Genomic DNA, 144179 nt, shown 5'->3' with positions numbered 1-144179 from the left:
TTCTAGGACATTTGGTTTGAGCGCAATCCTCTAACTGAGTTCAAAAAAGTCGTTCTCACCTTTTGACACTGAGATTTACGCGATTCGGCCGAGAAATGTAATTTTGATGTTAACTCCCAAACCGCTGCGCAGAAGTATGCCAAACTTCACCCAATAGTGTATTGTATCACAATATAGTAGTTACATTTGGAAATTTGGTTCTAGGACATTTGGTTTGAGCACAATCCTCAAACTTAGTTAAAAAAGGTCATTTAAGCCTTCTGACAGTGAGATCTACGCGAATCGGCCGAGAAATGTAATTTTGATGTTAACTCCCAAACCATTGCGCAGAAGTCAACCAAACTTCAGCCAATAGTGTATTGTATCACAATCTAGTAGTTACATTTGGAAATTTGGTTCTAGGACATTTGGTTTGAGCGCAATCCTTAAACTTAGTTAAAAAAAGTCATTTAAGCCTTTTGACAGTGAGATTTACGCGATTCGGCCGAGAAATGTAATTTTGATGTTAACTCCCAAACCGCTGCGCAGAAGTATGCCAAACTTCACCCAATAGTGTATTGTATCACAATATAGTAGTTACATTTGGAAATTTGGTTCTAGGACATTTGGTTTGAGCACAATCCTCAAACTTAGTTAAGAAAGGTCATTTAAGCCTTCTGACAGTGAGATCTACGCGAATCGGCCGAGAAATGTAATTTTGATGTTAACTCCCAAACCGCTGCGCAGAAGTCAACCAAACTTCACCCAATAGTGTATTGTATCACAATCTAGTAGTTACATTTGGAAATTTGGTTCTAGGACATTTGGTTTGAGCGCAATCCTCTAACTGAGTTCAAAAAAGCCATTCTCACCTTTTGACACTGAGTTCTACTCACTTCGGCCGAGAAATGTAATTTTGATGTTAACTCCCAAACCGCTGCGCAGAAGTCAACCAAACTTCACCCAATAGTGTATTGTATCACAATCTAGTAGTTATATTTGGAAATTCGGTTCTGGGACATTTGGTTTGAGCGCAATCCTTAAACTTAGTTTTAAAAAGTCATTTCAGCCTTCTAACAGTGAGATCTACGCGATTTGGCCGAGAAATGTAATTTTGATGTTAACTCCCAAACCGCTGCGCAGAAGTATACCAAACTTCACCCAATAGTGTATTGTATCACAATATAGTAGTTACATTTGGAAATTTGGTTCTAGGACATTTGGTTTGAGCGCAATCCTCAAACTTATTTAAAAAAGGTCATTTAAGCCTTCTGACAGTGAGATCTACGCGAATCGGCCGAGAAATGTAATTTTGATGTTAACTCCCAAACCGCTGCGCAGAAGTCAACCAAACTTCACCCAATAGTGTATTGTATCACAATCTAGTAGTTACATTTGGAAATTTGGTTCTAGGACATTTGGTTTGACCGCAATCCTTAAACTTAGTTTTTAAAAAAAAGTCATTTAAGCCTTTTGACAGTGAGATCTACGCGATTCGGCCGAGAAATGTAATTTTGATGTTAACTCCCAAACCGCTGCGCAGAAGTCAACCAAACCACCCAATAGTGTATTGTATCACAATCTAGTAGTTAGATTTGGAAATTTGGTTCTAGGACATATGGTTTGAGCGCAATCCTCAAACTTAGTTAAAAAAAAGTCATTTAAGCCTTCTGACAGTGAGATCTACGCGATTCTGCCGAGAAATGTAATTTTGATGTTAACTCCCAAACCGCTGCGCAGAAGTCAACCAAACTTCACCCAATAGTGTATTGTATCACAATCTAGTAGTTATATTTGGAAATTCGGTTCTAGGACATTTGGTTTGAGCGAAATCCTTAAACTTAGTTAAAACAAGTCATTTAAGCCTTTTGACAGTGAGATTTACGCGATTCGGCCGAGAAATGTAATTTTGATGTTAACTCCCAAACCGCTGCGCATAAGTATACCAAACTTCACCCAATAGTGTATTGTATCACAATATAGTAGTTACATTTGGAAATTTGGTTCTAGGACATTTGGTTTGAGCGCAATCCTCAAACTTAGTTAAAAAAAGTCATTTCAGCCTTCTAACAGTGAGATCTACGCGATTTGGCCGAGAAATGTAATTTTGATGTTAACTCCCAAACCGCTGCGCAGAAGTATACCAAACTTCACCCAATAGTGTATTGTATCACAATATAGTAGTTACATTTGGAAATTTGGTTCTAGGACATTTGGTTTGAGCGCAATCCTCAAACTTATTTAAAAAAGGTCATTTAAGCCTTCTGACAGTGAGATCTACGCGAATCGGCCGAGAAATGTAATTTTGATGTTAACTCCCAAACCGCTGCGCAGAAGTGAACCAAACTTCACCCAATAGTGTATTGTATCACAATCTAGTAGTTACATTTGGAAATTTGGTTCTAGGACATTTGGTTTGACCGCAATCCTTAAACTTAGTTTTAAAAAAAAGTCATTTAAGCCTTTTGACAGTGAGATCTAAGCGATTCGGCCGAGAAATGTAATTTTGATGTTAAATCCCAAACCGCTGCGCAGAAGTCAACCAAACCACCCAATAGTGTATTGTATCACAATCTAGTAGTTACATTTGGAAATTTGGTTCTAAGATATTTGGTTTGACCGCAATCCTTAAACTTAGTTTTAAAAAAAAGTCATTTAAGCATTTTGACAGTGAGATCTAAGCGATTCGGCCGAGAAATGTAATTTTGATGTTAACTCCCAAACCGCTGCGCAGAAGTCAACCAAACCACCCAATAGTGTATTGTATCACAATCTAGTAGTTAGATTTGGAAATTTGGTTCTAGGACATATGGTTTGAGCGCAATCCTCAAACTTAGTTAAAAAAAGTCATTTAAGCCTTTTGACAGTGAGATCTACGCGATTCGGCCGAGAAATGTAATTTTGATGTTAACTCCCAAAACGCTGCGCAGAAGTCAACCAAACTTCACCCAATAGTGTATTGTATCAAAATCTAGTAGTTACATTTGGAAATTTGGTTCTAGGACATTTGGTTTGAGCGCAATCCTTAAACTTAGTTAAAAAAAAGTCATTTAAGCCTTTTGACAGTGAGATTTACGCGATTCGGCCGAGAAATGTAATTTTGATGTTAACTCCCAAACCGCTGCGCAGAAGTATGCCAAACTTCACCCAATAGTGTATTGTATCACAATATAGTAGTTACATTTGGAAATTTGGTTCTAGGACATTTGGTTTGAGCGCAATCCTCTAACTGAGTTCAAAAAAGCCGTTCTCACCTTTTGACACTGAGTTCTACTCACTTCGGCCGAGAAATGTAATTTTGATGTTAACTCCCAAACCGCTGCGCAGAAGTCAACCAAACTTAACCAAATAGTGTATTGTATCACAATCTAGTAGTTACATTTTGAAATTTGGTTGTAGGACATTTGGTTTGAGCGCAATCCTTAAACTTAGTTAAAACAAGTCATTTAAGCCTTTTGACAGTGAGATTTACGCAATTCGGCCGAGAAATGTAATTTTGATGTTAACTCCCAAACCGCTGCGCAGAAGTATACCAAACTTCACCCAATAGTGTATTGTATCACAATATAGTAGTTACATTTGGAAATTTGGTTCTAGGACATTTTGTTTGAGCGCATCCTCAAACTTAGTTAAAAAAGGTCATTTAATCCTTCTGACAGTGAGATCTACACGAATCGGCCGAGAAATGTAATTTTGATGTAACTCCCAAACCGCTGCGCAGAAGTCAACCAAACTTCACCCAATAGTGTATTGTATCACAATCTAGTAGTTACATTTGGAAATTTGGTTCTAGGACATTTGGTTTGAGCGCAATCCTCTAACTGAGTTCAAAAAAGTCGTTCTCACCTTTTGACACTGAGATTTACGCGATTCGGCCGAGAAATGTAATTTTGATGTTAACTCCCAAACCGCTGCGCAGAAGTATGCCAAACTTCACCCAATAGTGTATTGTATCACAATATAGTAGTTACATTTGGAAATTTGGTTCTAGGACATTTGGTTTGAGCACAATCCTCAAACTTAGTTAAAAAAGGTCATTTAAGCCTTCTGACAGTGAGATCTACGCGAATCGGCCGAGAAATGTAATTTTGATGTTAACTCCCAAACCATTGCGCAGAAGTCAACCAAACTTCAGCCAATAGTGTATTGTATCACAATCTAGTAGTTACATTTGGAAATTTGGTTCTAGGACATTTGGTTTGAGCGCAATCCTTAAACTTAGTTAAAAAAAGTCATTTAAGCCTTTTGACAGTGAGATTTACGCGATTCGGCCGAGAAATGTAATTTTGATGTTAACTCCCAAACCGCTGCGCAGAAGTATGCCAAACTTCACCCAATAGTGTATTGTATCACAATATAGTAGTTACATTTGGAAATTTGGTTCTAGGACATTTGGTTTGAGCACAATCCTCAAACTTAGTTAAGAAAGGTCATTTAAGCCTTCTGACAGTGAGATCTACGCGAATCGGCCGAGAAATGTAATTTTGATGTTAACTCCCAAACCGCTGCGCAGAAGTCAACCAAACTTCACCCAATAGTGTATTGTATCACAATCTAGTAGTTACATTTGGAAATTTGGTTCTAGGACATTTGGTTTGAGCGCAATCCTCTAACTGAGTTCAAAAAAGCCATTCTCACCTTTTGACACTGAGTTCTACTCACTTCGGCCGAGAAATGTAATTTTGATGTTAACTCCCAAACCGCTGCGCAGAAGTTAACCAAACTTCACCTAATAGTGTATTGTATCACAATCTAGTAGTTACATTTGGAAATTTGGTTCTAGGACATTTGGTTTGACTGCAATCCTTAAACTTAGTTAAAAAAAAAAATAATTTAAGCCTTTTGACAGTGAGATCCACGCGATTCGGCCGAGAAATGTAATTTTGATGTTAACTCCCAAAACGCTGCGCAGAAGTCAACCAAACTTCACCCAATAGTGTATTGAATCACAATCTAGTAGTTACATTTGGAAATTTTGTTCTAGGACATTTGGTTTGAGCGCAATCCTCAAACTTAGTTAAAAAAGGTCATTTAAGCCTTCTGACAGTGAGATCTACGCGAATCGGCCGAGAAATGTAATTTTGATGTTAACTCCCAAACCGCTGCGCAGAAGTCAACCAAACTTCACCCAATAGTGTATTGTATCACAATCTAGTAGTTACATTTGGAAATTTGGTTCTAGGACATTTGGTTTGAGCGCAATCCTCTAACTGAGTTCAAAAAAGCCATTCTCACCTTTTGACACTGAGTTCTACTCACTTCGGCCGAGAAATGTAATTTTGATGTTAACTCCCAAACCGCTGCGCAGAAGTCAACCAAACTTCACCCAATAGTGTATTGTATCACAATCTAGTAGTTATATTTGGAAATTCGGTTCTGGGACATTTGGTTTGAGCGCAATCCTTAAACTTAGTTTTAAAAAGTCATTTCAGCCTTCTAACAGTGAGATCTACGCGATTTGGCCGAGAAATGTAATTTTGATGTTAACTCCCAAACCGCTGCGCAGAAGTATACCAAACTTCACCCAATAGTGTATTGTATCACAATATAGTAGTTACATTTGGAAATTTGGTTCTAGGACATTTGGTTTGAGCGCAATCCTTAAACTTATTTAAAAAAGGTCATTTAAGCCTTCTGACAGTGAGATCTACGCGAATCGGCCGAGAAATGTAATTTTGATGTTAACTCCCAAACCGCTGCGCAGAAGTCAACCAAACTTCACCCAATAGTGTATTGTATCACAATCTAGTAGTTACATTTGGAAATTTGGTTCTAGGACATTTGGTTTGACCGCAATCCTTAAACTTAGTTTTAAAAAAAAAGTCATTTAAGCCTTTTGACAGTGAGATCTACGCGATTCGGCCGAGAAATGTAATTTTGATGTTAACTCCCAAACCGCTGCGCAGAAGTCAACCAAACCACCCAATAGTGTATTGTATCACAATCTAGTAGTTAGATTTGGAAATTTGGTTCTAGGACATATGGTTTGAGCGCAATCCTCAAACTTAGTTAAAAAAAAGTCATTTAAGCCTTCTGACAGTGAGATCTACGCGATTCTGCCGAGAAATGTAATTTTGATGTTAACTCCCAAACCGCTGCGCAGAAGTCAACCAAACTTCACCCAATAGTGTATTGTATCACAATCTAGTAGTTATATTTGGAAATTCGGTTCTAGGACATTTGGTTTGAGCGAAATCCTTAAACTTAGTTAAAACAAGTCATTTAAGCCTTTTGACAGTGAGATTTACGCGATTCGGCCGAGAAATGTAATTTTGATGTTAACTCCCAAACCGCTGCGCATAAGTATACCAAACTTCACCCAATAGTGTATTGTATCACAATATAGTAGTTACATTTGGAAATTTGGTTCTAGGACATTTGGTTTGAGCGCAATCCTCAAACTTAGTTAAAAAAAGTCATTTCAGCCTTCTAACAGTGAGATCTACGCGATTTGGCCGAGAAATGTAATTTTGATGTTAACTCCCAAACCGCTGCGCAGAAGTATACCAAACTTCACCCAATAGTGTATTGTATCACAATATAGTAGTTACATTTGGAAATTTGGTTCTAGGACATTTGGTTTGAGCGCAATCCTCAAACTTATTTAAAAAAGGTCATTTAAGCCTTCTGACAGTGAGATCTACGCGAATCGGCCGAGAAATGTAATTTTGATGTTAACTCCCAAACCGCTGCGCAGAAGTGAACCAAACTTCACCCAATAGTGTATTGTATCACAATCTAGTAGTTACATTTGGAAATTTGGTTCTAGGACATTTGGTTTGACCGCAATCCTTAAACTTAGTTTTAAAAAAAAGTCATTTAAGCCTTTTGACAGTGAGATCTACGCGATTCGGCCGAGAAATGTAATTTTGATGTTAAATCCCAAACCGCTGCGCAGAAGTCAACCAAACCACCCAATAGTGTATTGTATCACAATCTAGTAGTTACATTTGGAAATTTGGTTCTAAGATATTTGGTTTGACCGCAATCCTTAAACTTAGTTTTAAAAAAAAGTCATTTAAGCATTTTGACAGTGAGATCTAAGCGATTCGGCCGAGAAATGTAATTTTGATGTTAACTCCCAAACCGCTGCGCAGAAGTCAACCAAACCACCCAATAGTGTATTGTATCACAATCTAGTAGTTAGATTTGGAAATTTGGTTCTAGGACATATGGTTTGAGCGCAATCCTCAAACTTAGTTAAAAAAAGTCATTTAAGCCTTTTGACAGTGAGATCTACGCGATTCGGCCGAGAAATGTAATTTTGATGTTAACTCCCAAAACGCTGCGCAGAAGTCAACCAAACTTCACCCAATAGTGTATTGTATCAAAATCTAGTAGTTACATTTGGAAATTTGGTTCTAGGACATTTGGTTTGAGCGCAATCCTTAAACTTAGTTAAAAAAAAGTCATTTAAGCCTTTTGACAGTGAGATTTACGCGATTCGGCCGAGAAATGTAATTTTGATGTTAACTCCCAAACCGCTGCGCAGAAGTATGCCAAACTTCACCCAATAGTGTATTGTATCACAATATAGTAGTTACATTTGGAAATTTGGTTCTAGGACATTTGGTTTGAGCGCAATCCTCTAACTGAGTTCAAAAAAGCCGTTCTCACCTTTTGACACTGAGTTCTACTCACTTCGGCCGAGAAATGTAATTTTGATGTTAACTCCCAAACCGCTGCGCAGAAGTCAACCAAACTTAACCAAATAGTGTATTGTATCACAATCTAGTAGTTACATTTTGAAATTTGGTTGTAGGACATTTGGTTTGAGCGCAATCCTTAAACTTAGTTAAAACAAGTCATTTAAGCCTTTTGACAGTGAGATTTACGCAATTCGGCCGAGAAATGTAATTTTGATGTTAACTCCCAAACCGCTGCGCAGAAGTATACCAAACTTCACCCAATAGTGTATTGTATCACAATATAGTAGTTACATTTGGAAATTTGGTTCTAGGACATTTTGTTTGAGCGCATCCTCAAACTTAGTTAAAAAAGGTCATTTAATCCTTCTGACAGTGAGATCTACACGAATCGGCCGAGAAATGTAATTTTGATGTAACTCCCAAACCGCTGCGCAGAAGTCAACCAAACTTCACCCAATAGTGTATTGTATCACAATCTAGTAGTTACATTTGGAAATTTGGTTCTAGGACATTTGGTTTGAGCGCAATCCTCTAACTGAGTTCAAAAAAGTCGTTCTCACCTTTTGACACTGAGATTTACGCGATTCGGCCGAGAAATGTAATTTTGATGTTAACTCCCAAACCGCTGCGCAGAAGTATGCCAAACTTCACCCAATAGTGTATTGTATCACAATATAGTAGTTACATTTGGAAATTTGGTTCTAGGACATTTGGTTTGAGCACAATCCTCAAACTTAGTTAAAAAAGGTCATTTAAGCCTTCTGACAGTGAGATCTACGCGAATCGGCCGAGAAATGTAATTTTGATGTTAACTCCCAAACCATTGCGCAGAAGTCAACCAAACTTCAGCCAATAGTGTATTGTATCACAATCTAGTAGTTACATTTGGAAATTTGGTTCTAGGACATTTGGTTTGAGCGCAATCCTCTAACTGAGTTCAAAAAAGCCATTCTCACCTTTTGACACTGAGTTCTACTCACTTCGGCCGAGAAATGTAATTTTGATGTTAACTCCCAAACCGCTGCGCAGAAGTGAACCAAACTTCACCCAATAGTGTATTGTATCACAATCTAGTAGTTACATTTGGAAATTTGGTTCTAGGACATTTGGTTTGACTGCAATCCTTAAACTTAGTTAAAAAAAAGTAATTTAAGCCTTTTGACAGTGAGATCTACGCGATTCGGCCGAGAAATGTAATTTTGATGTTAACTCCCAAAACGCTGCGCAGAAGTCAACCAAACTTCACCCAATAGTGTATTGAATCACAATCTAGTAGTTACATTTGGAAATTTTGTTCTAGGACATTTGGTTTGAGCGCAATCCTCAAACTTAGTTAAAAAAAAAAAGTCATTTAAGCCTTCTGACAGTGAGATCTACGCGATTCGGCCGAGAAATGTAATTTTGATGTTTACTCGCAAACCGCTGCGCAGAAGTCAACCAAACTTCACCCAATATTGTATTGTATCACAATCTAGTAGTTACATTTGGACATTTGGTTCTAGGACATTTGGTTTGAGCGCAATCCTCAAACTTAGTTAAAAAAAAAAAAGTCATTTAAGCCTTCTGACAGTGAGATCTACGCGATTCGGCCGAGAAATGTAATTTTGATGTTAACTCCCAAAACGCTGCGCAGAAGTCAACCAAACTTCACCCAATAGTGTATTGTATCAAAATCTAGTAGTTACATTTGGAAATTTGGTTCTAGGACATTTGGTTTGAGCGCAATCCTTAAACTTAGTTTAAAAAAGTCATTTAAGCCTTTTGACGGTGAGATCTACGCAATTCGGCTGAGAAATGTAATTTTAATGTTAACTCCCAAAACGCTGCGCAGAAGTCAACCAAACTTCACCCAATAGTGTATTGAATCACAATCTAGTAGTTACATTTGGAAATTTTGTTCTAGGACATTTGGTTTGAGCGCAATCCTCAAACTTAGTTAAAAAAGGTCATTTAAGCCTTCTGACAGTGAGATCTACGCGAATCGGCCGAGAAATGTAATTTTGATGTTAACTCCCAAACCGCTGCGCAGAAGTCAACCAAACTTAACCAAATAGTGTATTGTATCACAATCTAGTAGTTACATTTGGAAATTTGGTTCTAGGACATTTGGTTTGAGCGCAATCCTTAAACTTAGTTAAAACAAGTCATTTAAGCCTTTTGACAGTGAGATTTACGCGATTCGGCCGAGAAATGTAATTTTGATGTTAACTCCCAAACCGCTGCGCAGAAGTCAACCAAACTTCACCCAATAGTGTATTGTATCACAATCTAGTAGTTACATTTGGAAATTTGGTTCTAGGACATTTGGTTTGAGCGCAATCCTCTAACTGAGTTCAAAAAAGCCATTCTCACCTTATGACACTGAGTTCTACTCACTTCGGCCGAGAAATGTAATTTTGATGTTAACTCCCAAACCGCTGCGCAGAAGTGAACCAAACTTCACCCAATAGTGTATTGTATCACAATCTAGTAGTTACATTTGGAAATTTGGTTCTAGGACATTTGGTTTGACTGCAATCCTTAAACTTAGTTAAAAAAAAGGTAATTTAAGCCTTTTGACAGTGAGATCTACGCGATTCGGCCGAGAAATGTAATTTTGATGTTAACTCCCAAAACGCTGCGCAGAAGTCAACCAAACTTCACCCAATAGTGTATTGAATCACAATCTAGTAGTTACATTTGGAAATTTTGTTCTAGGACATTTGGTTTGTGCACAATCCTCAAACTTAGTTAAAAAAAAGTCATTTAAGCCTTCTGACAGTGAGATCTACGCGATTCGGCCGAGAAATGTAATTTTGATGTTAACTCGCAAACCGCTGCGCAGAAGTCAACCAAACTTCACCCAATATTGTATTGTATCACAATCTAGTAGTTACATTTGGAAATTTGGTTCTAGGACATTTGGTTTGAGCGCAATCCTCAAACTTAGTTAAAAAAAAAAAGTCATTTAAGCCTTCTGACAGTGAGATCTACGCGATTCGGCCGAGAAATGTAATTTTGATGTTAACTCCCAAACCGCTGCGCAGAAGTCAACCAAACTTCACCCAATAGTGTATTGTATCACAATCTAGTAGTTATATTTGGAAATTCGGTTCTAGGACATTTGGTTTGAGCGCAATCCTTAAACTTAGTTTAAAAAAGTCATTTAAGCCTTTTGACAGTGAGATTTACGCGATTCGGCCGAGAAATGTAATTTTGATGTTAACTCCCAAACCGCTGCGCAGAAGTATGCCAAACTTCACCCAATAGTGTATTGTATCACAATATAGTAGTTACATTTGGAAATTTGGTTCTAGGACATTTGGTTTGAGCGCAATCCTCTAACTGAGTTCAAAAAAGCCATTCTCACCTTTTGACACTGAGTTCTACTCACTTCGGCCGAGAAATGTAATTTTGATGTTAACTCCCAAACCGCTGCGCAGAAGTCAACCAAACTTCACCCAATAGTGTATTGTATCACAATCTAGTAGTTACATTTGGAAATTTGGTTCTAGGACATTTGGTTTGAGCGCAATCCTCTAACTGAGTTCAAAAAAGCCGTTCTCACCTTTTGACACTGAGTTCTACTCACTTCGGCCGAGAAATGTAATTTTGATGTTAACTCCCAAACCGCTGCGCAGAAGTCAACCAAACTTAACCAAATAGTGTATTGTATCACAATCTAGTAGTTACATTTTGAAATTTGGTTGTAGGACATTTGGTTTGAGCGCAATCCTTAAACTTAGTTAAAACAAGTCATTTAAGCCTTTTGACAGTGAGATTTACGCAATTCGGCCGAGAAATGTAATTTTGATGTTAACTCCCAAACCGCTGCGCAGAAGTATACCAAACTTCACCCAATAGTGTATTGTATCACAATATAGTAGTTACATTTGGAAATTTGGTTCTAGGACATTTGGTTTGAGCGCATCCTCAAACTTAGTTAAAAAAGGTCATTTAATCCTTCTGACAGTGAGATCTACACGAATCGGCCGAGAAATGTAATTTTGATGTAACTCCCAAACCGCTGCGCAGAAGTCAACCAAACTTCACCCAATAGTGTATTGTATCACAATCTAGTAGTTACATTTGGAAATTTGGTTCTAGGACATTTGGTTTGAGCGCAATCCTCTAACTGAGTTCAAAAAAGTCGTTCTCACCTTTTGACACTGAGATTTACGCGACTCGGCCGAGAAATGTAATTTTGATGTTAACTCCCAAACCGCTGCGCAGAAGTATGCCAAACTTCACCCAATAGTGTATTGTATCACAATATAGTAGTTACATTTGGAAATTTGGTTCTAGAACATTTGGTTTGAGCACAATCCTCAAACTTAGTTAAAAAAGGTCATTTAAGCCTTCTGACAGTGAGATCTACGCGAATCGGCCGAGAAATGTAATTTTGATGTTAACTCCCAAACCGCTGCGCAGAAGTCAACCAAACTTCAGCCAATAGTGTATTGTATCACAATCTAGTAGTTACATTTGGAAATTTGGTTCTAGGACATTTGGTTTGAGCGCAATCCTCTAACTGAGTTCAAAAAAGCCATTCTCACCTTTTGACACTGAGTTCTACTCACTTCGGCCGAGAAATGTAATTTTGATGTTAACTCCCAAACCGCTGCGCAGAAGTGAACCAAACTTCACCCAATAGTGTATTGTATCACAATCTAGTAGTTACATTTGGAAATTTGGTTCTAGGACATTTGGTTTGACTGCAATCCTTAAACTTAGTTAAAAAAAAGTAATTTAAGCCTTTTGACAGTGAGATCTACGCGATTCGGCCGAGAAATGTAATTTTGATGTTAACTCCCAAAACGCTGCGCAGAAGTCAACCAAACTTCACCCAATAGTGTATTGAATCACAATCTAGTAGTTACATTTGGAAATTTTGTTCTAGGACATTTGGTTTGAGCGCAATCCTCAAACTTAGTTAAAAAAAAAAAGTCATTTAAGCCTTCTGACAGTGAGATCTACGCGATTCGGCCGAGAAATGTAATTTTGATGTTAACTCGCAAACCGCTGCGCAGAAGTCAACCAAACTTCACCCAATATTGTATTGTATCACAATCTAGTAGTTACATTTGGACATTTGGTTCTAGGACATTTGGTTTGAGCGCAATCCTCAAACTTAGTTAAAAAAAAAAAAAGTCATTTAAGCCTTCTGACAGTGAGATCTACGCGATTCGGCCGAGAAATGTAATTTTGATGTTAACTCCCAAAACGCTGCGCAGAAGTCAACCAAACTTCACCCAATAGTGTATTGTATCAAAATCTAGTAGTTACATTTGGAAATTTGGTTCTAGGACATTTGGTTTGAGCGCAATCCTTAAACTTAGTTTAAAAAAGTCATTTAAGCCTTCTGACAGTGAGATCTACGCGAATCGGCCGAGAAATGTAATTTTGATGTTAACTCCCAAACCGCTGCGCAGAAGTCAACCAAACTTCACCCAATAGTGTATTGTATCACAATCTAGTAGTTACATTTGGAAATTTGGTTCTAGGACATTTGGTTTGAGCGCAATCCTCTAACTGAGTTCAAAAAAGCCGTTCTCACCTTTTGACACTGAGTTCTACTCACTTCGGCCGAGAAATGTAATTTTGATGTTAACTCCCAAACCGCTGCGCAGAAGTCAACCAAACTTAACCAAATAGTGTATTGTATCACAATCTAGTAGTTACATTTGGAAATTTGGTTCTAGGACATTTGGTTTGAGCGCAATCCTTAAACTTAGTTAAAACAAGTCATTTAAGCCTTTTGACAGTGAGATTTACGCGATTCGGCCGAGAAATGTAATTTTGATGTTAACTCCCAAACCGCTGCGCAGAAGTCAACCAAACTTCACCCAATAGTGTATTGTATCACAATCTAGTAGTTACATTTGGAAATTTGGTTCTAGGACATTTGGTTTGAGCGCAATCCTCTAACTGAGTTCAAAAAAGCCATTCTCACCTTTTGACACTGAGTTCTACTCACTTCGGCCGAGAAATGTAATTTTGATGTTAACTCCCAAACCGCTGCGCAGAAGTGAACCAAACTTCACCCAATAGTGTATTGTATCACAATCTAGTAGTTATATTTGGAAATTCGGTTCTAGGACATTTGGTTTGAGCGCAATCCTTAAACTTAGTTTAAAAAAGTCATTTAAGCCTTTTGACGGTGAGATCTACGCAATTCGGCTGAGAAATGTAATTTTAATGTTAACTCCACAAACGCTGCGCAGAAGTCAACCAAACTTCACCCAATAGTGTATTGAATAACAATCTAGTAGTTACATTTGGAAATTTTGTTCTAGGACATTTGGTTTGAGCGCAATCCTCAAACTTAGTTAAAAAAGGTCATTTAAGCCTTCTAACAGTGAGATCTACGCGAATCGGCCGAGAAATGTAATTTTGATGTTAACTCCCAAACCGCTGCGCAGAAGTCAACCAAACTTCACCCAATAGTGTATTGTATCACAATCTAGTAGTTACATTTGGAAATTTGGTTCTAGGACATTTGGTTTGAGCGCAATCCTCTAACTGAGTTCAAAAAAGCCGTTCTCACCTTTTGACACTGAGTTCTACTCACTTCGGCCGAGAAATGTAATTTTGATGTTAACTCCCAAACCGCTGCGCAGAAGTCAACCAAACTTAACCAAATAGTGTATTGTATCACAATCTAGTAGTTACATTTGGAAATTTGGTTGTAGGACATTTGGTTTGAGCGCAATCCTTAAACTTAGTTAAAACAAGTCATTTAAGCCTTTTGACAGTGAGATTTACGCGATTCGGCCGAGAAATGTAATTTTGATGTTAACTCCCAAACCGCTGCGCAGAAGTATACCAAACTTCACCCAATAGTGTATTGTATCACAATATAGTAGTTACATTTGGAAATTTGGTTCTAGGACATTTGGTTTGAGCGCATCCTCAAACTTAGTTAAAAAAGGTCATTTGATCCTTCTGACAGTGAGATCTACACGAATCGGCCGAGAAATGTAATTTTGATGTAACTCCCAAACCGCTGCGCAGAAGTCAACCAATCTTCACCCAATAGTGTATTGTATCACAATCTAGTAGTTACATTTGGAAATTTGGTTCTAGGACATTTGGTTTGAGCGCAATCCTCTAACTGAGTTCAAAAAAGTCGTTCTCACCTTTAGACACTGAGATTTACGCGATTCGGCCGAGAAATGTAATTTTGATGTTAACTCCCAAACCGCTGCGCAGAAGTATGCCAAACTTCACCCAATAGTGTATTGTATCACAATATAGTAGTTACATTTGGAAATTTGGTTCTAGGACATTTGGTTTGAGCACAATCCTCAAACTTAGTTAAAAAAGGTCATTTAAGCCTTCTGACAGTGAGATCTACGCGAATCGGCCGAGAAATGTAATTTTGATGTTAACTCCCAAACCGCTGCGCAGAAGTCAACCAAACTTCAGCCAATAGTGTATTGTATCACAATCTAGTAGTTACATTTGGAAATTTGGTTCTAGGACATTTGGTTTGAGCGCAATCCTTAAACTTAGTTAAAACAAGTCATTTAAGCCTTTTGACAGTGAGATTTACGCGATTCGGCCGAGAAATGTAATTTTGATGTTAACTCCCAAACCGCTGCGCAGAAGTATACCAAACTTCACCCAATAGTGTATTGTATCACAATCTAGTAGTTACATTTGGAAATTTGGTTCTAGGACATTTGGTTTGACTGCAATCCTTAAACTTAGTTAAAAAAAGGTAATTTAAGCCTTTTGACAGTGAGATCTACGCGATTCGGCCGAGAAATGTAATTTTGATGTTAACTCCCAAAACGCTGCGCAGAAGTCAACCAAACTTCACCCAATAGTGTATTGAATCACAATCTAGTAGTTACATTTGAAAATTTTGTTCTAGGACATTTGGTTTGTGCACAATCCTCAAACTTAGTTAAAAAAAAGTCATTTAAGCCTTCTGACAGTGAGATCTACGCGATTCGGCCGAGAAATGTAATTTTGATGTTAACTCGCAAACCGCTGCGCAGAAGTCAACCAAACTTCACCCAATATTGTATTGTATCACAATCTAGTAGTTACATTTGGAAATTTGGTTCTAGGACATTTGGTTTGAGCGCAATCCTCAAACTTAGTTAAAAAAAAAAAGTCATTTAAGCCTTCTGACAGTGAGATCTACGCGATTCGGCCGAGAAATGTAATTTTGATGTTAACTCCCAAACCGCTGCGCAGAAGTCAACCAAACTTCACCCAATAGTGTATTGTATCACAATCTAGTAGTTATATTTGGAAATTCGGTTCTAGGACATTTGGTTTGAGCGCAATCCTTAAACTTAGTTTAAAAAAGTCATTTAAGCCTTTTGACGGTGAGATCTACGCAATTCGGCTGAGAAATGTAATTTTAATGTTAACTCCACAAACGCTGCGCAGAAGTCAACCAAACTTCACCCAATAGTGTATTGAATAACAATCTAGTAGTTACATTTGGAAATTTTGTTCTAGGACATTTGGTTTGAGCGCAATCCTCAAACTTAGTTAAAAAAGGTCATTTAAGCCTTCTAACAGTGAGATCTACGCGAATCGGCCGAGAAATGTAATTTTGATGTTAACTCCCAAACCGCTGCGCAGAAGTCAACCAAACTTCACCCAATAGTGTATTGTATCACAATCTAGTAGTTACATTTGGAAATTTGGTTCTAGGACATTTGGTTTGAGCGCAATCCTCTAACTGAGTTCAAAAAAGCCGTTCTCACCTTTTGACACTGAGTTCTACTCACTTCGGCCGAGAAATGTAATTTTGATGTTAACTCCCAAACCGCTGCGCAGAAGTCAACCAAACTTAACCAAATAGTGTATTGTATCACAATCTAGTAGTTACATTTGGAAATTTGGTTGTAGGACATTTGGTTTGAGCGCAATCCTTAAACTTAGTTAAAACAAGTCATTTAAGCCTTTTGACAGTGAGATTTACGCGATTCGGCCGAGAAATGTAATTTTGATGTTAACTCCCAAACCGCTGCGCAGAAGTATACCAAACTTCACCCAATAGTGTATTGTATCACAATATAGTAGTTACATTTGGAAATTTGGTTCTAGGACATTTGGTTTGAGCGCATCCTCAAACTTAGTTAAAAAAGGTCATTTGATCCTTCTGACAGTGAGATCTACACGAATCGGCCGAGAAATGTAATTTTGATGTAACTCCCAAACCGCTACGCAGAAGTCAACCAATCTTCACCCAATAGTGTATTGTATCACAATCTAGTAGTTACATTTGGAAATTTGGTTCTAGGACATTTGGTTTGAGCGCAATCCTCTAACTGAGTTCAAAAAAGTCGTTCTCACCTTTAGACACTGAGATTTACGCGATTCGGCCGAGAAATGTAATTTTGATGTTAACTCCCAAACCGCTGCGCAGAAGTATGCCAAACTTCACCCAATAGTGTATTGTATCACAATATAGTAGTTACATTTGGAAATTTGGTTCTAGGACATTTGGTTTGAGCACAATCCTCAAACTTAGTTAAAAAAGGTCATTTAAGCCTTCTGACAGTGAGATCTACGCGAATCGGCCGAGAAATGTAATTTTGATGTTAACTCCCAAACCGCTGCGCAGAAGTCAACCAAACTTCAGCCAATAGTGTATTGTATCACAATCTAGTAGTTACATTTGGAAATTTGGTTCTAGGACATTTGGTTTGAGCGCAATCCTTAAACTTAGTTAAAACAAGTCATTTAAGCCTTTTGACAGTGAGATTTACGCGATTCGGCCGAGAAATGTAATTTTGATGTTAACTCCCAAACCGCTGCGCAGAAGTATACCAAACTTCACCCAATAGTGTATTGTATCACAATCTAGTAGTTACATTTGGAAATTTGGTTCTAGGACATTTGGTTTGACTGCAATCCTTAAACTTAGTTAAAAAAAGGTAATTTAAGCCTTTTGACAGTGAGATCTACGCGATTCGGCCGAGAAATGTAATTTTGATGTTAACTCCCAAAACGCTGCGCAGAAGTCAACCAAACTTCACCCAATAGTGTATTGAATCACAATCTAGTAGTTACATTTGAAAATTTTGTTCTAGGACATTTGGTTTGTGCACAATCCTCAAACTTAGTTAAAAAAAAGTCATTTAAGCCTTCTGACAGTGAGATCTACGCGATTCGGCCGAGAAATGTAATTTTGATGTTTACTCGCAAACCGCTGCGCAGAAGTCAACCAAACTTCACCCAATATTGTATTGTATCACAATCTAGTAGTTACATTTGGAAATTTGGTTCTAGGACATTTGGTTTGAGCGCAATCCTCAAACTTAGTTAAAAAAAAAAAGTCATTTAAGCCTTCTGACAGTGAGATCTACGCGATTCGGCCGAGAAATGTAATTTTGATGTTAACTCCCAAACCGCTGCGCAGAAGTCAACCAAACTTCACCCAATAGTGTATTGTATCACAATCTAGTAGTTATATTTGGAAATTCGGTTCTAGGACATTTGGTTTGAGCGCAATCCTTAAACTTAGTTTAAAAAAGTCATTTAAGCCTTTTGACGGTGAGATCTACGCAATTCGGCTGAGAAATGTAATTTTAATGTTAACTCCCAAAACGCTGCGCAGAAGTCAACCAAACTTCACCCAATAGTGTATTGAATAACAATCTAGTAGTTACATTTGGAAATTTTGTTCTAGGACATTTGGTTTGAGCGCAATCCTCAAACTTAGTTAAAAAAGGTCATTTAAGCCTTCTGACAGTGAGATCTACGCGAATCGGCCGAGAAATGTAATTTTGATGTTAACTCCCAAACCGCTGCGCAGAAGTCAACCAAACTTCACCCAATAGTGTATTGTATCACAATCTAGTAGTTACATTTGGAAATTTGGTTCTAGGACATTTGGTTTGAGCGCAATCCTCTAACTGAGTTCAAAAAAGCCGTTCTCACCTTTTGACACTGAGTTCTACTCACTTCGGCCGAGAAATGTAATTTTGATGTTAACTCCCAAACCGCTGCGCAGAAGTCAACCAAACTTAACCAAATAGTGTATTGTATCACAATCTAGTAGTTACATTTGGAAATTTGGTTCTAGGACATTTGGTTTGAGCGCAATCCTTAAACTTAGTTAAAACAAGTCATTTAAGCCTTTTGACAGTGAGATTTACGCGATTCGGCCGAGAAATGTAATTTTGATGTTAACTCCCAAACCGCTGCGCAGAAGTATACCAAACTTCACCCAATAGTGTATTGTATCACAATATAGTAGTTACATTTGGAAATTTGGTTCTAGGACATTTGGTTTGAGCGCATCCTCAAACTTAGTTAAAAAAGGTCATTTAATCCTTCTGACAGTGAGATCTACACGAATCGGCCGAGAAATGTAATTTTGATGTAACTCCCAAACCGCTGCGCAGAAGTCAACCAAACTTCACCCAATAGTGTATTATATCACAATCTAGTAGTTACATTTGGAAATTTGGTTCTAGGACATTTGGTTTGAGCGCAATCCTCTAACTGAGTTCAAAAAAGTCGTTCTCACCTTTAGACACTGAGATTTACGCGATTCGGCCGAGAAATGTAATTTTTATGTTAACTCCCAAACCGCTGCGCAGAAGTATGCCAAACTTCACCCAATAGTGTATTGTATCACAATATAGTAGTTACATTTGGAAATTTGGTTCTAGGACATTTGGTTTGAGCACAATCCTCAAACTTAGTTAAAAAAGGTCATTTAAGCCTTCTGACAGTGAGATCTACACGAATCGGCCGAGAAATGTAATTTTGATGTAACACCTAAACCGCTGCGCAGAAGTCAACCAAACTTCACCCAATAGTGTATTGTATCACAATCTAGTAGTTACATTTGGAAATTTGGTTCTAGGACATTTGGTTTGAGCGCATCCTCAAACTTAGTTAAAAAAGGTCATTTAAGCCTTCTGACAGTGAGATCTACACGAATCGGCCGAGAAATGTAATTTTGATGTTAACTCCCAAACCGCTGCGCAGAAGTGAACCAAACTTCACCCAATAGTGTATTGTATCACAATCTAGTAGTTACATTTGGAAATTTGGTTGTAGGACATTTGGTTTGACCGCAATCCTTAAACTTAGTTTTTAAAAAAAAGTCATTTAAGCCTTTTGACAGTGAGATCTACGCGATTCGGCCGAGAAATGTAATTTTGAAGTTAACTCCCAAAACGCTGCGCAGAAGTCAACCAAACTTCACCCAATAGTGTATTGAATCACAATCTAGTAGTTACATTTGGAAATTTTGTTCTAGGACATTTGGTTTGTGCACAATCCTCAAACTTAGTTAAAAAAAAGTCATTTAAGCCTTCTGACAGTGAGATCTACGCGATTCGGCCGAGAAATGTAATTTTGATGTTAACTCGCAAACCGCTGCGCAGAAGTCAACCAAACTTCACCCAATATTGTATTGTATCACAATCTAGTAGTTACATTTGGAAATTTGGTTCTAGGACATTTGGTTTGAGCGCAATCCTCAAACTTACTTAAAAAAAAAAAGTCATTTAAGCCTTCTGACAGTGAGATCTACGCGATTCGGCCGAGAAATGTAATTTTGATGTTAACTCCCAAACCGCTGCGCAGAAGTCAACCAAACCACCCAATAGTGTATTGTATCACAATCTAGTAGTTAGATTTGGAAATTTGGTTCTAGGACATTTGGTTTGAGCGCAATCCTCAAACTTAGTTAAAAAAAAAAAAGTCATTTAAGCCTTCTGACAGTGAGATCTACGCGATTCGGCCGAGAAATGTAATTTTGATGTTAACTCCCAAAACGCTGCGCAGAAGTCAACCAAACTTCACCCAATAGTGTATTGTATCACAATCTAGTAGTTACATTTGGAAATTTGGTTCTAGGACATTTGGTTTGAGCGCAATCCTTAAACTTAGTTAAAAAAAGTCATTTAAGCCTTTTGACAGTGAGATTTACGCGATTCGGCCGAGAAATGTAATTTTGATGTTAACTCCCAAACCAATGCGCAGAAGTATGCCAAACTTCACCCAATAGTGTACTGTATCACAATCTAGTAGTTACATTTGGAAATTTGGTTCTAGGACATTTGGTTTGAGCACAATCCTCAAACTTAGTTAAAAAAGGTCATTTAAGCCTTCTGACAGTGAGATCTACGCGAATCGGCCGAGAAATGTAATTTTGATGTTAACTCCCAAACCACTGCGCAGAAGTCAACCAAACTTCAGCCAATAGTGTATTGTATCACGATCTAGTAGTTACATTTGGAAATTTGGTTCTAGGACATTTGGTTTGAGCGCAATCCTCTGAGTTCAAAAAAGCCATTCTCACCTTTTGACACTGAGTTCTACTCACTTCGGCCGAGAAATGTAATTTTGATGTTAACTCCCAAACCGCTGCGCAGAAGTGAACCAAACTTCACCCAATAGTGTATTGTATCACAATCTAGTAGTTACATTTGGAAATTTGGTTCTAGGACATTTGGTTTGACTGCAATCCTTAAACTTAGTTTAAAAAAAAGTAATTTAAGCCTTTTGACAGTGAGATCTACGCGATTCGGCCGAGAAATGTAATTTTGATGTTAACTCCCAAAACGCTGCGCAGAAGTCAACCAAACTTCACCCAATAGTGTACTGTATCACAATCTAGTAGTTACATTTGGAAATTTGGTTTAGGACATTTGGTTTGAGCGCAATCCTTAAACTTAGTTAAAACAAGTCATTTAAGCCTTTTGACAGTGAGATTTACGCGATTCGGCCGAGAAATGTAATTTTGATGTTAACTCCCAAACCGCTGCGCAGAAGTATACCAAACTTCACCCAATAGTGTATTGTATCACAATCTAGTAGTTACATTTGGAAATTTGGTTCTAGGACATTTGGTTTGAGCGCAATCCTCAAACTTAGTTAAAAAAAAGCCATTATCACCTTTTGAAAGTGAGATCTATTCACTTCGGCCGAGAAATGTAATATTGATGATAACTCCCAAACTTCTGCGCAGAAGTGAACCAAACTTCACCCAATAGTGTATTGTGTCACATTCTAGTAGTTACATTTGGAAATTTGGTTCTAGGACATTTGGTTTGAGCGGAATCCTCAAACCGAGTTCAAAAAAGCCATTCTAACTGAGTTCAAAAAAGCCATTCTCACCTTTTGAAAGCTTGATCTATTCACTTCGGCCGAGAAATGTAATATTGATGATAACTCCCAAACCGCTACGTAGAAGTGAACCAAACTTCACCCAATAGTGTATTGTGTCACATTCTAGTAGTTACATTTGAAAATTTGGTTCTAGGACATTTGGTCTGAGCACAATCCTCTAACTGAGTTCAAAAAAGCCATTCTCACCTTTTGAAATTGAGATCTAGTCACTTCAGCTAAGTAATGTAATATTGATGATAACTCCCAAACCGCTGTGCAGAAGTGAACCACACTTCACCCAATAGTGTATTGAATCACAATCTAGTAGTTACATTTGGAAATTTGGTTCTAGGACACTTGGTTTGAGCGCAATCCTCTAACTGAGTTCAAAAAAGCCATTCAGGCCTTTTGACAGTGAGATCTATTCACTTCGGCCGAGAAATGTAATTTTGATCATAACTCCCAAACCGCTGCGCAGAAGTGAACCAAACTTCACCCAATAGTGTATTGTGTCACATTCTAGTAGTTATATTTGGAAATTTGGTTCTAGGACATTTGGTTTGAGCGCAATCCTTAAACTTAGTTTAAAAAAGTCATTTAAGCCTTTTGACGGTGAGATCTACGCAATTCGGCTGAGAAATGTAATTTTAATGTTAACTCCCAAACCGCTGCGCAGAACTCAACCAAACTTCACCCAATAGTGTACTGTATCACAATCTAGTAGTTACATTTGGAAATTTGGTTCTAGGACATTTGGTTTGAGCGCAATCCTTAAACTTAGTTAAAACAAGTCATTTAAGCCTTTTGACAGTGAGATTTACGCGATTCGGCCGAGAAATGTAATTTTGATGTTAACTCCCAAACCGCTGCGCAGAAGTATACCAAACTTCACCCAATAGTGTATTGTATCACAATATAGTAGTTACATTTGGAAATCTGGTTCTAGGACATTTGGTTTGAGCGCAATCCTCAAACTTAGTTAAAAAAGGTCATTTAAGCCTTCTGACAGTGAGATCTACGCGAATCGGCCGAGAAATGTAATTTTGATGTTAACTCCCAAACCGCTGCGCAGAAGTGAACAAAATTTCACCCAATAGTGTATTGTGCCACATTCTAGTAGTTACATTTGGAAATTTGGTTTTAGGACATTTGGTTTAAGCGCAATCCTCAGACTGAGTTCAAAAAAGCCATTCTCACCTTTTGAAATCCTGATCTATTCACTTCAGCCGAGAAATGTAATATTGATGATAACTCCCAAACCGTTGCGCAGAAGTGAACCAAACTTCACCCAATAGTGTTTTGTGTCACATTTGAGAAGTTACATTTGGAAATTTGGTTCTAGGACATTTGGTTTCAGCGGAATCCTCAAACAGAGTTCAAAAAAGCCATTCTCACCTTTTGAAAGCCTGATCTATTCACTTCGGCCGAGAAATGTAATATTGATAACTCCCAAACCGCTGCGCAGAAGTGAACCAAACTTCACCCAATAGTGTATTGTGTCACATTCTAGTATTTACATTTGGAAATTTGGTTCTAGGACATTTGGTTTGAGCGGAATCCTCAAACCGAGTTCAAAAAAGACATTCTCACCTTTTGAAAGCCTGATCTATTCACTTTGGCCGAGAAATGTAATATTGATGATAACTCCCAAACAGCTGCGCAGAAGTAAACCAAATTTCACCCAATAGTGTATTGTATCACAATCTAATGGTTACATTTGGAAATTTGGTTCTAGGACATTTGGTTTGAGCGCAATCCTCAAACTGAGTTCAAAAAAGCCATTCTCGCCTTTTGAAAGTGAGATCGATTCACTCCCAAACTGCTGCGCAGAAGTGAACCAAACTTCACCCAATAGTGTATTGTGTCACATTCTAGTTATTACATTTGGAAATTTGGTTCTAGGACATTTAGTTTGAGCGCAATCCTCCAACTGAGTTCAAAAAAGCCATTCTCACCTTTTGAAATTGAGATCTAGTCACTTCGGCCGAGTAATGTAATATTGATGATAACTCCCAAACCGCTGCGCAGAAGTGAACCAAACTTCACCCAATAGTGTATTGTATCACAATCTAGTAGTTACATTTGGAAATTTCGTTCTAAGACATTTAGTTAGCCATTCAAACTCAGTTCAAAAAAGCCATTCTCACCTTTTGAAAGCCTGATCTATTCACTTCGGCCGAGAAATGTAATATTGATGATAACTCCCAAACCGCTGCGCAGAAGGCAAAGGCAAGGCGAATTTATTGATATAGCACAATTCAACACAAGGCAATTCCAAGTGCTTTACATCACATGAAGACCATAAAAATCACATTTAAATCAACACAACGTAAAAACCAAGACAAAAGATTGCATTTAATCACAGATTAAAAATAAATAAATAAAAATAAAACAAAAATAAAAATGACGCAAAAACTACTACTACTAATAATCATTGAAATCAGCAATAGAGATAAGCACAAGAGGAATAGAAGGCAGGTAGAGTGAAATATATAGACAGTTATGGATATGCAGTGCTAAACAAAAGCGTTTTTAGCCCTGATTTAAAGGAGCTAACAGTTTGAGCATACTTCAGACGTTCGGGTAACTTGTTCCAGAGGTGAGGAGCATAATAACTAAATGCTGCCTCACCCTGCTTGGCTCTTGTTCTTGGAACATGCAGAAGACCCGTTCCAGATGACCTTAGGGGTCTAGATGTCTCATAGGAATCTAACAAGTCAAGCATGTATTTTGGTCCAAGGCCATTAAGTGTTTTGTAGACAAGCAGTAGTATTTTATAGTCTATCCTTTGACTCACTGGAAGCCAGTGTAGCGATTTCAAAACCGGTGTAATGTGGTCCAGCTTCCTTGTATTTGTGAGGACTCTGGCTGCAGCATTCTGTACTAGCTGCAGCTTCCTGACTGATTTTTTATCAAGACCCGTAAATATACCGTTGCAATAGTCCAATCTGCTGAAAATGAATGCATGCATAAGTTTTTCCATGTCTTGTTGAGTCGGAAGCCCCTTAATTCTGGTTATATTTTTTAGGTGGTAATAAGTGGATTTAGTGACGGACTTTAGATGGCTATCAAATTTTAGGTCTTAGTCAATAATTACGCCAAGGTTTCTGACTTGATTTGTAGCTGTAAGTGACATTGTGCTAAGTTGGCTGCTTATCTTTGACCTTTCCTTTTTTGGCCCAAAAAATCTTCTCCACATTTAACTAGAGAAAATTCTGGCACATCCATTCATTAATTTGATGAATGCATTTACTCAGGGAGACTAAGGGACTATAATCATGTGGGGACACAGAAATGTACAGTTGTGTGTCATCTGCATAGGCGTGATAGGAGATGTCATACTGTTCCATTATCTGAGCTCACGGAAGCATATAGATGTTAAATAAGAGTGGTCCAAGAATTGACCCTTGAGGGACTCCACACGTGAATTTGGTTCGTTCTGACTGATAGTTTCCAATTGACACAAAGAAATCCCTATCATGTAAATAGGATGTGAACCACTGAAGAATAGTGTCAGTAAGCCCTACCCACTGTTCCAATCTGCTGAGTAGTATGTTGTGATCAACCGTGTCAAATGCGGCGCTGAGATCCAATAGTAGCAGAACAGATGATTTGCCTGCATCGGTATTCCGACGAATAACATGTAGGACTTTGATAAGCACGGTCTCGGTGCTGTGTTGTGGCCGAAATCCAGACTGAAATGAGTTGAAAAGATTGTTTTGGATCATAAAAGTCTGGATCTGTTCAAACACAACCCTTTCGATAATTTTCCCCAGGAATGTCACATTTGATATTGGCCTGTAATTACTAATGGTTGAGGCATCCAGATTAGGTTTTTTTAGGAGAGGTTTTATTACTGCAGTTTTTAAAGTCTGAGGAAACTCTCCTGTTTGGAGGGAAGTATTTATAAACTGAAGTATGTCTGGGGCTATGCAATGAAAAACAGTTTTGAAAAAGTTTGAAGGAAGGATGTCAAGGCAGCATGTTGTGGGCTTTAATTTCGACACAATTTCTCTTAAAGTGGCATAGTCCAAGAGGCTAAACTGTCTAAGATTGACGTGGAGGACATTTTGGGAGGCATTTCGTGTAACATTTGTTAATCCGGAGTTGCACACAGTCTGTCTAATCTTTAGTACTTTGTGTGTAAAGAATGCTGCGAAATTATTACAGGACACCTTAGATGCCAATTCCTGAGGTATTGATGCTTGTGGGTTTGTCAGTTTGTCAACAACAGAAAATAGTGTGCGAGTATTGTTGGTGTTTCTACTAAGGATCTCTGGAAAAATATGATTGTCTAGCATTTTTCAGTTCCTGGTTGTATTTGCGAAGACTCTCTTTGTAGATATCATAAAAAACTAGGAGTTTGTATTTTCGCCATCTGCGTTCTGCTCGTCTACAAACTTGCTTTTGTTTTATAGCTAGTATGGCATTTCTCCAGGGTGACCTCTTCTTTCTTGACAAAGTTTTTGTCGGGGCAATAGTGTCCATTACAGACATCACACTGGAACTGAAACTATTTACAAGTTCTTCCACTGGAGCTATTGTAGGGGTTAATGATGAGGCATAGGCCTGTGTGAATAACGCACATGTGTTATCACTTATGTAACGCTTCCTAATCAACTCGGTTTCCCTTTTCAGAGGATGGACAGGGGTGGTCATTTTAAACATAATGCAGTAGTGATCAGACAGAGCAACATCATTCACTGTGACCTCAGAGATGTTAAGACCTTTGGATATTATTAAGTCCAGTATGTGCCCTCTGTTATGTGTTGGAACTGTGTCATGCTGAGATAAACCAAATGTATCCAAAATATTTAAAAGCTCTCTAGCACATCCTTCTTCAGGATTATCAACATGAATGTTAAAGTCACCCACTAAAACAACACAATCAAACTCCATGCAGACGGAAGACAGTATTTTGGTAAACTCATCAAAAAACATTGTGTTATACTTCGGTGGTCTGTAAATTGTTACCAAGGCAGCTCTGCAAGGGCTTTTTAGCTGAATGACAATATACTCAAAGGAATCAAACTGACCACATGAAATATTCGTGCATTGAAAACTGTCCCTGATCAGACTGGCAACCCCACCTCCTTTCTTATGGGTTCTTGGCGCACTAAAGAAATTGAAGTTTGTGGGGGTTGCCTCAATCAGAACTGTCGAACTCTTATCTTGATATAACCAAGTTTCTGTTAGGAACAACATGTCAAGGTTATGTTTGCTGATAAAATCATTAATTAAGAAAGATTTGCCAGCTAAAGATCTAATATTTAGCAGAGCCAATTGGAGATGCCAGACTGGATTCACTGGTGAGTTTTGGGAATGACATACTATGCTTAACAGGTTGGCAGAGTTGATTGAACGTTTTTTATTTCTCACCAGTCTAGCCCTTTTTTTGTTTATCACCACTGGGATTGTTGAGCATACATACTGTACTCCATAAGGCCCCGGCTTTTGCTGGGACAGAACAGTCTTTGTAATGTTGTCACAGCCTGGACCCGGTGCACATCATATTGGTGTCGTTATAAGTTAACCAAACTTCCCCCAATAGTGTATTGAGTCACATTCTAGTAGTTACATTTGGAAATTTGGTTGTAGGACAGGGGCCAGGCCAGGAGCGAGTAAGTGAACGGGAAGTGACATAACTCAATCTTTCCCCCTGCGTGCACGCTGGCTGCTTATTGGCCACACATGGAAGTGAGTGACAGACGCCCTTATTCTGTTTCCGCTCCCTCCCCTGCCTGCGATGAGGCGGGCGTCTGATTGGTCATGTGCGATGTCAGAAGACGCTGCCGCTTGCTCAACGCCCTCCCACGTAGCTAACGAGCCCAACTTCATAGAACGAATGAGTGCAGAGGGTGATTAGTTCGGTCTCGTTCACCCAAACAATTCGTTCAAAAAGAACGAATTGTTCACGACCGATACAACACTAACACAAGAAAGCCCGCCCGTCTCATTAGACCATAGGACATAGTTCCAGTAATCCATGCGCTTTGTTGACATGTCTTCAGCAAACTGTTTGCGGGCTTTCTTGTGTCCCGTCTTCAGAAGAGGCTTCCTCCTTGGGTGACAGCCATACACACCAGTTTGATGTAGAGTGAGGTGTATGGTCTGAGCACTAACAAGCTGACCCCCCACCTCTTCAATCTCTGCAGCAATGCTGACAGCACGCCTGTAACGAGTCACATGACATTTTGGAGGGAAAATGACAAGCAGCACTCAATTTGGACATATTGGGATGTACGTTTTTTCAAATGGGTGTACTCACTTTTGTTGCCAGGGGTTTGGATATTAATGGCTATATTTTCAGTTTTTTTGAGGGGAAAATAACTGAACTCTATTTCTAAGCAGCACACAGACTACTTTTCATTGTGTCAAAGTGTCATTTTGTCAGTGTTGTCCCATGAAAAGATATACTTAAATATCTGCAGAAATGCGAGGGGTTTACTCACTTTTGTGATACACTGTGGCCCCATAGATATCTGACCATGCTCCAATTGTCCGGTCAAAACTCAGTTTCCAAAAAATACTGTAGTGTCATGTAATTGAAACATTAACATACCGTTTACAGCATTTCTCTTGTTGCTTCAATGTTGGTAACCCACAATGCATTGCTAACTACCCACAATGCATTGATAACTACAGTAATAAACTGTTTAACACAAAAACTGTATTTTAGTGGTCAAAATTGACCGTAAATTTACAGCAATTTTTTACAGTAAGCTATCTCCAGCGTTACGTGAAAAATGCTGATCAAACCAAAGCTGAAAAAATACTACGTAGCTGGACTGGTTCCCATGCCATTTGCGTAGACAAAATTATGGTATGCTTTAATTGTGAAACTGGCTTTAACAGAAGGCCTGTTGCTCATACTTGTGGAGCCACACTTGAGGTACCGTCCACATATAGTTCATATCCTGAATTTCGCACGAGTTTGACAGCATCCTTGCCAGTAACCCTTTAGAAATGGACATCCTTTTGTGGTAACACGTGTTTTTTTTTCTTCAAAAATTGGTTTAAAATTCGCCAAACAACGCCACCCTGGGTTTGTACCAGGAATTTTTTTTTTAAAAAGGTAAGCAAGGTTCGTGCTGCAAGGAGAGCAAAAGGCAGTTCTGCGTGGTACAAATTGTTTATTTTGTGAATAAATAAAAGAAATAGACAAATAAATAAAAAGACTTTAAAAGAAATGGCTGGATCTGCAGGGCTGGGACTTACCAGTGGGGGTGAACCCCCAAAACACTGCAAACAAACCAAACCAAAACAAAAACTCATGGCACACAAGGAGGCCGCCACCACACCCACTGCAAGCCCTCAGCCCTGAACAGAGGAGAAACGGGACAAACAGTAATAATTGCGTACATCAAAAGGGCAATAGTCTCGTATTAAGAAGCACACAAAAAAAAAAGCATACGACCGTCCTCAAGGCACAGCCTGAGGATACCGTCCATGAAATAACTGCTCCTAGAGGGCGGCAGAGCAGTGTGCACACACAACATGTCCGCTCAGCACGGCGATGACGTCCGCTCCACCAAACACGGAAGAATCAGACGACGGGAAATTAGCGTTTAGCAAAGCAGCAGTGTCTCGTTATTAGCGGTCGTCACGTAACATGGCCAGCCCGCAATCACTCCAAAGCGATCGGTGTATTTTAGGTAGTGATGTGCCAGAGCTGCCAACTCTCACGCTTTGAGCGTGAGACACACGCAATTGGCTGTTTTCTCACGCACACACGCGACACATCCAGTTTCTCACGCAAAAAAACAATCTGATTTTAGGCCGAGACTCGTTCGTTTCTTTTTCAAACTCGCCGACAGTAGATGGCGCTACTCGCCACTGTAACCCTATTCGCTGCACAAACGTCTTAGTTGCGACAGAAGACCTTCAAGAAGACAATCGCGGGAGAAACTCGAATGGAAAAAGAATCTCTGAAGAAAGTCATATCCAATCTGAAGATTACAGACAGAAATTAGGTATGTTATAATTAGTGACATATATCGTTAATGGTGTACCGCACTCATGCTATTTTTAGACCACGACGTCGCATCGTAAAGCGGAAGTAAAGTAGAAGTGGGACATTATAGACCCGCCCTCGCATAGAGGCAACGTCAATTCTGCTACTTTTCTCCGGTAATCTTTCAAAAACGAACATGCTGATCACACATTGCTTTTTTGGAACTTGTAAAAACTACTCTAGACATTACGACATATGAAGGATGTTTTCTTCATACATTTCCCAAAATTAAAAACTCGGAGGAGAAAATGTGAAGACTGAATCAACTTGCACGGACTTTTAACGCCAGCTAAACATTTATGCAGTAAACATTTTGTTGGGTTTGCATTGTCTTTCAGAGGACAAAGAGGTAAGCAATTTTGATATTTTTAACTTATTTTTTGGCGTGACGTGCCATTCTGCTTCTGTGCTACAATGAAAAGAATTAAAATAGTATCTGACTGCCACTGTTACATTTTCTGACGTAAAAAAAACAACTTTAGTAAGGGGGAAGTGTAAATAGTTTTAGAATTAAGATTTGTTAACAGTGAAAAAATTTAAAGTGTTCGTTGGCTGTCACTGAGTAGCATTTGCGATCGTTATACAAAACTAACTAAATGACCTCCAAGAACAGTCAGAGACGTAGGACAACCAGATTATATAATATATAAGAAAGACAAGGCTGGTAGTAAAGGATAGCTTGTTGAAACAGGAGAATGTCATTGTCAGTTGCGCCGATAAAAAGCTAAGGCTATGCTTAGGTTGTCTCGTTTTTTTTTCATCTTTTTCAGCCTTCGACACACAAGCCATCTCTTTAACTGAACATTTTTATGTTCTTCCACATCTTTGCCAGTGAATTTGGCACCAGGGACATCATTTTCGGAGAGAATTGGTAGGTTTAGCTCTGTAAACATCTCCTGCGTACACGATTTCCACTCATTTCCTATTAGGGACAAACGGTGGCTTGTCGCCACTTAGCAAAGGTAGTTAATGTCATGAATATTAATGAGCGGAAGTGACGTGTTGCTTGCGGTACGCCATTAAGTACCCACTCTTTTAAACTTTAAATCTTGAAAGAAATTTGTTTGTGTTTGTACGTGTGATCTTGATTTTGTGTTGTAAATGTAAACTCAGTTCCCATAACAAGCAGCAGGAGATCACCTTGTTAGCCTCATAGTATTGCCTACTGCAAGAATGCTCAAAACATCAGCTCATATAGCATTGTTTATTTAGTATTGGGCTGTGTTCACACTAGGCGCTTTTTTCCAGAAAAAAGGGCTGCCTCCTGTGCTTACTGAGCGCTATCTGAGCGCCTTTTGAGCGAGTATTCTAAACGGGATTCTATCTTAAACGTCACCATACATAACGGTTAGTAACGTTGGTCAACCAAATAGGCTAACGTAGTCCATCGTTAGCATTTTAATTTAATAAATTAAAATTTATTAAACTCTCAAGCTTTGAGCGCGAGACACACGCAATTGCCTGTTTTCTCACGCACACATGCCACACATCCAATTCCTCACGCGAAATTTTGGTCACCCACAACAAAATCTCACTCCAAGGTTTTTCTAAAAGTTGGCAGCTCTGGATGTGCCCTACTGTCCCGAGGAGCCGATGCGTGTGCCGAGTAAATCGGGAAAAAAAACTGCAAAGCATGTGTTGATTACGCTTGTGGCCACGCCCGAAGCCTCGGAAGGCACGTTGCTATGTCCGAAGCCTCACGAGAGGGGCTTCCTATGTCATCGCCAACCAGGGGCGGACTGGTAATCTGTGGGTTCTGGAGGATCACAGAACGGCCGGTGCCCTGGACGGCCGGCGGCCGCCATTCATTATACATCACTGTTTTTATCCCCCCTATCCTCTGATTAACTACAGTTCGCATCCAATCCGACAGGTGGCAGCAATGCGCCTGGCACTGCCAATCTGATAGAAGAACGAAGAAAGCACAGAGTAGCCTTCATTGGATCCTTGTGGAAGCAAAATAGCAACATGCGTCAATACGAATGGTGGTGGCAAAAAAAGAAAAGAGAAGGGTGGCGCTGAGAAGGTTAGGGAGAAAAAATTAAAGAAACTGGAGAGCGAAGCATTAAAATGTCATAAATTGACAAATATTTTCGCAAGCTGCAACGGCCACGTCGGGTAACAAGTCAACAGCCCAGCCCCCGGCGATGCTGAGTGTGGGAGCGGCAGCCGCTCTGACGTGCAACCGGTGCAGGGAGAGAGAAAAGAAGAGGGAGGGGGGTAACGATATGGAACTTCCCCAGACAAACGCAGGGAAAGTAAGTAGTGATGAAGAGGGTTACTTGCTCGGTATACTGGCAGTTATCCACCAGGTAGCTACATTTTAAATGAAATAAATGACAATTAAAGGGTTAGTGCCAGCTAGCCCATGTACCCGTTTGCAATCGTGTCAAGTTACAGTATGCTAGTCCTACTAGCACTCTCCTAAGAAAAATATTTTAGCTGTAAAACAACGTATGCACACGCAGCAGCAATATTAATTCAGAAGAAATATAACAAAATATTAATAAACTTTACTTTAAAGTTTAGGTAGTTAAATTGATGTTATATATATTAATCATTTATATATCGTTTTGTTTTAAGGTTAATACTTTCCAATGAAGGTTATGTATACAGGATTTGTCTTGAAATGTTTATTGTATTTTCATTGAAATTTATTATTTGTATGGCAAGATTAATTATGGCAAGGCAAATTTATTTATATAGCACAATTCAACACAAGGCAATTCAAAGTGCTTTACATCACATGAAGACCATAAAAATCACATTTAAATCAACACAACAGGGGTCTCTAAACCGGTCCTCAAGGGACGCTGTGGGGCCTGGTTTTTGTTTCAACTGATCGAGTACCGACAGTTTAACCAAAGAAGTTTCTGCTAAAACAAGCAGCACCTGACTGCAATCAACTGATTACACTTGTAAGACACCAGATTGGTGGATACGTGTTGTCTTGTTTTGTTGGAATGAAATCCCTCGCCCGCTGCGGCCCTATGTGTAATAGTTTGGAGACCACTGAATTATGGCATAAACAATGAAGTCATTTTATAGACAGAGATATATAGAGATATATTATAATCAATTGGATACATAAAACTTGCTTTGAAAAATACATTCTTTCATTTGTTTATTCAGGTTGATCATAGAGCTAGTACAGAAAATGAATCAAACTCCAGTTCAGCCTTGCAGTACTTTGAGCGCCTCAAGTCAGACAGTCACAGTCTAGACACATTTTCTTCATTTTTTCTCAAAGTGCACGAAATTGATGCATTTTACAATAAAATGTGTAAAAAAAAAATTTTTTTTTTAATCCCCGGGGGGGCATGCCCCCGAACCCCCTAGGGGGTCGGTGTTTCCCTTCGTATAGCAATTCTTGTGGGCTGGGCTGAGTCAAAGTCCAGGGCTGCTTTTTAGTCCCAGTCCGCCCCTGTCGCCAACACATAGTTTCGCGGGTGATTCGAAATAAAATGGCGCACCGAGACGACAATGAGCTGACAGGTGACACTGACACACCCAACTCGCATCTACAAACCTCAATTCAATTGGATTTGTTTTGCAATAGACGCATTGTCCACAACGAAAAAGAAGAGAACATCCCCTGTCTAAGATCATTTTGAGCAGTTCTCTCCTAAAAAGGTACAAATTATAATAATCAGTGTGAATATATATTGTAAATTATTGTGACAACACATTGTTGTTTATTTTAATTCATTTTAATGTCTTTCTTCTACTCTCTGATTTTTTTTATTTTTTTTTTTAAACCTTTCCTGTTCAGCTTTTTGACACGGAGAATGGAAGTCTAACTGCCCGGATAGTCTGAACAGTTTTAACATTTCACATTGAGAGTCTGACGTACTCCCATTGTGATCATTCAACATACCTCGTTTATTATAACAAAGCAGCGAACAGGACAGGGTTATGGGGGAACAGAAGAAAAGAAACACAAACAACAAGAAGAAATACATTGAACGCCTAACTACACTAACTACTAATATGTTCGTGCTATCGTCAGCTAAATGTATTTCTGGTTGAACCCATGTGGGGGGCCTGATGTATCATTTCAAAATAAAAGTACTTTGAAAATTTCCCATTTTTGCTGTCATTTCGCCTGATTTCAAAAATTGATTTAAAAAAATCTGGGAGATATCCCAGAACAGTTTCACTTCTGAGGTGTACTACACGACCCCAAGACTTGACCTAAAGTACTCTGATGAAATTCTGATGTATCATTTCAAAATAAAAGTACTTTGAAAATGTCCCAATTTTGCTGTCATTTCGCCTGATTTTAAAAGTTAATTGAAAAAAATCTGGTAGATATCCCAGAGGAGTTTCACTTCTGAGGTATACTAGACGACCCCAATACTCGAACTAAAGTATTCTGATAAAATTCTGATGTATCATTTCAAAATAAAAGTACAGTGAAAATTTCCCATTTTTGCTGTCATTTCGCCTGATTTTAAAAGTTAATTGAAAAAAATCTGGTAGATATCCCAGAAGAGTTTCACTTCTGAGGTATACTAGACGACCCCAAGACTCGAACTAAAGTACTCTGATAAAATTCTGATGCATCATTTCAAAATAAAAGTACATTGAAAATTTCCCATTTTTGCTGTCATTTCGCCTGATTTTAAAAGTTAATTGAAAAAAATCTGGTAGATATCCCAGAAGAGTTTCACTTCTGAGGTATACTAGACGACCCCAAGACTCGAACTAAAGTACTCTGATGAAATTCTGATGTATAATTTCAGAATAAAAGTACTTTGAAAACTGCCCATTTTTGCTGTCATTTCGCCTGATTTAAAAAATTGATTTAAAAAAATCTGGTTCGTATCCCAGGCCCGTTCCACTTCTGAGGTATACTAGAGAATCCCAAGATTCGAACTAAAGTACTCTGATAAAATTCGGATGAATCATTTCAAAATAGAAGTACTTTGAAAAAAGTCCATTTTTGCTGTCATTTCGCCTCATTTAAAAAATTGATTAAAAAAAATATGGTAGATATCCCAGGACAGTTTCACTTCTGAGGTATACTACAGGATCCCAAGACTCGAACTAAAATACTCTGATCAAATTCTGATGTATCATTTCAAAATAAAAGTACTTTGAAAATTTCCCATTTTTGCTGTCATTACGCCTGATTTCAAAAATTGATTTGAAAAAATCTGGTTGATATTTCAGGACAGTTTCACTTCTGAGGTGTACTACACGCCCCCAAGACTCGAACGAAAGTACTCTGATGAAATTCTGATGTATCATTTCAAAATAAAAGTACTTTGAAAATTTCCCATTTTTGCTGTCATTTCGCCTGATTTCAAAAATTGATTAAAAAAAATCTGTTAGATATCCCAGGACAGTTTCACTTCTGAGGTATACGAGACGACCCCAACACTTGAACTAAAGTACTCTGATAAAACTCTGACATAACATTTCAAAATAAAAGTACGTTGAAAATTGCCCAATTTTTGCTGTCATTTCGCCTGATTTCAAAAATTGATTTAAAAAAATTCTGGTAGCTATCCCAGGACCATTCCACTTCTGAGGTATACTAGATGACCCTAATACTCGAACTAAAGTACTCTGATAAAATTCTGATGTATTATTTCAAAATAAAAGTACATTGAAAATTGCCAATTTTGCTGTCATTTCGCCTGATTTTAAAAGTTAATTGAAAAATTATATGGTACATATCCCAGGACGTTTTCACTTCTGAGGTATACTAGAGGATCCCAAGACTCGAACTAAAGTACTCTGATAAAATTCTGATGTATCATTTCAAAATAAAAGTACTTTGAAAACTGCCCATTTTTGCTGTCATTTCGCCTGATTTAAAAAATTGATTTTAAAAAATCTGATTGATATCCCAGGTCCGTTTCACTTCTGAGGTATACTAGAGGATACCAAGACTCGAACTAAAGTACTCTGATAAAATTCGGATGCATCATTTCAAAATAAAAGTACTTTGAAAATTGTCCATATTTGCTGTCATTTCACCTCATTTCAAAAATTGATTAAAAAAAATATGGTGGATATCCCAGGACAGTTTGAGTTCTGAGGTATACTACACGATCCCAAGACTCGAACTAAAGTACTCTGATGAAATTCTGATGTATCATTTCAAAATAAAAGTACTTTGAAAATTTCCCATTTTTGCTGTCATTTCGCCTGATTTCAAAAATTGATTAAAAAAATCTGGTAGATATGCCAGGACTCTTCCACTTCTGAGGTATACTAAACAACCCCTAGACTCGAACTAAAGTACTCTGATAAAATTCTGATGTATCATTTCAAGATTAAAGTACTTTGAAAATTGCCCATTTTTGCTGTCATTTCGCTTGATTTCAAAAATTGATTTTAAAAAATCTGTTCGATATCCCAAGACAATTTCACGTCTGAGGTATACTAGACGACCCCAAGACTCGAACTAAAGTACTCTGATAAAATTCGGATGTGTCGTTTCAAAATAAAAGTACTTTGAAAATTGTCCATTTTGGCTGTCATTGCGCCTGATTTAAAAAATCTGGTAGATATCCCAGGACTGTTCCACTTCTGAGGTATACTAGACAACCCCTAGACTCGGACTAAAATACTCTGATAAAATTCTGATGTATCATTTGAAAATAAAAGTACTTTGATAATTGCCCATTTTGGCTGTCATTTCGCCTGAATTCAAAAATTGATTAAAAAAATCTGGTAGATATGCCAGGACTGTTCCACTTCTGAGGTATACTAGACAACCCCTAGACTCGAACTAAAGTACTGTGATAAAATTCTGATGTATCATTTCAAGATTAAAGTACTTTGAAAATTGCCCATTTTGGCTGTCATTTCGCCTGAATTAAAAAATTGATAAAAAAAATCTGGTAGATATGCCAGGACTCTTCCACTTCTGAGGTATACTAAACAACCCCTAGACTCGAACTAAAGTACTCTGGTAAAATTCTGATGTATCATTTGAAAATAAAAGTACTTTGAAAATTGCCCATTTTGGCTGTCATTTCGCCTGATTTCAAAAATTGATTTAAAAAATCTGGTAGATATCCCAGGACCGTTCCACTTCTGAGGTATACTAGACAACCTCTAGACTCGAACTAAAGTATTCTGATAAAATTATGTTGTATCATTTGAAAATAAAATTATTTTCAAAATTGCCCATTTTTGCTGTCATTTCGCCTGATTTCAAAAATTGATTAAAAAAAATCTGGTAGGTATCCCAGGACAGTTTCACCTCTGATGTATATTACACGACCCCAAGACTCGAACTAAAGTACTCTGATAAAATTCTGATGTATCATTTCAAAATAAAAGTACTTTGAAAATTGCCCATTTTGGCTGTCATTTCGCCTGATTTCAAAAATTGATTAAAAAAATCTGGTAGATATCCCAGGACCGTTCCACTTCTGAGGTATACTAGACAACCTCTAGACTCGAACTAAAGTACTCTGATAAAATTATGTTGTATCATTTGAAAATAAAAGTACTTTCAAAATTGCCCATTTTTGCTGTCATTTCGCCTGATTTCAAAAATTTATTAAAAAAATCTGGTAGATATTGAAGGGGAAAGGATATCATCATCGCACACACCATATAATTGTTTGCATTAGTCTAACACATATATAGTCTAACACATACATATGGTACAGGTTCTCGTAGGCATCGTCTAACTGTTTGCATTACTCTAACACACGTAATATAATTAATCAGGAAATAATATCATTTTCATTTACGGTAGGACTACACGACTAATATAAAATAAATAGAACACCATAATTTAATGAGAAGAAATAGAAGAGATACACAATGCCGTCTTATCACAAGATTGACGCACCAACTCTGGCAATCAGCTCTCCCAGCAAACTCCAAGGACAAAGCGCTTTGTCCTAAAACAAGTACAAACAGCCCGGACAGCAAAGTTGATAGCGGGCGTCCCAATCCGGGCACGAACCTAAGCCGCCCAAAACCGGCCACAGAGTGGATGACCCAAAAGCAACGCCCAGAAACGCCTTCGACAAGGCCCACCTCAGCAAAGACTTTAAAAAGACTGGACACTGAGATAACACAGATTTTTTCTGCTCGGAAACATGTAGCCTTGTTTTGGATCCAGAATTGTCCCTCCGTCGTCTGTTTTTGCCTTGTTTTTACCATTGTCGACGAATAAATTGTCAACCTGTTTTCGGTGAGTGTTCTTCAAGCTTTTGAAACATGGAGTCAGTACAAAGGGTTAAAATAAGAGGACGCGCGAGATTCGGCCTTCCCGGCGGGCGCACGCGGAGCTGCGTCAGCCGAGCGGCACTTGTTTTGGCTGGTGCTGTTCCCGGGTGCGTCTGGGCCGGGGGGGCGAATTTCAACAATATCCCAGGACCGTTTCACTTCTGAGGTATACTAGACAACCCCTAGACTCAAACTAAAGTACTGTGATTAAATTCTGATGTATCATTAGAAAATAAAAGTACATTGAAAATTGTCCTTTTTGGCTGTCATTTCGCCTGATTTCCTCTCGTATACATCAGAAGTGAAACTGTCCAGGGTTATCTATCAGATTTTTTTTAATCAATTTTTGAAATCAGGTGAAATGACAGCAAATATGGGCAATTTTCAAAGTACTTTTATTTTGAAATGATACATCAGAATTTTATCAGAGTACTTTAGTTCGAGTCTAGGGGTTGTCTAGTATACCTCAGAAGTGGAGCGGACCTGGGTTATCGAACAGATTTTTTTTTAATCCATTTTTGAAATCTAGCGAAATGACAGCCAAAATGGGCAATTTTCAAAGTACTTTTATTTTGAAATGATACATCAGAATTTTATCAGAGTACCTTAGTTCGAGTCTTGGGATCCTGTAGTATACCTCAGAAGTGAAATTGTCCTGGGATATCTACCAGATTTTTTAAAATCAATTTTTTAAATCAGGCGAAATGACAGCAAAAATGGGCAATTTTCAAAGTACTTTTATTTTCAAATGATACATCAGAATTTCATCAGAGTACTTTAGTTCGAGTCTAGGGGTTGTCTAGTATACCTCAGAAGTGGAGCGGTCCTGGGATATCGACCAGATTTTTTTTTTTAATCAATTTTTGAAATCAAGCGAAATGACAGCCAAAATGGGCAATTTTCAAAGTACTTTTATTTTGAAATTATACATCAGAATTTTATCAGAGTACCTTAGTTCGAGTCTTGGGATCCTCTAGTATACCTCAGAAGTGAAATTGTCCTGGGATATCAACCAGATTTTTTAAAATCAATTTTTGAAATCAGGCGAAATGACAGCAAAAATGGGCAATTTTCAAAGTACTTTTATTTTCAAATGATACATCAGAATTTCATCAGAGTACTTTAGTTCAAGTCTTGGGGTAGTCTAGTATACCTCAGAAGTGGAACTGCCCTGGGATATCTACCAGATTTTTTTAAATCAATTTTTGAAATTAGGCGAAATGACAGCAAAAATGGGCAATTTTCAAAGTACTTTTATTTGGAAATGATACATCAGAATTTTGTCAGAGTATTTTAGTTCGAGTCGAGGGGTTGTCTTGGGTACCTCAGAAGTGGAACGGTCCTGGGATATCAACCAGATTTTTTTTTAATCAATTTTTGAAATCAGGCGAAATGACAGCAAAAATGGGCAATTTTCAAAGTACTTTTATTTTGAAATTATACATCAGAATTTCATCAGAGTACTTTAGTTCGAGTCTAGGGGTTGTCTAGTATACCTTAGAAGTGAAACAGTATTTGGATAACGCCCAGATTTTAAAAATTAATATTTAAAATGATAGAAATAACTAGCAATTTTCTAAGTAGTTTTACTCTGAATTCCTTACTTATTTTTATATCATAACGCTTTAGTTTGGGTCTAGGGGTGCTCGAGTGCCTTTTTCAAGTGGACCTGTTTTGGATGGCTTCCCGTTTTTTTTTTAATTAATATTTCTCTCTTTCAATAAAGGGACTTGACGTGAAGCCACTGCGTTCCATTATGAATCCAGCAAGTTGCACTATTAGGAAGCCAGCTCGTTGCATTACCGTAATGCACACATGCAAACAATGATCCAAATGAGGGGCGGCTAGCTTGACTTCGTTTTAACGAGTGGGCGTTGGCTTGACCGCAGTGTTTGGGCGTCTCCCTCCCTCAGGTATTACGAGTACAAGCACCCGTGGTTTGGAAAACAATATGGTACGGAGCATTGAGGCCTTGGCTTGGTTCTACATCCGCCTACATGAAAATAACATTCCCGGGATCGTGTATAAAGACCTTCCAGCTTCGAATCCACCGCCATTGACCTCAATGGTAAACAGTCGGAAACGGAAGTTGTAGGCCTCCATAAGGAAGTAAAGCGGAAGTGCCTCGGAAACTTGTCTATAGATATGGACGTAAAACAGTCGGCGGCACGGTGGCTTAGTGGTTAGCACATCTGCCTCACAGTTCTGAGATCAAGGGTTCAATCCCGGGCTTCGGCCTTCCTGTGTGGAGTTTGCATGTTCTCCCCGTGCCTGCGTGGGTTTCCTCCGGGAACTCCGGTTTCCTCCTACATCCCAAAAACATGCATGGTAGGCTGATTGAACACTCTAAATTGTCCGTAGGTATGAGTGTGTGCGTGAATGGTTGTATGTCTCCTTGTGCCCTGCGATTGGCTGGCAACCAGTTCAGGGTGTCCCCTGCCTACTGCCCGTACTTGGCTGGGATAGGCTCCAGCACCTCCGCGACCCTCGTGAGGAAAAGCGGCATGGAAAATGAATGAATGAATGAATGAACGGTCTCAATTCTTGGTTAAAAGTTTGAATTTTTTTTTTTTTTTAAACCTGCAGTTTGTCATAAAATGATGTCAAATTTGTTTTGCGCACTTGCCGACAACTATATGGTAATTCTGGGTTGCATATATCCCAGCTATTCTTGCAACAAGTGTTGTTGTGTTTTTGTTGCTGCTCGAACGCCATTAAAGTAATAACGTGTGTATGATAAGAGCCTGGTTGCCATCATTTACATCAGGGGTCAGCAACCTTTTTGGTGTGGAGTGCCACTTTCTAATTTTCTTGTCAATCAGTGTGCCACACCGAGATTAATGACGCACATCCAATTTTTTATATCCAACAGAGCTGTAATTTTACCCCAAAGAAAACAACATGAACATATATTGAAATCGTATAACTACCATTCTTTTTCAATTAACTCAAAAATAAATGCATATTGTAGAAAATGTCAAAACTTGAAAATAAGTGCAACAGTTCACTAGCTAGTTGTTCACTATCAACTTAAACAGTAAATTATATGCAGCATTTTAGATATTCTTTTATATTACAAAGATAAAAGATGCCTACCTTAATGTGATCCGTGGTCCTGTTTTCCTTGGCTCAGCTCTGATTTCGGGGTTGTACTTTGTGACTTTTAGCTGCTTATCCTTTTTTTTTTTTTTGTGTCTCGTTGTTAGTCAAGCCATCAACCAAAACCTCTGAGCTTGACAAGATCGCGTCTTTGATATATTCGCCATCAGTAAATGGTTTTTCCTTGCTTTGCAATGCAGTGAGCAAAGTGATAGCTTGCTTCGGTGGCGGTGTTTTTAGCAGTGACAAAGGTTTTCAGGGTGTGTTTGTTTACTGTACCTGGACACAGCACGTTTTGATGTCTCTGCCTTGTCAGACTCATCCTTAAATGAATTTTCATGTTTTATCTCGTAATGGCGTTTGACACTTGTTCTCCCCAGGGAGAGGCACGGGCCCGGGTGGAGCCGCCGCGGCCCCCGGGAGGCTGGCTCTTGCGGTGCGCACGGAAGGCGCGGGCCCGGGTGGAGCCGCGAGGAGCAAGCCTTTCCCTGGGGGGAGAAAGCCTCCCTATCGCGGTGCGCACGGAAGCCTCGGGCGAGAACCCGAGTGGAGCTGCCTCTCCCCGAGGAGGCTGGCTCTCGTGGTGCGCATGGAAGCCTTGGGTGCGGGCCTGGGTGGAGCCGCTAGGAGCGAGCCTTTCCCCGGGGAGAGAGAGTCTCGCTCTCGTGGTGCCCACGGAAGGTGTGGGTGTGTGGGGCTAGAAGACTGATCTAGCCCCATACCAGCCCGGGTAGAGCCGCGGGTGCAGATCTTGGTGGGGGAATAACACTCTTAAATACAGTCTTGATGAGATTGAATTGGCTGCAGTTACGACGTTGGGAACGCTGACTCTGGAATAAAACACGATTTGACCAACATTGTGACAGCCGATGCCTACCAAAAATGACGTAATGTCAGAGGTTATAAAATCGCGCCAGTGGTAGGCTGTATTGGCGCCATGGAAAAAGTGCTTAGAAAATGGATTTCGTTCCACTAAAGTGGATCTACATGACCTCTACATTGTAATTTACATACGTTGCTAATTAGTACCAAAAAAAAGTTCTACTCACGGTTTCCAGTCATTTTTTAGTAATTAGCGTTTTTGTGTCGGTCTTTTTTTTTCCCGTGGCGCAGTGATATTGATATGGCGGAGTCATATCGTCAGTGTGTGAAGCCATCTTAGGTCACGTGCACCAATAGAAGACGAGGACTGTTGCTATGGTTCGAAAAACAAACAACATGGCGACGGCCGTGTCAAGCTACGACACGAGCGAAGACGAACAAAAGTTAAGAAAACCGCTTTCGAAATTTAGTCAAAAGGCATCGAAACGATGCTATATGCATCTCTCATCTGTCCAAGGGCGAAAAAGGGCAGGAATTTGGCCCAAACGGCGGTCAATTTGCTAAGCCTTCGTGGCTACGTCAGACAATGGCTTTCTCTCCAGGCTCCGTCGAAGGATCTTGCTGAAAATGCGTCGACTGGGATTTTTAACGACATTGACTACAGGTAAGCCACACACACGCCTTTTGTTGTGAATAACTATGGGAGTTGGGGGGCTTCTGGTCAGATCACATATGAAGTTAAGACTTGCAATGTGAGTTCTGGGCTGTAGCGGTCATTATTATGATGTTAGATTGATAACTTCGAGCAAAAAGTTTAGATTGACAAATAACATAGTATTTAGTTTGTTTAACTGTAGTTTCCATAAACCCATTTGATAATTTTATTCAGGAAAAAATGGCAGAATAGACAAGCCTAGATAATTTGGATTGGAAGGTGATGTAAATATGATATGGATGAAACAGTTCACACATGGTTTATGTGTGTGTGCGTGTTTTTCAGAACTGAAACACCCTTCACTGACAGCTACAACTTCTTCTGTGAGACCGTCGTCCATTAAAAGATTAGAGTTGACCAGGAAGTGCTGCGAATGGACAAGCTTGTGGAAATATGGCTTTATTGGGACCATGGAAAAAGTGCTTAGAAAATGGATTTCATTCCACTACGCTGGATCTATGCGTTCAATGCATTTTTCCAAAGCCAATACCCTCCTAACTTAGTCACCAGCCAGAAATGTATCTTTATGTGAATACACAAAAATACAGATCTAGTGTTGCTGTTTTTGCTTGTTTTAAGTGTTATATTAATTCTGGCAACACATCTACCAAACATTTGAAACAAGTATTGGTGCCTTAGTTTACACATAGGTGAATTCAGAATGAGAAATGTAGCTAATTTCTTGAAGGAAACACTTCAACATTAATGATTTGCACCCAGCACAATGAAATATATACTGAATTAAGCTAAAGGCTTATATGTCATATATTAAAAATATCACAACCTACTATGCAATGAAATATATGAAATAAAAAATGCACACCATGATCATAAATGGCTGGTAAATCAACCGAATTGCAACCACACCCTCCTAAATGTGAATCATGGCAAAAATGGAATAAGACAAAAAATTACAGGGTGATCAAAAAATAATGTGCCAAAATCATAAGGTGATACTTAAAAAATGAAAGACATCACAAAAGAAATGATGGACACGTGTTGAAGATAACTTCCAAGTTGTATTTCATGTTTCACAAGTGCTCAAATGTGAGCACACCCAGCAGCATGGACAAAATCAAGCCACGATGAAAATTCCTCTCAAACGTGTGCAAGTCGCAGTTATTGTCTTGATTGCAACTGTTGTTCGATATTTCACATCATCAGTACTTGCTGGACGTGTGGTATGTTAAAGACAAAGTTCATTATCCATCTTTATGGCACATAACGTATGTTATACACTAAGTGTATGTTCCACCACTTCCAGCAAATATTGATGACATGAAAGATCGAATAACAGACGCAATCAACGCGGGAGGGAGGAATTCTCATGTCAACTTGATGTTGTCCATGCTGCTGGTGATGGCCATATTTGAATACTATGAAAACATGAAATTGAACTTAGTTACTTCCCTACATCTGTCCAAGGTAGAGTTTTTTTTTTGTTTTTTGTTTTTGTTTTTTTTTTTATGTTTTTTGTTTTTGACATGGCATTATGATTTTGGCACAGTCTTTTTTAATCACACTGTATATATACAAAAGGTTGGAATCATTCAAGTATGGTACTGTTGGTACACAACATTTATTTAAACATGGAAGTGTCTCATACTATAAAAATACACATTATTACACATACAAATATTGAAAAAACGAATTTAAAATATATATATATAGAAATAAAAAATAGTAAAACTGTACATGACAACATTACTCCTCAAAATCGCTTTCATCAAAGTCATCATCCCATCCAAGTGTCTTCTGTTTCTTTGGAAACATTCTGGCATGCTTGGATATAAACCAGTACAAGAAAGTTTTGCAGACATACAGGAACATCTTCCCGTGTCACAATTGGTTGCCTTTCAACTACAGTTGACTACTTGCAAAACAATATCAGGGGCAGGATTTTTAGTCATCCATGTCACTGCCAACTGCCCATCCTCAATGTCAATGGGTGAAGGGGCACACATTTTACCTGTCAGACAACGTTTCATAATTGCTGCTTGATAGTTTGCTGTCCTGCAATGTTGGTGCAGAGCATCAGTTTTGGGGGGAATAGAATGTTCTGGCAAGACTGACGGGGCCATACAGAAAGATCTGCATTTGGCATCATTTTTGGCACATGACTGGCCAAACAGGTGGCACACGTATTTACACAATGTGTTAAATGTTTGTAGGTCAAGTTTAAAACTGCTGCCCAGCTTTGCAAACCCAGTCAGGTATTCTTTTTCATGACGTGCAAAAGAAAATGTTTTTTTTGCCTTTGCCATGAAAGGCACAAGCAGAGTCACAACCTGTGAATGTATGGATGCCAATGAGTGCTGAACACACACTAGTGCCAGGAGCTGCAGAGACGTCAGTCCTCGTTCTGTTGCCTCCTCCTGTGAAAAAATGCAATTTACACTGTAAATCTATCTGCAGACTTACAGCAATCACTGCCACGTCAGTATTAGGGCTTTTATTGACTACAGCTTGATGTTCTTGAGCCAAAAGGTTTATTTAACCATTGTCACCCATAACAGGTATGCAATAAAAAGTTCTACTGGATTCACTTTTTATACACTGTATATACATTTTATAACAAAGTGGTATTGATATCTGGGCTAAAAAATGGTATCGTTACAACAAGAGTTTAAATAAGAATTTTGTGAGCATACGTTAATAACAATTAACCTTGTAGTAAAGGCGTGCGTGTGGCTTACCTGTAGTGAATGTCGTTAAAAATCCCAGTCGACACATTTTCAGCAATATCCTTCGACGGAGCCTGGGGAGAAAGCCATTGTCTGACGCAACCACGCGGGCTGTGCACATTTTTTTTTTCCAAATTCCTGCCCTTTTTCGCCCTTGGACAGCTGAGAGATGCATATAACATCGTTTCGATGCCTTTTGACTAAATTTCGAATACGTTTTTCTTATCTTTTGTTCATCTTCGCGCGTGTCGTAGCTTGACATGGTCGCCGCCATGTTGTTTGTTTTACAAACCATAGCAACAGTCCTCGTCTTCTATTGGTGCACGTGACCTAAAATGGCTTCACACACTGACGATACGACTCCGCCGTATCAATATCACTGCGCCACGGGGAAAAAAAAGACCGACACGAAAACGCTAATTACTAAAAAATGACTGGAAACCGTGAGTAGAACTTTTTTTTTGGTACTAATTAGCATCGTATGTAAATTACAATATAGAGGTCATGTAGATACACTTTAGTGGAACGAACCAACACAATTTTCGCTCAGCCAATACAGCCTATGGCCCTTCCGGCGCAGAGAGCGCCAGTGGGCAATACGGGACAAGTCTGTGAAAGCGACCAACCCGCTCCATTCTCGGGACATCTTTTTATTAGGGCTGTCAAAATGATCGCGTTAACGCGAGGAAATTTATTTTTTTAATTAATCACGTTAAAATATTTGACGCAATTAACGCACATGTCCCGCTCAGAAAGTATTCTGCCTTTTGGTACGTTTTACAGCAAGGCTTTTTATGCTGTCCAACAGCGAACTCTTGTGGTCGCTTTGCGACATGGTTTATTGTCTTCTTACCAGTTCATTATGGCTGCACGACGTCTCGGGCTGATAATGTTGTGCTTATATGATCCTTGGACAAGATTTGTCCGTAAGTATGGTTGTTGTAAAGAATGTACATATTATGTTAGTTAGCGAAATGTTATATTTTTTGTATGAGACGCTTTTTGTTTATGTTTAGTGAACCTGTATAGCGTGCTAAGCTAACGTTGTTGCCAATGCAATGCTTGTGTACTTTTATTTTGTAGTTTTACGATGGTCTAAAGAGGACAATGGTTTGAGGCCAGTTTATTAATAAATCAGATGAAAAAGGAAGAAGAATTATTAAGGCGTCGTTCACTAGCTGTCTAGCTTTGGAAAAAGTAGACGCTTCGGAGTGAGGACAGCATAGACAGATTTAAATGACAGTAGAGTGAAATGCCCACTACAGTCCTTATGTACCGTATGTTGAATGTATATATCCATCTTGTGTCTTATCTTTCCATTCCAACAATTTATTTTACAGAATATATATATAATTTACAGAAAAATATGGCATATTTTATAGACGGTTTGAATTGCGATTAATTGCGATTAATTACGATTAATTAATTTTTAAGCTGTAATTAACTCGATTAAAAATTTTAATCGTTTGACAGCCCTAATTAAAATTAATTTTTAAGCTTTGATTAACTCGATTAAAAATTTTAATCGTTTGACAGCCCTACTTTTTATACGTGAAAGCAATGACGCGAGTAAATCCCATGTCTCTTTACACAAGAATTCCCTTGGATGTGTGTGTGGCTTAAATAACAGGGCGCGCAACAGAAAATGTCTGAATTTCAGGTAAAAAGGCGCTTTTTTCTTGTTTTTTTGCCATACGCTCGCGTGTCACTGGTTAACCCTTCGCGTGCCAGTGCTGACACGTGTGTCATAGGTTGCCGACCCCTGATTTACATGGTGTCAGAAGTAAAAGCTTAATATTATGGTGAAATTTAACCCTCCAACGAAAGTCTCCTTCGACAAGCCGAGTGAGTGGCCGGATTGGAAGCAACGCTTTGTAAGATTCCGGAGCGCTCCGAACGAAACTCGACAGGGAAGATGGCGCGGTTCAAGTGAGCAGCCTGATTTACGCCATGGGCTACGAGTAGGAGAATATATACAGATCCTTTACCTTCGCTGCGGAAGGCCACAGAAATGACTTTGACCGTGTGCTCAACAAGTTTGATAAGTATTTCGTGCCGCGTAAGAACGTAATACAAGAACGCGCATGTTGTCATCAGCGCCACAGCGGCCGGGAGAAAAGGCAGAAACTTTCATCAGAGCTCTGTACGAGCTATCGGAGCATTGCGACTTCGCCGCGTCCTGCGAGGAGAATATCCGCGACAGGATTGTTGCAGCTCAACGTTGCATTCGTAGAAGAATTGACGGAAAATAAGTTGTCTTTTAGCCAAAACTCGGCGTATTTAATTTCCATTGACATACGGATACATCCTCTCTCATTGCTGTCTTCACAGGCCTGGAGGCACAAATCAAAGTTATCAAAGTCAAACAAGAAGAAGTAATAAAAGTAGCACTTTAGACAATTAAGTCCCATCCTGCCATCTTGTGGCAAAAGAAAAGATAATATGTCAATAATTACAAGCAATAGGAACATTGTTTCAACATCAACTGAGGACACATTTATGAATACAAAACATTTCCTCCACCATTTCTCTCAACAGGATATTGGATAAAGATGTTTCACGTAAACTGCAGCTAACGAACGACCTGATGCTTACGCTGACCATTGAGGCAGTGTGAAGAGGTGGCTTCGCAAATCAGCATGCAAGGGGAAACAGCGGGGATGGTCCGTGAAGTCACTTGCAAGTACAACAAACACACCAAGCGTCAAGGCAAGCATAATGAGGATTAAGACAATTGTGGCAAATGTGGAAAAGCAAAGCATAACAAGAATGAAACTTGCCCTGCTAAAAAATCCATTTGCAATTCATGTAACAAAATGGGACATTGGAGCAGGGTGTGTAGAAATAAAATGGAATTGAGTGAAGTCACAGAACAAGCTATACAGCCATATTTCCTAGGAGCTGTGACAAAAACGGTTGGCTCCTCTAATCAATGGGCTGTCAAGTTGTTGCTGGGTTCTTCTGCAATTGAGTTCAAAATTGACACTGGGGCAGACCTGATCGTCATTCGCGAGAATAGTTATTACTCACTAATTCCAAAAATGGTGCTGCAGCCTGTCTAATTCCAAAAATGGTGCTGCAGCCTGTCAATGTACCGCTTTATAGTCCTGGTGGTGAATTGAAGTCCCTAGGACAGATTCAAAGCACAGTGACCTACAAAGGAAAAACCCAATCGCTGTTTATGTGGTCCGAGGAGCACAGTGAACAACCTTCTCAGCAGGCCACTTTCAGTCAAAATGAACTTGGCAAGGAGCGTGGAGGAGGTTGTACCCAACAGTGGACACCTACTAGCTTATGGTGAGCATGGAACCTTGATGACAGAACCAGTGAGAATAACACTCAAAGACAATGCTCAGCCATATGCAGTCCACATGACACGTCGTGTTCCTCTCCCAATGCTGCAAAAAGTGAAGGAAGAGTTGCAGAGGATGGAAGAAAATGGCATAATAGAGAGGGTCACACAGCCCACCGACTGGTGTGCTCCAATGGTGCTAGTCCTGAAGAAAAGCACAGGTAAAGCCCGCATCTGTGTTGACCTTAAAAAGCTGAATGAGGCCGTCAAAAGGGAACGGTACGTCCTGCCTACGGCTGAAGAGATCATGGCAAGTGTGAATATGCACCTTGTCTCTTTTCATGCGCGTAATATCCACATGAGGGATATCTCTTGACCGCAAGAACCATTCCAACTTGTCCTCCTTTGACTTCCAAAACTCTAACCGACCTGGAGGCACAATTAGCTTCCAAGATTTTTTTTTGCTTCGATGTTAACTTTTTTTTCGATTTTTTTTTCTTGCTTCGATGTATAAACATTTTTCTTGCTTTGATGAATAAACATTTTTTTGCTCCGACTTCTATTTATTTTTACTTTGTGGCGTTACTATTTACATAATTCACTCGGAGGAACGTATAAGGAGGGAGTTCCGCCCGGACCCTTATAGTTGTTGCACTCCTCTCTGTTCAGCTGTGACCTCGTGCTTTGGTGTGCAAGTCCTGCTCTATTAAGAAATAAATGTTTTCAAGTGTTGACCAAGATACTCCGCCTCCGACTCCTTCCTGGCACTACACTGGTGACCCCGACAGTGGACCTGCAGTCTCCAGGTCCTCAACGAACACGATGGCTGCGTCCGCCATGCTTAAATTGCCTGAGTTCTGGGAGTCGGCACCCGAAACGTGGTTCGCACAAGCCGAGGCGCTATTCGGCCTACACGGCGTTGAAGACGACGAGAGGAAGTTCTGGCATGTCGTCACGGCGCTGAGCAACAGGACAGCATCTCAGGTGACCCGCTTTGTCACCTCCCCTCCGGCCAGGGATAAGTATGACGCGCTGAAGGACCACCTTTTGAAGGTGTATGGACTGTCCCGACTCGAGCGTGCGAGTCGGCTGCTGGACATCAACGGGCTTGGCGAGCGCACACCGTCACAACTCATGGATGTCATGCTGAACCTGTTGGGCGACGAGCCGCCTAATTCGCTGTTCTTGGTGCTGTTCCTGCGCCATTTGCAGGCCCACGTGCGCACCGCTCTCGGCAATTCGGACGTCTCCGACCCGCGCGCTCTTGCTGAGGAAGCCGACAGATACTTCGCCGCGACGCCCCGGGCAGCTCACGAGCACTTGGCGCCTTTGCAGGCCTCTCCCGATTTCCTGGCCCCAACGTTCGACCAGCGGAGGCCGATTGACCGGCGTGGGAATCGACAGGAACGCTTCCAACGCGACGGCTGGTGTTATTATCATGCCCGTTTCGGCGCCAAGGCCAAGTCGTGCCGGGCGCCTTGCTCTTACGACGCGGGAAACGGCGGAGCCCGCCCCCTGTAGTGGCCGGGGTGGCGGGCGCTCCGAACCAGCTGCTTTTCGTGGTGGATACGCTCTCCGGTCGCAAGTTTCTGTGTGACACCGGTGCCCAGAGGAGTGTAGTTCCAGCGACCCCCGGGGAAGCGTCTGTGGATACCGCCGGTCCGGCACTGCGCTCGGCCGATGACAAGCCCATACGGACGTACGGGCTGAAGACTTTGAACTTGCGTTTTGGTACTCAGCGGTTCGTGTGGGAGTTTGTTGTCGCGGACGTTGCGTTTCCCCTTTTAGGGGCGGACTTTCTCTGCGCACACAACTTGCTGGTGGACATTTTGCATGGACGCTTGGTGGACGCTCGGACTTTCTTTTCCATTCCCGGTGTCAGGAGTAAGGGCGAGCCCGTCTGTTTATCCAGCTCTCTCGCGGAGGACAATGTGTTTTTCCGTCTTCTGAGTGAGTACCCGAGCCTCACGCGTCCCACCTTCTCCGCGGTTTTTTCGAAGCATGGTGTTGTGCATCGCATCGAGACGACGGGCGCTCCGGTCCACGCTCGCGCTCGTCGCCTCGACCCTGCTAAGCTATCTGTTGCCAAAGCTGAATTTGATAACATGGAACGGCTTGGGATTGTTAGGCGCTCTAACAGCCCCTGGTCGTCTCCACTACACATCGTTCCCAAACATGACGGGGGGTGGAGACCGTGCGGGGACTATCGTCGACTCAATAACATTACCACGCCTGATCGGACATTCTTATTGCAAGCAAGAGCGTTGAGGTTCACGTGCGTCACCTCCAGGAATTGTTCACCAGGCTGGCGGCGCACGGCCTCATTGTTAATCCTGCGAAATGCATTTTTGGCGTTCCAACCATTCAATTTCTCGGCCATCTCGTGAACAAGGATGGCGTGGTCCCGCTTCCCTCCAAGGTTGAGGCCATCACCTCTTTCGCGCGTCCGCGGTCGGCTCGCGAGCTGAGAGAATTTTTGGGGATGGTGGCTTACTACCACCGCTTCGTGCGTCACGCGGCTCACGTCATGCGCCCGCTATACGAGGCGCTCAAAGGTACTTCCCCCAACCACGTCATCGCTTGGTCGGGTGAACTGTTATCGGCATTCGAAACTACCAAGGCTGCGCTTGGACAGGCAACGTTGCTAGCGCACCCCCTGCCGGAGGCTCCCGTTGCCCTTACCACCGATGCGTCAGATTTTGCAGTGGGAGCGGTTTATGAGCAATGGGTTAACGGTGCCTGGCAACCGCTCGCCTTTTTCAGTCGCCAATTGGTTCCTCGCGAGCGCAAGTATAGTGCTTTTGACAGGGAGCTTCTGGCCCTCTGGTTAGCGGTGCGCCATTTCCGTTTTCTCCTGGAGGGCCGTCCCTTCACCGCGTACACCGACCACAAACCCCTCACGTTTTCAATGTCCCGTTCGGCTGAACCGTGGTCTGCACGTCAGCAGCGCCAGCTTTCTTACATTTCCGAGTTCACCACCGACATCAGACATGTATCGGGGAAAGCCAACGTGGTTGCTGACTGTTTGTCCCGGTCATTCGCTGGCGCGGTTCAGCTCGGTTTGGATTTCGCTGCCATGGCCTTTGACCAGGAGCAAGACGAGAGTGTTTGCGCGTTCAAGGCTTCGGTTTCAGACTTGCTCTTACAATGTGTCCCAGTGGGCGACACTGGTGTCACCTTGTGGTGCGACGTCTCTACTGGCGTTGCCCGCCCCTTGGTTCCGGCGCACTGGCGGCGTAAGGTGTTCGACGCGGTACACAGCCTCTCGCATCCCGGTCGTAAACCGTCTGCTAAGCTGGTATCGCAAAAATTTGTGTGGCGGGGCCTTAAGAAAGATGTGCTGGCGTGGGCCGATTCCTGCGTCGCTTGTCAACGGGCTAAAGTTCAGTGCCACGTCAAAGCGCCCCTCGAACCTTTCGTCGTCCCTGAACGGCGTTTTGACCACATCAATGTGGACTTAGTGGGTCCTCTTCCGGTTTCCCATGGGTTCACGCACGTGCTCACCATGGTCGATCGGACCACACGTTGGCCTGAGGCGGTTCCTTTGTCGTCCACGACCACTGCTGATGTGGCTCGCGCGTTTTATTGGAACGTGGGTCGCGCGTTTTGGGACTACGTCTGATATTTCTTCGGACCGTGGGGCGCAGTTCACGTCCGAGTTGTGGAGTGCGGTCGCCGATAGCTTGGGGGTTAAGCTGCACCGTACCTCCGCGTATCACCCGCAAGCTAATGGACTGTGTGAACGTTTTCACCGCTCCATGAAGGCCTCCCTTCGCGCTTGTTTGAGTGACGGGGACTGGGTGGATAGGCTTCCTTGGGTGTTGCTTGGTCTTCGGTGTGCACCCAAGGAGGACCTGCACGCTTCTTCTGCGGAGTTGGTTTATGGCCAGGTTTTGCGTGTTCCCGCTGATTTTCTCCCTACCGCGACTGCCCCATGGTCGGCCGAAAGTCAAAGGGCGGACCTGCTCGATTTTGCCCACGGTTTTGCCCCGGTTCAGACCTCGCAGCACTGTGTGCCCGAGGTGCGTCTTCCGTCCTCGTTGCGTTCCGCTAAATTTGTCTTTGTCAGACATGGTGCGCATCACGGTCCACTGCGCCCCCCGTATGACGGCCCTTTTCGAATTTTGGAACATGGGGATAAGTGTTTGCTTTTGGACATCGGGGGCCGGAGGGAACTTGTTTCGATCGACAGGGTTAAGCCCGCTTGCGTGGATTCCTCCCTACCGTTGGAGGTCGCTCAGCCTCCCCGCCGGGGTCGCCCCCCTGGTCTTCGTAGGAGTGTGTCGCCCGTTAGTTCCGAGCCCGTGGCGGACGCTCCGTCGTCTAGTTTCTCTGTCCCGGACGTTCGGGGCACCCGTTCCCCCTCTGTTTCTGGCTCTGCCGCTCCTCTCCAGCGTTCTCGTCGGGGACGGGCAATCGTGCCCCCCAGGTATAAGGATTTTGTGTATGAGTGAATTCTGGGGGGGCTTGTGTGGCGTTACTATTTACATAATTCACTCGGAGGAACGTATAAGGAGGGAGTTCCGCCCGGACCCTTATAGTTGTTGCACTCCTCTCTGTTCAGCTGTGACCTCGTGCTTTGGTGTGCAAGTCCTGCTCTATTATGAAATAAATGTTTTCAAGTGTTGACCAAGATACTCCGCCTCCGACTCCTTCCTGGCACTACAACTTCTCAGTTTTTTCTTCTTCTTCCATGTCACCTTAGGGGCTCCGTATGCTACAAACCACGCCTCATACAAACTACGCCTCTCCAAACCACGCCTGCTGTTGGTACGGTGGCGTGAGGAATTCGTTGACTGTACTATGTGAAGTTCAAAGGGTTTGGGGGACAACAGGCCCTAGCGCAACTCTTTACCCTAAAATTAACTAGACACAGGGGTATTCTGGCTATTGCGATAACTAGATTGTAACCTTTGCTATGTTCGGAAGTCATTTAATGTTGTGAATCAACAGTTAAAATAGTTAAAATCTCTCATTTATTCTCATTTATTACCCTTCTATCTAAATTCGACATGTGAAAGTTTTAAAACTGTCTGATCATTTAAAGATAGATTCAAGTCAAGATTTTACCATTTTTAGGAATATTTTAGATAAAAAGTTACTCACCTTAGGTTCGTTGCAACAGAGCCTTCCTGAGTAGTATACTGCTTTAAGATGGCGGCTACTTCCTACGCCGCCGAGTCTGCCAATTTGCATCTAGTCAATATACATGTAATATCTATGAGACGATCCAGACGCTACCGCCTTTTAGCATCATGTGGGCGTAGTTTGTAGCTGTGAAGGTCAGGTATTATTGCGACCCAAGCTGATTGTGTACCTACAACGGTTTTCTTTTCGCGCGTGTTGCTTTACCACTTTTTGCCTCCCATCACTGAGCCGAAGCTTCGACGTGTTGAGCACGATCGGTGAATGTTCAAGTCGTCGGGGTGGTAGTTGAAGGTTTGCGACCTACTTTAGCTTAGCCTAACCTGGCGGCTAACGTAGGAACAAGGCGTCTAGTGTGGAAAATGGACACGAGAACGACACCATCAGCGAAGGAACTTTATGGCGCAAAAGTTGTTCTTCACGGACGAGAAGGTTGGTCCAATTTTGACACTCATTTCTTTATAGTGCATACAGTAGGGTGACGGTCCGTTTATCTTTTGGCCATTCGTTTTTCCTTCTAACTTTGGAAAATAATGAACGGAAAATGAGCCCAGTTCTGTTTTTTGTTTGTATGTTTGTTACTAAAAAACAGGAAATGAATCATCTCCCGTTCCCCGATTAAAAACTGGTAATTCAATAGGGAATGGGACGTACTACGTCATTGTTTGGACACGCCTCCATGCTGGTAATATCCTTTACTTCCGGTCCGGCAGACTCAACGGGGATTGTAACGTGTGGTAGTGCGAAGATGATTCCTTCGGTGTATTAGAAAGAAATTGTGGGTGTGTATTGTTGTGTTACCGGGTGCAAAAGCGTCTCCCACCCACGACCAAAAAGGGCAAGGAAAACTGGACTCACTTTTCACCGTTTTCCTGCATGGAGGACCTAATATCAGATCACGAAGGCACGACGGATGGCTTAGGTCGCAGCGGTTCGTCGGAAAAGCATTTCTTTTGATCATATTTCTGCTGGAATGAGAGCGTGTTCCCGTCATCTCTACTCTTGTAAGTTGAACGAATTATCCACTGTTTTGGTTTCAATACCGTTTTTTTTTTTTTTTTTTTTTTTTTTTACCGTTGTGTAAATCTGCATCGGTAGCAATTATCACTACTAGTGAATTTTTTTTTAACCACTTTGATAAAGACACGTTTCATTGTAATATTGTATATATTATATTATTATTAATAATATATTCTTGTTTGCTCTAATGTAGACTTTAGACTGTCAATTCAAATAGTGTTGGAAAAGTTGCAATACCTAAAATAGAAATGCAAGAACTGTATAGACATATTTATACACCTTTATTTACCTAAGGCCACTGAATTTTTTTTAACTGCTTTGAAAAAGACAGGTTTTGTTATGATCTTGTATTTATTTAGTATATAGCTTTTTATAATGTGTTATATTATGTATTATAATATTTGCTGCCCCCTGTCAGAGTGTGGGCCATTTTGTACTAAAAGGATTTTAAACTGTCAGTTCAAATATAGTGTTGGAGAACTTGCAATACTTAAAATGGAAATGCAAGAACTTTAAAGCACATATTTATTCTGTCTGGCAATTTACCCAAGGCCAGTGAGTAGTTTTTTTTTAACTGCTTTGACAAAGACATGTTTATTGTAATCTTGTATTTGTATATTACTTATAATTTATTATATAATATTTGCTGCCCGGTCGGAGGGTGGGCCTTGTTTGCACTAATTTAAAGATTTTAAACTGTCAGTTCAAATATTGTATTGGAGAAATTGCATTACTTGAAATAAATCTATTGCAACTTATCAGTCCCAGTTCTTGTCTACAACACTGTCCAAACATTGTCAATGCATATTCCATATAGAATAACAAAATTAAATCACCTGACTTTTTAATTATTACACCTATTTATTATGATGTGCTGAAGTAAACAACAAGCAGTTAACAGTTTGTCAAGAACTTGTTCAAGTCATGTTTTTGTATTCACATTTTATTGACTTTCCACAAAACTTGGGCTCATGTTTGTAAGAGCACAGCAAACAGAAGTTTCAGCGTGCACTCTTCGCCTTTCCGACCTCTCTACGCTCTGATGTGGTGCGCTTGACCTCAGAATAACCCAAGAAGGAAGACTGTGACCGATCGGGATGTGTTGTCAGCATTTCATATGCAGGTTTACCTAGGAACACAACAGGTAGGGGAGTAGTTGTGAGCATTGCTACCGAGGCAGATTTACACAACGGGAAAAAAAAAACGTATCGAAACCAAAACAGTGGATAAATCGTTCAACTTACAAGAGTAGAGATGACGGGAACGCACTCTCATTCCAGTAGAAATATGATCAAAAGAAATGCTTTTCCGACAAACTGCTGCGACCTAAGCCATCCGTCGTGCCTTCGTGATCTGATATTTGGTTGTCCATGCAGGAAAACGGTGAAAAGTGAGTCCAGTTTTCCTTGCCCTTTTTGTCGTGGGTGGGAGACGCTGTTGCACCCGGTAATACAACAATACACACCCATAATTTCTTTCTTATACACCGAAGGAATTAGCACTACCACATGTTACAATCCCCGTTGAGTCTGCCGGACCGGACGTAAAGGATATTACCAGCATGGGGGCGTATCCAAACAATGACATAGTACGTCCCATTCCCTATAGGCAAGGCAAATTTATTTATATAGCACAATTCAACACAAGGCAATTCAAAGTGCTGTACATCACATGAAGATCATAAAAATCATTTAAATCAATACAACGTAAAAACCAAGACAATCAAAATAGGATATAAAATTATACATAAAAATCGCATTTAATCACAAATGGAATAAAAATAAATAAATAAAAATAAAACAAAAACTACTACTAATAATAATAATTGAAATCAGCAATGGAGATAAGCACAAAAGGAATAGGATTGAAATATACTGTATAGCCAGTTATTGATATGCAGTGCTAAACAAAAGTGTTTTTAGCCCTTATTTAAAGGAGCTAACAGTTTGAGCATACTTCAGACGTTCAGGTAACTTGTTCCAGAGGTGAGGAGCATAATAACTAAATGCTGCCTCACCCTGCTTGGTTCTTGTTCTTGGAACATGCAGGAGACCGGTTCCAGACGACCTTAGGGGTCTAGATGTCTCATAGGAATCTAACAAATCAAGCATGTACAGTGTTTCCCACAAATGAACGAGACTGTGGCGGCCCGCCACAGTCTCATTTGGGCCCGCCACAGTCTCGTTTGCCCCCCCCTCCCGCCGAGAAAAAAAAAGAAAAAAAATAAAAGATAATAATCAGATGCGTCAGTCAGCCTATTACACAGCTGTAGCCCACTCCACTCTACTACCAGGTAGTAGAGTAGCATTTTAGAGGAGTATTTTATTTATTTGTTTATTTAAGAGACGCAAGGGGAACGAGTAGGAAGAGTGGGAGAACGAGCGAGATAGCGAGAGATAGCGGTCGCATGTCTTCGCAGCCCGCTGTTATTTTGTTATTGTTTTTCTTTATTATTGTTACCACAATCAAGTGGGTAAGCAAATACAGACTTCTCTCCTTCCCCATATGCGGGGAATTACAATAGTTTGAATCGGACTTTTCGGCGAAAGTGAGCGGTGGACGGCCGTCTTGGACGGAAAGCAAACTTTGATTGAACTTGCGCGGAGAGGCGGGGCCGAAAATAAAGCCTTGCTCTATTTTCAGAGCGTTGGTCACAGTAAAATATTTATTAGTTCAAGCTAAGTAAATGATACATATTCACGGTACAAGAACGTTGTTTCCGTGTCCATCGATTGGTAAGAAAAGGCTGTTTGTACGAGTGACGTGTGGGCGCTCCCGTCAGGGGGGACATTTCGCGTGGAGTGGCTATTTTTCGGCACAACACCTGCGCGCCAATTTCAGACAATTACGGCTGACGAAACTTGGATAAATGCGCCCCCCCCCCAATTTCGCGAGCTCTGGGACACTCGAAAAATGACTCTCATACCTCTCCTTGCTAAGTTAATGGTACCTCGATGTGCGTTTGTGTGGAAATTTAGTTCACGAACAACGAGGAAAAAACTATTCACCTTCTCACCGAATCAAGTAAAACTCTTTACACGGCTATTAGAATTCCCCCAGTCCTGTAAATGGGTCAGTTGACTGAAGGACTGTTATTGTTGTGGTAATGTAGTACTTATGAGGGTCAAATAAAAAGGAAAAAGGAGGACTATGACGGCGGTCTGAAACCCGCGGCTCTCGGGCCGCATGCGGCTCTTTAGTGCTGCTTCGGAGCTGGGTTTTTTTTGTTTGTTTTTTTTATGGAAAAAGATGGGGGAGGGAAATATATTTTTTGTTTTAATAGGATTTCTAGGAGGACAAACATGACACAAACATTATTTCAATTCATTAATATTGTAATGAAGTTAAACTTGTGGTGGCATCGTACAACAGAGTAGTCACGTGGTGCGCTATAGGATCCACTGCAGGGAAAATAAACATTTAATCATGAAGGCTAATTATGTATTTCTAGCCAACTTAGTCATTTTTATAGTAGGCTAATATAGCTAGTATTGATAATTATAAGGCTTGTACAAGGCTTTTAATTTTTTGCTGCTCCAGACATACTGTATCATTTTTTTGGGGGGGGGGGGTCAAATATGGCTCTTTCAACAGTTTGGGTTGCCAACCCTGAGTCACTACGAGATGTAAGTTGTACTATTGCTACGAGAAAAAAAGTCGCATTATTACATAGGGTAACGTAGCTGTAATCAGCAACGCATTTTACATACATGTACCGTAGCTGAGAGCTATAACATTAGCCTAGCTAATGAAATATTTCAAATATATCTTTGTTATGGTTCTTCTTGGGGGAAAAAAAAAAAAAAAAACGCCGTGGCACGACATGGTGTGGCTGTCCGACTCCGATGCAGCCTACCACCACAGTTTCAAAAAATCCTATGGTCAGAGACCCTCCCACCACAGTCTCCTAAAATCCTGTGGGAAACACTGATGTATTTTGGTCCAAGGCCATGAAGTTTTTTGTAGACGAGCAGTAGTATTAGCGGAAAACAAGCATTAATCCGATTTTACAATGTCAGTTTATTGATCCAATATTTGTTTTCCACATTCCAAGTTCGCTTTTACATTGAGCCTTGACCCGGAAGACAATGTTCTTCTTCAACAAGACGAGCAAAACCCTGCTGCAGCTTCATTATATTAATTTATAGACGGTCCGTGTCTCTTTTGGTAATTGGATATTACGTTTTGAAACGAGTTTGAAAAACAGAAAAACGTCTGGTTATTTGGTTTTTGTTTTAAAACTGAAAAATCAAAATTGAAATACAGTTTGATTTTCTTGTTTCTTATCTGGAACGAGTAAGGGAAAGTCCCAAAACAGTTTGATTTTTTAAATTTTAAATTCTTTAACCAAAATAGAATTTAGCACGAGACAAATGTTGAAAAATGGTCCGTATATTTGTTTTTAGTAACCGGAAGTTCTCATACTGACCGGGAGATGGCGACAGCTTGACGACTAAACGTATGCCTGCCATCCGGTCTTTGTCAGGTGACGTAACGCTTGCAAAAGCTGCAGTGCATTGTGGGTCGAATCGCCAATTTGGGTGTAAACAACTGACCAGTGAGAATCGTCTTTGCTTTCATCATTGTCTTTGATAAAATGGGACACTCATGTTGTGTGAAAGGCTGCCTTACTAAATCACACGACAAAAATGGCACCATGACGTAAGATTTTTTTCGTTTTCCCACTTGGAAAAGAGGATATGGACAGCAGGTTGAAGAACTAACGAAGCGTCATCGGATGGCCTGGGTCGCAGCGTTGAGATGGAAGGGCATCACTTTCAACATATCTCCCTTCAAGCGTGTTTGCTCTCGGCATTTTCATAAAGGCAAGTCAGAGCTTTTTTTTTTTTGTTTAAGTATGGATACTGAATATGCTGTTTTATGCTTTCTAAAGTTGCTATTTTCTCATTGGCTAACCTAGCTATCCTCACTTGTAAACTACAGGCAAAGAGGGGGGCAGTGGACATGGGTTAAACTGTTCGTGATAAATCAGTGTTTAATTTATTCAGTCACCGTTTATAGAAACATTACAGAGTGAATGATTTGAAAGATAAAGGTAAACAGCAAAAATGCACAGAAATATTTATCAATGCGTGAGATTTCTTCTTGTGATCTGAGAGATCTGATGGGATGGTAGCATGTCTGATTAAGTGATTACGATTGTGAAATGCCATGGAAACATCCAATCTTACTGCGCTTTCTAAATAAAACCTAACGTGATTACAGGTGAACCAGTTTATGAAATGATGGAGACTGACCCAGACTGGTCACCTTCCCTACATCTGGGAAACACAATCTGTTACACTGACAAACACTGCACGCTCTGCAAGACGAAGTAGGCGTGAGCAGCTACGGAAAGAGACACTGCAAGCACCAGAGATGGGAGTCCAGCAGGATGCAAACATTGAAGAGCTGCAGACCAAGGAGGGACCATCTGAGCCTGGTGAAATAAACAGTCACCAACAGAATGAGGAGGGGACACCTGATGCTGGAGAAGAAAGTTGTCAGTTACAGACTGAAGCTGGAGAAGAAAGTGATCAGCTAATCACAGAGGATGAGACGCACAACACCAGTCAGGATGTGACACAGACTGAATGTGACCTATGTGTGCTCAGACGTGCCTAGGTAAACCGTCTGTTGCAAGAAAACAGAGATGCAGCGTGAACTTAATGAGCGCAGGAAGTCTAACGATTTCTTTGGAGAGGATGATGAAAAAGTAAAGTACTATACCGGTCTGCCAAACCTGGGAACCTTTATGGCATTACTCCAATTTTAGATGCCTCTCATGCCAAGTCAAAATAAGAGTCTCACTCCCTTTCAAATGCTCCTCAAACCTTCATGCGCCTTCGATTGGATCTGTCTGCGCAACACCTAGCTCATCTGTTTCGTGTTTCCCCAAAGACCGTGTACAGAACATTCAATAAATTGTGTCTTTTTTTGTATGCAAGATTGAGGCGTTCGATTGTATGGCCAGATAGAGACGCTCTGCGCACAATTATGCCTCACCAGTTTGTGGAGGCCTTTGGAAATGGAGTGGCAGTGAATATTGACTGTTTTGAAAATTTCACTGAGAAACCATCAAATCTGAAAGCACGTGCCCTAATGTTTTCCAGCTACAAGCACCACCACACTATGAAGTACCTAATAGGTATTAAACTCGAGGTAGCCATTTGTTTCTTAACAAATTTGAGAATCCATGTTGAAAAGGTCATCGGAAATGTTTGCCAGAAGTATAAGATCTTAACAGGAACCATGCCCATAAACATGATTCTTCCATGTGAAGGTGAAGAAGCCACAATGTTGGATAAGGTTGTCACTGTGTGCTGTGCACTGACAAACCATTGCCCAACAATAGTTTAATACAATTAGTTTTCTTTTTGTAGTATTTGTGCAAGCAAAGTTTGTACACGTTTCTAGATGACTTAAACCTGTTTAATAAATTATGCAAATGACAATTTTTATGTCCTCTTGACTCTTTGCCTCTCAAGTACGTAAAGAACTAGTGTTGGTTTTGATAAAAGTTCTTTACTAATTACATTCAAAAAATTTGTGGAGATAAACACTGAATAAGAACAGTGTTGGTTTTGATAATGAAAAGTTCTTTACTAATTACATTCAAACCAGGTGCAAAAACTCGGTTCTTGGAATGCAGGTCTCTGTACTTGACTTGTTTCCGTTGATCCATTTGAACAATCTCGCTCAGGGTTGGTGGTTTCAGAAGATCCATGCCAGTTCGTATCTCTCGAGAAAATATTAGGCTCGCTGGCGATACCTTGGTAGTTGCATGCACAGATGTTCGGTATTTGAGGGGAAATTCGTGTAGTCTCTGATGGAGTGTACTTTGCCCTTGTGATGCTTTGAGAGCATGTTTGAGGGTCTGCACAAACCTCTCTGCCAAGCCTTGGTTGCCGGATGATAGGAAACCGACTTAATGTGTTGAACCCCATTGGCTTGCAGGAATTCAACCATTTCTTTTGACACAAATTGGGGCCCGTTGTCTGACACGAGTTGTGCAGAGGCTCCGAAACGACTAAACATCTCCCCTAACTTTTCAATTGCCTTTTCCGATGTGGTTGACTTCATGATAGCTACCTCTGGCCACTTACTATGGGCATCGATAGCAACCAGAAACATTCGATTTTCAAAAGGCCCCGCAAAGTCAATATGAATGCGGTCCCAAGTGTGTTTGTGGAAACTTGTCTATAAAGAGAAGAAGAACATTAGCTTACGGGTTATGACTTATTGTAAATGTCGTGGAGAACAAAAAAACTGGACGTATTTTGTTTTTCAGTTCAATAATCTGATATTGGAAAAACGGATTAAGGCTCGTTTTCCGTTATTGAATTAGCAGTTTTTAATTGGGAAATGGGAGAAGATTCATTTCTCATTTTTTTGTCAACACACATAAAAACAAAAAACAGAATTGGGCTCCTTTTCGTTTTTTTCCCCCCAAAATAACAAGGAAAAACGAAGGGCCAAAAGGATCATGGACTGGGTGACCACTACCATAAGGTCAAAATGGAGGACATATTTGAAAATTTAAAAAAGACATCAGACTTGTGGTGTATTTTCCCCAACAATAAAGTTTTGCAATGTTTATAGATCATATTTGTGTAACTAAATAGTAAAAAAATACCAATTAAAGGGAAATCTTTTATTGACAATTCATTAAGGCTAGGTTCATACTACAGGTCTTTATGCACAAATCCAATTTTTTGCCATATCTGTTTTTTTTGTGTGCCCGTTCAGAGTGCCTTTGTCCATTGAGACCGTTCAAGTATCAAGCATGCGCACTAATTCGCAGTCCGAGATGCGCTCAGCAAAGAGACCAGCATGCGCAGAGGCATCAAAACAAATTACACGTTCTAGCTGTATGTCATTCCAGAGTGATCGTGTTTTGATTTCCAAAAAGAGGACACAAATAACAGACATTAACTAGGCCTGCAAGCAGGACTGAACGGGCCCTCGCAGGGTGGCAAACTCGGACGCCACACAAACTCAGACGGCATGCAGGTCGGGTGGTGGCAGACAGTCCCCCTCTAAATCTGCCAAGTTATGACTGTTCAAAATGTGTGGAGAGAGAACTGGTGACAGTCACAATCACTTTCCTTTTGGACCGTTCTGCTTTACCCAAACCTCAATAATTTTCATCAGCCATCTCAACACATGTCTTAAGGCTTCCCTTTGCAGGTTTAAGGTTGATTGATTTTTTTTTACCCTTAGAGGAGGAGTGTGTCCCGCAAAAAAGGGCATTTCCTGTTCCCACTAGGAGGCGCAAGGCACAATTGGTAATATTTCAATCCAGTCCTGTTCAGGATAGGATACCTAACACACATTCCAGATTTAAAATAGATTGAACGTTGTATGAGGGAGTTATTAGTCATTTTCCGAATTTGGTGTTTTGCCGAAAAAAATGGACAACTTTGGCACCCCGCCTAGGTCAGGCCCGTGAATGAAAACACACTATTTTGATAAATTAAGATTTCATATGCCTCATGAACAGTCTCACCAATTTTGAGGATGATCAAACTAATTCCTTAAGCGCCAAGTTTTAAAATGTGCACCCTGTAAATCGATAAAAAAATTCACATTCTATCCAAAATACACAATTTCCTGTTGGGTTGGGAATATGCGTGAAAGAGAGTTTTTGGAGCAATTTTGCACAACGTATCGACTGCCCAAATTGCGTCACTCTACGCTGAAAAAACCTAAATGGAGAGGCCTTTTTGAAAATTTCAAGCGTGCGCCACTGAGCCATTTTGTTACATTGTTTCGTAACGTTCCAAGATTATCAAAACTTACGCAAAGCCACACATCCAAGAGTATTTAATTATGCCAGGTCAAGCGGAACTAAAACACAGCGCGGTCTTCGGGACACAATGAGGAACGGACCGAGAGTAAATATCATGTTCAACTCATGCCGCTAGACAAAAAAAAAAAAAAAAATACCTGACAGCGGCCGACAGCCGCTACAAACAACACCCAGTTGCTACAAACTACGGCCACATAATGCTACGGTAGATATCATATGTAGAGCTGAAACGAATAGTCGAGCAACTTGAGTAACTCGAGTTCAAAAACTCATCCGAGTAATTTTATTCGCCTCGAGGAATCGTTTAATTTTGCCAGCTCTAAGCATCACGTTTTGCCCGGACTACTTTTAATGCGGGACAACCCGCTGACGTCACGCGCGTAGAGGAAGAAGCAATAGCCGACAGCCGCGACAAACTATGCTAACGTTGTTAAAAACTATGCCCGCATGATGCTACGGTGGTAGCCGGTAGCGTCTGATGCGTCTCATAGATATCACATTAATATAGATCTAGATGCGAAATGGCAGACTCGGCGGCGTTGGTAAACAGCCGCCAAATCTTAAAGCAGTAGACTTCTCAGAGCTAATAAATAAGATTAACGTTACTGTCCCTTGCTTACGTAACATTAGCCCTGCGGAGGGCTAGGTTTCTATTAATTATGACTACTGTCGATGCGTGGCTAACGTGCCTTACATACATACGGGCTTTATTTAATCTGTAAAAACATAGCACTGTAGAGTGATCAGTGTTGTCACAGATTACTTGAAAAAGTAATTTAATTACTAATTACGCCTCAAAAAAGTAATCTAGTTACTTTAATGATTACTTCATTATCAAAGTAACTGAGTTACTTTAAAAGTAATCTGTCAGTTACTTTTTACCCATTTTTCTCCCTTTGCTGCCTCAACATAAGAATGACAACAGAAAAATGTCATCACATGTATTTGACTTTCCGATGATTGAATTTAAAGGGGAATATCAGAATTTTGCGCTAGGTTAGCCACTCCGGAGCCCTGAAACTAAGAAATATCTAACAAACTGCTTGGAATTGGTTGAAATCATCTCCACCGACCAATTAAACCCCGCTAACTCTAAGATTAACTTTACAAATCTCTACAAATAAAATGTATTATTATTAAGCCTAATGTCAAAACTTCTGAATTCCGGCTTATGGTTAACAGCATATCAGTGCCAATGTAAAACAATGCAAACTGACTGCACAAAATTGCAAAGGTGGTGGGCGCGGATGCGCGTCCACAACCCGGAAGTAGTCCTCTCAACACACTTGCACTTTACACTCAATTGGACTTACAACACATCCCACAGATGCTAAACGAACACATCACCTCAAGGCATAAATGTGCAACACGCATATGATGTAAACAAAGCTTGCCAACTTGGAGCGATTACTGCCCGTCGTTGCTACAGCAAAGCTTGGAAGCGGCCGCGCATGTAGGAAGTCCAACCTTTTGCTGATACCCTCTAGAATGAAGGAAAAATACTCACCTTCATTCATGGATATCCACAGATCAACATTCCCTCGCAACGTTTCAACACTCGACTCCAATGTCCACCCGCCTGGCCCACGCCTTCAGTCCCACAACACATGTGACACGAGACCAAAACAGGAAATAGCTAAGAGGTTGTCATGGAAACACGTACCGGGAACCTTTATTTTAACAAAATGCTCTTCGTACATGACTACAATAATCTTCATTTTACATACGTTATGAGGCGATGAAAATATAGTAACGCAGAGACACTAAGGAAACTAACTTTAATCAGATTACTGGTGTAGAAAAATGAACGCGTTAGATTACTCGTTACTGAAAAAAGTAATCAGATTACAGTAACGCGTTACTGACAACACTGAGAGTGATGAAGGTGTAAAATCAAAACATAATAAAGCTAACTGTCAATTTTAGCTCAGTAGTCATTGCTGGATAAAACACCAAGTAGCACTGCCCAGAGGAAAATTTTATTGCTCAAAGCTTGCTCTTCTATAGCTCGGGAGATACATTTGAGATTCTCATCTTAGCCTCATTGCAGTTTCTATTTTGTCTAAAATGTTTCTCAGATGTTTCTCCTAAAATTCACTAGGAGAAATAGGTGAGACAATAAATTAGAGGGAATCATACTTGAGACTTAAAGGAGATACCTTGCTAATCTCAATTCAGTGTTTTTAATGGCTCCTTTTTTTCCTTTGAAAAAGAAAATGAGCATTATTGGAGCTACTATGGAGAAATATACGAGTCTCTCGCTCATTCTCCCTCTCATGCGCGCGCGTCTGCGCGCACGCACACACGAGACACTTAAATCATGTGACCCTCTCCTCCCACCTGACTGGATTCACCATTCTAAACACAGATCATCCACTTCATAACATCTTGTTGGACCAAAGAAACAATGGTGGACACTACTCTCTCGTCACTGCAGGACAGAGGGATACAGAAGATACACCCAAAGCCATCAGGCTTTATCATTCTAGATTCAAATGGCTTTAGTGAAATCCAACACAGTCATTGTACTTAAAAATTGAGTACTGTTGAGAATTTTTGTCAAAGAATGTGGGCGGGCAAGTGGTGCGGACGCAAACGGAGGCAAGGCAGACAGGCGGGCAAACATTTTTTAATTAACACCAACAAAAAACAAAGTGCAAACAATTTACAACATTTGAAATAGCTATAATAACATCAAGAGCCATAATATTAACAACAAAGTTCAACACAGTTTTTAAGACAGCAAACAAAAATTAAGTCTCTAAGCCCAGCAGTATTAGGTCTTTGAACACTGCAACAAATGTCTTTAAGTACATCTAGAATTTATGTTGTACCCCTCATGCGACATTTGTTGATCAAGGCTTTTTTCCACTGGTGTCCAATCATCCAGCATACTGCAGCGCATGATGTAAGCTGCCAGTATAAAAGAAAGCACAAATTAGAAATTGAACTAGAAACTGTAATTTCTGGAGAAATTACTATGGGGCTTTGCTGTGTGGAGATACAGATCTTAGCCCTGCCCGGATTGGTTTGGGGACATTTCGAGGTTGGAAATGAATGGGAAATTTGGACGTCCATGACCGTCAATGGCTTCAACTTACATATGCGTCAATGAAGTCCAAGTACATTGATGTCAATAGAATCTACATACATGGCTGTCAGTGGCATGGACGTACATTGCCCTCATTGGAAATTGAGTACTTGTGTGTCAATGCAATGTGAATGACAATGGAAATGAATGGGAAATTTAAACGCCCATGGCCGTCAGTGGAATCCAGGTACATTGGCATCAATAGATTCGACATACATGGCCGTCAACAGCATCAATGCGATGTAAATTACATTACAAGTGAATTAGAAATTAGGACGTGGCATCCCATTAAAAATGAATGGAAAGTTTTTGGCAAATTTCCAAGGACCTGTAATTTTTTCCCCCCCAAATTCTGTTTACAACTTTTATGCCACTCATCATCCCAGAATTTTTGATGCCCCAATGATGACTTTTTTTGGTGTGAAAAATCAGCGTTCACATGCGAACGGAAGATTTTTCGAGCCCGATTGAAAAATTCATTTGCAAATCAAATATACAGTGGGGAGAACAAGTATTTGATACATTGGCAGTAGGCATGTGCCGGTATGAGATTTTCACGGTACGATAACCGTGAGCAAAAATACTGCGGTTTCACGGTATCACGGTATTGCAATTATAGCTCCAAAATTTTGAGATGTGTGGGTTTAAAAAAAAAAAAAAAAAAATTTCCATTGAACAGGATTTCTTTTCAAAACATATTTGCAAATGGGAACATGAATATAATGTGAAAATAAATAAACAAAAAATAACATATTTTATATAAAATTAAAATAAATAGAACCTAGACTATACCCACAGCCACAGCTCAAGTTGCTCAATATTAGAGTAAGAACAAAATAATTGCTATAAAGAGTAAAAAGACTTCTAAATAAAATTAAAAATATATACTGTATGACTTTTTTTAAGGGGGAAGCTCAAGTGAAGTTTCGCCATTTTCAGCCACTGTGTCAACTCTAGTCTACATGATGCCATGCCTTTGTGTTAAAAAGAACAAAGAATTCATAAGTTAATAAGTTAGTTGAAAATGTATAAGTTAGTTTTATAAATTAGTTAAAATTAGGCCTGAACGATATATCGTTTAAACATCGGCATCGCGATGTGCGCATGCGCAATAGTCCCATCGCAAGGACGTGCGATAGTTTTTTCATTTCATTTTTTTTAAATCCACAAACGTTTGTTTTGAGGAAGGAGAGCGCACAGCTTTTCTTTCCCTCCAGCAAGTCATCGGCTCCTCCCCCTCCTCCTGCGACAGCGGAGTGGAGGGAGGAGGGGCCGAACAGCAGAGCGGAGGGAGGAGGGGCCGTTCTCAAAGTGAAAGCAACCAAGCAACACGTTAAAGTAAGGAAACGAGGCAAGACCGTCTCCAAAAGGAGTTTTGGAAGTATTTTGGCAAGAACAAGACTATAAGGGACAAAAAAACAGCCCTGTCGACAGTGCCTCGCCGTGGTTGCCTCAACAAGAAGTAATCTGTCGAACATGTGGGACCATTTAAAACGCAGGTATCTATGCATTCCTGCTACGAGCTTCCCATCAGAGGCTTTTTAGTACAGGTGGGAACATTGTTACGTGCCAACATTCTTGTCTCAAGCCTGCAATAGTGAATAAACTAGTAGTCTTGGCCAAAAACCTATGAGACCCAGTTGAGAATTGCTGAGCAAGGAAGGTGGACGATATGCAGACCAATACATAACACAGCTGCAGAAATGTCTTTTCTTCTTTTTATTCATGTGACAGCTGTCAGGAAGGCAGGAAATTTGGGAGTTAAAATGGTTCTGTTATTCATCAGTTATTTGCAGTTAATCAGTTCAATTATTTACAAGTTCAATTGAGTTTCTGTTTCTTTTATATTTAAATTGATTGTAAATCGTATTTTTCAAATAACTATATATAGTACTGCTGCACATAAAGTTTTGACACTTAATATTTTTGTTTAAATATTTTTACAACTTTGTTGCCGTTTTGCAGTTTTATATTGTAATATTTTGTGTAAACAACTCAGGGGACTAATGCACTTGCACTTTTATTAGTCAGATTTAATATTTAAGTTCAAATATGTTGACAACTGTTGTTTTACTGAGGTTTTTATTTATTGTTATAGTTTGTGAACAACTCTTTTATTTGTCATATTTAATATTTTTGTTCAAATATGTTTACAGTACAAGTTTGTTGTCATTTTACAGAAGTTTTTATTGTTATATTTTGTCAAAAACATAGGGGACTAATGCACCTGCTCTTTTATTTATCATTTAATGTATTTGCTGCTGTTGAAGTGTAAAATATTGTGTTCAATAAATGATCGATTTTGTGCAGACATGGCTTCCTGGATCCCTTCATACAGCAATCTTCATCATTCACAAATGAAACGGTATTATATGAATATACTGTGGTCACAGTGTGTCATGTAAAGTATTTCCAAACAGCTATTCAAGTCATCTAGTGAAAATTTCTTTAAAAAAAGATATATATATATATTTTTAATATCGCAATATAATATCGCAATATATTGCAAACCTAAAAAAAATCGCAACAATAGTTTTTTCCAATATCGTTCAGGCCTAGTTAAAATGTAAATATTGTTGATGAAAGGTTTCATCTAAAAAAAAAAAAAGTGAGGAGTGAGACCTCCTTTTCTCAATTAGCGATCTTTGACGCGATTCTCCCCCCCCCCCCCTTCATTCAAGCTTGTCTCTCACTCAGCGGCTGTGAGACATAAAACCACAACGAATCTTCTCTCGCAGCTTAGCCTAGGCTAACATTCGTCTTTGTAAGTTTTAGTTAGTTTGTATATCGAATTTGAAAGGAAAATGTGCGTTTTGTTTTTGGCGAACTTTTTAATGGTGCTACTGCTATCCTGTTGAACCTAATCACACGTGGAAAAATACAATTGTACAACGTTTTAAATGTATTCATTTGTATATTTCACCACGATTTGAGAGCTCAATAAATTGAAGAAAAGTACGCCTTGTGTTTGGAGGATTTGTTTGTGGGTTTGCTGGCTGTTTAGCAGAATAGCATCACTGACACTCAAGGCAACAAACGGGAAGGGGTGAGCCGCACCAAGCCACTTCGGCTGCATTTTGGCACATGAAAAATAGCGAATACCGTACTAAGGTATGACGGAAAATTTTAGTGGTTTTGAAACCGCGACGTTTTCACACCACGGTAAACCGTGAAACCGGTAACCGGCACATGTCTAATTGGCAGTGTATCAAATACTTGTTCTCCCCACTGTATATATCAAATGCATTTCATTGTATTTTTTACTTTTTCTCATTTCAAATAATGGGCAGCTAAAACAGTTCAGAAAATTGTCAAAACATTTTAAAGAATGAAGTCTAAAATTGCAATCAATTAGTAATAGAGTTCTGCAGGTCGCAACAATTAAAAAGCTTTTTGCAAATTGATGCCTATAATGGAATTTCCCCCCCCCCCATTTTCTGAGTCGCTTATCCTCAACGAGATAATTTTGATTTTAAAAGAACATCTTTAAATCAATCAATCACCACCACCCCCAATGTAGAGATAATTGCACAAATGGAGTTGCAAAATTCTGTCACCAAAATATACAGTTTCAAGTGATGTTACGCTCCCTTTTCTAGACATTTCTTTAAAAAAAAATCCTGTAAATCAATATTTGTGCCCTAAACTGCCAATATTGATAATAATCCCAGTGATCAGACACTAATAAACAAAATGGTTATTATAGTGTCCAATGCAAGTTAAAGATAACAATCACTTTAAAAATTCGATAAGCCGTGTAGTAAGATAATAACTCAATTACCACCTTCATCATCTCTGGGTAAGTCAGGGTCTGGGTCATAAAAGCTCATCTTCTTCGGTGGGTATCGCACTCTTTTGGGCATCTCTTTTTTATTATTTCCTGCTGGGCCATTCAATCTGTGAAATATAATACATTTTAATTTGAAAAAGTGGTTCAATGTCTTATTTGGTTTTACACTGGCATCTCATAATTTGGTACAGCAACTTCTTAATATCTTTAGATACACAGATTGTGTTCATTTAACCGTATTAGACCACCAAAGGACTGAAAAATATTTAAAATCCCCCATACCAGTCATCGTAAAACAAAGAGACATTAAAGTAAAAATCCATGATGATCCATGATGTCAAGATTTCTGTAAGAATTGCACTTTTCTTGGACAAGTTGTTGGGCTCTTCTTTCCTGTAACTGCTCCTAAAAAAAAATCTTTTTATTGCTAATATATCGTGAAAAGATGCACCTTCTCAATTCCCTATGTCTCAAGTTTTTAATGTTAATAGGGTGACCATATTTTGATTTCCCAAAAAATAGACAGAATAGCATGTCCTCGGGGTACTTAAATGATACGCAGAATTTACTCAAAGATGCCTTATAACTACAGTTTTAAAGTATGCCTTCTCTGTATGGATAGACTATTCTCTTATACAACAAAATAATCTCCATATCCAGAGACACAAATTCAGATAGGCTTCCCAGATGTTTTTCAACATGCAACATTTATTTTGCCAAAAATAATCTCCCTTGGCTGTTTCCAAAGAAGTCATCCTTCTCCCGTCCAATTCAGCCGATCGGTGTACTTCCGCCAGCTGTCTGGCTTCATGGCACAATTGTAACGTGTGTGTCAAACATAGAGCTCAGAGAAAACAAACCAGCGAGCGCAGGGGTCGAGAGATTGAGGGAGAGCGGGAGGGGGGGCATTGAGCAGATAAGTGACCATGGAAAACCGGAGATATGATCCTTTTAATTTCAAATGAGTAATTATGAAGGAACTCTTCACTATTAAAACTAGGAACTATTTTCTCCACCAGAGGGCACTCATGCTCTTTGGACGAATAATGCCTCATTTATAGATTTTTTTTTCTCATTGGAATTCAATGATTTTTTTTTTCCTTTGGCTTAATGTGGTTATGCAATGGATTATTTTACAGCATCATTAAAACAACAGTTCATACAGATAATGTTGCGCTCAGGAAAAAAATACCATTGTAAAAAATATATATATATGTAAAAAAAAAAAAAAGATATTATTTTGAAGTAATGCTACTCTTACATGAGTGACATTTTTGCCTGCTCTACCCACCTTTGGTCACCCCAATGTAAACTCGTTGCATGAAGCTAGAGAAAATGGGTCTCACTGCAATGAGAAGATGTTCCAATTGTACACAATTTATGTAACTCCAAGACTGTCTAGGGCCACTGTTTGTAGAAATAATTCCAAAGTTAATATTTTTACATGAATATGTTTACTTCAGTAAATTCATGGCCCCCCAAGCTAGCTAGCTTCACTATTTGCCACTTATTGCCGACCAGTTTCCCCCCCCCCCCAAAAAAAACTATCAGAACTAGCATAAACACAAGTCATATAAATTATACCCAAATTCCGTTCGACAAAGACTTTACTTACCCTCTTTTTTGTCCTGAAACGGTTTCTTCCTCCATTCCTCCTGACACCAACTTCATAAGTACGACTTGACGTCGTTAGGTCAGCCTCCCCCTTATGAGTTAACCAATGACGAAGCAGCATTTGTGACTGATGGCGCTTTCTTCCAATGTAGACGTTAGGTCTGCATTATCTTCAGGGTTGAAAGTTCACAGTGTTCCGCGCCACATACAGCTTGACAGTGCATGAAGAAAACAGCGCTGCAGCGCTGGTCAACGCTGAGTGGTTTCAGCTGCATTTTAAGTAAGAATTAATTTACAAAAATGTTCTTTAGATACGCATGACTACATAAGGCTAATAAAAATAAAAAATAAAAAAAAATCTTTAAAAAAGTATTTATAAGTTGAGTTTATTTGGCTTTATTAATGTACAATACATTTTCAGTTCTTGGAGTTTTTAAAGCCTTGTTTTCATTTTAATTTAAGCTAATTGAAATGTTTACATCTTCATTAATTCAATATCATATTATTTCATTTTAATGAAATTTAATGACCTTATAATACCATCATAATAACAATTTTAGAAGGGTAATATTATTACACGTCAGTAAGAGTTTCCCTTTGTGCATTTTGCACCTACCGGTTTGCAAATGTACCACCGTGATCGTTTTCATTATGATTATTGATTTTTTTCTAACTATATGTTAATCAGTTTCTCTTTATATACAGTGCCTTGCAAAAGTATTCGGCCCCCTTGAACCTTGCAACCTTTCGCCACATTTCAGGCTTCAAACATAAAGATATAAAATTTAAATTTTTTGTCAAGAATCAACAACAAGTGGGACACAATCGTGAAGTGGAACAAAATTTATTGGATAATTTAAACTTTTTTAACAAATAAAAAACTGAAAAGTGGGGCGTGCAATATTATTCGGCCCCCTTGCGTTAATACTTTGTAGCGCCACCTTTTGCTCCAATTACAGCTGCAAGTCGCTTGGGGTATGTTTGTATCAGTTTTGCACATCGAGAGACTGACATTCTTGCCCATTCTTCCTTGCAAAACAGCTCGAGCTCAGTGAGGTTGGATGGAGAGTGTGAACAGCAGTCTTCAGCTCTTTCCGCAGATTCTCGATTGGATTCAGGTCTGGACTTTGACTTGGCCATTCTAACACCTGGATAGGTTTATTTTTGAACCATTCCATTGTAGATTTGGCTTTATGTTTTGGATCATTGTCCTGTTGGAAGATAAATCTCCGTCCCAGTCTCAGGTCTTGTGCAGATACCAACAGGTTTTCTTCCAGAATGTTCCTGTATTTGGCTGCATCCATCTTCCCGTCAATTTTAACCATCTTCCCTGTCCCTGCTGAAGAAAAGCAGGCCCAAGCCATGATGCTGCCACCACCATGTTTGACAGTGGGGATGGTGTGTTCAGGGTGATGAGCTGTGTTGCTTTTACGCCAAACATATCGTTTTGCATTGTGGCCAAAAAGTTCAATTTTGGTTTCATCTGACCAGAGCACCTTCTTCCACATGTTTGGTGTGTCTCCCAGGTGGCTTGTGGCAAACTTTAAACGAGACTTTTTATGGATATCTTTGAGAAATGGCTTTCTTCTTGCCACTCTTCCATAAAGGCCAGATTTGTGCAGTGTACGACTGATTGTTGTCCTATGGACAGACTCTCCCACCTCAACCGTAGATCTCTGCAGTTCATCCAGAGTGATCATGGGCCTCTTGGCTGCATCTCTGATCAGTTTTCTCCTTGTTTGAGAAGAAAGTTTGGAAGGACGGCCGGGTCTTGGTAGATTTGCAGTGGTCTGATGCTCCTTCCATTTCAATATGATGGCTTGCACAGTGCTCCTTGAGATGTTTAAAGCTTGGGGAATCTTTTTGTATCCAAATCCGGCTTTAAACTTCTCCACAACAGTATCTCGGACCTGCCTGGTGTGTTCCTTGGTTTTCATAATGCTCTCTGCACTTTAAACAGAACCCTGAGACTATCACAGAGCAGGTGCATTTATACGGAGACTTGATTACACACAGGTGGATTCTATTTATCATCATCGGTCATTTAGGACAACGTTGGATCATTCAGAGATCCTCACTGAACTTCTGGAGTAAGTTTGCTGCACTGAAAGTAAAGGGGCCGAATAATATTGCACGCCCCACTTTTCAGTTTTTTATTTGTTAAAAAAGTTTAAATTATCCAATAAATGTTGTTCCACTTCACGATTGTGTCCCACTTGTTGTTGATTCTTGACAAAAAAATTAAATTTCATATCTTTATGTTTGAAGCCTGAAATGTGGCGAAAGTTTGCAAGATTCAAGGGGGCCGAATACTTTTGCAAGGCACTGTATAATAACTATCTCTTCATATATAATATACTTTATAATTATTCAATTACTATAACCCTTTTTATTCTGAATAAATTGCATACCATATTTTGTGCACTTCTATATGTAAAATCATATTTATGAACTATCTATGCCTTTTTATCCCGTCATCCCCAACTTCATTGACCCTGCAGCTCCATTTCTGACACCAGTAAAGCATGAATATTGCTCCTCTATAGAGGATACAGATAAGTTTAATTGTGCGGTTCATTTTCAGAAGATTGGACTATTGCAGCAGTATATTTACAGGTCTTGATTTTTTTTTTTTTTTTTTTTTTTAAATCAGTCAGGACGCTGCATCTAGTACAGAATGCTGCTGCCAGAGTCCATACAAATACAGTACAAGGGAACTGGACCACATTACACCAGTTTTGGAAATCATTACACTGGCTTCCAGTGAGTCAAAGGATAGACTAGAAATTGATACTGCTCGTCTATAAAACGTTTTTATTTTTCGCATCACGCCAGCCAAACGGCTGCAGAAAAATCATTCTGTATGAGGGAGAGGTGTATGCGCCTTTTTGTAGTTTCAAAAGGTTCCCATTCACCGTGGATATTTACTGTGGGACCATTGGACTTACGAGGAAGTGAGTAAACATCTTGTTTTGTATTATGTCAAATACGAATACAGCGATTACAAAGTAAACACTACAAACGTCCTTTAAATGAAGGATTACTTACGTTTGATCATTGATAGGCATGTAAAAAGCTCTCCTAATGCTCATTAGCAGCAGCACGTTAGCTGCACAACAACTCCAGCCACCCTCCTCCGGGGAACGAACTGTAAATTGCTCTCCGCCGGGCAGTTTGCCGATCCGCGAAGACCATCGACAACCGGGTCGTCATGTCAAATAATCCAGGATAGTTATGTGTGATTTTCCACTTGGAAGACTTTGAAACATCACTCTGTTCGGGTTAGCATGTCGGCTAGCTGTCACGCCTTCTGGTTTGTTTACATTCTCTGAAGCCGGGGAAGGGAAATGACATATGTCCGATTTAGGTGTCATAAAATATCGTTCGGGAGGTGCGACAGTAAAGGTGAAGTCGACAGTTTTGACCATTATGGAGTAATTTTGCCATGTCGTCCTGAATAAATGCATTTTTATCATTTCATATTCCATTCAGCACAAGACTGTTATTTGTCATGACCATGCCATTTATTTAGCAATTGGGGAAAATACTTGGATAAAAAGAATATCCTGTAAAAATATTGAAGTAAAGAGACAGAAACAATGACATTTTGCCGCTCTCTTCGTCGCATTTTCCTCGTTGTGAATAGTTCCCCCTCGACGGGCTGACTGGTCCTTCTCAAGCCATTTATATAGCTATTGGGGAAAAATACTTGGATAAAAGGAATATCCTGTAAAAATATTGGAGTAGAGAAACAATGAAATTTTGCGGCTCTCTTCGTCGCGTTTTCCTCGTTCTGAATAATTCCCCCTCAATGGGCTGAATATTAAAACCGATGAGCCCAGTCTACCGCTGACGTCATCCACCTGTTGGGGGCGCTAAAGCCCTATAATGGTAGGCGTGGCTAACCGGCAGATTAAAAGACTAATTTCTCGTCATCTGTGCTTTGCTAAATTGTTGTATATAGTCGAATCGTCTCAAAATATGATTCTAATTCACATAATAATGCCATTTAAGATTTTTTTTCTCGTGTCATATGCTCTTTAAAGCAGTAGACTTCCCTGGAAGGCTCTGTTGCAGCGAACCTAATTAACTTTTTATCTAAAATACTCCTAAATCGGCAAAATCTTGACTTGAATCTATCTTTAAATGATGAAACGGTTTTAAAACTTTCACATGTTGAGAGTAGACAGAAGCGAAATTTTGGAATAACAGGAGCAATTTTAACAACTTTAACAGTTGATTCACAACAATAAATCAATTGAATGTAGTTTAGAGCTGGTGATACAGAATGACGACCTGAGTATTTTATTTACTTGTTTTGAACTGTTAACTTGATACTGAAATAGTAGTTTGTTTCAGCCTAAGGATTTTCGTACAATTTTGGAACTATTGCACGAAACATTAAAAGCTGGGTGATAATCGATTTATGATCGCATCGTAGCCTTTGAATTGTAATCGAATTGTTAGGTGCCCCAAGATTCCCACCTCTAATAGATATGGCTCAAAACATTATTTGAAAGCAAATGTTTCTTGATTTAGGTGAAAAATTACCCATTTTTAAATGTATGGGCTTAATAAGAACAAATAGTAATATTTACTTCAAGTAAGTGGAATCATCTGGCGCATTCATCCGTCTTTAACACTCAACACAAGATGGAGATAATTATTTGGCTAGATTTAAGAAAAATAATCTGATTAAGACGTTATAAATTTGCAGTGTACGTAATGCATTACTGAGCCAGGCAGTTCTTATGAGTAGAGGCGTGCGAAATTTCCGATTCTGAGATTATTCGCGATTCGGCCGTGGAAGATTCGAGAACGATTCACAAAAATCCAAATTCCGATTATTGAATTATACCAGGTAAAGCAGACCTAAAACACAGTCAGCGCAGTCTTCGGGACACAATGAGGAACAGACCGAGAGTAAATATCATGTTCAACTCATGCCGCTAGATAAAAAAAAAACAATAATACCTGACTGCGGCCGACAGCTGCTTCAAACAACGCCCAGTTGCTAGTTGCTACAAACATACGGCTGTAGTAGATCTCACATATTTGTAGAACTAGATGCAAAATGACAGATGACGGCGCCGGTAGAACATGTAAAAAGAAGTAGACGCAAAATGACAGACTTGCCGTTTAATAGTTGCCGCGTTGTTAACAGCCGCCATCTTAAAGCAGTAGACTTTTCTAGAAGGCTCTGTTGTAGCGAACCTAATTAACCTTTTATCTAAAATAATCCTAAATCGGCAAAATCTTAACTTGAATCCATCTTTAAATGATGAAACAGTTTTAAAACTTTGATATGTCGAAAGTAGACAGAAGGGAAATTATTGAATAACGGGAGAATTTTAACAACTTTAACGGTTGATTCACATCATTAAATTAATTGAATGTAGTTTAAAGCTCCTGATACAGAATGGGACTTGAGTATTTTATTTACTGTTTTAAACTGTTAACATGATACTGAAATATTACCGGGTAGTTTGGTGTAGCCTGAGAGGATTTTTGAACAAGTTTGAAACTAATGTACAAAACATTTGAAGGGCGGGGGTAACATCAATAATCGATTCATAATCGAATCGGAGCCTCTGAATCGTAATCGAATCGTTAGGTGCCAAAAGATTCCCACCTCTACTTATGAGTGTTGTTTGGTGCATGTTGAAATGATCATCTAACCACTGTGCCGTCATGATAAGTATGCTTACTTGACTGACATCACTTGTCAAAATGTCCGTGGTGAAACAGATGTGATCGGCATGTTTTTCACGAAGAATGGTGATCGTATAAGGAAGGTGTGCACTAGAGATGTGGATTGGACGCCGATATGGGCAAAAAAAATGCGCATCGGATTGGAACACGGAAAAAATTCCGATCCAGACTTTCGATCCAGTTTTTTTTTTTTTTTTAAAGTCCGGTCCGGGTTTTCCAGCGCACTGATTTACGTAATCCATTCCCGTTTTTGCTTCGGTTTCCTTAAAATCCGGTCCACATTTTACGGCACACCTTCAACACACTACATTTACATTACCGTCTCCCAATTTACCGAGAGACTTTATCGGTAAAAATGTCAGCTGTGTGGGATCATTTCACCTTAAAGGACGACAAAGACGAAGAGGCAGAGTGCAACATATCCCACAATAAAGTCAAGCGTAGTGGTAAAGCTGTAAGAAGTTTTAATACAACCAACCTAATCAAGCATTTAGCGAAATACCACGACAAACAATATGAGGAGTATGTTATGAAAACCGAAGACAAAAAGAAAGGTCCTACGCAACTAACACTGGCAGAAACTTTTGCTATGCGTGACAAAATGGCACTCGACAGTCCCAAAGCCCAGGGAATAACAAGAATCATTGCAGAAGAATTCATTCTGGATGAAGAGCCATTATCTCACGTGAGTAAAGACGCACCATCCAACACTTAGAACCACGGTACAACATGCCCAGCCGTCATTACATCCTTGAGCGATTCACAAACGTCCAAATTCCGATTATTGAAATATGTCAAGTAAAGCGGAACTAATACACAGCGCGGTCTTCGGGACGCATTGAGAAATTGACCGCATTGCGTCCCGAAAGTAAACATAATGCTTGTCATAGACCCGGGTAATGCCAATGCTCAACTCACGGCTTCAGCTCAACTCATGCCGCTGGATAAAAAACACAAGAATACCTGACTGCTGCTGACAGCCGCTACAAACTACGTCAACGTCGTTTTACTGGAGATAGTAGATATCATATGTATATAGAACTAGATACAACACGACAGACTCGACTGCCTTAGCAACATTGAAGTATTGAAAACCAGATGTGTTAGTAAACACCCGCCATCTTAAAGCAGAAGACTTCGCTAGTAGGCTGTTGTAAACCTTTCAAGCGAACCTAATTAACTTTTTATCTAAAATACTCCTAAATCGACAAAATCTTGACTTGAATCTATCTTCAAAACAGTTTTAAAACTTTCACATGTCAAAAGTACACAGAAGGGAAATTATGGAATAACGTGAGCAATTTTAACAACTTTAACAGTTGATTCGCAAAATTAAATGAATGTAGTTTAAAGCTGCTGATACAGCATGGGGACTTGAGTATTTTATTTACTGTTTTAAAATGTTAACTTGATATATTTTTATATAATTTTTGTAACTAATGCACGAAACATTAAAAATTTTGGGATATGTGGGATTTTCCACTGAGGTTATTGGTGTGATTTGCTTCTTTAAGACAGTTTACAATATTATTTGCACGTTTTACTGACTGACTATGCCATTTCTGTTTGTTATTTATAAGGTTTTGTGTTTGTCACTGAATAAACAAGTCAGTTTCTTGTTACCAACCGTTGTGTGTTATTCAAACTCACCTAATTCAGATGGCTAGATGTTATCAAGAGTACTAAAACCTTTTTCAACATTAGTCTGACAACTAAGTAAGGAGGCTAAATAACTTTAAACTTAAACACATGCTCAGATAGATCGGTATCGGCCAGTATCAGTATCGGATCGGAAGTGCAAAACAATATCGGTATCGGATCGGAAGTGCAAAAACCTGGATCGGGACATCCCTACTGTGCACACATCCGAAAAGTAGCGGTGCTCCAGATGCTGTCCTCCATGACGGCTGGTCACCGAAGGCTATATACTGTATTAATTTTTCATCTGGGGCTTTGGCTCTCTGGTCACTTCGGTCAAAACGTCTCGCATCCGACCGAACCTGGCTTCTCCTCCCAGGCCTCAGTCTGGCCGTGGTGTAGAGCTGAAACGAGTACTCGAGCAACTCGAGTAACTCGAGTTTAAAAACTGATCCGAGTAATTTTTTTCACCTCTAGTAGTCGTTTATTTTGACAGTTCTAAGCATCACATTTTGCTCGGGCTACTTTTAATGCGGGACAACGCGCTGTCACGTGCGGAGAGGAAGAAGGAAAAAAAAAAACAACTTACTGCAACCGACAGCCGCCACAAACGACGCCGACGTTGCTAAATACTAGCCCGCACAATGCTACGTTGGTACAGGTAGCGTCTGTTAAGTCTCATAGAGATCACATGTATGTTAAACTAGATGCGCAATGACAGACTCGGCCGCGTCTGGGCAGCGTTAGTAAACAGCCGCCATCTTAAAGCAGTAGAGCGCTAAGCGCTAATAAAGAGCGCTAAGCGCTAATAAATAAGATTAACGTCCCTGTCGCTACTAGCTCACGTAATGTTAGCCCTGCGGAGGGCTAGGTTTCAATTAATTATGACCACTGTCGATGCGTGGCTAACGTGTCTTACATACAGTCTTTAACATAACATAGCATTGTGGAGTGAGGAGGGTGTAAAATAAAAACTTAATCATGCTAACTATCAATTTTAGCTCAGTAGTTATTGCTGGATAAAACACCAAGTAGCACTGGTCCCTAATTTGCTCCAATACAGCCTGTATCATACATTTATTTTGAACACTGCAAAAACTCAAAATCCTATCAGGACTTAGTTTAGACTAACTTAAAACTTAACTAGAACTTAAAAATGGCTTGACACAAAGAGAAATTCAATTGAAACACGTTGGGAAAAAATCCTAACTTTTAAGTGATGAGTGTTATCAAGCGTAACGTCCTTTTTAGGTAAGATATATATATAAATAGATATATAGATAGTTAGATAGATATTTTAATAAGATCTAAAAGTTTTTTGAGTGAAAGCAGTGAACTAGTCTTTTTTTTAAATTCTAGTTACATCTGAGATGCAATTGTTGGCATTTTTTTAACAATATACATCGAAAATAAAGACATTGATTGACTGAAAATGGTTCAAGATTAGATGAAATGTCTTGTTTTCTCATGTATATTTATAATTGCTCTTCACCTAAAAATATATTTGTTTTATCCGATTACTCGATTAATCGATAGAATTTTCAGTCGATTACTCGATTACTAAAATATTTGATAGCTGCAGCCCTACCGTGGTGCTTAATGAGTTGAACCGGAGATGCGTGGGGGTGGCGCTGCCGAGCCGGCGGCTGCCACAAGCCCCGTAGTCTGTTTACTATTAGCTTTAGCCTTCGCACTAGAGGCAGCCTTGTATTTGTTCCACAATCTTGTGATGCAGCTTTATGTGGCTGATCAGGTTAGTATTGTTGAATGAGGCTGCTTTCTTTCAGCCTGCTGGAATCTCTGTAGTGCATACATGTTTTGCAGATGGCGAGAGCGTTATTTGTTTCACACACGGAAAAATAAATGCACACTTGTGACTAGAGGTGTGCAAAATTTCCGATTCTTAGATTATTCGCGATTCGGCCGTTAAAGATTCGAGAACGATTCCCAAACATCCAAATTCCGATTATAAAAATATGCGAAGTAAAGCGGAAGTACACAACACTCAGCGCGGCGCGTGCCGCGCGGTCTTCGAGACGGAACGGAGCGAGAGTAGCTAAACATCATGCTTCCCATTGCCCGGCCCCTCGGTTAATGCCAATGCTCAACTCACGGCTCTAGCTCACCTCATGCAACGAGATTAAAAAAACACACCAACATACCTGACTGCTGCCGAAAAGCTGCTTCAAACTACATCCATATAATGTTACGGTGGATATCATTTATATAGGACTAGGACTATAGCTTTGGAAGTGTTAGCAGCACATCTAAAAAAAAGCTAGATGCGGGCGTTATAAACGGCCGCCATCTTAAAGGGGATGTTTCGGCAAAGGGGGTGTGAGACATCAATAGAACCGTTATGCGCCAAGATAACAAATATTGATAAAGTTAACAAAAAAATCAATCACATTAATGAGCAATTATCGAAAATAGATCGAAAATGACGAACACTACCGAAAGTGTTCCGGAAACAGCCGAATGGGGCGGCGACGTCACGACAAGTGATTGAAAGTCGAGGCGGAGCTAGGTGCCATTGTTTTTTAACGACGAGAGAGTAGCGTTGGGGTTTGTTTGACCAAAACATCACAACAATGGTTCAAAACTGCTGTGCTATGTGGTGTACAAATAGTTGTTTATCGGAATATAGTATCCATGAGTTCCTGAACGCGAAAAAAAAAGCTGGACTACACAGAAAATGGGTAAAGTTCGTCCGTGCAAAGAGGGCTAATTTTCTAGACACAGCCTCCGGCACGCTTTTCTGTGGTGCGCATTTTCCAACTGAAAGCTTCTCGAACTATGGACAAGAGAAATCGGGTTTTGCTAAAAGATTGCTGCTCAAAGGAGATGCGGTGCCGACCATAGATGCACAGCCACCTAAATGTCCCGAGATATCAAGAGAGAGACGATGACTGCTAAAGGAGGCTAAAGCTACGCAAAGAAGGGAGCAGCCAAGCTTGAAATGGCCAGAGTGAGTACTCTTTTATAATTAATAAAAAAAAATGTCACGCCTTTGGATACAGGACTCGACACATGTATAAATGATCGTTCGTAAAATATATAGAACAAATCCTCTGATCCCGTTCATATTTGTGTCTGTTGGCAGAGCGAAAAGCTATGATAGCGCAATAAATTATAATTATTCTATGCATTCCTTTATTTTGCAGTCACGGTGTATCAGCTTCACAAAAAGAAATGCTAAACAAATCATTGGTGTTTCCCACACGATCTGCTGCCGATGTTTCATCAGTGTCATTGCTCCCCTCAATGACCGTTTCATTACGCTGCATTGGCGTTCGTTTGGGCTCAAATTGGTCACCTATAACACCGATTAAAGCTTTGCAACTCTCCTCGTCACCATTAGATGAACATTCGTTACGTCCTTCTACGTCGGATTCGTCGCTGAAACTAGAAACGAAATTGTCTGCCATCATCGCCGCCATTCAGTATTAAAGCACTGAGCCTTTTTCTTGTTGAAGAAACAGCCCTCACTGCCAACTCTGAATTCTCTTTTATTGACAACGAGCGGTGTTTCTTCATGAGGGAACCTGGAATATGTGCAGGACGAACACAATGCATCAGCATAAACAGCTCAAAACACCCCTAATTCTCCCCACACTAGAAGGAATTATATTGATGCAGACAGGCGCTGCCCCCCTAGTGGCCGGTGGCACTCTCTTCACTTGACGTGACGTCACGCACACAATCTGCCAGATCTCGGGCGCCGGTCGTTTTAGCTTGACAATCGAGCCAAATTTCTCTCATTTTCTTGTGTGTAATTACACGAAGTGGCATGATATGAATACAAAAGGCATGCGTTTATGGATAAATGATGGAATATCAAAATTTTCCCAGGGCGCTACATCCCCTTTAAAGCAGTACACTTCCCTGCAAAGCTGTTGTAGCGAACCTTCCAAGCAAACCTAATTAACTTTTTATCTAAAATACCCCTAAATCGGTAAAATATTGACTTGAATCTATCTTTAAAATAGTTTTAAAACTTTCACATGTCGAAAGTAGACAAAAGGGAAATTATGGAATAACGGGAGCAATTTTAACAAATTTAACGGTTGATTCACAACATTAAATTAATTGAATGTAGTTGAAAGCTGCTGATACAGAATGGGGACTGGAGTTTTTTATTTAATGTTATTTTTGTATATTTTTTTACTGCTATATGTCAACTTGATACTGAAATAGTAGTGTGGTTTAGCCTGAGAGTATTTTTGAAAAATTTTGGAACTAATGTACAAAACATAAAAAAAATAAAATAAAAAATAAAATTAAAAAAACGAGAAAAAAAAGGAGGGGGGGTGCATCAATAATCGTTTTATAATCGAATCGGAGCCTCTGAATCGTAATCATAATCGAATCGTTAGGTGCCCAAAGATTCCCAGCTCTACTTGTGACTGAGCCACCAGGATATCAAGCATTTCGTGTGACGTCACTCAAGCGACAGGGGCTTCAGAGGGTAGAGGAGTTGAGGCGGCGGTGCAGAATTGGACTAAACTGCATCGATTGCACACATTTGGAGGTTAAATCAAGTATAAAATTATCAGATTTCATTATCGGTTGAATTTTTTAAAATATCTGGATTATCTATGTGATGTCATAATTGCCATTATCTTTGAATTGTGTCGGTTGGGACGATGACAAGAAGAAGAGTGAATACAAAATTAACAAAAGGAGGAATATATCTCCAGCAGTAAATCAGTTTGGGGACACAAGTTTGCAAATTAAGGAATAAGATTTGGCCCGTGTGTGTTTGTGGTTTTGTCTTGCAGACGGCAGCCAAGCACATCATCCTGAGCAGTCCGCTTGCATCAAAGAGGAGGAGGAAGATTCACCATACGTCAAGATGGAGATAGAAGACTTAGTACACATTAAAGTGGAAGAGGAAGAGTTTGTACACATAAATGAGGAGCAGGAGCATTTCATCACAGTTGGGAACTCTCATATTGAGGAGCAATGCCAACATCCACCCTTCAAAAAGGAGGATGAAGACACTCCATGCGTTAAGGAAGAGGTAGAATTCGTCAAGTTGACTGGTAAGCCCTTGAAAAGTGAACAGTAGAGCTGAGAAATAATACTGCGATCCTTTATGTCACGATCCGAATATCGATACTTTAGATACTTCTAATGTGCTATGTCAACGCAGCACTGGCCACAAGCCAACAAACTAGATGTCCCAATCCGATCACTCTCCGTCCTGCTGCCTTCTTGGTCCGTGCGCTCAAGATTGCTTGTTAACCATGAGTGACAGTTGTTGAGGCTTCGACGTTGCCAAAGACGCCTGGGCGTGCTATACTTCAAAGATGCCGCATCGTTGAGCTTGTTTAAAAACTTGTGGTAGTGTGAGTGGCATTTCATTGTGTATGTGTGTGTGGGTGTGTGCGTGTGGGTGGGGGTGTGTGTGTGTGTGTGTGTGAAAGTGAGCTGCGTGAGCACATTTGAGCGGACTAACGCTATAAAGAATTTAATAAAAACAAGTATTTTTCTTCGTTATTCTTGTTTAAAAATAATTCATTGGTACAGTAAAATGTTATAAACTATTTTTTTGAACTTTTTCTTCTATATCGGGACTCTGTATAAAATGTGACGTGTTTTAAATATTTTGGTCGATTTTGCACAGGAACAGTTGCTGCAACCGTGAATGCACTTTTCTATGTAAAAAAAAAAAAAAAAGTCAAATGGCATCTAGTTTTAATGGCGATACATGCCTCTTGTGTTTTTATAAATTTTAAAAGGTAATATGTTGCCATAGTTAAAGTATCGCAATTAGGCATGTGCCGGTATGAGACTCTGACGGTATGATAACCTAAGGGAAAAATACCGCTGTTTCACGGTGTTGCAATTATAGCTCTAAATTGTGTTATTTTGAGATGTATGAGTTAAAAAAAATTTTTTCCATTGAACAGGATTTTTTTAATCTTTACAATATATTTGCAAATTGGAACATCAAAATGAATATTAAGGGAGTGCCAAAAAATTTATTATTAGATGTATCGCGATTCGACATGTGACGATTCGATTATGATTCTTAAATGTTAAAAAACGATGATTTTCCTTAATAACTTTATGACAGCCGCTCGTAGTGGAACGAAATTTAAGACATGTATGCTGCCTGGACACCTTTAACGGACGCACGCACAACGTTATGATGGATGCTGCCGGTTACTGAGCGAGAGATTTACTCCTATTCAAAAGACTGGAAAATAAATTTGTGTATGAGACAGGCAGGGACTCGGCGGTCACGGTTCTGTGCGCAAGTTATTTTTTAGAGCGAGAGTGGAAGAGAGATTTATTTTCTTATTTATGGCGTTATATAGCGCTTTTCCACCTTTCAATAGTTTGTTGCTCCTTGTCTTTCAGTTGTCCAGCAGTAGTTTCAAGTCGTGTCGATTGAAAAATGTCCTAAGTGTGTTGCTAAGACCAATGTGCGTCAAAAGAGGTGAGTACACGAACTCTATTGTACTGTTTACAGGGTTTCCCCTACATATTAATTATTGTGGCGCACGACCACACCACAATAAAAGCCGCCATGCCTTGCAAAAGAGATGTTTAGAAAAAAAACACAGAAAAATTAAGGCCGTTTTAAACTAGCGGCAGCCAAGTGTGAAGGGTTCAGCGGGAACCTATTCATTTTGTATTGTAATGTCCATAACTATGGGAGGCCCTCTTAAGAGACGATCGGTCAAGGATGTGTGACGTCGAGGGAAGTGAGAAGGAGCATGAGCGAGATAGCGGTCTCATGTCACGGAAGCCCGCTGTTATTTTGTTAGTGTTTTTCGTTATTATTGCTGCCACAATAAAGGGGGTTAGCCAATACAGACTCCTCTCCTTCTCCCCCCCCCATCCGGGGCATTACAGTATTTTGGGTCGGGCTTTTCGGCGAAAGTGAGGCAGGCGTACTTATTATATCTGCTATCAGGCTGTTTTGGCGGACGGGTATACGCAATCACGGCTGACGAAACCTTGATAAATGCGCTTTTTTAATCCAAGTTTTGCGAGCTCTGGGACACTCGAAAAATGACTCTCGTATTTCTCCTTGTTGAGCTAAATGGTACCTCAATGTGCATTTGTGTGGAAATGTAGTTCATGAACAAATACAAAAAATATTCATCTTCTCGCCGAAACTAGTAAATCTCTTTACACGGCAATTAGAATTTCCCCCTACTCATTTGGTGTCAATATTGGCAGGGACGATATAACAGCATAACCTGCATGGACACTTTTTGCTGGGGACGGGACATTATTAAAACCAAACAGATTAGGTCAGGGTTCGGGAACCTATGGCTCTTTTGACGGCTGCATCTGGCTCGCAGACAAATCTTGAATTATTAAAAAGCGAAAAAAAATTTTTTAGAAATACTCATCATTGATTAGCAACAGCGTAACAAAGTTATTAAAAGGAATTCAGAGACTTATACTACTTTGAAAGTGGTGAAATTACATAAAATACATACATGCGTTTTTAGTTTTAAACATATTGTATGGCTCTCACGTAATTACATGTAAAAATATGTGGTGTTCATGGCTCTCTCAGCCAAAAAGGTTCCCGATGCCTGGATTAGGTGAACGGGGGTCAGGGCTACATTTCTCACCAATATGAATCTAATTAATTGATAGGATAAATCAGGGTTCACCAAATCTGGACCTCGATGGCATCTATCCTGTCGTGTTTTCCACGTCTCTCTCCCCCCTAACGCACCTGAATCAAATGATTATGTCATCAACTTAGAGATGTCCCGATCCGATGTTTGGATCGGACGCCGATATGGGCAAAAAATTGCGCATCAGTATCGGATCGGCCAACACGGAAAATTTCCGATCCAGACTTCCGATCCAGTTTTTTAAAAGTCTTGTCCGGGTTTTACAGCGCACCGTTTTACATAATCCATTCCAGTTTTTGCTTCTGGTTCCCTAAAATCCGGTCCGCATTTTACGGCACACCTTCAACACACTACATTTACATTACCGTCTCCCAATTTACCAAAAGACTGGCAGAAACTTTTGCTATGCGTGACAAACTGGCACTCAACAGTCCCAAAGGCCAGCGAATAACGAGTCATTGCCGAAAAATTCATTCTGGATGACGAGCCATTATCTCTCGTGAGTAAAGACGCACTATCCAACACTTAGAACCACGGTACAACATGCCCAGCCGTCATTACATCCTTGAGCGATTCGGCTGTGGAAGATTCGAGCAAGATTCACAAACATCCACATCCAGATTATTGAAGTATGTCAACTCATACACAGCGCGGTCTTCGGGACGCAATGAGAAACGGACCGCATTGTGTCCCGAGAGTAAACATCATGCTTGTCATAGGCCCGGGTAATGCAAATGCTCCACTCACGGCTTTAGCTCAACTCATGCCGCTGGATAAAAAACTCAAGAATACCTGACTGCTGCTGACAGCCGCTAAAAACTACGTCAACATCGTTTTACTGTAGATAATAGATATCATATGTATATAGAACTAGATGCAAAATGACAGCCTCGACGGCGTTAGCAACATTGGAGTATTGAAAAGTAATTGCGTCAATAAACAGCCGCCATCTTAAAGCAGGAGACTTCCCTAGTAGGCTGTTGTGAACCTTCCAAGCGAACCTAATTAACTTTTTATCTAAAATACTTCTAAATCGGCAAAATCATGACTTGAATCTATCTTCAAAACAGTTTTAAAACTTTCACGTAGAAAGTAGACAGAAGGGAAATTATGGAATAACGGGAGCAATTTTAACAACTTTAACAGTCGAATCGCAAAATTAAATAAATTGAATGTAGTTTATAGCTGCTGATACAGAATGGGGACTTGAGTATAGTGCTGCAACGATTAACTCGAGTATTCGATTACAAAAAAATGCTCAAATTAAATTTTGTTGCTTCGAGTATTCGTTTAATTAAAGTGGCGTTGTAATGGTTTATTTTGAAAGTGTTTACATTTAGTTGTATTGATTAGGGTGGATACACTGCCCTCTGGTCTGCCTCATTTGACATGGCTGAATCCAACTGCTCCCTGTTAAGACCAACGTAAGCTAAGTTTTTGTTTGGGCAGATTTTTTTTTCTAATGCATTCGTGATTTTTTTTTATAGGTATATTTAGCAGTTTTTTGCGGGAATAGGAGTCTGAACCATTTGTTAAGAGCATTGTAAAAAAAAAAAAATTTGCATTTTATAGCATTTAGGCTAGCGGACGTTTGCTATGTAAGTTAGCCAATTTTTCTTTTGTTGTACATCGTTCTTCATTTAATTATTTTTAATACCGTTTGAGGCTCATCCCAGGTATTTTAATTTTTCATGTTCCTTATCCGATTACTGGATTATTCGAACTAACTAGTTCATCGACTACTAAAATAATCGATAGCTGCAGCCTTACTTGAGTATTTTATTTACTGTTTTAAAATGTTAACTTGATACTGAAATAGTCGTTTATTTAAACCTGATAGGCTTTTTATACAATTTTTATAACTAATGCACGAAACATTAAAAGCATCTAATAGCTTGGGGGGTTTGTGGGATTTTCCACTGAGGTTGTTTGTGTGTTTTGCTATTTTAGGACAGTTTACAATATTATTTGCATGTTTTACTGACTGACTATGCCATTTCTGTTTGTTATTTATAATGTTTTGTGTTTGTCACTGAATAAACAGGTCAGTTTCTTGTTACCAACGGTGTTATTCAAACTCACCTAATTCAGCTGGCTAGTTGTTATCAAGAGTACTAAAACCTTTTTCAACATGATTCGGACAACTAAGTAAGGAGGCTAAATAACTATAAACTTGAACTAGAGATGTCCCAATCCGATATTTGGATCGGATCGGACGCCGATATGGGCAAAAAAATGCGCATCGGTATCGGATCAGCCAAAACGGAAAAATTCCGATCCAGACTTCCGATACAGTTTTTTTCAAATCCGTTCCGGGTTTTCTAGCCCACCGATTTACATAATCCGTTCCAGTTTTTGCTTTGGTTTCCCTAAAATCCGGTCCGCATTTTACGGCACACCTTCAACACACTACATTACCGTCTCCCAATTTACCGAAAGACTTTATCGGTAAAACTGTCAGCTGTGTGGGATCATTTCACCTTAAAGGATGACAAAGATGAAGAGGCAGAGTGCAACATATCCCACAATAAAGTCAAGTGTGGTGGTAAAGCTGTAAGAAGTTTTAATACAACCAACCTAATCAAGCATTTAGCGAAATACCACCACAAACAATATAAGAAGTATGTTAAGAAAACCGAAGATAAAAAGAAAGGTCCTACGGAACTAACACTGGCTGAAACTTTTGTTTGTTATGGGTGACAAACTGGCACTCGACAGTCCCAAAGGCCAGGGAATAACAAGAGTCATTGTCGAAGAATGTATTCTGGATGACGAGCCCTTATCTCTCGTGAGTAAAGACGCACCATCCAACACTTAGAACCATGGTACAACATGCCCAGCTGGAATTACATCCTTGAGGAATTCGGCCGTGGAAGATTCGAGAACGATTCACAAACATCCAAATTCCAATTATTGAAATATGTCAAGTACAGCGGAACTAATACACAGCGCTGTCTTCGGGACGCAATTATAAACTGACCGCATTCCGTCCCGAAAGTAAACATAAAGCTTGTCATAGACCCGAGTAATGCCAATGCTCAACTCACGGCTTTAGCTCAACTCATGCCGCTGGATAAAAAACACAAGAATACCTGACTGCTGCTGACAGCCGCTACAAACTACGTCAACGTCATTTTACTGGAGATAATATCATATGCATATAGAACTAGATGCAAAAGGACAGACTCGACTGCGTTAGCAACATTGAAGTATTGAAAACCAGATGCGTTAGTAAACAGCCCCCATCTTAATGCAGAAGACTTTCCTTGTAGGCTGTTGTGAACCTTCCAAGCGAACCTAATTCACTTTTTATCTAAAATACTCCTAAATCGACAAAATCTTGACTGGAATCTATCTTCAAAACAGTTTTAAAACTTTCACATGTCGAAAGTAGACAGAAGGGAAATTATGGAATAACGGGAGCAATTTTTACAACTTAAACAGTTGATTCGCAAAATTAAATGAATTAAATGTAGTTTAAAGCTGCTGATACAGAATGGGGACTTGAGTATTTTATGTACTGTTTTAAAATGTTAACTTGAATCTAAAATAGTCGTTTATTTAAACCTGAGAGGCTTTTTATACAATTTTTGTAACTAATGCACGAAACATTAAAAACATCTAATAGCTTGGGGGATTTGTGGGATTTTCCACTAAGGTTGTTGGTGTGTTTTGCTTTTTTAAGACAGTTTACAATATTATTTGCGCGTTTTACTGACTGACTATGCCATTTCTGTTTATTTCTAATGTTTTGTGTTTGTCACTGAATAAACAGTTCAGTTTCTTGTTACCAACCGTTGTGTGTTATTGAAACTCACCTAATTCAGCTGGCTAGTTGTTATCAAGAGTACTAAAACCTTTTTCAACATGAGTCTGACAACTAAGTAAGGAGGCTAAATGACTTTAAACTTTAACACATGCTCAGATAGGTCGGTATCGGTATCGGCCAGTATCGGTATCGGATCGGAAGTGCAAAAACCTGGATCAGGACATCGCTAACTTGAACACATCCTCAGATAGGCCGGTATCGGTATCGGCCAGTATCTGTATCGGATCGGAAGTGCAAAACAATATCGGTATCGGAAGTGCAAAAACCTGGATCGGGACATCCCTATCAGCAACCTCTCCAGAAGCCTAATAATGATCCTGATTATTTGATTCAGGTGTGTTGGAGGAGGGAGACATGGAAAACACGACAGGTAAAGTGGCTCCGTGGTCAATGCAAAAATAAATCTGTATTGACTTGTACTAACTTTTCACACTGCAAAATTATAACGTTTTAATATGATGATTTTTCTTAAATCTATTCGAATAATTTTCTTCATCTTGTTTTGAGTATTAAAGACTAGTTAAGAGATTAATGGGTCAGATTATTCAATATACTTGAAGTAAATATTACTATGGTTATATATTGTTCCTATTAAGCCCATACATCTAAAGGTTGGTCATTTTTCACCAAAATCAAGGGGAAAAATGCTTTCAAATAATGTTTTGAACAATATCACTTCTTGAATTAAGAACATTCCTGACGAAAAAAAAAAAGCTTTTCTCTTTTTTTGTTGCTCGAAATAAGTGTTAAAAATAGCTATCTGAAAAAAATCTTATTTCACGAAATCTGAGTAAAATTTACTTAAAGCACTGGTAGATAATTTCACTTATTTCTCGTAGATTGAAAACAAGGGTGGGGACAATTTGAGCATCCTGAAAAGTTCCTTGTGTTATTTATGTCCCTAACTTCCCTATGCAAACCTACGCCTCTGGTCCATTAACAGAAGTACTATTATTGTTGTGTTAATGTAGTACATATTAGGACCACATAAAAGGAAAAAGAAGGACTACGAAATATAAGTCGTACTATTGCTATGAGAAAAAAAGTCGTATTATTACTGTGGGGAAGGATTTGCGATAGCTGAGGAAAACTTGACTGTAGATCTGGGTGGTTCAAATAACTATTTCACATAAGCTGGGGCACCAGCCAGAGCGCTACTTCATGGCCAGGATGCCCAAGGATGGATGGAACGAGGCAGAATAATGAGGAGGCAGATTGCAGTAACTCAAAATTCTTTTATCCAAATTGCAGTTTCCAATTGGTACAGCAGATGGCGACAATGTCCGTGTTATGTAGATGCTTTAATTTGATGTGGTAGGCAACTAAACTGTAGGTCACTTAGCAGGAATTGGTGCAGGTGAATTTGTAGATGAATGAGTGTATGTGTGGTTTTCTGTATAAAAGAGAAAATATAGCGAATAACAGCACTGCAATGATTGCTTTACTAATATACTATCAAACAACTCACAGTAGACACCGAGATGGCACATTAGCAATTCGCTAATAAGCTTAGCGCGCGAAGCTAACTTGTAGTATCACAACAAGAAGAAATGCTAGACAATACAAGGGGTTTCATGCACTCACCTCTCATAGACGCACACGGGACTTGCACACTCACTCAGGACATTTCTAAATAAACGTGATCGAAACTACTGGTGGACAACAGAAAGGCGAGTAGCCACGAACTTTCTCTCTTCCTCCTCGCTCTAAATTAACAGGGCCATAAGGAAGGAGTCTGTGTCCACTGATGTGAGGACGTCCAGGTGCACTGCTCGTGTCGTTGTCGTGACGCATTTGAACAGGATGCGCCGTCTCTTCTCCAGACGCCGCCCCACTTTGACACTAAAGGGTCCGAAGCAGTCGACGCCGGTGAAGTAGAACACTGGTTTGAAGAGGCAAAGCTGGGCTGCTGGTAAATCAGCCATCAGCGGATGGCTTCTCGTCCCTTCAGGATCCAGTAGGGTCGGCAAAGACACGTTCAGCTCCTGCATGTTTCAGTCGGCTATCGAAGTCCTGGATGAGGAGACTGGTGATGGGATGCGATGGATCGAGAACGACCGGGTGCAAGTTGTTGTAGGCTAGATCTTCCGATCTACGGAGCCGACCACCAACTCTGATCAGATCTGCTGTTTGAGCCAACTCTGGGGAATGGTTCAGAAGACGGCTACAGCGTAGGACAGGTTTGCCTGCACTGAGTAGGAGGACTTCCTCTGAGAAGCTTTCGAGTTGGGCCCTCTTTAGAAGGAGTATTTCGGCCTGGCGATAGACCTCAGCACCAATACAAGTGTCCTCTTTAGCCGCCCCATGAAGCTTCTGGGCAGTGCTGTGGAGCAGCTCCTTCCATGTCTTGTACTGAAGCAGGTCTTGGTGTGCTGGTTCAGAGGTTCCGCCGGTCAGACCACAAAACATCGTTTTCCGGAGCTCATTGGGGTCTGTGGTGTCATTAGTAGACATGAGAGGATCAGTCGGCCACAGCTCCGGTTCTTTGAGCAAGCAGGTGGGACCTTGGCACCAGGGATTGGGGCGTACCAGGTCTTGGAGTGCCTTGCCACGGGTGATGTCGTCAGCAGGGTTTTGTGCGGAGTCGACATAGCGCCATATGCATTCGGAGGTCAATTCTTGAATTTCTTCTACACGGGTGCCGCCAAAACTTTGTAGCGACAGGACTCGTAGCCACATAAGCACCGTAGTGGAGTCAGTCCACATGAAAGTCTTGTTGATCTCCAATGTGAGTTCTTCACTAAGCAGCTTTGCGATTTGTGCTCCAGTCAGTGTGCCGCACAACTCCAGTCGAGGCATGGAGTGCAAGCGTCTTGGAGATACCTGGTAACGAGCCATTACAAAGGCCAACTGCGCAGAGCCATCCTCTTCTACTACCCTCAGGTATGCTACAGCTCCATAAGCTTGTTCGGAGGCATCACAGAAGATATGCAGCGCTTTGTGTTGCTTGGCACTGGAGACACTGTTTGGTAGGTAGGGGTGTGGGAAGTGCACTTGTGGAAGGAAGCGGAGCTCTTCTTCCCAATTCCTCTAGTTTTGAAGGCGATTAGGAGGTAACTGGGGATCATCCCAGCCTCTTGGTTTGTCCCATAAACATCTTAACAGCGTCTTGGCTCTGGTCGTGAAGGGAAGGATGAAGCCCAAGGGATCGTATTGGCTGGCGAGGACTTTGCAGATGTTGCGCATGGTGGGCTCACCATACTGCACTGGCCATTATTTATAGCCCAACATGTTGGTGGAGAAGTGTCAGCTGAGGCCGAGAGTTTACTCCGGACTGTCTGTTTGGTCTTGGGTGATCCAAAGCTCAGCACTGTCGGACCTGGCATCTTCTGGAAGGTGGCTCATTACGCTGCGTTTATTACTGGCCCACTGGCGCAGCACAAATCCAGCTGAGGACAGGAGGGACCTCAGCTTGTCCACTTGATCTCAAGCCGCAGTGATGGAGGGAAATCTTTGCAGGCAGTTATCAACATAGAAGCATTGTTTAATTGAGGCTCTTAACTCATCTTCGGGTGAACTGCTTTCCCTCACATGGTGTTGCAGTGCATAGGTGGCATAACATGGGCTGCATGTGCTGCCGAAGGGAAGTACTTGCCACTCATACACCAGCACTGGCTCCTCGCTGCGTAAATCACGCCAGACGAAACGCAGGAGAGGCCTGTCTTGCGGGAGGAGGAGAACTTAATGGAACATCGACTTGATATCTCCACTAATCGCCACCTGGTGTTCTCATAATCTTAGGAGGACTCCCAGGAGAGAGGCCTCCAGGATGGGCCCAGGAAGCAGGTAATTATTCAGGTTCTTTCCTTGATACTGGAAGGAGCAGTTGAACACAAGGCGGTGTTTCCCATTGTGACTGACAAGGTGATGGGGGGTGTACCATGACTCGTCGGTTTGGTTCAAATCTGACTGGTTGACCTTTACGACAGAACCTGCTTGGATCAACTCATCCATCTTTGCCTGGTACACTGTGGCCTTTTCACCATCTTTATGCTGTCTCTTTTCCACTCCCTTTAAGGTTGGCATGACGGTATCCAGGGTGGCGTGAAGACGTGGCATATTCTTCCTGCGCAGCAAGGGGGTGGCATATCTCAGTACACCTTTGACTTACTTCCACACGGGTTGTTTTTTCTTCCAACAGGTCAACGGCTGCAAGATCTTGCTTTGAACGTGTCACTGCTTTGGCGCTCTGAAGGGGGTCTCTGAGTGTGTATATATACAGTGCCTTGCAAAAGTATTCGGCCCCCTTGAACCTTGCAACCTTTCGCCACATTTCCGGCTTCAAACATAAAGATATAAAATTTTAATTTTTTGTCAAGAATCAACAACAAGTGGGACACAATCGTGAAGTGGAACAAAATTTATTGGATAATTTAAACTTTTTTAACAAATAAAAAAACTGAAAAGTGGGGCATGCAATATTATTCGGCCCCTTGCGTTAATACTTTGTAGCGCCACCTTTTGCTCCAATTACAGCTGCAAGTCGCTTGGGGTATGTTTCTATCAGTTTTGCACATCGAGAGACTGACATTCTTGCCCATTCTTCCTTGCAAAACAGCTCGAGCTCAGTGAGGTTGGATGGAGAGTGTTTGTGAACAGCAGTCTTCAGCTCTTTCCACAGATTCTCGATTGGATTCAGGTCTGGACTTTGACTTGGCCATTCTAACACCTGGATACGTTTATTTTTTAACCATTCCATTGTAGATTTGGCTTTATGTTATGGATCATTGTCCTGTTGGAAGATAAATCTCCGTCCCAGTCTCAGGTCTTGTGCAGATACCAACAGGTTTTCTTCCAGAATGTTCCTGTATTTGGCTGCATCCATCTTCCCGTCAATTTTAACCATCTTCCCTGTCCCTGCTGAAGAAAAGCAGACCCAAACCATGATGCTGCCACCACCATGTTTGACAGTGGGATGGTGTGTTCAGGGTGATGAGCTGTGTTGCTTTTACGCCAAACATATCGTTTTGCATTGTGGCCAAAAAGTTCAATTTTGGTTTCATCTGACCAGAGCACCTTCTTCCACATGTTTGGTGTGTCTCCCAGGTGGCTTGTGGCAAACTTTAAACGAGACTTTTTATGGATATCTTTGAGGAATGGCTTTCTTCTTGCCACTCTTCCATAAAGGCCAGATTTGTGCAGTGTACGACTGATTGTTGTCCTATGGAAAGACTCTCCCACCTCAGCTGTAGATCTCTGCAGTTCATCCAAAGTGATCATGGGCCTCTTGGCTGCATCTCTGATCAGTTTTCTCCTTGTTTGAGAAGAAAGTTTGGAAGGACGGCCGGGTCTTGGTAGATTTGCAGTGGTCTGATGCTCCTTCCATTTCAATATGATGGCTTGCACAGTGCTCCTTGAGATGTTTAAAGCTTGGGAAATCTTTTTGTATCCAAATCCGGCTTGAAACTTCTCCACAACAGTATCTCGGACCTGCCTGGTGTGTTCCTTGGTTTTCAAAATGCTCTCTGCACTTTAAACAGAACCCAGAGACTATCACAGAGCAGATGCATTTATACGGAGACTTGATTACACACAGGTGGATTCTATTTATCATCATCGGTCATTTAGGACAACATTGGATCATTCAGAGATCCTCACTGAACTTCTGGAGTGAGTTTGCTGCACTGAAAGTAAAGGGGCCGAATAATATTGCACGCCCCACTTTTCAGTTTTTTATTTGTTAAAAAAGTTTAAATTATCCAATAAATGTTGTTCCACTTCACGATTGTGTCCCACTTGTTGTTGGTTCTTGACAAAAAAATTAAATTTCATATCTTTATGTTTGAAGCCTGAAATGTGGCGAAAGGTTGCAAGATTCAAGGGGGCCGAATACTTTTGCAAGGCACTGTATATATATATATATTAGGGCTGTCAAAATTATCGCGTTAACGGGCGTTAATTAATTTTTTAAATTAATCACGTTAAAATATTTGATGCAATTAACGCACTAGGCCCGCTCAGACAGATTTAAATGTCAGTACAGTGAAAGGCCAACTTGTTAATTGTGTTTTATGGAGTTTTTCCGCCCTCTGCTGGCGCTTGGGTGTGACTTGCATATGTTATGTGGCGTAATGTCGCCCTCTGCTGGCGATTCAGTGTAGCTGATTATTTGGGTTTCGGCGCGCTTTTCTGACGTGATTATATGTCGACGTGAACTCACACTAATAGACAGTGCTATTCAGACCAGCTAACGTCCGCATCCAGTATTCAGTGGCAGTTCTCATAGCCCCATCACACTGTTTGTGTCTAATACATGCACCGCTTGTGAGTTATATTCCTCCTTTGTTTATATTCATGAGCATTAGATAGTTATTGATGATGTGTATTTGAATTTGTTCACATATATGGTGAAATGCAGTTACATTGTTAGATGCTTGTGAGCTAATTGGCTAGTGCTACTGCTCAAATGGACACGTGTGTGTACATTTTATGTTATTTTGTGATTTATGCAAGTTATTGACACTTTCCCTTGTTATTTTCAGTTTTACAAAAATACAAGAAACGTGCTCCTGTCAAAAAGAGATGACTTCAGTAAAGCCCATGCAACTTTGCCACACCGTCTGATTTCTTATTGGTACTTATGTTCGTTATCTGTCAATTTGTGTACTCACTAGTGACGGGATCTGTCGTTCACTTGAGTAAACGAATCCATTCCGGTTCGTTCAGTAAAACGATTCGTTCAAACGAATCGTTCAACGAATCGTTCGCCCCCCTCATCTCCCTCCCCACCCAAATGAATCGTTCGGTTAGTGAACGGGAAGTGACGTTGCCGAACGAATCACCAAAGACCGCTTCGCAGTATAACTGAACGGGAAGTGACATTGCTTGGTCCCTCCCTCTCTTGCACATTGACCACCCGTCGTAGTTTCAGAAATGAGTGACAGGCGATATCATTCTGCTCTCAGAGACAGCCTCGTCTCCCTCCCGCTGCTGCAAAAGCGAGGGAGGACTTCCGCGTCGTCTGTCCTAGTTCTATGGGCTCAAAGTCATGGCTCGTGCTTGCATTTCGAATTAGGACACGGTTAAACATTTTCCTTTTGAGGGGGAAGTCGGGGTTTGGGGTCGGGGGCGCACGGACTTTCTTTAGCATGATCTTGCTCACATATACAATGCTGCTGCTAACAGCCAACGCGGCATGCTTGCTGTCACGAAAATAAAAATAAATCGAAAGTTTAATTTCTAATTATGGAACGGCCAACACATCATATTAACCTCTCGCTCTGTTGTATTTTTGTTTTTTTATTATTAAGATGATCGTTTTGAATTTTTGCACTGGTATTAATAAATAAAATAATCCGGTCAGCTCCCCTGTCGTCACCGCATCTCAGATCGTCAAATGCTGACGAGAAATAATTGTTTGCTTTATGATTTCGCCTTTCTACTCTTATTAGTCTGTTAAGAAAAATGTAGACATATTGCGACATCTCCCGTGTCCGCGCGCTTTGTTTTTGGGGCGCTTGAGTAGCACATGATGGACGGATTGACATAATTTGTCAAACCAACCGACACCCTCTGACACGAAAAAAAAAAAAACACTCGGAAAAAATTGACATGTATATACAGTTTCATTGCAAATCAGTATTATGGTGATCATACTAAATATTATTTTTTTTCTGTGCACATATGAGGTACATATCGCTGCCATGAAGCCTCCATATAGTGACAGTTCTCTGCCCGCTTCACTGCCGTCACGCGACCGCAGCTCAGGTTTTGCTTGCCTCGTAGCTACGTGTGTTTTAAATTACTGTAAATTTGATAGTATATCGTCATAGGCACAGTCCCGAGTCTGTTGAGAAAAGTAGAACACTAAACCATGCTCGCTAGATTTGTGTGGTGTTTTTGTCTTTTTGAGCAGCATTTGATAGGCTCCACGTTAACAAATATGTGACAAAGTCGTTTCCTTTCATTTTATGACTCGTTCACCGCATAGTCATTACTGGAAAGTCAAGTTAGCAGCAAGCTAGGTCAGGAACCGGAGGACCGAATCACTGAACGGGAAGTGACAAAACTCAGTCTTTCCCCCCTGCCTGCACGCTGGCTGCTTATTGGCCACACGTGGAAATGAGTGACATACGCCATGATTCTGTTTCCGCTCCCTCCCCTGCCCGCGATGAGGCTGGCGTCTGATTGGTCGTGTGCGATGTCAGAAGACGCTGCCGCTTGCTCAACGCCCTCCCACGCAGCGAACAAGCGCCACCAACTTCATAGAACGAATCAGTGCAGATGGTGATTAGTTCGGTCTCGTTCACCCAAACAATTCGTTCAAAAAGAACGAATCGTTCGCGACCGATACAACACTAGTACTCACACACATTGAGGAGAGAATAGGGCTACTAGTATATTTTTTGATTGAAAATTTTACAAATTTTATAATATAATATAACATTTCTATAACTTGTACTAATATTCATCTTTTAAGAACTACAAGTCTTTCTATCCATGGATCACTTTAACAGAATGTTAATAATGTTAATGCCATCTTGTTGATTTATTGTTATAATAAACAAATACAGTCCTTATGTACCGTATGTTGAATGTATACATCCATCTTGTCTTATCTTTCCATTCCAACAATAATTTACAGAAAAATATGGCATATTTTATAGATGGTTTGAATTGCGATTAATTGTGATTAATTACGATTAATTAATTTTTAAGCTGTAATTAACTCGATTAAAAATTTTAATCGTTTGACAGCCCTAATATATATATATATATATATATATATATATATATATATACACATATATATATATATATATATATATATATATATATATATAATATATACATATACGTGCGGTTGGACCTGGAATGTTTTGAACAGAGTCCAGCTTTAAAGCGCCAGTGTGGATCTACCTCGCCATACGCCTTAAATCGAAACCACTGTCTGTCCCAGCCCCAGCCTCTCGGCCGCCCCAGAGTAAAACGCACGTAGCCTGGTACTCCAGACTCACCGCTGTTCCAGCTATTGAGTCTGGCCACCATTAAGCGGATAAAATTTCCAGGGCGGAGCAAGCCACAGCAAACAGACAGCGGAGTGGACCAATCAGCGACGGGCGGGACGAGGGACTTGCGTGCGGAAGTAAACATACGAGGAGAGCGGAGTTTATTCAACATGGCTAACGTGAGACAGACTGTTGTCAATGACTTGTGTTGATGTGTTTTTGGTCATTTAAAACTGATTTTACTGTGGATTGGAACATATTCTCAGCTCTCCTGTTCGCCATCTGTGTTGTTGTGGAGACGCCTTCCGACGCGGAAGAGTGACGTTGCTCGTTAAGAACACGTCACGCAAATAAACGAATCTTATTTGTCGATTGATTTTGTACTTGTTCGAGAGGCCGTTAATGGGCTGGGTCCCAGACTATTCTCTCAGTGTTTGAAAAACGCAGGGAGAACAGTCTGGCCGTGCCAGGCAAGAACGCACGTAGTCTTGATATATGTCCCTCAATGTACAGCAAGTGTTGTTGTGAGGCACATCAACTTGTCTTCCCTTGTCTAACAGCATTTTCCACCTGTAAACAAATGAACAAAAAAACGACATAATTGTGCCATCCTACATGTACTGATGAGCAACAGGCTAGCGGCAGATAAATAGCAGGTGTTGCAGCCAGAGCAGTACAGTAGTTGTAGTAAATAATATTAAAGATCATCATAATTACAATCATGATTGTAATAACAATATCAAAGGCAACAAATCGTTTCATGCGCAAGATTTTAACTATATGGTGGCACGACCTTGGCTCCACATCTGCCTTCTTGAACATGTTGTCCTCCCATGTCGTGTTGATGGCAGATGGATGCGGTATTTCCAAATTGTCTTTTTAAGGGATTTTGATGGTTAATGTTACTCCAGCTCCACTGATGTTTTGGAGGGAGAAATTATAAAACGGAAGTCGTGAGCAGAAATGCGTAATTAAAGCGGAAGTACCTCGGAAACTTGTCTATAGAACTGAACTTAATCAATATATGATCAAAATGATTTTATGTTAAACACATACCAATACTACTATTAATATTAATTAGTTGAATATCAAATAGCGAGATTAAGAGACAGCACGTGTTTATGACTCGTATCATTTTTTTACACATTATACACCCCCCCACACACACACACACACGCACACACGCAACCTCTCTCAACACAGAACTAGTTGCCAGGAGAGAAAAGAACACAACAGGCTGTATTATGAAAATCTTATTTTGAACAGATGTTAACAATGGCGGAAGACTTTACAAAAGTAGGCTAATGGTAAAGAGGAAACTAATTAGCCGTCTTGGCATGCTAACTAGCCACGATATCTGCCTTGTTAACAAGCTTACATTATAGTTTTTGTATTACCATCATTAGACACACTAAACACGCTGGAGTGAACTCTCGTAGCTGGTGGGAAACGTTCATGACAGCGTTTACTTACCTTAAATTTGGGTAAAGTGACGGATGATGGTCATGTAAACGTGAAATCCTGTTGGAAGTCCTGATGTCCTTCCTCCTCTAAGCTGCGGCCGTCTGTTTTTCGGTACCCAAAGTACTCACATACTCGCGACTTTTTCCTTTATGATGGGGGGGGGAAGCTCAGGTGTAGTGTCACCGACAGACACAGTACATAGCAACAACCGGAGGGGGAAGGGTGAGCGCTGCCACCCCAAGCCATGGATTTCTCGCTCCATTTTTGAGACATTAAAAAATAGCTAATACGGTATGATGGAAAGTTTTAGTGGTTTTTAAACCTTGACGTTTTCATACCACAGTAAACCTTGAAACCGCCACGCAGGTATCGGGATATGGATCGGATTGAGACAAAAGTGGATCGGCCCAGCCCTTGTGAACAGCATTGTCCAAGTGGCTAAGAGCTATGCAAGCAGTAGAACTTCCGAGCGGGCCTGCATCTAACTATAACAAACTTGCGATCCACTGAATGGTGTAGGTTGACCATTTGACTGTTGTACATGTTGAGCCCCCCTCCTCTACTCTTACTGGAGTCGCTACTGCCGTCATGCCTGTGTTCTGTGTGGCATGCTGGCTCCATAGCCAGTCCGTAAAATATATAATTTGTCTTCTTGTGTCATGCAGGTGTCAGAAAATATCTTGATTCTGAGCAGCAGGAGTCTGCTGGCATTAAAGAAGAAGTAGAGTTTCCACAAATCAAACAGGAGGAACCTGCGCCTCCTAAACAGCAAAAGAGAGAAGAGCAACTTCCCATCATAAAGGCGGAGCAAGTAATGCCATACATTGATGAAGGTGCGAGTGTGGTCAGCAGAGGGGCGAAGCCTCTAAGCAGCAGAACCCCCTCGACAGACTTCATCGCTTCACCTTCAGGTAGCGACGACAGCACGTCACACATAAAGGACCAAATGGGACACGATGAAATATATAATTACATATTTAAATACTTAAATGTGTCATTAATTCTTGAAAATGGGAAATAAATAAGTGTCATTAAAAATGTCATTAATTAATTTAAAAAAACTAGCTCATTTAAAGTAAAAACATATTTCATTATTTAATTGTTAAATTATATAATGGACATGTTGCAGAACTTCATTAATGGATTTTATCTGTCGAACTCACCCATCAAAGTCAGAATCAGGAATGCTATTTAACCCTTTAAGGTCTGGGCCTATTTTGTCTGATTTTGCATGCCTTTGAAGTTGCCTTTATATTTCAAAGACAGAATTGTTTACGATGGCCTGGTTTGGTCCCTTTTTTTGTGACACCTTGAACTTCATGTCCAAACTGTTGTTTCCTTCACTGACCAATTATAAATCATAATTTTGGGCCCAAAAAGACCAAAAATTCCAAAATCGTTTTGTCAAAATTTTTAATATTGCTGTCCAATTGACAACCAAACATGCGTAACGAACCGTTTTGAAACTTTGTAATATTTATTCAACATGTTAGGATGAACATTCAACCAAAAAATTTTAGAATAAATAGTCTTTTATTTGACAATTCAACATAAACAACAGGTATAGCCATAGGCGTTTTTTGCATTTATACATGCTCTAGTCAAAACAGGTTATATACAGCAGACCAAACAGTGAAGAACAGTGAAAAAATATACCATCTAACACAAAAAGTGTTTAGAGGCCATCTCTTTATGAGTTTAGGTATTGCGGCCCATCACCTGATGAAAACTATGTACACACAATCAAGCTTCTTGAACACACATTTATATACACAAATTGAGAAGACATTGTGGGGAAAAAAAAAATATATATATATATAACATTGGGGAAAAAAGTATTTTCAAAAATATTTACAATAAACAAGTTAAATTTTTTTCAGGCATGCCACTCCGAAAAGCAGTTTCGTCCTGGAATTAGACACAGGGCTACATCACAGCCCACACTTCCATGGGGTGTCGGTCCTCTTTCCACCCTTCCATTTTCATTTCACTTTACTTTCATTGTCACTATAAATGTACATGAAACAAAAGTCAGTATTTATGAAAATAATAAAGTATAAAATAAAAATATATACAGCAATAAATAATAATGGAAATCTATATGTATGACAATAGAAAGAATACCGTAGCTGAATATGTGCTACATCCCTAATCTTCATATAGAAAGACCACAAATTATACTTCGATCTGATATGCACATTTTATTATTACATACACAAACACGCACTTATATTGCATCAAAATTAACTTTGTCTTGCAATATCAAAAGAAACTTTTACAGCATTTAAAAAAAAAAAAAAAAAAAAGTGAGTTGGCTTACCTCTGCTCGTCGATGGCGTCACCCACGTGTTCAAATCCGTCACTAATCTTCACTCGAGGACTCTTCCGAAGAAGACGATGATGACGAATTTGGACCACCCTCTTCCTCAAGTTGATCAAAAAGCACAATTGCTTGCGCTAAATTTAGTTTTCCGTTCATCCTCAAAATCACACAAAGTCGCTCGCTCGCTTGCTTGATTCAAACGGCCGTCGCTCGCCCCCTCGCTGCTTCAGAACACTCCTGCCTCTCGTTCGGTGGAACCTCGCACGGCAGTTATATTTATTAAAAAAAAAACGCATTTTGTGCTTCCACTGTGACTTCGAAAGGGTTCGTTTGATTTGTGTTTTTTTCATGGAGCTTCCGTTTTGAAAAAGGACAAGAAATGATGGAAATATAGACATAAACAAATGATCCATGCAGCGTTTTAATGTTTTTTTGAGAGGACAATAAAACTATAAAACTTAAATGACAATATCTCACGTTTTAGTTGGTCGATTGACTTCAAATAACAACGAGAGTAAAACGCAACTTCCGCACTTTAAAACGAGACCAACCAACGGCATGTGGGTGACGTAATTAAAACGCGAGGGTGCTTCAAAGACGACGTGCGCTGAGGACGCGCCGGCGCGTCCTTCGACTCTCAAGGGTTAAAGTCTGATCGATTGCTGTCTGAAGTCTTTCAAAACATGGCGGCTTTAAAGTGCATGTAACACGAAAAAGCATGTTTATTTCATAATACACGCGGTATTTAATGCTCCTGAATGATATGGACCACTTGGATGTGTTTGGAAGTGATCGCTATATTTATTTAGTTTTTTTAATCCCGCGCCATGAAAATGAGTGAATTCCGGCTTCGGTCTTGGATTGAGGAGGAGGGTGCTGTGACGTATACGGATGAAGGCGTCCTCTTCACTATACAGCCGTACTGTTGTGTATGATGACTAAGGATTCAGCTGATTTTGCGGATTAATATGTTTATTTTTCACATCACGCCAGCCAAACGGCTGCAGAAAAATCTTGCTGTATGAGGGAGAGGCGTGTGCGCCTTTTTGGAGTTTCAAAAGGTTCCCATTCACCGTGGATATTGGCCAAAACAAGCCCTACTACTGTGGGACCATTGGACTTACGAGGAAGTGAGTAAACATCGTGTTTTTGTATTATGTCAAATACTGGGATCATTTTAATATGTAGGTGGCTTGCATTTTGTGGCTGACATGCATGCGGGCGGCTATTTTTTGGCACAACACCGGCGGCTTGCCGCACATCCACCTGCCGGGAGAGCACTATATTCGGCTTATTGTGCTCATGTGCCCGGTGTTCTGTCAAATTTTCCGACCGATCAGAAATTGCAACATTGAGTTAAAAATAGCTGCAAATACAGCGATTACAAGGTAAACACTACAAACTTTCTTTAAATTAAGGACTACTTACGTTTGATCATGGATAGGCATGTAAAAAGCTCTCTTCATGCACATTAGCTGCTCGTTAGTTGCACAACAACTGCAGCCGCCCTCCTCCGGGGAACGAGCTGTAAATTGCTCTCCGGCGAAGACAATCGACAACCCAGTCGTCATGTCAAAACATCCGGGCAAGTTATGTGTGATTTTCCGCTTCAAAGACTTTGAAACATCACTCGGTTTGGCTTAGCATGTCGGCTAGCTGTCACGCCTCTTGGTTTGTTTACATTCTCCGAAGCCGGGTAAGGGAAATGGCATATGTCCGATTTAGGTGTCATAATATATCGTTCGGGAGGTGCGACGGTAAAGGTGAAGTCGACAGATTTGACCATTATGGAGTAATTTTGCCATGTCATCCTGAATAAGTGCATTTTTATTATTTCATATTCAATTTAGCACAAGACTGTTATTTGTCATGACCATGCCATTTATTTAGCAATTGGGGAAAATACTTGGATAAAAAGAATATCCTGTAAAAATATTGAATTAAAGAGACAGAAACAATGACATTTTGCAGCTCTCTCCGTCACGTTTTCCTCGTTATGAATAATTCCCCCTCGACGGGCTGACTGGTCCTTCTCAAGCCGTTTATGTAGCTATTGGGGAAAAAATACTTGGATAAAAAGAATATCCTGTAAAAATATTGGAGTAGAGAGACTGAAACAATGACATTTTGTGGCTCTCTTCATCGCGTTTTCCTCATTCTGAATAATTCCCGCTCAATGGGCTGAGTAGTAAAACCGATGAGCTCAGTCTCCCGCTGACGTCATCCACCTGTTGGAGACGCTACAGCCCTATAATGGTAGACGTGGCTAACCGGCAGATTAAAAGACTAATTTCTCGTCATCTGCGCTTTGCTAAATTGTTGTATATAGTCGAATCGTCTCAAAATATGATTGTAATTCACATAATAATGCTATTTAAGACTTTTTTTTCTCCTGTCGTATGCTCTTTAACTTGGTTAGAGATACTGTATTTTAGACCTTGCTGATGACATGGAAGCGGGACTTTCAGACCAAGAGCATGTATTGTGCAAAGCAGAGGAGTTTATTGAAGTTGTTGGCGCCATTTCGGCACTTGGTTGCTGCACTTCATGAATTTATGAGCAAAACTTGTTGTCACTCGTATTCACCTTGTTTGACCCAAGTAAAGGACGCGCCACCTTGTGTGTCAGAACATGTTTACTGCATGGGTCGTTTGTCTAAAACAGGGGTGTCCAAACTTTTTGCAAAGGGGGGCCAGATTTGGTGTGGTAAAAATGTGGGGGGCCGACCTTGGCTGACGTCCATTACGTAGAACAATATATTTAAGCAAATTTTAGCAAGCCATTCCGTGTGTCACATCTGCTTTATTTTATTTTATTTTTTTTTTTATGAATAACTTCAGCAATCCCGCAACTAGCCTTTGTGGCATTCTTTTGACTCTCGGGCTCTTGCGAAATACTGCTGCAATAAAAATTAAACTAGCTTCAAGTTGCTTCCATTTCTCGCGATGTATCTTCCCTGTAATCTTGTCATACATGTCAGGGTGTCTTGTTTGGTAATATCGCCTCACAGTGAACTCTTTAAAAACAGCGACTGTCTCTTTGCAAATGAGGCAGACACAGTTGTTGCTTATTTTAGAGAATAAATAGTCCAATTTCCACCTATCCTTGAAGCGTCGGCCGTCACAGTCAACTTTCTTTTTTTTGTTGATTGTCGCCATTTTAGAAAATTGGGAGTAAAGGGTCACAGGGGGTAATGCTGCTTAGAGTGCTGCTGCCTTTTAGTGGGTAAATGAGAAGCAGCATTTAGTGTGTAAGCTACTTCATATGCTGGTATGCCAGTACTGCTGACCAATTTATTAAGTCTGTGTGCGGGCCAGACGTTATTGATTTTATGAGAGGCTGGGGGCCGGATGAAATTTGACCAAGGGCTGCATTTGGCCCCCGGGCCAGACTTTGGACATGCTTGGTCTAAAATCTAGCCGTCACTGCTTGAAGTGCTTTGTAACCAATCAGGTGTTAGTACCGCTCACTGACTTTAATGGGTGAGTTTGACAGATGAATTCATCAAGTGCTGCACACATGTTCATGAAATAAATAAATAGTTAAATAATTAAATAGTGAAATACAGGTAGTCCTCGAGTTACGAACGAGTTCTGCTCCTACACTGGCGTAAATCGGTATTAACTCTAAGTACCCTTAAATACCCCCTAAATCTCAAACATCCAAAACTACCGTATTGGCCCGAATATAAGACAGTGTTTTTTGCATTGAAATAAGACTGAAAAAGATGAGGTCGTCTTACATTCACGATCTAGACATTATACCTATTCACGACGCTAGATGGCGCCAGATATCATGAAAGCGATGTTCTGCCATGATTAAGGGTGTAACGGTACATGTAATAGTATTGAACCGTTTCGGTATGTGGTAGTCGGTTCGGAACGGAACGGACGCGTACCGAACGAGTTTCTGACATAATATAACCCTTACTTTTCGAGGCTGTGAGTCGATCGGGTTACAGTTTCTTTGTGTTGATAATATTTACTCCGTCTTAACTACTATAATGAGGACCAACACGGTAGGACAGTCCAGAAACGTCAACGGCGCGACAATGTGGCTGCCGCGAGAACGCAGTAAAACGCTGGCGTTAAAGTCAATCAGTCAATGCACACCAGTCGCAGTGCGGCCACGTGTTAGATGCGTCCCAGAAGCGGCTATATGTGACGCAAGCGAAAAGAACGGCAGAGTTTATTATTTGACGCGAGACGTGGCCCTCCTGCGTCAATACTACTAGCTAGGATCGGGCCGGAAGTCACTCGTGTAATAATACGGTGCATCCGGTCGATTTTCAAACTAATAGGCAATCGTAACCTACTTTTTGAGTCCATCAGATCTCTTGAGTGGTAGATCGGGCACAGTTGACTTGTCTTTGTTGATTTACGGCTGTCTTCTCTGCTATAATAATAACCAACACGGCCCCGTGTTCAATACAAAACGCTCCTACCACAACAAAACATGTAGGAACTAATATTCACATAGGAACTAAAGTTATACAGCATAAAATATACAATATACTGTAAATGAATACTCCATCACATTTGTAAAATATAAACACATAATAAAATAAATATTAGCCCATTTAAATAAAATAAATTGAAATGAGCTAAAACACCTGTAATTAAATAATAAGAATAATGCACACATCCTGCTTACACAATTACATTTATTAATTTCTGTGTGGCGCTTTAACTTGAGAAAATCCACCAATAAAGCTTTTGAAAACTGTTCATAAGAGAAAAAAAAATGTCTCATTGAGGCATTTCATTTGTAAAATACATGTTAAAATCTTTGTCATTGGGATTTCTTTTCTCTTTGGCACAGGACTTCTTTTTTCTTCTTTCTTTCAGAGAGAAAGCTGACCAATACGCGGGGTCTGAAAGGCAAATTGTTGTTGGATTATCTTTAAATACCCGCTACTTTTTGAGCAGAATTCTAGCTTTGTATAGGCTAATGTTCCTATTGTTGAAAGCACAAAAGTGTGTAATAAACAACTAGCACATTTATATTTAGCTTTTTTTTTTTTTTTTACTGTACCGAAAATGAACCGAACCGTGACCTCAAAACCGAGGTACATACCGAACCGTGACCTCAAAACCGAGGTACGTACCGAACCGAGATTTTTGTCTACCGTTACACCCCTCGTCATGACAGATTTCAGCCACTCTCCCCATTCACGACGCTAGATGGCGACAGATATCATTGAAGCGATGTTCTGTCATGACAGACCTCAGCTTCTCTCAAGTTTAACCAGTTTGCAATTTTTTATTGCAATGTTTTTCCTTATTCAGATTTGTTTCAAGACTACAGTTACAGTTAGACTTCACTTTGATGGTAATGCAGTTATTGCAATTTTGGTGTTTTATCACAATAAATTGGTTTATTTACATTTCAAAAACCAGAAGCCATTCATTTACGAATGTGATTGCACTTTAGTTTACATATTTAAATGTTCAGATATTAAGATTTGAAAGAGGCAAAATAACATGCTTTTTCTCTCAAATATATTGTTATAATCATTTGTTTCGGATGTACTGTTATTTTCTGTATAAAAATTAATTTGGTGTTCAAAAAGTCTTTTTTCAAACTTAAGTCTTGAAAAAGAGGGGGTCGTCTTATAATCAGGGCCATCTTATATTCGGGCCAATACGGTATGTGTTAAACGTCATATTCACAAAATTAAGTAAAACAAAAAAAGGTACTGTACTTGCCATCAGTGCAGGTGGATGGTGAAAAACGTACATTGAGTATGCCGGCTTCTTCGCAATTGGAGACACGACCTCTTGTTTCACTGATGTTTACTGTAGTTTTACTTTTAAAATACAAACAGACCGTAGAACACTTTGGCCTGTTAATGAACAAACAGGTAAGTCGATGTAATTTAGGAAACTTATTTAGAGCTTGATTTCAGCAACTTTGACGAGGTCGAGCTAAATGCTACACCGTTGCTTGCAGCATTGGCCTCATTTTCCTCACATCCTCATTTTGGATGTGCGTTCACTGTAATTAAATAAAATGGTTAAATTTATAAGCTTAATTTGTAAACAAATTATTTATATGAATATATTCCCTACAATTGTACAATGCACGCAAAAATATAAGTTGCACATTATGTAAATTTTTTCAAAAAATATTTGCAGGGAAACTTGACAGCTGTTACACTGAGGAAAAATACGGTCGATCTAGTCGCCAGATCCATATTTGATGCCCAAATTGATGTTTCCTCCCATCCGGTTCCGTCTCGTGCGTCAGAGCTCGTCCTGAGACCACAAAATTTCAAGTCATACTCCAGTTTATGTCACGATGAGGAGTCGTGTAGCCAAAATCGGCACCGGCCCGAGTACAAACCGACATTTGGGCAGCTGAGTGTCGCCATTGTCACGATTGTAAAATGAAACCTGATCAGCGGTTGGACGATGGGCCGGTGTTGTGCCAAAAAATAGCCGCCCCGCCTGAAATGCCCCCCTTGATGGGAGCGCTTATTTATAATGCTTTATTGAGGTGAAAACGTCAAATGTTTTCATGGACGCATTACAGTAATGGATTTACGTGTATTAGTCTACAGGTTTTCACGACCATATCCCAATGACAGTCACACAGGTATGACATTAGTTCGAGCAGAGTAAAATAATACAAATTCGCAGTACAAGATTTATTAGTTTAAGCAGAGTAAAATAATACATATTCACGGTACAATAAAAATCGTTTCCGTGTGGGCGATCCCGTTTTATAATATATACAGTGCCTTGCAAAAGTATTCAGCCCCCTTGAACCTTGCAACCTTTCGCCACATTTCAGGCTTCAAACATAAAGATATAAAATTTTAATTTTTTTGTCAAGAATCAGCAACAAGTGGGATACAATCATGAAGTGGAACAAAATTTATTGGATAATTTAAACTTTTTTAACAAATAAAAAACTGAAAAGTGGGGCGTGCAATATTATTCGGCCCCCTTGCGTTAATACTTTGTAGCACCACCTTTTGCTCCAATTACAGCTGCAAGTCGCTTGGGGTATGTTTCTATCAGTTTTGCACATCGAGAGACTGACATTCTTGCCCATTCTTCCTTGCAAAACAGCTCGAGCTCAGTGAGGTTGGATGGAGAGTGTTCGTGAACAGCAGTCTTCAGCTCCTTCCACAGATTCTCGATTGGATTCAGGTCTGGACTTTGACTTGGCCATTCTAACACCTGGATATGTTTATTTTTTAACCATTCCATTGTAGATTTGGCTTTATGTTTTGGATCATTGTCCTGTTGGAAGATAAATCTCCGTCCCAGTCTCAGTCAGGTGCTGCCACCACCATGTTTGACAGTGGGGATGGTGTGTTCAGGGTGATGAGCTGTGTTGCTTTTACGCCAAACATATCGTTTTGCATTGTGGCCAAAAAGTTCAATTTTGGTTTCATCTGACCAGAGCACCTTCTTCCACATGTTTGGTGTGTCTCCCAGGTGGCTTGTGGCAAACTTTAAACGAGACTTTTTATGGATATCTTTGAGAAATGGCTTTCTTCTTGCCACTCTTCCATAAAGGCCAGATTTGTGCGGTGTACGACTGATTGTTGTCCTATGGACAGACTCTCCCACCTCAGCTGTAGATCTCTGCAGTTCATCCAGAGTGATCATGGGCCTCTTGGCTGCATCTCTGATCAGTTTTCTCCTTGTTTGAGAAGAAAGTTTGGAAGGACGGCTGGGTCTTGGTAGATTTGCAGTGGTCTGATGCTCCTTCCATTTCAATATGATGACTTGCACAGTGCTCCTTGAGATGTTTAAAGCTTGGGAAATCTTTTTGTATCCAAATCCGGCTTTAAACTTCTCTACAACAGTATTTCAGACCTGCCTGGTGTGTTCCTTGGTTTTCATAATGCTCTCTGCATTTTAAACAGAACCCTGAGACTATCACAGAGCAGGTGCATTTATACGGAGACTTGATTACATACAGGTGGATTCTATTTATCATCATCGGTCATTTAGGAAAACATTGGATCATTCAGAGATCCTCACTGAACTTCTGGAGTGAGTTTGCTGCACTGAAAGTAAACGAGGCCAAATAATATTGCACACCCCACTTTTCAGTTTTTTATTTGTTAAAAAAGTTTAAATTATCCAATAAATGTTGTTCCACTTAACGATTGTGTCCCACTTGTTGTTGATTCTTGACAAAAAAATTTAATTTCATATCTTTATGTTTGAAGCCTGAAATGTGGCGAAAGGTTGCAAGATTCAAGGGGGCCGAATACTTTTGCAAGGCACTGTATATTATATCTATTATTCGTCTGATGATGTCTGCGATCGTGTTGGCATCATGACTATTGATGTTTTCGCCGCTGTCTGACGGCTTTCGACGCAAACGCATCATGGACTGAGATAAACAAACCGTGCTGCTTGAGAGATTTGCCCTTTTAACAATGGGCACACAGTAACTACTAAAATGACCGCTTCTTTCACTTGGTCCCAGCTAAATATTATTCAAAAAATAATGATGGTGGAAGAAAGGGAAGAAATAAACATTTTGAATTTGAAACAAACTATGTTGTCAGCGATTAGCCTCGCAATGATCTTAATTGTGGTTATTTGTCAGCCCAAAACCCTCTAAATATATACTAAATGCATCTTACCAGATATAAAATGACTACTATATAGTCTGTAGTGATGTTACTGCAACCAACCGTCACACGTCTTCACCATTTTGATTAATCAATGTAAACGATTGTCAGGAAGGTTTTGGGGTTCGTTTACTAGGCGGGGATTCCTTAGACAAGCAGAAAAACACGCAGTCATAGGAGGAATGTACATAGCGGTAACATGTAAACACGATGAGCTGACTGACAATATGGCGGCACAAGTCAAGGGGACAGTGCAGGGATGCATCTGGGCCGTGCTTTTGCGCCATTTACGCATTTTGACAGCCACTGACGCAACTTTGTTACTCCACTGCGCCGGCACCGGGGCAAGTCTATTACGATTGGCGCATAGAGCTACATGATGTGGGCCACATGTGACTAGAGCTGGGAATCTTTGGGCACCTAACGATTCGATTACGATTACTATTCAGAGGCTCCGATTCGATTATAAAACGATTATTGATGCACCCCACTCCTTTTTTTTTTTTTTTTTTTTTTTTTTTTTTTTTCTTTTTATATATATAAATGTTTTGTACATTAGTTCCAAAATTGTTCAAAAATCCTCTCAGGCTAAACCAAACTACTATTTCAGTATCAGGTTAGCATATACCAGTTAACAAATATACAAAAATAACAGTAAATAAAATACTTCAGTCCCCATTCTGTATCAGCAGCTTTAAACTACATTCAATTAATTAAATGTTGTGAATCAACTGTTATAGTTGTTAAAATTGCTCCCATTATTCCATAATTTCCCTTCTGTCTACTTTAGTCAAAGCTTGAAAACTATTTCATCATTTAAAGATAGATTCAAGACAAGATTCTGCCGATTTAGGAGTATTTTAGATAAAAAGTTAATTAGGTTCGCTACAACAGAGCTTTCTAGAGAAGTCACTGCTTTAGTACTGCTTTAAGATGGCGGCTGTTTACTAACGCCAGAAAGTCTGTCATTTTGCATCTCGGTTCAATAGTACATGTTCTAACACCGCCATCGTCTGTCATTTTGCATCTAGTTCTACATATATATGATATCTACTTGTTTTACAAAAAAGTCAAGGTTCGCAGTGAGTCAGCAACAGGCACACTTTTGCTTAATAGACAATGTTTATTGATTAGAAATTTTTAATGATTACAATCCCACAAAAGCAAGCAAAAACAAGCATAACTCAGAATAACTACAACGCTAGGTTCAGATTGTCCGTCAAAAAAAAAAACACGATGCAGTTAAAAAACACAAGCACAATGACGCTAGATAAATCAGTTGTCGAAGCTAAAATACCCCCACGCCAAAGTTAAAGCACAACGAGTTCCATGATAATGAATCAAGCTCCTACCTGTCGACAATGAACGGAGGGCCACACGTTCCTGGTCTGAGCAATCAAGGAACCACGGCCGAGCGATTGACGCGTAAAATCCTACGACCGACCCTGGCGTGACCCGGAAATGTCCGCTCTTTATTGGCATGTGTCACGTGAGAACAGAGGGGGCCGACCCCTGCTCTCAGGAGACACACTGCCTGCCCAAACATAGTAATTTTAACATGTTTTGCTCAACCTCTGAAGGAGATGAGTCTCGTGTCCAAATATGATTGGTTCACTCGTTGTACCTCTTTAGCAGCATCAAATATCTTGGTTACCATAACAATGAGCTAAACTACGCCAGAGTGGCGAGAATAACCTAATAAGAAGTAACAGTCAGTCCAAAAGAATGTGTGCACATTGAGCACACAGTTAGTTACTCTTAAGGCCCAAGTACACTGCATGCGTGATCGTTGCGGTTCCGGTCCGGTTCAGTGTTGCCTGCGTGCCACGCAGTCCGTCAAAAACAGGCAAATCATACCGGCTGCTGCACGGCTGCGGTCCGCCAACCTCGTCGCCCCCCCCGTGAGCTCTCGCGTGATCGCGCGCGATAATGTGCCATTTAAAACAACGAAAAACACACGGAGTCTATACTCATCAGAGAAGCAGAGAGAGAGCACATATTTTCTTTGCATATTGATATTTTAGTTAATCTGGAATTAAGAGACAGACATGACTGCATCATGATGAGATCAGGACAGAAAAATACACATAATAGGACACCTTCCAGCTTCCTTTTTTATATTGTCCTTGTAGAAAGGATCTGCTGCATCATAAATGATTTTGTGGGTTTCCACCTCCATGATGAAGCGCTCATCATCCATCTTCGCTCGTGTTTAAACCGTGATTAGGCACCTGGGCTGTAACGTCCAGGCCCAGCTCCGCCCATTTTGTCGGATGCGTGTCCGGCAAAAATAGAAAATAGCCTATACCATCCGGCGGGCATGCGGCACGCCGGAGTTGGTCCGCAGTCAATCCGGAGCATTGACGCGGCCGGTATACGTTGAACAATAGGATATAATGGGAACGGATTGGCTCCGGCGCTATTTTTTTACCGGAGTCGGACCGGAAACGCATCGATCACGCATGCGGTGTACTTGGGCCCTTACTCTCAAAGACAGTCATTGCTAGTACAATATATGTGCAGTTATTGCTATATGTGTGTAGTTATACAGTGCTGCTCAAAAGTTTGTGAACCCCCTCAACATTTTGGAATTTTCTATTATTTCAACCTGATTTCCTAATCAATCAATTCAGTAGTTTTTTTTTTGTTTTTTTAACAGTTGTGTTGTCGAGACTAAATTAAAAAGAGTTTTCATCAACTGATGTAGGTGCAAAATTGAACTGTTTGGTCACAACCAAAACCGCCATGTCTGGCGAAAAGTCAACACTGCATACCACCAAAAGAACCTTCTCCCAACAGTGAAGCATGGAGGTGGGAATGTCAAGATCTGGGCTTGCTTTTCATCCTCAGGACCTGGACAACTCCACATAGTCCAGGGAATCATGAATTCTGAGGAATATTGTCAAATACTAGAACATAACCTGACGCCATCTGTTTTGAAGTTAAAGCTTGGCAGAAGGTGGATCATGCAACATGATAATGATCCAAAGCATTCCAGCAATACAACCAAGGAATGGCTGAAAAAGAAGATTCGTGTTCTGGACTGGCCCAGTCAAAGTCCTGACCTAAATCCCATTGAAATGCTGTGGCGGGACCTGAAGCGAGCAGTTCATGCCAGACGCCCATCAAACCTCTCTCAACTGACTGCGTTCTGCAAGGAAGAATGGGCAAAAATCCCCCAAAGTAGATGTGAGAGGCTGATTAGTCACTACAGAAACCGTTTGGTTGAGGTAATCTTTGCAAAAGGAGGTGCAATATCCTATTAACTGAAGGGGTTCACATACTTTTGCACACATGATATCTGAGTTTTTCTTAAATCAACCACTTTTGTTAAATAAAGAATGACAATATAACTATTTCTTTTGTTTCAGTCCATTATTTGGAATGTCAGTATTGTGGATTTGGGTATAACTTAACATTTAATAAGGTTATTTTAGTTTTTTTTACAAAAAATCTGACCATCGCTGTGGGGTTCACAAACTTTCGAGCAGCACTGTATATGTAGAACACAATTCGGGTCATAAAACGGTCACAAAGGTCATACAAGTCTTTTTCTCCATTCACTACTGTAGCTGTGTTTGTAGCGGCTGTCGGCCGCAGTCAGGTATGATTGTTTTTTTTATCTAGCGGCATGAGTTGAACATGATATTTACTCTCGGTCCATTCCTCATTTCATCCCAAAGACCACGCTGACTGTGTTTTACTTCCGTTTTACCTGGTATAATTCAATAATCGGAATTTGGATGTTTGTGAATCGTTCTTGAATCTTCCACGGCCGAATTGCGACTAGTCTAAGAATCGGAAATTTCGCACGCCTCTACATATGACATACTTCTGTTAAAATAGCTAAAGAAATAAAATTTGTTAAACAGCAATTGAAAACTGTTCGTTTTCCTTCAGAGGTTTTAACTTTCGTCGTCTGCCATCTTGCCTTACCGATATCTAGCCATAATCACCTTGCATTTGTTTCGGTGCGTTCCAAAGTCATGGTAGAGGCTATCTCGGGCTTTTCCGTAATCCGCCGGAAACTTCCGAAAGAGATAATCGAATATTTATTTACCCATGGTGCATTGCAGTATTTACATCGAACATGGCGGATGGTTGCAATATGGAGCGTGAGGACAGTGGCCTATACTACGAAGCCGGTTTTCTGGTTTAGCAGGGTAACTTCGAGAGTAACTTCATCACGTGCGACCTAAGTTCGCAGCAAAGCAAGACTACGAAAGGTGGATATGTTGGAACCAAGAAGTGTTGCCATGGCAACACACACCAAAACTGGTCGTCTCAGAGTTAGATCTTGCTTAACCCCAGAATCCTAATTAACCACGCTATATTTAAACAGCACTCCTCCGTGGACGTGACCTCCTGACAATGACAGCGTACCTGGACGACCCATACGACATTGGCACGCGGATTGTGAGGGGCTCTCTTCGGAGGGCATGGGTTTTTGGAGACCGCCAGCGGCGTACCCGGAAGATGTTCTCCATGAAAGATATAGATTTTCAGCTGAGGGAATTCTTTACCTGTGCCAACTGATCGAGGCGGACGTCACTAATGTAACCCGCCGAAGTCAGGCCCTCACAACTGCGCAGATTGTGTGCCTGTCCGTGCGCTCTTTCGCCAGGGACAATATATGCATTCCATCGGTGATGCTGAATATCTGCGTAAGAACACTGTATGCCGTGCAATACGGAGTTGGGTATGGAAACGCTTCACATTGATTGTTGAAACCGCTGAATGTAAACGAATGCGGAGCTTTGCTCTCATACAAGATATTTAACGAACTTTTCCAGCGTTATTTCGTTGTGTAAATGCTTTTATAATAATCATAGAAATACAGTGGGGCAAATAAGTATTTAGTCAACCACTAATTGTGCAAGTTCTCCCACTTGAAAATATTAGAGACGCCTGTAATTGTCAACATGATTAAGCCTCAACCATGAGAGACAAAATGTGGGGGAAAAAAAGGAAAATCACATTGTTTGATTTTTTTAAAGAATTTATTTGCAAATCATGGTGGAAAATACTGTAAGTATTTGGTCAATACCAAAAGTTCATCTCAATACTTTGTTATGTACCCATTGTTGGCAATAATGGAGGGCAAACGTTTTCTGTAACTCTTCACAAGCTTTTCACACACTGTTGCTGGTATTTTGGCCCATTCCCCCATGCAGATCTCCTCTAGAGCAGTGATGTTTTGGAGCTGTCGTTGGGCAACATGGACTTTCAACTCCCTCCGCAGATTTTCTATGGGGTTGAGACCTGGAGACTGGCTAGGCCACTCCAGGACCTTGAAATGCTTCTCACGAAGCCACTCCTTTGTTGCACTGGCAGTGTGTTTGGGATCATTGCCATGCTGAAAGACCCAGCCACATCTCATCTTCAATGCCCTTGCTGATGGAAGGAGATTTTCACTCAAAATCTCTCGATACATGGCCCCATTCATTCTTTCCTTTACACAGATCAGTCCTCCTGGTCCCTTTGCAGAAAAACGGCACCAAAGCATGATGTTTCCACCCTCATGCTTCACAGGGGGTATGGTGCAATTCAGTATTCTTTTTCCTCCAAACAAGAAAACCTGTGTTTCTACCAAAAAGTTCTATTTCTGACCATAACACATTCTCCCAGTCCTCTTCTGGATCATCTATCGAACCGCAGACGGGGCTGGACGTGTACTTTGTTCAGCAGGGGGGGCACGTCTGGCAGTGCAGGATTTGAGCCCCTGGCAGCGCATTGTGTTACTGATATTAGCCTTTGTTACTGTGGTCCCAGCTCTCTGTAGGTCATTCACTAGGTCCCCCCGTGTGCTTCTGGGATTTTTGCTCCCCGTTCTTGTTATCATTTTGACGCCACGGGGTGAGGAGGGAGATGAAAGTCCGTGTTGCCCAACGACAGCCCCAAAACATCACTGCTCTCGAGGAGATCTGCATGGAGAAATGGGGCAAAATACCAGCAACAGTGTGTGAAAAGCTTGTGAAGAGTTACAGAAAGCGTTTGGCCTCTGTTATTGCAAACAAACGGTACATAACAAAGTATTGAGATGAACTTTTGGTATAGACCAAATATCTATTTTCCACCATGATTTGCAAATAAATTATTTAAAAATCAAACAATGTGATTTTCTGTTTTTTTTTCCACATTCTGTCTCTCATGGTTGAGGTTTACCCATGTTGACAATAACAGGCCTCTCTAATATTTTCAAGTGGGAGAACTTGCACAATTAGTGGTTGACTAAATACTTATTTGCCCCACTCTATGTAGACTATTTAAACATTGAGAAAACGTTTTTTTCTGCCAACTCGAAGAGATGAAAATAAATGTCAAATCCACTGATAGGACAGACGCACAAATATAAAAGATATAAATGTTTATTGAATATGCATCTTACAGTCTTGTTGCTTTAATTTATTCAACAACGCATAGCATCCCCGCATTTCCTTCTTTTCCTGAGTCCTCACAAATATAACATAAAATTTTGGGGGGTTGGAGGGGGTTCGGGCTCGGGCCGGCAAATCAAGTTAATTGATCGGGTTTGGGTCGGGTCTGGCTGGATTTTTTAGGCCCACACTAAAAAAAGGACATACGTATTTTTACAGTCAATGGGACTAAACATACAATCATCCTGCTTCATGTGGTGATGTGTGATAAATTATTTCTTACAGTTAACGTACCAAATCTTATTTTATTGTCCTGACAGCAGGCTTTATTTCTTTTCATGGACATAAGTAAACTGGCATATTGACACATTCACAAATGACACAATCTGTAAATTCGCTGCCAACAGACCCGTCGCGCTCTACTCGCTGAAGCGGTGTTGGATTTTGCGGTGAGGGTGGATTTTAATTCCTCATAACTCCGCATGATCATCGCGCATTCCTCCTCCATGAAGTAAGGTGCCCGTGCCATCGTCACAAGTAGTGTTTGACTTTAGTCTCCGTCCCCTTTTATGTGAACGCACGGTAACTCTGACTGGGTTGACACAGGTTCGACTAATCAACCTCATAATCAGCGTCGTACCACCGATTGACCACAAACTAGACAACCAGGTTTTGTCAACTCCGGTTACCCGCTGGTAAACTGGATTACTTCTGGGGAGGTTGAACTCCGTTCGTTGTATAGGCCACTGGAGTAAAACTCTAAAAGACATTAAAAACAGGCAGCAAACAAACATATTCACGTTTTTAAGAAACAATCGAAAAAGTCTGCGGAGTGTAGTGACAATTCATTACAGCAAACTGCTGTTAATGATTCGAATTTAGTGGAAAATGGGAATGATTCGAAAGCAGAAGAAATTTTGGATAGTGAAACGTTGCCGCCACCTGAGAAACGCAGGAAAACTGACAATATGGATTATATTGATGAAGAAAACGAACCTATTACGAACGTTGGTGATAATGACTATGGTGATACGAAAAAATATGATCACCTCTTTCAGAAAGAGTGGCTGAAGAAATACACGTGGCTAAGGTATGACGCAAGTAAAAACCTCATGTTTTGCAATCTGCATATCGCAAAACAAAAGAAATAAAATGACGAGTGGATGCAACAACTGGCGAACTAGTACACTTACGAGGCATATAAACCACAGGTGAGTAAAACGTTAATTAGGTATGTGACTCGATGTATAACACAAATCAAATTTTGTTCCGAGATTCGTATATTGTGTTGAAATATCAATAATTATTATTTTGATCACATTATTAGAATATTCCAAACTATATTTTAACAAGGTAAAATTATAAAAATTATTATTAATTATTTATTAATAATAATATATTAATTATTAATAATATTAATATAAATAATAATTAATAAAGTTAATAAAAATAATAAATAAACAATATTAATAATATATAATAATTCATATTAATATATTAAAAATATAAGTGTCTTCTCTGTAATACCGTAGAATATCAAAATAGCACAGGATTGATTGTGTAGTAACTAAACAAAATTGAAAATTTGTTTATGTATGAATGAATTCTTCGACTTGAATTAAAATTGTTTGTTGATATATTAGAAAAATAGATTTTACTCAAATAATGGTTTTTCATTTGCAATTTAGAAATATCATGCACCAACTAGATATTGCAATTTCGGGAGAAATTACACCTGGGTCTTTCCTCAGTGGAGATACAGATCTTAGCCCCACTCAGGTGTAGCAATAGAATGGACAATAATGCCAGTCATTGGCATTAAACAAAGTAAACGCCATTACAGATGATTGGGAGAATTGGACGTCCATGGCCGTCAATGGCGGCACCCTTCATAAGCGTCAATGGAATTGGGGAAGTTTGGGGGACACGTCCTATTGATATCTGGTCACTTTTTGTTGATTTGGGGAAAAAAAAAATTTCCCATTGAAAATGAATGGGAAAAATTTTGGACGTCCATGGACGTCAATGGTATCAACTTACAAAGGTGTCAATGGAATCCAAGTACATTGGCATCAATAGAATGAAAAAACATTATTAAATGCCATTAGAAATGAATGAGAAATTTGGACGTCCATGGCCGTCAATGGCGGCGCCCTTCATAAGCGTCAATGGAATGGAATTGGAGAATTTTGGGGGACACGTCCTATTGATATCTGGTCGTTTTTTGTTGATTTGGGGAAAAAGAAAAAATTCCCATTGAAAATGAATGGGAAAAATTTTGGACGTCCATGGACGTCAATGGTATCAACTTACATAAGCGTCAATGCAATCCAAGTACATTGGCATCAATAGAATGAAAAACCATGATTAAATGCCATTAGAAATGAATGGGAAATTTGGACGTCCATGGACGTCAATGGCATCACCCTCCATAAGCGGCAATGCAATCGGGGACATTTGGGGGACACGTCCTATTGATATCCTAGTCATTTTCTGTTGATTTGGGGAAAAAAAAAATTCCAATTGAAAATGAATGGGAAAACTTTTGGACGTCCATGGACGTCAATGGTATCAATTTACATAAGCGTCAATGGAATACAAGTACATTGGCATCAATCGAATGAACAAACATGAAGAAAATCCATTGGAAAAAAATGGGAAAAAATTTGGACGTCCATGGACGCCAATGGCATCCCCCTCCATAAGCAGCAATGCAATCGGGGACATTTGGGGGACACGTCCTATTGATATCTAGTCATTTTCTGTTGATTTGGAGGGGAAAAAAATTCCCATTGAAAATGAATGGGAAAATTTTTGGACGCCCATGGACGTCAATGGTATCAATTTACATAAGCGTCAATGGAATCCAAGTACATTGGCATCAATAGAATGAACAAACATAAAGAAATGCCATTGGAAATGAATGGGAAGTTTGGACGTCCATGGACGTCAATGGCATCACCCTCCATAAGCGGCAATGCAATCGGGGACATTTGGGGGACACATCCTATTGATATCTGGTCATTTTCTGTTGATTTGGGGAAATTTAGTTTTTTCCTCATTGAAAATGAATGGGAAACATTTTGGACGTCCATGACCCTCAATGGCATCGACATCCATAAAGTCAATTGAATCCAAGTACATTGGCATCAATAGATTCGACATGCATGGCCATCAATGGCATCAATGCAATGTAAAAAATTCAATTGGAAATCCCATTGTAAGTGAATGGGAAATGTTCTCATTAGAAATGAATGGGACAGTTTTTGGCAAAAGTTCCGGGGGACCGTAATTTTTTATCAGAATTCTGTATACAACTTTTATTCCCCTCACCGTCACGGAATTTTTGATGCCCAAATTATGTGATTTGGTCAAAAATTTAAGGACTAAATACATTTTGAAACTTTTCTTTGTTTCCCAATAAAAATGAATGGGCCAGTTTTTGGCAAATTGCCAGGAAACCGTACATTTTATCAAAAAATTTACCGCTGTCATTTTTATGCCCCTCGCCATCCCGGAATTTTTGATGCCCATCTTGTGTGTTTTCGTCAAAAATTGACTGACTAGTAACAGTTTGAAACTTGTCTTTTTTTCCCATTAAAAATGAATGGGCAGGTTTTTGGCAAATTTCCGGGGAACCGTATATTTTTTCCAAATTGTATTAATAACCTTTATTCCCCTACCTGTCCTGGAATTTTTGATGCCCTAATTGTGTGATTTGGTGAAAAATTGTAGGACTAGATACATTTTGAAACTTTTTTTTCTCATTAAAAATGAATGGGCAAGTTTTTGTCAAATTTCTGGGGAACCGTAAATTTTTTCCAAATTCTGTATACAACTTTTATGCCCCTCACCGTCCCGGAATTTTTGATGCCCAAATTATGCGATTAAGTCAAAAATTGTAGGACAAGTAGCGTTTTGAAAATTGCTTTTTTTTTCGGAAAATTGCCGTTTACGGGCAAACGGAAAATTTTTGGGGGACTTTTGAAAAAGTCCCTGCGTCGCGCGAAAATTCCGGATGTGTCGATACTTGAATGGTGCCGCTCGGTCAAGCGGTTCGGGCTGCGCAGCTCGCCGAAGGATTCCCATTCCAAAAAACAAACTGAATAACATACCTCAACGGCTTCCATACGCGTTTGCGTACCGATGGCTGACCACTGTATTTGCAGCGGACACGAGAAAATCACTTCTCAAAATGTCAAAGAGGCAGGCCCCACTGAGTAATTATTTCCGTGGTCCCCCACCCCCATTAAAAGAAAGACAGATGACAGAGACGTCACCGGAGCTACCGAAAAAAAGGACTTTTGCTGAAAATTGGCTGCAGGAGGTACCATGGCTAGAAGGAAATGATGCTCGCACGGAAATGTGGTACAAAATTTGCCGTGAGAATCCCAATGTCGCTGATAAGAGCAGCGTATTTTATGTAGGGTCAAAGAATTTCAGCCATCCAAACTTTGAAAAGCACGAAAAAACAGAGCATGTGGCAATTATGCAAACTATCGATGTTAGACAGCACCCCACTCACCCTATGGAGAAGTGGCGAAATAAAGTTAATGAAGAACATCGCCATGCGCTTACAAACGTGTTTTTGCTCGCATTTCACAAAGTTAAACATGCACATTCAATGAGCTCTTATGAGGAGGACATCCCACTTTTACAAAGGCTTGGAGTTAAAGGGCATTATGTGGCTCCCACATTATTTTGAATTAGTAGTGCTTTTATGTTTATTTCTTTACATTTCACTTCAAAGTAATGGTAATTTTGTTGTGCCAGTTGATGTTAATCAAGCATTAATTGTTAATATAATTAAATAAAGGTAATTGGCTCTAAGTAAAGCTTGTCATAATTTTATCGCATCAGGCGGGTCGGCTCCCAAGCTCAATGAGGACCAAGTCACATCTCTAGGTCCTCCTCTGAGAACCTGGGCAAAAAAAATATGTGCACCCGTCTATAGTTGTAGTCGCCTCACACTGATGATGATAATGAAGGTCATGAGAAAGCTCACGGTGACAACAATACATTCTGGAGAAAAACATTTTCCCTGCTCAGTTTGTGGTCAAAGATTCACTCAAATTGGAATGATAAAAACACATTTTAAAAACTCTTCAAAATGTGAGCACATAGGTAGGGATGCAACAAAAGTCAATTTTTTCATTGAAACGTTCGATTATGCCGTCTTCGATTCAATACGCAAAAACGTTCGATCCAAATGGAAAAAGTGCTCCCACAATGTATTTACCGAACTTTTCCTGGTGAGCTCTCGCTAAAATGCCCGGGCCGCAGCCAAACCTTTGCGCCCTGCCTTGAAAAGCTCAGATAAAATGCTCCTCCCCGCAAGTATATGGAGGTGGATTTGTGTCTTTTTTTTATTCAATCAATAAAAAAAAGTTGCTTTTCAATCCAAAATAAGTCACTTGGATTTAAAAAAAATATATATATATTTTTTTCAATCAAAGAAAAAACATGGGTGCAAAAATAAATTTGAGACTCAAAAAAGGCTTTTAAACAAAATTTTGCTTTGAAAAAAAGTTTTTTGATTGAAGATTTTTTTTATTGAAGTAATGTACCATATTGGCCCGAATATAAGACGACCCCCTAAGTTTGCATTTTGTGCAGTAGGTAACGAGGAATCCAAACTTTTAACAGCACGTCTGCCGCACGCGCGCACGCACGTGCACGCGAGGCGATAAATCGCAGCGGAAAAATTACCGCCTTCATTTTTATTTATCGCGCTTTAAATGGAATTATTGCATATTGCGACAGGCATACTTTGAGGCTCACAATTCTAGCTAATAAATAGGTGTTCAATACTTATTTGCAGCAGTATAATACAAATAAATTGTTAAACAATCGTACACTGAGATTTCTGGGTTGTATTTTCTCACAGTGGACAATTACCTACCATGAAAATTTCAAACCTTACCATCATTTCTAAGTTGGAGAACTTGCAAAATCGCAGGATGTTCAAATATTTATTGTCCTCACTCTTAAGTATAATTTGTTTTTTAATCAAACAGTTTAGCATGATTACTTAAACAACTCATGGTGCTGGTCTCATTGTTTCTCGCGAGATTTCACGCAAGCATCACTAAACCAGGGGGCTGTTGACGCTATGAAATTTGAAACTTGACTCTGCAGGTGTTTTGCTCCATGTTTTTATTGCAAGAATTAAAAAGTTGGTCTCAAGTTTAATTTTAAAACAGTATTAAAAAAGTCTTGAATTTAACTTGGCTTGAACTGTAGGAAACACCGAATGGACAATAGAGCCCTACAGCTTCGAGCCGGAATTGGAATGGACAATCGAACCCTACAGCTTCGAGCCGGAATCTGACCCCGAAGCTGAAGAAAGTATTGAGTTCGAGGAGGACAGACTTTCGCAAGATGCTATTGAATGGTACGTAAATGGGGCTTGTTGCCCCCCCCCCCCTCCTTTTTCTCCTCGGACATCAGGCCCCCCACATGGTGTCCACCGGAAATACGATTAGCTAGCAGTAGCACTACTATATTCACAGTTAGTGTGGGCATTGCATGTATTTCTTGTTGTCTGTTCTTCTCTTGTCTCTCTCTCCTTTTCTACAGGGTGACCCAAAACAAAGTTTACACTGCCATAATACAACTTAAATGCCATGTTTATTCAGTTTAGAATTAGAATTGAATCACAAATTATACATTATTGTAAAGAACATGTACAGTACACTCTATTTTTCAACGTGTCCTACCTTAAGTGTCACAACAGCCTCCAGGAGCCTGCGGAACGCTTGACAGGTCTTCTTTATGTAGGATGCTGTCATCTTTTCCCAAGATCTAACAATGGACCTCTCCAAGGCTGCCACAGAAGTTTGTGGCTTCTTACAGGCACTGTCCTCCACAGTTGCCCATATGCTATAATCCAGGGGATTGAGATCTGGACTCTGGGGTGGCCACATATCACCTTGTCAATCAACTATTTAGTCCGCACAGATCGTCACTTCCAGACCCAGGTTTTTGTGAGGCTGTTCCAGTATCTTTCAGCTTCTTTTTAACTTTGTAGACTGCACATCTGGATATTCTCAGATTTGCTGCAATCTCAGTAGGTGTCAGACCGGCACGCAGCAATTCAGGTACAGCTAAAGTTTTCTTCATTTTCAGCAGAAGCACAGGAATTGTAGAGACGAGAGATTACCAGCTGCATTGAGTGACCTTAATGTATCACTTAACCATGACAACCTATTTAGATATGTTTCAATGGCTTTTAAACAAGCAGTCAACTGAGTGTAAACTTTTTTTTGGGTCACCCTGTATTTTCCGTTCTATCCCACCATAACATCTTGCTGCTTGCAGCTTTCTCCTAATATACGAAACTCAATGAATAATCATCACAGTGGGAGTACATCATACCAGGCCCGGATCTAGGTTTACCCACCAGAGTGAGCACTAAGAAATCTTGAGGGGGCACTCCCAATGCAGGCTTTTTTTTACCCTCTGTATTTCTCCGGACTTGGGACTGGCACAAGTAGGACACTGGATTGTGTCCCGTTGAGGCTGCATTAATTTTTGGGGGGTTTAATTGTTTGGTTTTTTTTCATTCATCTATCTACTTATTCTTGCAATCGGCATAATGTCACGATGACGTCATCTCGCATGGCAACGTGTCGCCATTTTGAGATGGGGGCACGCACAGGTAAACATCCGTAGACAAACGTCTGAAATTCATATATTTCAGCTGTGTTTTTTAAACATATTATTATCACGAGTCACTGCCAACAGACGCGAGGAGGCGATACAACTTAAAATGAGCCTGTATTGGCCTGCAAATCTGCCCATACAAAGTCACAGCTGATAGCTGGATAAACAATCCAAAGGAATTGCCTGCAGTGAAGTTCGGAAACATCTACAACTACCTCATAAAGTCACCCTGTAAGTTGACCTTCATCAATTACGTGGAACATGTACTGTGTGGAACTAAAAACTGGTAGTATATACGGAGTGATTATTTCTGCCGTAACCGGTAATTTGCCTCCAAGCGTTATTTAGCCGTGAACACGTCACGGCAAAATAACCAATTCCCACCAGGCCAATTATATTTGACCGATTGACCGATCAGAGCAGTTCACGGCAAAAGAAAAATAACGGTTTGCGAGTCATCGGTTACGGTAGTAATAACCACTGGCTAGTCTATTGAATCCTAGCAAAAAAATTGATTAAAGTTTACTCACCAGTAATATAATGTCGGCTGCAAACGTAATTGTGCCTTGATTTAGGTTCCCACTGGCGAGAATGGTCCACGGAACGTCTTCTTTTACTGTTCCTCGATTGATTGCTTTCAGCCATTTGCTTGTCCTTTTCTTCTCACGAGGAAGAATGAAGAACTTCAAATGCGGCTCCGAACTCTTCCTTGTGTTACAACCCACAACACGGCAACTTTTAGTCATTCCAACGGGGGGGAAAAAAGACCGCAAATAAGACAAAAGTTCAATGCGTTTGTACTACAATGCACAACAGAGCAACTGCTTGTGACTCGTATTTTGCCCCCATTTCAATATGGCGACGCTTTGTTGTGGCTGGTGACGTCATTAATGCCCGGATGTCCGACTGCGAGAATGTGTTTGGAGGAGAGAGAAGAAGCGCGCGGATAACAAACGAGGTTGGAAAAACAGCTTGTTTTGGTGATTGCTTGTTCGACGTGTGTGAGGATTTGGGGGTCGGTGACAATGTTGCCGGCTGAATGTAACTGACCTAATCCTCTGGTCAGAGAAGATGCAGCAACTTCAGTTGGTTTGATGAAATTTAACTAGTTTTTTTCCATCCTTTGAGCCGTTTGAATGCATTTGGACATTAATTTGAAAGTGTGTGGTTTGTGTATCTAAAAGAAATAAGGAAAAACTTCAATAAACTTATTATAGTGAAATAACATGTACAATTCACAATAAAATGATTTGAATGAATTCCAGCCTAAAATGAACTAGGCGTTATACAAAAAATGACCACTAGATCTCCGCATTGGACAAGCAATGAACCATCAATAATAAATGGCAATTCCCACAAACAAGAGGGCCGCTATAGACCCCAATCACGTGACGTCAAAACTCCGCCCCCCTGACTGGTGCTGCCATATTGTCCGTCAGCTCATCGTGTTTACATATTACCGCTACGTACATTCCTCCTATTAATGCGTGTTTTTCTGCTTGTCTGAGGAATCACCGCCTAGTAAACGAATCCAAAAACCTTCCTAACAATCGTTAACATTGATTAATCAAAATGGTGAAGGCATGTGTGGCGGTTGGTTGCAGTAACAGAGAAGATAAATGGTCATTTTAGTAGTTGCTGTGTGCCCATTGCTAATAGGGCAAATCTCTAAAGCAGCACGGTTTGTGTATCTCAGTCCATGATGCGTTTGTGTCGACAGCCGTTAGACAGCGGCGAAAACATCAATATGATGCCAACACGATCGCAGACATCATCAGACGGAGACTACGAAGCTCGTCGCCACGGTCGCGCAGCAAGAAGGTGAGCGCTACAACAGGTGTTGTGCCGAAAAATAGCCGCCCTGAGTGAAATGTCTCCCCTGACGGGAGCGCCCACACGGAAACGACTTTCTTGTACCGTGAATATGTATTATTTTACTCTGCTTGAACTAATAAATGTCATACCTGTGTGATTGTCATTGGGATATGGTCGTGAAAACCTGTAGACTAATACATTTCTGTTCAAAGATGGTTATGTGGCCCAGTCCACGATTTCTTACTAAGATACAGTACTAATATTTTGAATAATTTAATTCTTTAAAACTGATCTTACAGTCATAAATCCATTACTGTAATGCGTCCATGAAAACATTTGATGTTTTCACGTCAATAAAGCGTTATAAATAAGCACTCCCGTCAGGGGGGGACATTTCAGCAGGGCAGCTATTTTTCGGCACACACCGGCCCGTCGTCGAACCGCCGATCAGGTTTCATTTTACAATCGTGACAACTGTGACGCTCAGCTTCCCAAATGTTGGTTTATATACGGGCCGGTGCCAATTTTGCGTACCCAACTCCTCATCGTGAGATTAACTGGAGTATGACTGGATATTGTGTGGTCTCAGGACGAGCTCTGATGCACGGGACCGAATGGGAGGAAACATCGATTTGGGCATCAAATATGGATCTGGCGACTGGGTCGACCAAAGCTTTTACAAATGACGGCTTTTATGCAACTCATCTAATGAGTTTACAGCGTCTGAAAGCACTGGGGCTTCCATAATTTGCAAGTGAATCCACCTTTAGAAACTACGATCATTGACAATACGGACACACAATGACGGACAATATGGCGACACAATACAGCGATCAAGTGATTTTGTGATGTTGGCGATTGGGGTCTATAGCTGCAAGTTATGCACTCGGTAGCTAAATGAATCAGAAAACTACAATCACAACAAACAGCGATCTCAAATCTGAACATTGAATGGGATTAATTTCGAAATGTACCTTAGCGATCCAATACAGTGCAACTTGTACATGTACTATCACACTCTAGGCGCTACGTTAGCAATAGAATGCTACGTTAGCAGTGGGATGCTACGAGCGGAGCTAACGTGCTACGAACTACAAATAATAATAAAGAGTAGTGATACAAGCACAAGCATCACATGTATGATTGCAGTATACGTGGAGAACATTATAACTTACTTATCGGCCGAGGACAAACTTTTTTTCCTCAACCGCGGTCTTTTTAGAATACTCTGCGCATGTGCAGCAACGCAGTTGTCCCAAAGCGAGGCAGTTCGCTGTCCAGCCCTTACAGCACGGAATTCACAACAGCGTGGTTGCGGCCAACAGTAACCGTTAATCGTGCAATAAAAAAGTAGGTGAGACCAACTCTCCGTGCGTTCTCTATATCCAGTGCGACGCTACAATAGATATTCCTGACATTTTTATTGGGTGGGCACGACTCACGTCTGGGTGGGCCGTGCCCACCCCGGCCCCCCCATTCATCCGGCCCCGCATCATACTCCCATGTGATAAATTAAAACTGTTCAGACCAATAAGACACTCAAATTCCCATTCTCCGTGTCAAGCAGCTGAACAGGACAGGTTAAAAAAAATTGTACCTAAATGTCACCATATAAAATGTGTTCCTTTATTTGGCTAGCATATTTATTTGGCTAGCTTTCGGTCTGTCATCTTCTTCCATTTCATTTGTTGTTGTGAGTGAGCGTATGAGTCTCTACAAGTCATTAAATAGACTGAATCTCTTTTACAGGTGCAGATGTCAGAAGTGTGTGAAGATGCCAACAGAGCCTGAAAATGTCTGCTGCATTGAGATAAATGAGGTACGATATTGTAATAAATAATGTTGATGTAAAATCTACACAATAACATGAGGTTGAACTAAAATGACTTATTCCCAGGTGAAAAAAAGAATGCAAGAGCTCCCAGTCCCCCCTATGTGTATGACTGATCATCCTGGCTTTGAGCCAGTCTGCTTGAATGTTTTTTCTTTGCAAAATGTCTGCAATATATTCAATGCAGATTATGGACGACTAAAGCTACAGGGACTAGAACAGTAAGTGTATTGCCTTTATTACTGCATAATATTGTCTTTACAACTACGACTAAAGCTACAGGGACTAGCACAGTAAGTGTATTGCCTTTATTACTGCATAATATTGTTTTTACAACTAAGAGAAAACATACATAAATTCCACCTCATTAGTCAAATACTTAGAACAGTAGTTCTTAACGTTGCTAAAGATACCGAACCTCACGAATTTCACTTTTTTTTTTTGTGTGTGTGTGTAAATGACTGTCACTTGAAATTGCGGCAGTGTGGCCATGTGATGTCAGCGCCCTGCAACATCAACAACAATGACGACCTACTGTAAAATAATTTTACAAATTTTATTGAAACGAAAACATTCAGAGGGGTTTTAATATTAAATTATTATAACTCGTAGTAAGATTTATCTTTTAAGAACTACATGTCCTTATGTCAGTGGTTCCCTTTAACCTTCATTGAACCCAGGTTGAAAACCACAGAGTTAGAGCAAAAAATTATTTATAAAAGATGAATGCAAGACAATGGGTATTTCATGAAAACAGACTCTTAAAAATATACGTTTAGATTGTAAACATATACAAATCAAGGGATTAAAGACACGCATCTTTTCAGTCGCTACAGGTACATGGCCAAAAGGAGCTTTGTCAGCTGGTGCTGGGGCTATCTCGGACGCAATATCCGAGTTGTTTTGCCATCTTGTGTCGCCCATCGGATCACAGAAGAATTTCCTGACACCCAAGGAAACTATGTTGGCTTCAGGCCTCCTCTTGATTGAAGCGGGATACAAACAGTGTTATGAACAGTTTGGGCACAACTGATAATGTTTAAGATTGACATTTATGTGTCAAATATAGCAGTTGGGGTTTGTCCCTTCCATCATTTTTGTGTTTATTAATAGTTTGTATAACTAATAAAGTTTTTTTTTTTCAATTTACGGAATGTTGGTTTCACCTTTGTTGGCTCAACTGTGCAGTCACCCTTTGTGGATTTTACAGTTGCTCACCAGTTATTGAGGTTACTTGTGGACGTATAGCAGTCATTACATAAAACAAAGAATATGGCAATGCTAGAGATGGGACGATAAACGAGAAGCATCTCAATATGCCAGGGTCATGATATGTCACGATACGATATCATAAAATGTAAAAATAATATCTTTTGTTTAGAGAACAATTTTATAGTCATAAATGTTTCCTCAGTTGATGTAAAAAATAATGTTCCATATTCCCTATTGCTTGTTACTTATTGACAGATATTGTTTTCACCACAAGATGGCAGTTGGGGACTTTTTCTGAAGTGCGACATATATTTACGTCATAATTGCTTGCTGTGAAATTGTCTGATTGCTTGTGGGGCCAGCCTGAGAGAGGATCTATCCGCATGTTAAACACGCACAGTTTTAGTAGAAAAAGAACCTCCGTTATTCATTCCTACGAATGCAACATGAAGCTGCAACCAACTCAACAATAATAATTTAAACTTATTTCTGTTTCAGTTGCACATGCAAATGAAATACAGACTGCAGCAGCGAAAAGCAATGGTGATCGCCTGTCATCTAACATTTTGTGGCTTTCGGGTTGTGAAAGAATGTCATCTAGAGCTCATGAAATACTTTCCGCAAAAAACTTTAAAGCCATTATTTCTAAATATAAATAAATAACAAATCATCCTTATAGCCCTTGTTGCATTTTGTTGATATTAAGATCATATTTTCTTAAACAAATAGCCATAGAATTCTCAACACTGGGCTCTGGCAGGGGCGCGGGAAGTCACTAACAGCAGGGGGTCCTGAGGATCTTATTTTGTTTTTCCCATCGAAAAACAGCCATTTCGTTCCAAATGTGTCATACTCACGCTTCTTCTCCATACAAAGCATGCACAATGGCAGTGCATATGCATACTTGATAGCTTACGTACCACTACTGGCTACTACAAAGACAGACTATTTGTCCGTAATTGTAAATGTCTTAATCAGATTATTTGACTAGATTAAAATTATTTAGATTTATAATTATTTAAATTTAAAATTATTTTCTCCATCTTGTTTTGAGTGTTGAAGATCTAGTTAACAGATTAATGTGTCAGATTATTCCACTTAGGTAAATATTACTATTTGTTCTTATTAAACCCATCTAAAGATTTTTCACCTAAATCAAGAAAGATTTGCTTTTAAATAGTGTTTTGAACCATATCCTTGAATTAAAAACATTTCTGACCTTTCAAAACTTTTTAAAGATTAAATATACTAATTTTATGCTTAAAATAAGTCTCTTAAGCTTATTTTCAGCTAGCTATTTGTCTTATTTCAATAAATGTGAGTAAAATTTACTTGAAGCACTGGCAGTTAATTTCACTTATTTCTAGTAGTATATTTACACGGAAAACAAGGGAATTTAACTGACAAGATGGCCGACCACACTAAGTGCCGAGCTGCACTCCGTGCCAAATCTCCTAATTATGCCATCATATCCAGTTTGGCCACTGACCACAACCAAAATACACTGGATTTGCCTGTTGAGGAACCGACAGAGGATTTGAAGCCTAACGCATCTTTCACCATAAAAGCGTTATGCCTAGCAACAAATCTGAGGCTAAGGGCACCCGAGCTAAAATGAGCTCTGGCGAAATGGAATCTTGGACATCGACGAGGCTGTCTTAGCTATAAAGCTACAACTCAAGAAGCTTGACCTACTTGAGCAACTCACAACAGATGTCAAAGAACTAGAGCAGTCTGTGGAGTTTAATAACTCACTCATCGAGATGCTAAAGGCTGACAATGCGTCTCTTCGGGCCGAAGTGAACAATCCTAAGCATTTGACATCTGAACTCCAAAAAGATAAAATAAACATGGCAAATTCCATAATTGATTTGCAGTGCCAAAGCATGAGAGATATCATTGTACACAGACTTGCAAAAACAAAAAATGAAACTCACCAAAAACCAGAAGAACTTCTTAAGACATTCCTTGTCAACGAGTTGAAAATGAAGCCCGAGGGTGCTGGGGCTATTCGCTTTTCCAGGGTGCATTGTCTTAGGAGTACGAAAAGTGACCAACAGCGGCCCCGTCCCATCGTGGCTAAAACCGTTGACTCGAAGATGAAGTCTGCCATCATGTCGTGGGGCAGAGAGCTAAATGGCACCAACTACTCCATCGGCGACCAGTTCCCGCCGGAGATCATGAACAGACGGAGGTTACTACACCCGATCATGGCCGAGGCGAGGAAAGCCAAAAAGAACGCTCGTCTGTCCATTGACAAGCTCTACATCGACGATAAACTTTACACGAACCCCGAATAACTTACTGGCTGAGTGTAGGAGACGAAACCATTATGCCTAAACTCCGTGAGGAACAGTCTGTCAACATGCAACATGCAGTCTCCCCGTAGGTGTAAACACAGACGCGTGGTGATGACGTCCCCAGAGCGAGTCTCCGTCACCATGACAACCACGGAGCCAGGAAGACTTCACTTCATTCTTTCCTTTCTCTCCTCTCTCATCACTACTCGTCTTTCTCTCACTCTCTCTTGCTCTCTTTCTCATCTATTTTATTTACTATTAGTATTATTTTCTTCTTTCTCAATTTGGCTTAGGACTTGGCTTAAACAGTACTTAACTGAACAGACCGAGGCACTCCTTATTTGCTTGGCTGCTCTGTGACAATATAGTTGGTAATGTTCACAGAGGATTACTGTGAATCTGAGTATATGTTTGTACGTATGTATGTCGGCTGGGTCGTTTTTGGAATGGATGGTGTGTATGTATATTTACATGTTCTTAATTGTATGTGTTGGTTACAGGATGTCAGTAAATTGCACTGCTTTGTAAATGGCATTTTTAATGACTTAGTGAAGGAGAGGAGGTGACACAGTGTATTGACTATTATAGAAACATAAGTGGTAATCAGTACAAACCTGAGCACCTAAAAGCATTGACAAATATAAACAATTGTTCATTCCTACATTTAAACTACATTTAAACATCAGAAGCCTGAACAAGCACTATGATGATCTAGTTAGTCTTCTTACAAGCACAGGCTGCAACTTTGATGAGCGATAGATCATACACTGATATCTTGAGTACTAATGGTTATAAGTTGTTTACAAAGAACAGCTGTGGCATATCTTGTGGTGTGTGCCAATATAAAGTATCTCCTCCACATACAATGTGAACGTCTATGATGATATTGACATAGCCAGTGTTGTCAGTACGCGTTACTGTAATCTGATTACTTTCGTTCAGTAACGAGTCATCTAACACGTTCATTTTTCTCTTTTTTTAATTTTTTTTATTTTTTTTATTTTTTAAATAAATAAATAAAAAAATAAAATAAATAACACGTTCATTTTTCGAAGCCAGTAATCTGATTAAAATTTGTTTCCTTGGTGTCTGTGCGATACTTTTTTTTTTCCTCATGATGTATGTAGAATAAAGAATACTGTAGTCATGTACGAAGAGAATCTGAATAGAAAATATTGCTCATGAGTTTGGCAGTGACATCGGATGTCACGTTTTCTCATCGGGGGGGAAAAAAACGGGTCACATGTATTACCATGCTATGAGCGCTGTTGGCGGCCAACAAACAACTGGCTACCTCTCAGGATGCTAACAGTGAAAGGCGCAGGAAAATAACCACAAACGGCTGCATTTGCTTATTGGACATACAGCCATGACTTCACATTTCTCTCCAATAAAGATGACCAAAAATATCTCCGTGCGTTGCAAACTTTGCACTGGCTCAAAAGGGCAGTCGACCGCTAATAACTCTACATCTAATTCAAGGAACCACTTGGAATTACAGCACAACGCGACAAAAATCGAAACAAAGCCATTAGGTAACGAGACAGCCAGCACTTTTACAGTTTGTAACGAGCCTTTACTCTCATTTTATAGTTTGTAACCAACGGCGGAGTGTGACTTTGTGTGTGTGTGTGTGTGTGTGTGTGTGGGGGGGGGGGCAAAAGGGCGAGTCAAAAGTTTGGACGCTTTAAGCTTTTCATATATTTTCACTACTATTGTAAATTTTCACTGAAAATGTCAAAACTATGAATGAACATGAGGTGTCTCCAAACTTTTGGCCTTTACTGCATGTATTATGAAATACTTTGTATGATTCTTGTTCATTTAATTTGTTTTTGTGGTTTGTTTTATTGCTTTACAACTTTTATAGACAGCATTTTAACGGCTAGGTCTTTATTTTAAAGGGGGAGTTCAGAATTTTTGACATTGGGCTTAATCTTCGAGTTAGCGGGGGTTTAATTAGTCGTTGGCGTTGTTTTGAACAAATTTGTGCAGTTTGTCAGTTATTTGTTAGTTTCAGGGCTCCGGAGTGGCTGACCTAGCGCAAGTCAATGGTGGTTGAAATCAACTCCATCGACTAACTAAACCCCTGCTTACTCGAAGATAAAGCCTTATCTGAAAAATTCAATTACATGTGATGAAATTTTTCTGTTCAGGCAGCAAAGGGAGAAAAATTGGGAAAAGTAACTGACAAATTACTTTTAAAGTAACTTCGTTACCTTGATAATAAAGTAATCAGTAAAGTAACTAGATTACTTTTTTGAGGAGTAATCAGTAATTAAATTACTTTTTCAAGTAATCTGTGACAACACTGGCAGACTAGCAGACAATCAAAGTGACTCCGGTTTTGTTGAGATAAGTGGTAAAAACAGGAAAAACCTTATTTTTGGCGTGATCGATCGCCCCCTAGACGTAGATCTAGAAATCTTTAGGACCAGACTGGAGGAACCACTATTTTATATAGTTTAAACAGCAAAAGTTGCATCCTCCTTGGCGATTTTAATACGGACCTCGCACGGGACGATGCAGCTCAGAACGATTTTATAAATGTATTACATTCTTCATCCTTCTTCCCTGCCAATAATACTTATACCAGAGTCACTCAATCCACAATGTTGATTATTAACATCACAAATGTTGAAAACTCTACACTTGTATCTGGAGCTGTAGTCTCTGACATTTCAGATCATTTTCCCATTGTACTATTTATTGACCTTCCTATTAAACTATCACCCATTCACCATGAAATAAATATTAAAATACTAAATGAAGAAACCATGCAGCATCTGAATGATGACTTGAAGGCCAAGGCATGGAATATAATATACTATTGTAGTGATGCCAATGCTGCATTTGACACACTAAAGAAATAACTGACTCGATTCAAAGAACCATTCCAGAAAAAACTATCAAATGCAGCACTTTGAATCAAATTCCATGGCTCACTAAGGGCATATTAAAATCTATTAAGCACAAAAATAAATTATACAAAAAATATATAAATAAACCTAATTATGATAATAAAAATGAATATATTAATTTTAGAAATAAACTCACACATATTATCAGGAAGAGTAATTATTATGCAGAATTGATAAACACATCTCGTGGTGATTACAAGAAATCTTGGAGAGTACTAAACAAGGTCCTAAATAAAGGGCAAAAAACTCCTGTGTTCCCTGATGATGATATCAAAACAAACGCAACCGCCACAAATAACAGTCTTGCTGACAAATTCAATGATTATTTTGTCTCTATTGTTAGCAGCATATCTGGTAAAATCAGTCAGCCTCAATATGCCTCCTTTTGAGACTGTTTGTCAGGTAACTACCTGGGCTCCTTTTTTCTGAATCCAACTAACTGGTGAAGTACATAAAATAATCATGAATATGAAGAATTCAAATTCAGCTAGAGCAGATGGAATATCCAATAAAATTCTGAAAGGCATCTCCAACATTTTTACTGAACCTCTAACCCACTGCATCAATCTATCTCTACTCCCTGGAGTGGTACCCCCAATCCCAAAAATTGCACGAATCACACCAATCTTTTAATCTGGGAATAAAAATGATCTGAGCAATTACCGACCAATATCAATTCTGCCTCCCCTCTCCAAGGTTTTAGAAAGAGTATTCCACAACAAACTTATTATCTAGACAAACTAAACATTGTCCCATCACAATATGGATTCAGAAAAGAAAAATACTACATATATGGCTGTACATGATTTAACGGAAAAAGTCTGATGCAATTGACAAAGGTGACTTTGGAGTTGGCATTTTTTTTAGACCTTTCCAAAGCATTTGACCGCCTAACACTGAAATACTCATCAATAAACTGCAGCATTATGGGATTAGAGGCCTAGCACTAAACTGGTTTCGTAGTTATCTGTCTGGACGACATCAGTATGTCAACATTAACAATTCTAAATCATCATACAAACTAAGATACCCTAAGATGGAGTCCCCCAGGGCTCCATCTTCGGGCCGCTCCTCTTCAACCTGTACATTAATGATTTTGTTAACTCCTCATCCCTTTTACATAAAGTAATATTTGCTGACGATACAAATTTGTTCTTTTCCCATAAAAATCCAACTGCAATTGAGCAAATCATAAATAATGAATTAGAGAAAATAGTAGGGATGGGAATTGATACGATTTTTTTTTATTCCGATTCCATTATCGATATTGCTTAACGATTCAATTCTTTATCAATTTTCTTATCAATTCTAATTTGGGGAAAAAGAAGAAACGGTTTGACTGGCATCAAGTTTGTTTAATCAGAAGTCACAACCTTACAAACTCACAATGAGGTCAAAAGAGTCCCAAAGCCTCAATGTTAACTGTGGCGATATGTGGCAAATACACAAGAATGTGAAACAAATTTTACTGAAACATTTTTCTAATAGAAAAAAAATATATTGCTATATATTGGCATATTGGTCGTATTGCCTCCCGACGCAGTTATCTCCACCTTGCAAAGACAAGGTTCATTGCTGACTACATTCAACACACCCTTTGGCAGGTACAGGATTCTAAGGCTGTTGTTTGGGATCATTTCAGCGCAGGACGAATTTCAAAGGCGCGTCGACGAATCTAATGAAGGACTTACTGGTGTTGCTGCCATTGTAGATGACATTCTGGTGTTCGGGAAAAATAAAACGGAACACGACGAAAACCTACGTGCAATGTTACAGCGCACTCGAGAAAGAGGACTTAAACTAAATCCGAACAAGTGCAAAATCAGTGTCCCGCAGGTCAGCTACTTCGGGCACACCCTCTCAGACAAGGGGATCAGCCTGGACCCCAAAAAGATCGAGGCAATCCGAGGGATGGCACCACCTCAATCCAAACCCGAGCTCGAGACCATTCTCGGAATGATCAACTATTTGGCGAGGTTCACACCTGGGATCATTGAAGTAAATGCACCACTAAGACAACTTTTGAAGCAGGACAGCGAGTTCATGTGGGATGCGGTCCACGACAGGGCATTCAAGCAAATCTAAGAACTATTCACAAAACATCCAGTCCTGCCATACTTCAACCCCAAGAACGAGCTCACACTCCAAGTGGACGCCACGAATACATGTATGGCAGAAAGATTCTTGTAGAATCAGACCACAAACCACTGGAGGCAATACTGAAAAAGCCCCTCTCAGCTGCTCCACCTCGGCTTCAAAGGATGATACTGCAACTACAAAAGTATAACATCCACATCACTCACAAGCCCGGTAAGGAAATACCGGTGGCGGACACGTTGTCCAGGAAGTCGATCGAGCACAACGATGACAACATACAAGAAGGCCTGGATGCACAAGTACACATGCTCATGAAAAGTATTCCAGTAAGCGACAACAAAATCGAAGAAATCAAAATGGCCACTGCACTTGACATACAACTCACAGCCCTCAAACAGGTCACTAAAAGAGGAAGGCCTAACCAACGCAAGCAATGCCCACAGCTGATCCAGGAATTTTGGAACCATCAAGATTAAATCTGTGAAGTTGACGGCATAATGTTCAAAGGTGAAATAATCATTGTCCCCCAGAGTCTCAGAAAAAAAAATGCTTAACCGCATTCACGCCGGTCATATGGGCGTTGAGAAGTCCAAAAACGGGGCACGTGACCTACTGTTTTAGCCAATCATGTGTCAACAAATCAAAACTGTAACCGGACAATGCAGTATCTGCCAAGAACAACAAAATGCCAACGCCAAAGAACCACTACTGTCACACGCTAGTCCAGAACGCCCATGGCAGGTAGTTGGAACAGACCTATTTACATGGAACGGAAAAGCCTATGTCATAATAGTGGACTATTACAGTCGATTTTTCGAAATGGAAAAACTGAACAGCTGCACCGCACAGGCTGTAACCGAAAAACTCAAAACAGCATTTGCGCGGCATGGCATCCCTGAGCGCGTCATCAGCGACAACGGCTCATGCTACAGCGCAGATGAGTTCAAATGCTTTGCCGAGGTTTGGGACTTCACTCACACCACCGGCAGTCCCAAATACCCCCAGAGCAACAGCCTTGCAGAGAAAACTGTACAAACAACCAAACACATTCTGAGCAAAGCAAAAGCTGATGGTAAAGACTAAACTTCATTGGACTTTTAGAGTACAGAAACACACCTGTTGACAATCTTAAGTCCCCACCCCAACTGTTGATGAGTCGCAGACTACGCTCTATCCTCCCTGTAACAGCCAAACAGCTACAGCCGAAACTCGCACAGCAGCGCGCAGTAAAAGAGCGCAGAGCGTCATGCCAACAGCGTCAGCAGTTCTACTACAACCGATCGAGCAGAGAATTACCACCGCTCACCGCAGGAGCACACATCCGCTTTCACCGCGACGATGGTTCTTGGCAACCCGCAAGAGTGATAGAACCAGCTCACACCGACAGGAGCTATCACATCAAGACTGAGGAAGGACAGAGTCTCCAACGTAACCGACGGCATTCGCGTGAGACCAAAGACGATTTGAGCAGAACTGAAGAAACCGAATCCGTGCCATAAGCGAGCCAAGACCCACCAATGCCGAACCTCGTCGAAACCAGCCTGCCCCCCACTCAGTCTGAGTACACCACCAGATCTTGTAGCGGCATCAAGCCGAGACAAGTGTTAGACCTATAAAATAAAATCAAAGTGTGTTTTACTGCTCAGGTAATAAGCCAAAGTTGATAGCACTTTCAGTTTAACAGATAAATAAAAAATAAATAAATAAATAAAACAAAAACCATTTGATTCACTTGCACAAATTTTATTTTACTTTTGTTACTGTAATATTATTTTCACAATATTGGTGATTGTTCTGCTAGCACTTTGGTAATGCTTATTCAGTACTATAGGTCAATGATAATTATATTGTTTAAATTTGTAAGCAATACCACCAAATGTGATTTCACGTGTTTATTGAAGTTGCGTGTTCACATGTGTTGTGTTGTGAAATGAAGTGAACGCTAGGGGGTGCACTTGGATATTGCAATGAAGGGCATCCTAACATGTTGTGTAAAAGAAAAAGAAAGAGAGATGAAAGAGGGATTGAAGCCACTACACGTCTCCTGCTTGCTTTGTTACTTGCCTTGCTACAATACCACATTTTTGGCGACGAGGATGTCGATTTCAGTGCCTTTGCCTGCTCCATTCATGCCCTGCCCTGGGGAACCGACTATTCCATTTTCAACATGGATGAAAATGTTTGAAAACTACATGTTGGTGATAGGAGCTACGGGAGACGCCTGGCCTGACGAGAGAAAGCGCGCGGTACTCCTTCATGCTTTGGGAACGGAGGGCCAAAGAGTTTTCTACACCCTGCCTGAAACTGGGACTACATATGCTTCTGCTATTACGGCGCTGAGGAACCATTTCGTTCCCAAAGTGAACGTCATTGCTGAGCGGCACAAGTTTCGTCAAAGAGGCCAGAGACCAGATGAGACGGTAAAACAATTCCTAGCTTCGCTACGTGAGCTAGCTGCAGCATGTGATTTTGGTAACATGGAAGACCAAATGCTTCGTGATCAGCTACTCGAACGTGTTGCTAATACACGCATAAGAGACAGACTCTTACTCGAGGCAGATTTAACACTGGACAAGGCTACTACATTAGCGCTGCAGATAGAGAGTGGATTGAGAGATGCTAACGTCCTTTCGGAGGCTAATGCTATGGCGGCTGCTGTTGCTGCTCCGGTGAGAGCTCTTCAAAGACTGCCCATGTCAAGTCGTCGCGGGGATAAAAGGAAACCAACGACTTATTGTCCTGCCAAAAATCAACCTGCTGGTAACAACCGCTCTTGTTATCGTTGTGGCTCCACTGCTCACCTGGCTAACAATCCTGCTTGTCCAGCTGCAAAAGTTACCTGCAACAAGTGTCAAAAAGTGGGACATTTTTCACGTGTGTGTCGTTCAAGTCAAAAAGAGGTACGTGAAGTTGTGATCAATGAGCCCACAGTTCTTTACATGAACAATGCTGCACGGGATAAGATCCTATGCACAATACAAGTTACTGTTGATGGACAATGTAAGGACATTGAACTGATTGTGGACACAGGATCTTCTGTTTCTATCTTTCCCGAGAGTATTTGCCGCACTCTTTTTCCAAAATGTGTCTTAACTCAACCTACATTTGCTCTTGTTACATATGCGAAAGAGAAAATTGCTGTAAAAGGCTGCTTGAAAGCGACTGTTACACATGATGGTCACTCTACTGTTGGCACATTAGTTGTAGTTGAGTCAGGAGCTGCTCTCCTTGGCTTGGACTTATTTGAAGCTTTGCAAATGAAACTTGAAGGGAGGAAAAATTTAACAACAGCTCCTTCTCAAGTTCAACTGCCTACTCCTGCCACTGTTACTATGCGATGTGAGCCTACTATGGTAAATACTGAACCGAATAATGCTACAGAGGTTCTAGTGCAGGAAATTGGATGTGCTAAGAATTTTGTTCATAAAGTGCGAAAACTACCCAATGCTGTTCCAATCCAACAAAAACTCCGAAGACTCCCACTGTCAGTGAGACAGGCAGTTACAGAGGAGCTAAATGATCTTCAACAAAAGGGGATCATAGAACGCATTGATGCCTCTCCTTGGGTCTCTCCCATAGTTGTGACACAGAGGAGAGATAGTGGCAAGCCACGCATGTGTGTGGATTTGAGAGAACCAAATAAAGCAATCGTTGCGGATTGTCATCCCTTACCTCATATGGATGAACTATTCTCAAATCTCAAGAGGGTCAACTGTTTTCTCCACAATTGACCTGGCTTCAGCCTACTACCAAATGCCGCTACATCCTGAAAGTCGTGATATTACTGCATTCATCACACATGATGGACTGTTCCGTTTTTGTAGAGTGCCATTTGGTTTGGCTTCTGCTCCATCAGCGTTTCAGAAAATGATGTCAATCCTGCTTTCGGGTTTGCCTGGTGTACAGGCGTACCTTGATGACATCATCTGCTATGGGAAAACACAGAAGGAACATAATGATAACTTACCCCGAGTGCTACACACATTGACCAATGCCGGCCTCAAGCTGAACATGCAGAAATGTAAGTTCAACCAACAATCTCTGAACTACTTGGGACACACCATTTCCAAAGATGGACTTCACCCAGACCAAGACAGAATTACAGCTGTCATCAATGCTCCAGCCCCACGCGATACATCTTCGCTGAGATCTTTCTTGGGTCTTGCATCTTGGTATAGCAAGTTCATTCCGGATTTTGCTACGGTTGCTGAACCACTACGTGCAGTGCTCAGAGACTCTAGTGATGTAAACTTCAGGTGGTCAAGTCAAGCTGACACAAGTTTTGCTACACTTAAAACCTTGATCGTGAATAGCCCTGCTTTGGCTCTTTATGACCCTGAGTTGCCTACTTATGTCACTACTGATGCTTCTGATTACGGACTGGGAGCAGTACTGACACAAATGCACGTTGATCAGACTGAGAGAGTTGTAGCTTTTGCCTCCAGGACTCTCTCCCCAGCTGAACGGAAATACTCTACTGTGGAACGTGAAGCTCTTGCCTGCGTGTGGGCTGTGGAAAAATGGAGAACTTACCTCTGGGGACGTCGTTTTGTGTTGCGCACGGATCATCAGGCGCTTACGACACTACTCACCTCCAAAGGTTCTAGCCGTGCTGGATTGAGAATCGCTAGGTGGTCAGCACGCCTGCTCTGCTTCACTTATGATGTTGCCTATCGCCCAGGCTATATGAATGTGAATGCAGATTGCCTTTCTAGGTTGCCACTGGCTGATACAAATGAGGACACTGATGAACCAGACATGATTGCTGCTATATTCAGAGAATCACTGTGTGCTATTTCCCTTACAGAATTTTCAGTTGCGTCTGAAAATTGTCCTGAGTTGATATTATTACTGCGGCAGATTCAAGAAGGTTGGCCTAAAACAAAAAAAGACCTGCCACAGTATGTTGCACCTTATTTTCAGTTACGGGATGAACTATCAGTGCACAATTCACTTGTCCTGAGAGGCACTGACCGTCTAATTGTTCCAATTTCACTCAGGGCTAGAGTAGTTGATTTAGCACATGAGGGACATCAAGGCATTGTCCGTACTAAACAGAGGTTACGTCAGCTTTACTGGTGGCCACAGCTAGACGACCTAGTTCATTCTGTCATTTCATCTTGCATTAACTGTCAATTCAGTGATAAAGTTGCTATTACTGCACATGCACCACTTACACCTGTTGAACTTCCAAGTAAACCATGGGAGAAAGTAGGTGTTGACATTACTGGCCCATTTGAAAATGCTACTTGGGATTGTCGTTATGCCATTGTACTTACAGATTATTACAGTAAATGGCCTGAGGTTGCATTCTCCTCTACTGTTACTACAGAAGTTGTGGTTCGCTTTTTAGCCACTGTGTTCAGTAGGGAAGGAAATCCGAATTTCCTTGTCTCTGATAATGGTGCTCAGTTCACATCCCATGCATTTGCAAATTTTCTAAAAGAGAGAGAGATAAAACACCTGAGATCTAGTGTGTACTATCCTAAAGCAAATGGCGCTGTTGAAAGATTTAACAGAGTGCTAAAGGAGTGCATACAGACAACTGAAAGAAACCGTAGACCATGGAAGGAAGCTGTTACAGAGTTCTTACACAATTATAGAGCTACTCCTCATGCGACTACTGGTGCTACTCCATTTGAGTTACTCCGTAACAGGAAAATGCGCACCAAACTAAACATTCTTCCAACTGTTAACAAAAACAGAATCCATGAACAGGTGAAAGAAACGGTGAAAAGAAAACAAAACAAAATGAAAGAATACACTGACAAAAGAATCCGAGCAACACAACCTTCATTTAAAGTGAATGATACTGTTCGTGTCCG

General features: G+C 40.3%; 1 protein-coding gene and 1 pseudogene across 2 annotated transcripts; both read left to right on the top strand.

The window, feature by feature from the left end:
• Window positions 1–48482: 48482 nt before the first annotated feature.
• On the top strand, window positions 48483–52992 carry LOC130905215 (uncharacterized; annotated as a pseudogene).
• Window positions 52993–53763: 771 nt separating this feature from the next.
• LOC130906042 (uncharacterized) lies at window positions 53764–134962 on the top strand. Of its 2 annotated transcripts, none has more exons than XM_057819925.1 (7): window positions 53764–54115; window positions 84142–84405; window positions 101877–102122; window positions 124757–124907; window positions 129743–129812; window positions 129891–130045; window positions 130652–134962. In XM_057819925.1, exons 1-7 carry the CDS (start codon window positions 54046–54048, stop codon window positions 130812–130814), a joined length of 1119 nt encoding a protein of 372 aa, XP_057675908.1. In that variant the 5' UTR covers window positions 53764–54045; the 3' UTR covers window positions 130815–134962. The 2 variants fall into 2 exon arrangements, with proteins under 2 accessions (XP_057675908.1, XP_057675909.1); XM_057819926.1 differs by lacking the exon at window positions 53764–54115 and adding an exon at window positions 82133–82328.
• The last annotated feature ends 9217 nt before the right edge of the window (window positions 134963–144179 follow it).

This window comes from Corythoichthys intestinalis, chromosome 17 (assembly GCF_030265065.1).
Source record: "Corythoichthys intestinalis isolate RoL2023-P3 chromosome 17, ASM3026506v1, whole genome shotgun sequence".
NCBI classification, from domain to species: domain Eukaryota; kingdom Metazoa; phylum Chordata; class Actinopteri; order Syngnathiformes; family Syngnathidae; genus Corythoichthys; species Corythoichthys intestinalis.
Note: the sequence above shows the minus strand (reverse complement) of the source record. Positions and strands in the feature narration are given on the sequence as shown.

Coding starts and splice junctions, on each gene's coding strand:
- LOC130906042 (XM_057819925.1), top strand. CDS start 54,046: ATGGACACGAGAACGACACCATCAGCGAAGGAACTTTATGGCGCAAAA. Junction 84,406..101,876: donor AGAATTCGTCAAGTTGACTG/GTAAGCCCTTGA, acceptor TGTGTCATGCAG/GTGTCAGAAAATATCTTGAT. Junction 129,813..129,890: donor GCTGCATTGAGATAAATGAG/GTACGATATTGT, acceptor ACTTATTCCCAG/GTGAAAAAAAGAATGCAAGA.